At 48.2% G+C, this 143,251-nt stretch overlaps 4 protein-coding genes across 4 annotated transcripts; 3 read left to right on the top strand and 1 right to left on the bottom strand.

Moving 5' to 3' along the window:
* Window positions 1-5,649: 5,649 nt before the first annotated feature.
* Mob1a (MOB kinase activator 1A) lies at window positions 5,650-19,474 on the top strand. Its single transcript, XM_032906256.1, has 6 exons — window positions 5,650-5,886; window positions 9,612-9,778; window positions 12,292-12,385; window positions 13,597-13,730; window positions 16,988-17,151; window positions 18,989-19,474. The coding sequence occupies exons 1-6, from the start codon at window positions 5,873-5,875 to the stop codon at window positions 19,064-19,066; spliced, it is 651 nt and encodes a 216-aa protein (XP_032762147.1). The 5' UTR covers window positions 5,650-5,872; the 3' UTR covers window positions 19,067-19,474.
* Window positions 19,475-25,704: 6,230 nt separating this feature from the next.
* LOC116903610 (60S acidic ribosomal protein P0-like) lies at window positions 25,705-26,810 on the top strand. Its single transcript, XM_032906254.1, has one exon. It carries the CDS (start codon window positions 25,779-25,781, stop codon window positions 26,730-26,732), a length of 954 nt encoding a protein of 317 aa, XP_032762145.1. The 5' UTR covers window positions 25,705-25,778; the 3' UTR covers window positions 26,733-26,810.
* Window positions 26,811-28,755: 1,945 nt separating this feature from the next.
* On the top strand, window positions 28,756-37,954 carry Bola3 (bolA family member 3). Its single transcript, XM_032906255.1, has 4 exons — window positions 28,756-28,869; window positions 30,514-30,637; window positions 32,586-32,674; window positions 37,641-37,954. Exons 1-4 carry the CDS (start codon window positions 28,816-28,818, stop codon window positions 37,704-37,706), a joined length of 333 nt encoding a protein of 110 aa, XP_032762146.1. The 5' UTR covers window positions 28,756-28,815; the 3' UTR covers window positions 37,707-37,954.
* Window positions 37,955-46,886: 8,932 nt separating this feature from the next.
* Tet3 (tet methylcytosine dioxygenase 3) lies at window positions 46,887-139,954 on the bottom strand. Its single transcript, XM_032906253.1, has 12 exons — window positions 139,851-139,954; window positions 138,277-138,977; window positions 124,691-124,747; window positions 86,884-89,038; window positions 67,122-67,212; window positions 61,416-61,509; window positions 57,898-58,106; window positions 56,957-57,107; window positions 54,691-54,780; window positions 54,136-54,273; window positions 50,762-51,098; window positions 46,887-50,209 (listed from the first exon to the last, which is right to left on the bottom strand). Exons 2-12 carry the CDS (start codon window positions 138,577-138,579, stop codon window positions 48,426-48,428), a joined length of 5,409 nt encoding a protein of 1,802 aa, XP_032762144.1. The 5' UTR covers window positions 138,580-138,977; window positions 139,851-139,954; the 3' UTR covers window positions 46,887-48,425.
* Window positions 139,955-143,251: the final 3,297 nt, after the last annotated feature.

Here is a 143,251-nt window from a genome sequence, read left to right as displayed (position 1 = left end):
ATGGGGCACGTGCAGAGGTCAGAGGACAATATTCAGGAGTCTGTTCTCTCCATTCCACCATGCGAGTTCTGAAGTTTGAACTTAGTCACCATGACTTCCTGGATTTTTGAGTTTTTGTATGTTTCTTTAAAAAATGGGGTATATAGCAATCTTCCCACATCAGTCTTTCCCCAGGGAGGGTACAGCTGTGTGGTGTCCCCTCACCTGGCCTGCCTCCCTCTTTAAAGAGTAAGCAGGTGCTGAGGAAGTTGTTTGGATGGCAGGGTGCTGGGAAAGTTTGAATATTGGCATTAGAGCCCCAACATCCAGGTAAAAGTCATGTCTGTAAGCCAGGGCCGGGAAGTGGGCTCAGGGAGGATCTCGGAGCTCGTGGGCCAGCTAACCTAGTCTAGTCAGTGAGTTCTAGGTGTAGTGAGATCCTGTCTCATAACTCTAGGTGGCTGAAGGCAGGAGAGACAGCTTAGCAGTTAAGAGTGCATACGGCAAACTGGGCAGTGATGGGGCACACCTTTAATCCTAGCATCTGGGAGGCAGAGGCAGGGAGTCTTCTATGAGTTTCAAGGTCAGCCTGCTACAGAACTAGTTCTAGGACAGTCAGGGCCACGTCTCAACAAAAAAAACAGGAGTGCTTACTGCTCCTGCAGAGGACTGGAGTTCGGGTTCTAGCACCCACAATGGGCAGCTCAAAAGTGCCAGGAACTTCAGCTCAAGGGGGATCCAACCCCTGGAGCCTCTGCAGGCATGCCCACTCCTCACACACCAGCCAGATACACATATGCACATCATTTAAAATAATAAGATAAAATGAATTGTTTTTTTAAATTAGGTTGTTGAGTTGGGCGGGGCAGCACACATCTTAATTCCAGTACTCCAGAGTCTGAGGCAAGCAGATCTTTGTGAGTTCAAGGCCAGCCTGGTCTACATAGCAAGTTCCAGGACAGCCTGAGCTACATAGTGAAACATTGTTGAGAGAAAGAAAAGAAAAAAGGAAGGAAAGTAGAGAGGGAGGGAGGGATGGTGGATGACATAGAAAGGCACCTGCAAACACATGTGAATACACCCACAGAAACATGTTTCTCCCTCTCCCTCTCCCTCTCCCTCTCCCTCTCCCTCTCCCTCTCCCTCTCGGCATCGGGCTTTAAAAAAGCCCTTTAATGTTTGCCCACCTTCCTTCTTATAAAGAAACCAGGTTTTCGGTGGTGGCTGATTTCATTTTCCTTCACTTTCCCCTGGCTTGCTTGTTCCAGCATCACCAGGCTGGCCTTTCCCGTTCTTTCAGTTCTCCTTTCAGTAGCAAGTGTAGAAAACCCCTGCTTGCTTCAAAGGCCTTGCACATGGGTTCAGCTTGAGCAGTGCCCATCACCCGCACCCTGGGCTGGACTACCTCTTCTTCTGAGGACTTAGCGTCATTGACACTTACATTTTCCAGTTTTTGTTTTGTTTGTTTGTTTTTAAGATAGGGTCTCAATAATGTAGCTCTTGCTGTTCAGGAACTTACGTAGACTGGACTAGCTGGAATTAATAGAGCTCTGCCTGCTTTTGCTTCCCTATAAACGGGGTGTGTGTGTGTGACCATATGTATCCGGAAGTCAAAGGTTAGCTTGTAGGAGTCAGATCTCTCCTTCCACTTGGGTCCTGGAGATCAAACGCAGGCTGTTAAGCTTGGCAGTAGTGTCAAATTTTCATGTCATTCTTACACAAGGGCCAAGCTAAATCTCTGTAATGTTCCAGGTCCAGTGCATGTGCTGCCAAAGTGAGTGCTCAAGCTATTATCTCTCCTGTCAATCAACGATCCTTATCAGCGCTGTGCCTTTCCTCATTCCCGGACCACGGTTTGCACTTATGGTCTGTCTACCGGTGCAGTTGATCAGGGACAAGGGTTAGCTCAACCAGCGAGTACTTGCCTAGCATGTGTGAAGCCCTGGGCTCTGTTCCCAGCATTGCATAAAACATGCATGCATGCCTGTAGTCCTAGCACTTGAGAGGTGGAGGCCGGAGGATCAGAAATTCAAGGCCATTCTCAGGTACACAGTGGGCCTGGGTTATGTTTTTTTGTTTTTGAGACAGAATATCATTATATAACCTGCTGGCCTTAAACTTACAGAGATCTGCTGTCTCTGCTTCCCCAGTGCTGAGATTAAAAGCATGAGCCACTATGCCCATGATTTACATGGTAAGTTTGAGATTACATGAGATCTGCCTTAAAGACACACACACACACACATAAACACACACACCACACCACAACACACACACACAACAACAGACACACACACACACGCCATACCACACACATACATAAACACACACACCATACACACACACACCACACACACACACAACAGACACACAGACACACACACACCACACCACACACATACATAAACACACCATACACACACCATACACACACACCACACATACATCACACCACACACACACACACCACACACACACACCACACACACACAACAGACACACAGACACACACACACACCACACACATAAACACACACCATACACACACACATAAACACACACCAAACCACAACACACACACAAAACAACACACACCACACACACACATAAACACACACACCACACCACACACACACACACCAACACACACACCAACACACACACACACACACACCATACACACACACACACATACACACACACCATACACACACATAAACACACACCAAACCACAACACACACACGCAAAACAACACACACCACACCACACACATAAACACACACACCACACAACAACACACACACACACACCAACACACACACACCAACACACACACACACCACACACACAGCAATACACACACACACACACACACACACAGATACCTACCTACCTAGTGTAACCCATTACAAGCTCCAGAAGGACAGAGGTCATGCATTTGTCTACAAATGCAAACACAGAAATCCGACCAGGGACTTTAAGTCATTTTTCAGAATAAAACTTCCATATGCCAGGAGTGGGCTTTTGTTTCTGGTACATTGAGATTTCTCTTTCACAGTTCTCAACCAGAGACAAGGAGCAAGAACAGCTTAGAAAATTTAATGTCTTTCTTCACTCACCTGCGAGGGAGCTCAACTGTCTGGGAAGTCAGGACCTGGAAGTGTCTGAAGTCCGGGGTGGGGGATTGGGGGCTGGGGGAACTGGGGGTTTGGGGGCTCTGTGTGGGAGAAGGTAGGATCAAGTTGGAGTTCTGCAAATGAGGGTGTGGGGTGCTTACACAGAATGAAAAGTCAAGGTTGCCAATTTTGCCCAAGGAAGCTTAAAGGGGAACTGAATGAAGAACAAGGGAGAGGGAGGCGGAGGGAGAGGGGGAGGGGAGGGAAGCAGTCAGAAGAGGTGGGACAGGAAGGCCCTTTGAGCTGCCGCTCACCTTCTGTTTCCCACATCTGCTATAATCAGATCGGATGACACTATTTCTCCATCCTGCTGAGCCTGATGTAAAGCACCCCAGTCTTTGTTTAGCCCCTGTCTGTTCTGGTGGAGACCAAATAGCTCTGTAGCAACCCCCACTCACTGGGAAACTTTATCTTTGACCCCTTAGCAGATTATATTATAGCCTCTCTAAATATTGACCAAAGATTTCCACCTTAATCCCTAAGACTTTCTCCCTTAAGCTGAACATACTGAGAAGTTTCTCTAATAAATTTTTCCTCGTGGATTTAATAATTCTACAATTTAAAGAATCATTTCATTAAAAGATTAAAAACAACAAACAAACAAACAAAACAAACTTGGAGTTTCTTTTTCTTTTTTTAAAGGAATCTGTGATGAAGCCTAACATACCTTTTCTTTCTTTTTTTTTTTTTATTGATTTATTTAATGTATATGAACGCACTGTCCTTTACACACCAGCGGAGGGCATGGGATCCCATTACAGATGGTTGTAAGCCACCATGTGGTTGCTGGGAATTGAACTCAGGACCATTGGAAGAGCAGTCAGTGCTCTTAACCACTGAGCCATCTCTCCAGCCCAAACTTGGAGTTTCTTTATTCTGCCTTTTTTTTTTCTTTTAAAAGATTTATTTTTATTTTATAAGTGTTTTGCCAGCTTACATGCATATGGTACTGGTGCCTGTGGAGGTCAAAAGAGAGTGTTAGATCCTCTGGAAATGGAGCTACAGACAGTGTGGATGCTTGACCCTGAACTCAAGTACTATACAGGAACAGCAAGTGCTCTTAATCATTAAGCTGTCTCTCCAGCCCCTCACATCATATACACATGTACACACAAATAATATAGTTTTTTTTGACAGTATGTAGTCATGGCTGTCCTAGAACATGCTATGTAGACTAAGCTGGCCATGAACTCACAAAGACACACCTGCCTCTGCCTCCGGGGCTGGAATTAAAGCTGTGTACCACCGTGCGTGGCCTGCCCTGACATAGTGATAAACACAAGGACACAGACTCCAACCTTAATAATATGGTATTTAAAAATAGGCTTACAAAAAATAAACAAATACAAGGACAAGAGGCAGAGGCAGGCAGATCTCTGTGAGTCAAGGCCAGCATGATCTACATAATGGCCAGAAGGACTACATAGAGACCCTGTCTCAAAAAATCAGGAAAATGAAAAAAAAAAAAAAATAAAAAGAAAGAAAAAAAATAAAAAAAGTACATCAAGGCACATATACTCTAAATCACATACAAATCTACAGAAGGTAGTGACAAAAAAGAAGGAGTTAAAAAAGCTTACTAAAGAAGACCTCCTCCCACCAGTCATGGATAAAAAGAGAACCAGCTCCTACATGTTGCTCTTACACACACACACACACACACACACACACACACACACACACACACACACACACGCAAATTTATAAAAGGTGGTTTTAAAAGTTAAAAGGATCCAGTACAGTAGCTCAAGCTTGTAATCCCTGCACCTGGGAGGCTGAAGCAGAAGGATCAAGAACTTAAGGTCATCCTTGGCTACTTCGTGAACTTTAAAGTAACCTGGAACGCATGAGATCCTGTCTTAACAAAGGAACAACAACCACCAGAGAGAGAGAGAGAGAGAGAGAGAGAAAGAGAGAAGAGAGAAGAGAAGAGAGAGAAAAAGAAGAAAGAAAAGAAGAGAAAAAAAGAAATCCAAAAGCTGAGAAAATAAAATTGATGTCATTACTGTGAAAGGTCATGTTCAAATGATGTTCAAATGGTTTTAAACCATCACCAATTGAAGCGGAAAAATACTGGGTCTTTGCCACTGCGCATCCTGCACCATCATTTATTCCCACAGTTTTTTTTTTCCTCTTTTCTACATTCTAACATAGTGTCACCTGGTGTCAACATATCCTCCCACAGTACATGCACATGAGCATTCTTAGAAGCTTTATAGTGTGTGTGTATAATGTGTGTATAGTGTGTGTGCCAAGTGTCCATCAACAGGCGATGTGGCTGGAATAGCATTCCTTTAGGAAAAGACCCAATGTCCTTCTAAATAGCAAAACAGTCACTAAGTAGCGTTGGCAGAGGTCCCTCGGCCACGGAATAGTTGACAGCAGTGCCTAGCTGGCTCCATTTCGCTCCCGGGCCCACAGACTACTGATTGGCTGAGCTCAGTAAGGGGCGGGGCGAAGCTCAGCGGGACGGGGAAAAAAAGCCCGGTCTCGCGAGATCCTGTTGGTTCCGCATTTCTGCTCATCGAGCTGTTGGGAGGTAGCACGGAGGACTCCGCAGTCTGTGCTGGTTCGGGGCGGCTGGAACCCAGTACGAAACCCAAGCGGTGAAGCTTCGGCAGCCCTGTTGAGCCGCGGACCGTCCTCTGCTTCCCGGTGCCCGCGGCGGCGCCGAGTCTGACGGGGCGGGGGCCACGGCCCCTCGGGCTAGCAAGGATGAGCTTCCTCTTGTAAGTGGGTCGGGCCGGGGCGTGGCGGGTGTCGGTCGGCGGGGCGGGGCAGAGGGGCCAAGCGGAGGGCGGAGCCGGACATTGGGCTATACGGGGCCTGCCGCCTGGGAAACGGCTGGGGCAAGAAAATGTGCAGTGCCTCTGACCAGACGAGGCTGAGAAGGAAAAGTGCAGATTCTCAATGGTTTTCCACAGATTTACATTTGAGAAGAGAGCTTTGCACCTTATAATGTGACTTTTCTCTTATCCCAGGTAGGGCTTGAACCTGGTCTCCTGCCTCAGCTTTCTAAGGAGCCAGGATTACAGCCTAGGCCACCAGGACAGGCCTGCTTTAAATGTGTGTGGTTTTGTTTGTTTGTTTTGTTTTGAGGAAAGGTCTTGCTATGTAGCCCAGGCTGGCCTCGACCCCCACTTGCCTCTGCCTCCTGGATGTTTTTGATTAAAGGTAGGCGCTTTTATCTCAGCCCACATGTGAATTTTTTTTTTTTTTTAGGTTCTTATTTTTTGAGAACTTAATAGATGAGTATTTTCATTTTTAATTCCTCCACTGCTCTCATCTCCCATTCAAATTCCTGTCCTCTTATCTATACTATATATTATGCCCATATTATACCCCTACCTACTGAATCCAGTCAGTGGTGTCTGAACGCACTTGGGTGTAGAGCTGACCATTTGATTATGAGTAGTCTATTTGAGCTTGTCCCTGAAAAACCTGACTCTTCCTGTGGACTCTCCGTAGCTCTTCAACCAGGTGAGGTAAATGTAAGTTTTTATAACTTAGACTGATTGATGCTGTTTTTCCCACCCTTTGGTTCTTCTGAATAACGCTGCAGTGAGCATCTGGTTACAGGTTTTTGGGTATGTGTGTGTGATGGTATCTCCTAGGAATTAGTGACACATGTTAGCCTTTGAGGAACTGCCAAGCATTTTACATCCCAATCTCACTGTATGAGTTTTCAAAATTCTCCAGTTCACATCCATCTGGCAATTGCCTTTGTTATACCTGAGTGTGAAGTGGAATTTATTGATTTACATTCTCCCAATGATCAATAATGTGTGTGTGTGTGTGTGTGTGTGTGTGTGTGTGTGTGTGTGTATTTTCAGGCCATTTGTGGATAAAGTCTTCCTATTTTAAAATCAGATGTTTTTTATTTTGTTAGCACCCGTTAATTGTACAAATTTAATGGGTTTGACTGACATTTCCATGTGTATATATGGTGCAGTGGTTGTGTCCATCTGCCTTTTTGGTTTGAGTTGTAAGAATTCTTTATGTGTTTTGGATATGAGTCGCATTACATCTGTGACTTAAAAATAGTTTCTTCCATCCTCAGGATTATTTTAACTGTCTTGATGGCATCATTTGAAGAATAAATGTCTTTTTCAAAGATTTATTTAGTTACTTAGTTGGTTTTATTTTGTTTTTTGTGGCATAGTTTCACTATGTAGCTCTAGCTCTGGTTGTCCTGGAATTGTGTAAACCAGGCCGATCCCAGAGATCTGCCTGCCTCTCCCTCCAGCGTGCTGGAGTTAAAGATGTGTGCCCAGTTTAGGATTTATTTTCACTTTATGAGTATGGGTGTTTTACCTGTATGTATGTATGTATTTATGTATACCATGTGCATCTAGTACCCATGAATGCCTGGAGAGAGCATCAAATCCCCTGGGACTGAAGTAGTGGATGGTTGTGAGCCATCATGTGGATGCTGGGAACTGTATACCCTAGTCATCTGCAAGAACAGCAAGTGTTCTTAACACTGAGCCTCTCCAGCCCCTGCAACACAAACCTTAATTTGAACCTTAATATGAAGACCATATTGAATCTTTTTTTGGTAAGATTTATTTATTTATTACATATAAGTACACTGTAGTTGTCTTCAGACACTAGAAGAGGGCATCAGATCTCATTAGAGATGGTTGTGAGCCACCATGTGGTTGCTGGGATTTGAACTCAGGACCTTTGGAAGAGCAGTCAGTGCTCTTAACCACTGAGCCGTTTCTCCAGCCCATATTGGATCTTAAGAAATCACTTAATGTTAATTTTCCGTATTTAGTTTCCTCTTAATCAGTTCTATCTCCATGTGTTCCTGGGGTGATCCTTCTAATTTAGTACTTCCTTAATGTATGTAATAGTTCTTTATAAATAATGGAATTTAGTCTTGTGCTTTTATAATTCTTTACTTCCTACACTACTTAAATTTTTACTTTCACAGGTAAGGTTTAAGTCAAAAGTCTGTTCCCTTCCCCTGTTTAGATGTTGTTACAATTCTGTTGTGTATTAATGCTTTTTCTGTTTTATTGTTGTTTGTGCTTTCTATGGGCTAACGAAATAGGCTTTGCTCTAATTTGATTCTGTAATGTGTTCAGCTGTGCCTTGACTCTTTCTTGAACATATGTACCCTGTTACCTTTATTATCACTGTACAGCATCCCATGATGTGGATCTGCCCTCCATATCTATAAATGCATAGAAGGAGTAGATTTGAATTGTTAAAAGATACTGCCTAGAATCTACAGTGTGTCCACCTCCGACCCCTTGGTTAAATGCTCTGGTAGGTGGAGTGTAATAGATTGCCCGATGTAACAAGTTGTGGTGCTGCTCCTGCACTAAGATTTTTAAATTTTTACTTGATTGTTTCATATCTGTAGATCTGTTGAGTCTGGAGTAGGCACACAAGTGTTGTGTCCCTGATGCACAGACATAGAAGAGGGCATTGAGGGTCTCCTATCACGTTTTGCCTCTTCTGTAAGGCAAGGCATCCTTTTGAACTTGAAACTCCTTTTTTATACCCACTAGGCTGGAAGCCAGCAAGTCCCAGAAATCCTCCTTGTCTTAGTGTTCTATTGCTGTGAAGAGACACCAAGACCAGGGCAGCTCTTACAGAGGAAAGCATTTAATTTGGGTTTGTTTACACGTTCAGAGGTTTAGTTCATCGTAATCATGGTGGGGAGCGTGGTGGCACAGTCCCTGACATGGTGCTGGAGAAGTACTGGGAGTTCTGTATTGGAACTGCAGGAAGAGAGAACGAGGGAGACAGGCTGGGACTGGTTTGGGTTTTTGAAGCCTCAAACGCAGCTCCAGTGACACAGTTCCTCCAACAAGGTCATACTTCCTAATCCTTAAAATTAGTGCTACTTCCTAAGTATTTAAATACATGATCCCATGGGACCATTCTTACTCACACTGTCATGCTCCTGCCTCCTCCCCATTACCACATAAGAAGTACTTCACATTGTCTAAACAACATATGTCTCCCATTTTTACATGTATCAGTCGTTCTTTAGTTGACCGTACTCATTTCTTGACAATATCCTCCCTAAGAAGTACCCTAAAGCACTAGCACTTCTAGAGTTGGATGCAGGTGGTCTTTATGTTGTGCAGCAGGGTCTCTTACCTGGGGAGTCATCCACTCGTCTGTACTCTTGCTTTGATAGATAGGGGTGTGTGCGTGTGGCGGTAGCCCAGGGCCTCCTTGATGCTGGCAAACATTGGACACTACGGCATTCTTTTTTGTCATCATCTCCTCTTCCTTCTTGGCCTTTTTTAAGGAGCACTTTTTTTTTAATCAGTATATTTATTTCCAGTATTTATCTGTGTGTGTCTATGTAAAAGCAATGCATGTTCTTAACTGCTTAGCCATCTTTCCAGCCCCCTGACAGAGCCATTTATATGCTTAAAATGCCATTTCATTCCTAAAAATTCATACATTTTTATCTTTAACCCAACAGCAGCAGCCGCTCTTCGAAAACATTCAAACCAAAGAAGAATATTCCTGAAGGGTCCCATCAGTATGAACTCTTAAAACATGCAGAGGCAACTCTCGGGAGTGGCAATCTGAGGCAAGCTGTTATGTTGCCGGAGGGAGAAGACCTCAATGAGTGGATCGCTGTTAATAGTAAGTTTTTAAAAACATTGACTTGTTGATTTGTAGAGTTTGGTAAATCTTATTTAATGAATTTTTATAGGTATAATTGTGATATAACAGGTATCTATAAAATACATTTAGACTTCACTTCTCAAAGGACTTGGTTGTATGGTTGAGTGGAGACACTTGAGAAGTGCTGAGTGCTTCTGGGTTCTTCTTGGTAAGAATATCCTGAAGGAATGAGTAAGGTCAACTAAAAAAGTACTTGACTGTAGGACTTATGTTTGAACAATGTGAAGTACTACTTTTTTAGGGAAACACTGTGTTTTATTTTACTCAAAATATCAAGTTTGGGATGGAAAATTGGGTCGGTCAGTGGTTAAGAATGCATGCTGATCTTGCAGAGGACACAATTTATCTCCCAGCACCCACATGGGGCAGCTCACACTGGCCTGTAACTCTAGCTTTAGGGAATCTAACAGTCTTTTCTGGACTCACATGTACATACCCACACAGATACTGGAGTTGAACCAATTTAAACCTATTACCAACTAACTTACAAATAGAGGAGACTCAGACTGTGGTCATTTGGTTTTGGCAATTACTGGTAGAGGGGGTCACCCCTAATCTACTCTTCTAACTGCTGGCCTGGCTCCCTCCCCTGCCTGAGGTGGACCCCAGATACTTGCTGTTTCTCCTGGCCTCTGGCTCCATCTCCTCTCACGGCAGCTTCTTCCTCTTCTCTCCCTCCTCCTCCTCTTGATTCTCCACCCTCTACCAGGTAACTCAAAACCCACCTACCTCTAATCCTTCCAGTAATTGGGCTATTGCCAATTTTTATTTATTTAACCAATTTTAAATTAAGGAACAGGTTTGCACAACAAAAGCTTGTACATGTGAGAATTTACTCATAGGCCTAGACCTTTTGGTACATAATTTAGCATGACAATCCACAGCAACAGACCAAACCTCAACAGAAACAAATCATATAATTTAAAATTTTTTTAAATTAAATCTCAAATTACGTTATTCTGAAGATATGTGTTGGCCTCCTGCTGTTTTAGATTTTTCTTTGAGGTTTCATTGATCTAAACTGTCTATTTGAACCTTTTGGTCTCTGACCAGCAAGATGGTTCAGTTGGTAAAGATGCGAAGCCTGGGTTCATTCCCTGGAATCCACGTGGTGGAAGAGGATTGACTCCTGGAAATTGTCTTCTGACACACACACACACACACACACACACACACACACGCATGTTTGTGTGTGTCCACACACAATAAGTAAATAAAATGTGAAGTACAAAACAGATACAACACACACACACAATACTTTGATCCCAGAATTCCCGTATTATCTTAAAAATTGCTGAGAGGGCTGGAGAAGACGGCTCAGTGTTTAAGATCTTATACTGCACTTATGGAGAGTGAGAGTTTAGTTCCCACCCATTGGAAGTGTATAGTTCCAACTCCTGGAGGATGCAGCATCTCTAGCCTGAATTCATATGCACACCCCCAGTAAAAATAGGTCTTAAAAAACATTACTGAGCATGTCAAAGAACTGTTTGTTTCTGGGTTTGTTTGTTTTGAGACAGGGTTACTCCTGTAGCCCTGGCTGTCCTGGAACTCACTCTGTAGACCAGACTAGCCTTGAATTCACAAAGATCACCTCCCTCTGCCTCCTGAGTGCTGGGATTAAAGGTGTGTGCCAGCATTGCCTAGCTCAGGATTTTTTTCTTAATCTACTTTTGAAGAAACTTGGAAAGCCCTAGTTTTTTTCAGGTACTTCTTTAGACAAGATCATAGCATTTTGAAAAAATGTTACAAGTCTTAATGATTTTCATTATATCCATCCTTCCTCCTTATCCTCTGAATCTAGCAGAAGCTCATTTGGCATGTCCTCCCTGTCGTCCTCAATCTTTCCAGATGTTACTTTTTCTCTGAACTTCTAGAACTTACTGTTGGCATGTGGGTCCCATCTTCTGTCTTGTATTATTCACCTTCTTTTTTTTTTAATGATGTGGATCTCAGAATTATTCATCTTTTAAACTCTTGTGTTACCCTAGACCCCATACTAGGTTCCTGACTCAGTCCGTTTTGAGTAGTCTTCAACATGCTGGAGGCCTATGCTGATCCTGAGGCAGATGTTTGAAATGTACAAGACAACTTGCAACTTCACTAAATTTGTTCTGTAACATCTTTTTCTCTTTCCTAAGAAATGATAGTATGTTGTAGTTTAGATTGATAAACTATGACTCTTTCAACTCCTTGAATCTAATCAAATAGTATATTCCAGTTACTTACTAGGTGCTGGTAGATTAGCTCCAGAGTTTTAAGCCAGTTGGACATGGTAGTGTGCTCCAGTGGCTCGAGAGGCTGAGGGAGGAGGATTGCATGAGCCCAGTTGTTCAAGACTAGCCTGGGCAACATAGACCCCTTTTAAAAAAAGAAAATGTTACTCATTTTTCCTCTGTCTGAGAGGTCTGTTTGGTTTGTTATGGTATATGTAGTCCACACTTAACACAGTTGTAACTTTGTCTCTGCAGCTGTGGATTTCTTCAATCAGATCAACATGCTGTATGGAACCATTACAGAGTTCTGCACTGAGGCAAGCTGCCCAGTCATGTCAGCAGGTCCCAGGTATGGGTCTAGTCTGTTAAATAGCTTCGGATAGCTTTCTTTTCTTTTATAGCTGATAAATATTGAATAATAAAGACTATTTTTACCTCTTCATGTAGAGATAAGTCTGTTTTTGAGTTTTTTTTTTTTTTTTTTTTTTTTTTTTGTTTTTTTTTTTTCGAGCTGGGGGCCGAACCCAGGGCCTTGCGCTTCCTAGGCAAGCGCTCTACCACTGAGCTAAATCCCCAACCCCTGTTTTTGAGTTCTTGATTACTCAGCAGTCACTCCTGCTGTTAGCTGTTTGGTGCATGAGTATTCAGTGTTTAACATCTGCACTGTCATTGCGCTGTTCTAGGAGTAAGAGTCTAAGATTGGAGTTGGGGCAGTGAGGTGGCTCACTTGCCGCCAAGTCTGGTGACCTACATTCCTTTCTTAGGTGGAAGGAAAGAACGGACTCCTACAAATTGTTGTCATATGTATTGCGTGTGTGTGCGCATGTCCACACAGATGTAGTTCATTACAAGTTTTTTTTTTTTTTAAGTTTAATTTCTTAAAAGAATTTTTAGGTGGTCTTTAATATTTGCTCTTTTCCCCCCTGGTCCCTATATAGTGTTAATGAAAGTAGCTGCATATCCAGAAGCAAGTACCTGTCTTAAAGATGAGAGTTAAAACAGGCTGAGTGTTTCCTATAACTTTCTTTTTAAAGGTTTATTTTATATATGTGAGTACACTGTCTCTGCCTTCAGACACACCAGAAGAGGACATGAGATCCCATTACAGATGGTTGTGAGCCACCATCTGTAAACTGATTTAAAGTTTAACTGTGGTTGTTGGGAATTGAACTCAGGACCTCTGGAAGAGCAGTCAGTGCTCTTAACTGCTGAGCCATCTCTCCAGCCCCCTTCCTATAACTTCTTTTTTTTTTTTAAAGAATTATTTTATTTTACTTAATGTGTATGAGTACACTGTAGCTTTCTTCAGACACACCAGAACAGGCATTCAATCCCATTACAGATGGTTGTGAGCCACCATGTGGTTGCTGGGAATTGAACTCAGGACCTCTGGAAGAGTAGTCGGGTGCTCTTAACCGCTGAGCCATCTCTCCAGCCCCTTCCTATAACTTCTTAAAGTCACTTAAAATTTCTGTGGACAGAATGTGAACCTGCTTTGATTACAGGTTGTCCATGTTAAGGTTTTAACAACTGTCTTTAACACTGTGTTGTTCTCTGCAGGTATGAATACCACTGGGCAGATGGCACTAATATTAAAAAGCCAATTAAGTGTTCAGCACCAAAATATATTGACTATTTGATGACTTGGGTTCAGGATCAGCTTGATGATGAAACTCTTTTTCCTTCTAAGATTGGTAAGTTAGCACTGTTGAGCAGCCTTTCTTAGTGATGACTAAAATCTTGAAATGTTCTATTACTTTAAATCAGTTTAACAGAGAAGGCAACATTCTGTAAAGAACTTGTATCCATGTATATTCCCCTAGCATACCTACTTGTTTCTTCATACCATTTAATACTTATTTTTTAATCTCTTCCAGTTTGATTACATTGTATCTATTTTAAAATAAAAAGTATTTTATGTGTGTGGTGTGTGTAGGATTTGTGTGCCACAGCATATGTGTGCAGGTCAGACAACTTGGATTCTACCTTTACTGGTTTTTTATTTGTCTTTCAAGACAGTGTTTCACGGTGTAGCCTTGGCTGTCCTGGCATTCACTCTGCAGACCCAGCTGGCCTGGAACTCAGAGATCTGCTGCCTCTGCCTCCCACTGCTGGGAATAAAGGTGTGAGCCACTGTGCTCAGCCTTTGCACGAGCTTTGAAGATCTAGTTTGGGTCATTGGACTTTCATGGCAAGCACCAAACCCACTGAGCCATGCCATTGGCCCTAAACTTTTGTTTTAATATCTACTTAAAAACACTGAGGAAGGGCCAGCGTGATGGCTCAGCAAGTAGAGGTACTTACTGCCAAGCCTGGTGGCCTGAGTTGGTTCTACATGGTAGATGGAGGCTGTCCTCTGACCTCCACACGTGTCTTCCCACACAGGCATAGGTACACGTCTGCTCGGGCACACACATTAATGAGATGAATTACTTTCCGTTTCATTTACGTTTTCTCTTCTGTTTATGTTCTATGTCTGTTATAGGTATTTTGTTTTTGTCATAAAAGCTGTCTGTTTTCTTCCCCTAGGGCACCTTTGATCTTTTTATGGAATGTTTTGCTATAGACTTCTCCATTTTGCTCATCTCCTTTAAAATGTGGATTGTTTCTTTGTTGCTTTTTGTGGTGCTAGGGATTGAAGCCTGGCCTCATGTGTGTGCTAGGTGTGTGTTCTGCCCTGAGCTCTCCTCAGAGCCCCAAATTACATTTCAACAGTGAGAAAGTTACTACTTCTTTTGTGCTGGGGCTCAGTCCCAGGGCCCCTCACATGGTTGACCACATGCTCTACCTACTACTAAGTTATATATACCCTAACTTCTCCATTTTTTTTTTTTTTTTTTTTTTTTAATGTTTTTGCTTGGAGAAGGTTTGTGGTTTGCTACTATTTTTGTTTTTGGTTTGGTACTGAAGAGTGAAGTCAGGCTGCCTGCAGTTCCTGGGGCTCTGAGCAGCTTCTCACCAGGTTCTTCCTGTGCTCTGTAGTCTAAGCAGAGGCACTTCTGGGAGAAACAGATCAAGTGTTTATACTTAGGCTAGAGTTAAGGAACATGGTGGAGCATACCTGCAATCCCAACACTCCAGAGGCTGAGACAGGAGGATTGTTGGGAGTTCAAGGCTAGCCTGTGCTATAGAGTGAGACTTCATTTCAAAGAAACAAACCAAAAAATCCTGTTAGATTTGGCTTGTTAATAACATTCTTCTATTAAATCTTATATTTCCTTTCTTACAGATACTTTATTATATGTTGGTTCCACTTGAATATGTTCTGTTAAATTCAGTTTAGCAAGTACTTAAACAGTTTACATATTTACTAAGTTATTTTTATGAGGGAAGATCTCATTTAGCTCAGTTTGTCTTTGAATTCTCTGTGTAGCTGAGCATGCTCTTCAACACTCCTTCTTTCCATCTCTTTCTCCCTCTTGCCGAGGTTATAAAATCTCACCACCATGCCGAGCCCTTCTTTTTCCTCAGCCTCTCACTCTACTGTAATCATTCTGGACTCCTTTACTTTCTTCCTCCTCCTCTTCTTCCTCCTCCTCATTAGGCTGTTATCAGTGTTGTGATTTTTTTGAGATGTTGTAGAGAACTCTTCCTCCTCTTCTTCCTCCTCCTCCTCTTCCTCCTCTTTTAGAATATCTTAAGTTCTTAGCAAGATTGCAATTTTTAAGAGAAAAGATGTTTTATTTTAAAACCTGTTTTTGGTATTTTGTATTAGAATTCTGTTCTGAGAAACCACTCGGGGTTGGGGATTTAGCTCAGTGGTAGGCGTGTTTGCCCTAGCAAGCGCAAGGCCGGGGGTTCAGTCCCAGCTCCGGAAAAAAAAAAGGAAAAGAAAAAAAAAAAAAAAAACGGGGTTGGGGATTTAGCTCAGTGGTAGGCGCTTGCCTAGCAAGTGCAAGGCCCTGGGTTGGTCCCCAGCCCGGGAAAAGGAAAAAGAAAGAAAGAAAGAAAAAAGAAAGAAAAGAAAAAACCACACTCAAATGCTAGTGTAATGTTTGAAAAGTCAATTTAGCCAAGACTAGAAGTTGGGAATACCATAAAAATATACAAGATGAATTATATCAAGCTTCTAAGGGCTAACTAAAGAGAAAAGTAAGATGCACGGTAGGAAAGCTGTTAAAAACCTCCATTTTCTGAAAGGTTCCAAGGTGTTTAATTGAGATTGTTTCTCAGGAACTGGTTTTTGAAGCTGATTGTTTACATGCCTGGGACTCACTATAGAGTACATGGACTCTGAGAGATCCACTTGTCTGCCTTAAAGACAAGCATCACTTGCTTGGCAGGCAGATGCCTTCTTAATTTTTCTTAGTTTAGTTTATGTAGCTATCACTGGCTTGCTGGCTTTCTCCTGTCCATAAAGGATTTGGTTCCGTTAGCCAAACTTGTCCAGAGTGTGGTCAGTCACCCTGTGGCTACTGCTTGGAAAGGTCCCCACCTCCCAATTTTTCTCAAGACATGTTTCTTCTCTCTGAGAAGAGAGGCTCCCTTCTTCTGTTTCAGGAAGGATCACCCCTTTTTAGAATACAGGAAAATAAGGCTTACTTTCTAGAATAATGTAGAAGATGAGATATTTTCTATCTATATGGATGATGGTAAAGACTTGAGTGGTATCTGTTTAGGATACTCCTTTGTTTAGGAAAATCTCTATTCCTAATTTTGTTTCCTATTACAAATGACAAAAGTGATGTTTATAATCAAAGTATATTCTTGTTGCATTTGCTCTTAAAGAGAATCTCTGATTCTGAACAACCAACATGTTCATTTGAACTGTGATCTAGCAGCCTCTATTCCTGTGTTACTGTTGTAGCAATCAGTGTGGTATGTGAATACTTAGTTTGGGATTTCCCTTGCTCTGTGAATGTGTAAGCTTGTTGCTACAGTCGATCTGGGTGACATCAAGACTTGCTGCTCTGATTTGATAAAAGACTGATAGGTGTGTATTCCATTACAGGTGTCCCATTTCCCAAAAACTTTATGTCTGTGGCAAAGACTATTCTGAAGCGTCTCTTCAGGGTTTATGCCCATATTTACCACCAGCACTTTGACTCCGTGATGCAGCTGCAAGAGGAGGCCCACCTCAACACCTCCTTTAAGCACTTTATTTTCTTTGTTCAGGTAGGTGAGCCATGTTGGTCTCTGGGCCTTGGACTTGGACTTTGGTAATGTATCAAAAGCACCACCTCATTTATAGATGTAGAACGTGTAAGTTTTAAGCTTTGTTCTGTCCCCAGTTTTGCTCTCTTCTTCATACTGTTTCATTGATTCATGAAGCAGTTTAGGAGGGCAGTGTCTCTGAGGTGGAGAGGCGGTTTGGCAGTGAAGCACACATACAGTTACTGCTGAAGACCTGGGTTCAGCTCCCAGAACCCATATCAGGAGGCTCACAATAACCTGTAAGGGATCCAGCATCTTAATCTAGTTTAAAAAAGAAAGGAAGAAAGACAGCATCCCACTAGGGACTGGCTGCCGAGGGCTTTCCTTGGTCATCCAGGTTTGTGGCCTGTTTCCTGTGAGCACTAACTTAGAACTTTAAAAGGTCACATAAAGGTATTTGAAAAAGATGCTAAGAATTATCAGAGCATGATGCTGTATCTCTCTAATCCTAGCCAGACCTTGTTTCAAAAAACCAGAAAAGAAAGCTGGAGAGAGATGGCTTAGCAGTAAAGATCACTTTCTGTTCTCGCAGAGGGCTTAGTTCCCTTTCTAGCACCTGCTTTGGGGAGCTCACAACCACCTTAACTACAGCGCCACAAAATCTGGTACCTGCTTCTGCTCTCACACACACACACACACACACACACACACACACACACACACACACACACACACGCACACGCACGCACACACACACACACACACACACACACACACACACACACACACACACACACACACACACACACACACACACACACACACATACACACACTCACTCACGGGTGGGGGTATTAAACTTTTAAAAAGCAGAAAATGATAAAAAGGACTTCTTCCTTTTTAGAGCTAGGCAATTCTGTATGTAAATTATAGTAGAGAAACCTGGTGACTTTTTAGTGATTATTGTGTATTATGGTTCTGAGTTTTTCTTTTTCCTTCTGAGATTGTTTCTGTTTGTTGTGTGTGCACACTGTGTGCATGCTTGTGTATGTTCACATGTGAATGTATAAAAGTAAAAGTTGACTTTTCATGAGGTAGCTATTATCGAAGGTTTAGTTTGTAATTTTCAGGTCATTTCTGTATAAACTCATGCATTTCATGTTGGTGTTTAGCACCATGTTGGTGATAAGGATCTTCTCATAGCTACAGTTCCTCTCACCCCCACAGTTGGTTAGGAAGGGGCCTGATGTCCCAACACTGTAAAAGTACACATCATGTGTTGGTCTTTCTGGGGCCCAGTCACACCGGTTATCTTATGGGTCACCAGATACTGTTGACACTGTAGAGATTCCAGGATTTTAAGAGCTGCGTGTCAGGAAATGGGGAAGACCAGCATATGTCACAACATCACCAATGTTTTAGTTTTGAAGTTAAATATATATGTGTGTGTATGTATGGTATGTATGTCTGGGTATGTGGGTACACATGGAGATGGAAGCCAGAAGTCAACACTGGGCATTACTTATTCAGCTAGATTCCTGGCCAGCAAGCTCCAAGGATCCTCCTGTGTCTACCTCCCCAGCACCATGGTCACAGTACTATGTCTGGCTTTCTTATGTGAGTGCTTGGGATTTGAACTTAGGTCTTCATGCTTGTATGATAGGCATTTTACTAAGCAAGCCTTCTCCTCAGCCTGCACTTGTTTTAAAAAACAAAAACAAAAACCTAAAACAGTAATTTTATATATATCATAAAGGTCATTGCTTCTGAAAGAAAACTAGGTTTAGGAAGCTCATTTCTGAAAAATATGTAAGAGTTTCAATTTTGGTTTATTAGTATATTTTTCTTTTCTTTCTAGGAGTTTAATCTGATTGATAGGCGTGAGTTGGCACCACTTCAGGAACTAATTGAGAAGCTTGGATCTAAAGACAGATAAATGCTGCTTCTTCTAGAACACAGTTACCCTCTCCCTCTATCTACTGCTAGCACTCTCTCATTGCTGTCTGGTATGGACTAAGTGATACTGACTACAAGAAACCAGGATCAAAAGATCCATTGCGTCTGAAGAAAAAATTGTTCCAAAGGTAGGTTGGCCAGATAGCTTCAGAACAATCCCATGACACAGCTAAATCAGAGGTGCTGTGTGGCCACCCTGTTACTGTTAATGTCCTTCTTTGTTTTCACCTCATGACTAACCTGTAGTTTGTTGCTGAGTTTTGTTCAAGAAAATGAGTTTTTCCGTGGGACAACATAATGGACATTAAGAATTTTCAGCAGCAACTTATTAGTGAGCTTCTAGAACAAATGTCTTAACACAGATGAGTTTGCTTTGTTTTACAAATCAGTGGTGTTCTGTTTCTAAATCCCAACATTTAGAGCTTCTGTTTCACTTTGGATAGCATTTTGGTTCACATTTGTATACTGATGTTTAAAGGCAAGAGTGTTTGTTTTCTAGCCAGGCATGATGGTCCATGCCTGTTAGGGGCAAAGGTGGGAGGATCTCACATTTGAGGCTGGCTTGGGCTACATTGTGAAACTATTGCTAAAAAAAGTTTGTTTTGCAAAATCCACAAGGCTTAAATCACAGGCATATGTGGACTGAGATTAACCAAAGTTATTTTAAGTGACTTTACTGTGTAAACTTGTTTGGGATTGTCTTCATGTCTGACTAGATAAGGAGAGTGCACGACAGATGTAATCTTTGTGGCTTCTGACAGCGTCGTGCAGGTTCTCATTTGAGGCTCTTGACTCAGATTAACTTCATATGTAGGCTGGGGCAGAGATCAAGAAGTGACATACTTGGGCCTCAAAACCACTGTTTTCATTGATATTTCTTTGCAGTTCTTGAGGCACAGTAGAAAAAGTATTCAGAGTACTTAATTATTTCCTAAATGATTCCATGTTTTTATTGCAACTTGAAACTTTTCTGTGCACATAAAATGCACAGACTTCATGGCGATAGGACACAGGTCATAACCACAGAATAGCTTGCAGGGGGTGTGTGACAGCAGGTCTCCCTGGGCCTGTTAAAGCTGGAGACCCAGCAAGGGGAGTGAATTGGGCAGCTTGGCTTCCTTCTGTTACTGAGCACAGGCTGCAGTGAGCTCTAAAGCTTCCATCCTACTTGCCTTTGTAGCAAAACTTGAATTTTTCCTCATCCTGTCAGGATAAAAGACTCCTCTTTTGGGGAAGTGCCTGCTTTTCCTGTGATCCTCAGATCTAGTCTTTTCTGGCTGCCTTTTCAAATGTACATGACATCCCAGGGATTCTGGACCCTTGCCCAACAGGCAGTGCTGGAGTTTATCATTGTTGTGTGTCAGAGCTGGGACTTACATAGTGCTCACTGGCCTCCTACATGGCTTAATAAAAGTTAGAGTTGATGAGGTTTTTGTTATTTATTTTGATTCCACTAGACTATACTGGAAAGTATTGCTTAGAAACTCCAGTTTTAATAACTCATTTTCAGTATGTTCTTAAGTATGCTCAGAATTTTAAAGGAACTGTTTTGTCTTTATTTTGGCTGAAATCACCTGTCACCGTTAGAGGAATTCAAGTTGGAATAACGGTTTAGGTAAAAAGGGCAGCTTGGAAACACCTCACAGCCCAGGTGTATGCAAATGTCCAGACATCAGCTGTTCTGTAAGTGTATGACAGTCACCTGCAGACCGGAAACAGGCTTCTAGATGACCAAGAATGTTTCACCTCTCAACCCCAGACTCCATTTACTTTGATTTGCTTTAGTCTCTTTTTTTTTCCAGAGCTGAGGACCGAATCCAGGGCCTTGCGCTTGCTAGGCAAGCGCTCTACCACTGAGTTAAATCCCCAACCCCTGCTTTAGTCTCTTAAGGAATGAAATTCTCTTTCTCAACCAGGGTCCAATCATTTTTATGAATTCCGATACCCTCAAAACCAAGGTTTCTCTGCATGTATTTTGGGGATAGAAATGCCCTCTCCATGCCTGAGCTCCCAATGGTAGATATAAAGATATGGAGGAGGCAGCCTCTAGTGGGATATAAAGCAAAGCCTTGCTGGTGAAAAAGAGTGTCTCTGTTTTTGGTTGTGTCCCCCTCCCCTTTTTTCCTTTTATCATTGAAAACAGTGCTAGACTCCCACACCAACCTGCCTTAATCAGCAGTGTGCACACTGCGCTGTTGCTCAGTGAGGCAAAGACATGGGAGGAGGAGTTTGTCTTTCTGCTTTGGCTAGAGGGCTCATTTATAACATCTGAAGAAATCAGTCTGTCCTGGGTTTATCTGCATACTACATGGCTCTCCTGCTCCCCTCAGCAGGAGTCAGCTGTTCTGTCTGATTCTGCTCTCTGGACTTTGTTGCAGTGACTTCCGATTGACTGGTGAATTCTGCCTTAGCCCTGTGGTGCTTTAACTTCCAGGACTTGAAAAACTTGGATATTGGGGGCTGGAGAGATGGCACATTGTTTAAAGCATTGGCTGCTCTTCCAAAGGACCCTGGTTCAATTTCCAGCACCCATATGGTGGCTCACAAGTGTTTGTAACTCAAGTTTCAGTGGATCCAACTCCCTCACACAAACATGCATGCAGGACAAACACCAATACATTAAATTAAAAAAAAAAACCTTGGACAATGATAGACAGATTTATAAAAAATACTTATACTTCTCTTGTACAATTTTTGTGTCAACTGCTACTATACTGTTACTCTGCTGATTGAATAAAGTGACTTACCAGCAGCCATTTAGCCAGGGGTCCTTTTATCTGCAGGTCCTTGGCCTGCAGAGCTAGTTTAGTTCACACAACTGCTCACTGGAGAATTGCAGGTCTCTGTTCTCCATGACCTGTAGCAAAGGCACAGAAAGGCACAGGCACAGTCCTGGTGGTGAGGTTTCCTGTTTGTACTCTTTTTTTTTTTTTTTTTTTTTTTTTTTTTTTGTTTTTGTTTGTGGGTTCTTTTTTTCGGAGCTGGGGACCGAACCCAGGGCCTTGCGCTTCCTAGGCAAGCGCTCTACCACTGAGCTAAATCCCCAACCCCTCCTGTTTGTACTCTTGGCTTCTCTCTGAGCCCCAAGATCATACTAGATATAGCGTCTCATAGCTTCTCAGACATGTCATTACCTCAGGTACATAAACAAATCTAGACTGAAGAGTGAGGCCCCTACAAGTGTGTGTCCACTCCCCAGTCAAAATGGAGTCCTGAAACACTGCCAGCCTGGGCATGCGCTGCTGAGCACCTTTAGCAGTCGTGTTCTTTCCTCCTGAGGTCAGTGAGAGTTCTGACAAAGAAGGAAGCCACAGTAGTCTTTGGTCTTCCTGACTTTACATTCAATTTTGATGCAGGGCTTTGATGGGCTTTGGAGCACATGTGGCAGCAGTAATGTTACTGAAGCAACTGCATTGAAATTCACTCGGGTTTTCTCATCAGAACGTATCACATAGTTTTCTGTAAAGCCATTCTGGATGGCCAGTGTGCTGTGGGCTAGTTATAAAAAAGCATTCTGTGTTGGTCTGCCTCAAAAAATAGTTTGCATAAAGTAGTTTTCGTTACCATCTAAAATAACTTAAAATATTCCTCACGTAAAAAATTTATGTTGTATTTTTAAAACCTTTAGGGCTTTATCTATTTTTCTAAGTCGTTAACTGTACTTTTTAAAAAAGTATTTTGTATCTACTTTTGTAACTTCATCAGAATAAACTATATTAAAAGCAAAAATGGCTTTGAAGTGTGTTAACGCGCTTTTGTCTAAATGTGGAAGTGAGATCTTGGTGGTTCTGTGATTTTGATGATAGTTTAAATTTGGAGGGTTGATTGTGCATTCCATTTACTATCTGCTTTCTTTAAGCTCAGGAAGAAGTTCCTAAATGAAACCAAATATAATGCCAGAGACACTTCCAAAGAACAAACCCCTCTCTCTCAGTGCAGACCCGCCCCAGACAGTCTCAGTCCTGGCCTGCATATGGGACTCCAGATCTTACTATTCTTGGGAATGGGATGGAAACTGAAACCACTAATTTTCTTATCTGGAAGTCAATTACTCTTACCCTTAAAACCTTCTCCAGTCAAAACAGTCACTCAGTAGTATTTAGGACAGTTACTAAGTACAGTGTATTAACCACAGTTCTTTAGAACTGTGGGTCTCAACCTCTTTGGGGGTGTTGAATGACCCTTTCACAGGGGTCACCTAAAACTGTCAGAAGACATTTACATTACAATTTATAACAGTAGCAAAATTACAGTTATGAAGTAGAATAAAAAATAATTTTATGGTTGGGGGTCACCACAACATGAGGTCACAACAGGAAGGTTGAAAACCACTACTCTAGAGGAACAGAACTGCTAAAATGAATACATTGGATTACTAGAATGGCTTACAGGCTGTGGTCCAGCTCGTCCAACAATGGTGGTCTACCAAGAGAAGGTCCAAGGATACAGTCGTTCAGTCCCCAAGGCAGGATGTCTCAGCTGGTCTTCAGTGCACATCCTAGAGAAGTGGGCTCTCCTGACAGTGAAGGGATGGACTTGCCAGTGAGAGCAAGCAGGCCAAGAGAGAGCAAGCGTCCTTCTCCCGTGGTTGCTAGCAGAAGGTGTGGCCTAGATTAAAAGTGGGTCTTTTCACCTCAAAAATACAGATTAAAGGTGTGTCTTCTCACCTCAAAAGATCCAGATTAAACATGGGTCTTTCCACCTCAAATGACTTAAGAAAAATCCCTCACAGGTGTACCTAGTTGATTGAGTTTTAATTGATTACAGATGTAGTCAAGTAGCCATCAAGGAAAAAGTACAGGTACATTTTAGATCCTTTTTTTTTTTTTTAAAGATTTATTCATTTTATGTATACGAGTACACTGTAGCTGTCTTCAGACACACCAGACGAGGGCACCAGATCTCCTTACAGATGGTTGTGAGCCATCATGTGGTTGCTGGGATTTGAACTCAGGACCTCTGGAAGAGCAGTCAGTGCTCTTAACCGCTGAGCCATCTCTCCAGCCCCATTTTAGATCTTTTTTGAAGATCACTGCTACTTTAGTTTTGGGCTTTTTGAGTAGAGTTCCAACTTGCTGAGTGATCAAATGTGCTTAAAAATCACTTTGTGTAAGATAAGGCAAACCATCAATTAGTGTCATACAATTATTGGCATGGTCTTGCTTTGCAGCCCAGATTAGCCCCAGACTTGAAATCCTGCACTATGGCTTCCCAAGTGCCCATCTTGTTTGACTTTTTGTTTTGTTCCAATAGGCCTGAAAGTGATCAGGCCAGTAACATGGCTCAGTAGGTCAAGGTGTTTGCTGCCAAGCCTGACAACTTGAGTATTCTTCTCTGGAACTTTCATGGTGGATGGAGAGAACCAGCTCCTGAAAGCTGTTCTCTTACCTCCACATGAGAGCTATGGCATGTGCATGCCACCCACATAATTAGATACATTTAATAATTTAAAAATTATGTATATTCTTATAAAAATTTAAGTAATCACCAAAATGAGTGTCAGTATCTAATGGCCTAGTCTTTGGAAGCTGTTTGAAACTTTGGAAAAGTACAAGTAACCTGGACGAGAGTTGGGAAGGCCAGAGTTAGGCTTTGGAGCACCATAACCAGAAACTGCAAGCCGTGCCCCTTTAGCCTGTCCAGAGTGTTAGGCTTCCCAGTCCCCTCTTCCTCTTCTGTGTCTTAGTCCAAAGGAACCCGAATGCCCCTTGATTGGCAGATCCTAGGTCAAACCAATATTTTGGCTTTCAAGGGGCTAGGAAGACTGCAGGGCCTTATTCTGGAGGTATGTTTAGTGTTTGTGGCAGTCTGGGGAGCCAGGAGATGCAAGCCAGGAATGTTCAGTCTGTTTGAGAAATGAACAAGGTCAGGAAGCTGGTGCACAGCTGTATGGAACTGAATTTTTAAGAACTGTTGACTCTTGGGGTGTTAGGAGGCTCTATAAAATGACTGCAATTAAAAATCACCTCAGTGGGGTTGGAGTTTTAGCTCAAGGGTGGAGCGGTTGAGGCCCTGGGTTCGGTCCCCAGCTCCGGGGGGGGGGGGGAGAAAAAAGAAAAAATCACCTCAGTGAGGTAAACACAGGAGATGCATCCCAAGAGACCCTAACTGAGGCCTCCCCATGGCGAGATGGCACAGGCTTGTAACCCAGACAAGAGGGTCAGAAATCCAAGTCATTTTCAGCTACATTAATGAATTTGAGGCCGGGTTGGGCTATAGGAGACACTGTCTCAACAATAAGCAAAATGAGTGATTATGACCCAAAGTTAATGACGGTGAAAGAACCTCAGGGTCAGAGCAGAAAGGATTAGTCACTTCTGGGCCCAAAGGCCATTTGTAAAAAGGGACTGAGAGATGGCTCAGTGGTTAAGAGCACTGGCTTTTCTTGAGGACCAGGGCTTGATTCTCAGGACCCATCTGTATCTCTAGTTCTAGGGGATCTGACACTCTTCTGGCCCTGGACACTGTGTGCACATATTGTACAGACATATATGCAGGCAAAATACCCAGACACATAAAATTTAAGAATTTTAAGCCTCAAGTTGTAGGTAGTACTAATGTGGCTTGGTTGGAGGTAAGTATCAAAAAAGACAAAACCATAGTTTAAAAGACGATTGTGCTCTCGCCAGGCGTCCTCATTAGAGTGACATCGTCTTTAAACCCCGCGTGGCAATCCCTGACGCACCGCCGTGATGCCCAGGGAAGACAGGGCGACCTGGAAGTCCAACTACTTCCTTAAGATCATCCAACTTTTGGATGACTACCCAAAATGCTTCATTGTGGGAGCAGACAATGTGGGCTCCAAGCAGATGCAGCAGATCCGCATGTCCCTCCGAGGGAAGGCTGTGGTGCTGATGGGCAAGAACACCATGATGCGCAAGGCCATCCGGGGCCACCTGGAGAACAACCCCGCTCTGGAGAAGCTGCTGCCTCACATCCGGGGGAACGTGGGCTTTGTGTTCACCAAGGAGGACCTCACCGAGATTAGGGACATGCTGCTGGCCAATAAGGTGCCAGCTGCTGCCCGAGCCGGTGCCATCGCCCCATGTGAGGTCACAGTGCCTGCTCAGAACACCGGTCTGGGGCCCGAGAAGACCTCTTTCTTCCAAGCTTTGGGCATCACCACTAAAATCTCCAGAGGTACCATTGAAATCCTGAGTGATGTGCAGCTGATAAAGACTGGAGACAAGGTGGGAGCCAGCGAAGCCACACTGCTGAACATGTTGAGCATCTCCCCCTTCTCCTTCGGGCTGATCATCCAGCAGGTGTTTGACAATGGCAGCATCTACAGCCCGGAAGTGCTGGACATCACAGAGCAGGCCCTGCACACTCGCTTCCTAGAGGGTGTCCGCAATATGGCCAGCGTCTGTCTGCAGATTGGCTACCCAACTGTTGCCTCAGTGCCTCACTCCATCATCAATGGATACAAGAGGGTCCTGGCTTTGTCTGTGGAGACTGACTACACCTTCCCACTGGCTGAAAAGGTCAAGGCCTTCCTGGCTGATCCATCTGCATTTGCAGCTGCAGCCCCTGTGGCTGCTGCCACCACTGCTGCTCCTGCAGCTGCTGCTGCCCCAGCCAAGGCCGAAGCAAAGGAAGAGTCGGAGGAATCAGATGAGGATATGGGATTCGGTCTCTTCGACTAAGCCCCTCACACCAAGTCAGCCTGCTTAATTTGAGAAAGATGGAAATAAAGGCTTACTTCTCTTAAAAAAAAAAAAAAAGACGATTGTGTGACCAAATGTCTGGCAGAACCCATGAGGGCAATTCTGGTACTATATCCTGCAATTCAGAGTCCAGCTAGATGGGTAGGTAAGGGTGAAGTCATGAAAGTTTATTTCTCTGAAGTCCAAAGGATTTGAGAGTGAACATTTTTCTCTCAAATGGTTTGGCAGCCTTCTGGAAACAAAGGTAAGAGCGCACAGTGGAGAGTCAACAGTTCTCAGTGACATTTGTGGAGGCGATCGTTCTGTGGAAAAGGATTGATAACCAAAGCACCAGTGTCTACACATGCCTGTAACCTTTAACCCAGGGCACTTAGCTTCAAGTGACAAAGCTTCATTCTGCACTGAATTCAGTATTCATATCCAGTGGGGCTTCCACAGCTCAGAGAGAGTCACCTAATCTGTTTCCCCTTCATTGCCAAAACATTTGTTTGGTTGCAAAGCTGGCTGCTATCAGTGCCAGGCTTTCTACGAGCTTAGCAACATACTGGTAAACCATAATTTCTTTAGTTCCTGCCAAGTCCAGGAATTATGTCTCAATGGTCTAGTTCAGATCGTGTGACCAATCTTAAACCAGTACCATCTAGTTATAGTTCCTGCTCATTAGCAAAGAGGGGCCACTCTACAGTGTTGATTGTATTCTTGGCATAAATGAAGAAGCTTAAAAGTTAATAAATTATCCCTAGTTACACTAACCGTAAAGTTTAAGGAATCAAGCAGAAAAATATGCCTATCAAGTAATCTGGAGGTGAGGGCTGGTACTCAGGAGTCACTCAACATTGGAATGAATGAACATAGTTTAGTTTTGAGACAGGGTTTCTCTATGTAGTCCTTACTGTCGTGGAACTCGCTGCATTGGCCAAGCAAGCCTTGAACTAACAGATCACCTGCCTCTGCCTCCTGTGTGCTTGGATTAAAGGTGTGGGCCACCATGCTGGACCTATATAAATAAGCCTACTTTTAGTTGGTCACTTTAAAGAACAAATCTAGGTCCAATCCACAAAAGAGGTACAGATTGCATAGGCACAAGTGCATACTCTGTCCTCATAGTGTGTGTTCCAAATCCTACCCTTTTCTGGAGGTTTCTTTTTTTGTTTGCTTGTTTTTTTATTGTTTTGAGACAGAGTGTGTGGCCCTGGCTGACCTTAAACTAAGTCGATTGGCTGGGCTTGAACTCAGATCTACCTGCCGTTGTCTCTCCAGTGGTGGGATTAAAAGTATGATTAAAAATAGTTTTAGTCGGGGGTTGGGGATTTAGCTCAGTGGTAGAGCGCTTGCCTAGCAAGCGCAAGGCCCTGGGTTCAGTCCCCAGCTCCGAAAAAAAGAAAAAAGAAAAAAAAAAAAGTTTTAGTCTTGAGAGGGGTCTCAGCCCAAGCTGTCTTGGGAACTCATCTTAGCCCTGGCTGGTTTTGAACACAAAAACAGTCCTGAGATTACAGGTGCTATTCTATGCCTGTTCTACGCCTGTTCTGTTCTGACCTATGTCCCTGAAACTCAGGGAAATCCAAAACAAATTGTCATCTAACACTCTATCCACTTGGCCACACCCAACTCTATCCACAACGCCACACCCTATCCCACTTGGCCATTGCAGCAGTCTGCCCTCTCCAGTTTCAGCCCCCTCATCAAGTCTCCACTCTTTCTAGAACACAAACCGTAGAAGACCCGGGTTGCTCGAGACTTTCACAGAAACTTCTTCAGGAAAGAAGCCAATTTCCAAGAGCACTGACTAGGATGCCGGGGTGAGGGAGGCCTATTCTGTGCACGCCAGGGTTCTGGCTACCGAGGAGTGTGATCTGGGGGCAGATAGGGGACCCTGAAGTGAAAACTGGCGGTGGCAGGAAGGAGGGCGCCCGTGCTTGCAGGTACGGCCGGTTCCGGGTGGCAACAGTGGAGCGGACGCGGCCTCCGGGCGGCAGGGGGCGGGCTCGTCCAGGGCGGCGAATCTGGACACAGTGCCTGCGTCCTTCCGGCTGCACCGTGACCTAGGGCTGCGTCGCCGGGCATGGCGGCATGGGGCCCGGTGGCCGCTATGCCTTTGCTCCGCGGGAGCCGCGGGGTGAGCCGGCGGGGCTCGGGCGGAGCTGCGGGGGAGCTCGGGCGGCTGTTGTCAGGCTGGGGACGCCGGGCAGGGCCGAGGCCCTTCCTTGTTCTCATTCATTCTCTCCTGCCCTCTGCATCGTACCGGGCGTGCTGGGGGGTACCGGACTCAGGATCGGGAGACAGTTCCATAAACAGTAACAGTATAGAGGCCCTGGGAGAGGCTGCCTTACGTACAGGAAAACATTGGTCTTATAACCCCGAGTCAAGGCGTTGGTGCTGGGCAGAGCCTGTACCCTGCAGTTGCATGCTGACCAGGCCTCTGACCTTCACTCTCCATAGCCTGCAGGCTGGAGTAGGAGCCCAGCACTGGGCGAGCTCTCCTAATTCTTCCAATCCCTGCTGTTTTCTGAGACAGGTTCTTGAATTATAGGCCTGGCTGGCCTAGAACTTGTGACATTCCTCCTAACTCCTAGAATAAAGTCGTAAGCCACTCTTTCTCCTCTTTAGCTCTACCTCATCCATCTTCCCTTACTTGCCTGCTGGTCTTGAATGTGCCTCTCCAGCTGAGGAGTTTTGTTGCAGGACATCCAGGGCAGGTCATGTGTGGTACCAGGATAGGTGTGCTAAAATGACATCCTCCTTTGAGCAATCTGCAACCCTGAGTGATTTCACCTCGCCATCCTGTTCTTCCGCCTATGCTTCTGTCTCAGGCTCAATTCTACCCTCAAGCCTTCCAGTTGTGCTCAGCCTCACAGCCTCATGGTTCCGTTCCTCCGTGTAGCACACAGACCACCTAACTCCAGACCTCTGGTCTGCATTTCAGCCACCTCTTAGGTATCTTGGCCTACCTATGTCTGCTCACTCGCTGCTTCAGAGGACCTGCCTTAGGGTCAGCTCTGGGATGCTGCTGTAGAGGGACAGACTCCATTTTGTCCTTTAAGATTGGCTAATGAGAGAGCTGGGGAGATGGCACGGTTGGTAAAGTGCTTACGGGGATGATCTGAGTCCACCCCCAGGACCCATGTGAGATGTGGACAAGGGTTCCCTGTCTTGGTGGAGGATCTCAATTTGGTTTCCAGCATCTGTGTCAATCAACTCACAAACTGCCTGTAACCCCAGCCCCTGGGATCTGATCCCCTCCCTCATCCAACCTCTGAAGACCTTGCATCCACGTGTGCACACTCTTACACACACACACACACACACACACACACACACACACACACACACACACACAACTAAAAATAAAAAGAACAGAAGCCAGGTGTGAGGGCATGTACTTGAAATCCCAGTGCTGGGAGGACGAGACAGGCGGATCTCTGGGGCTTGCCTGCCACCTTGCCAACTTGATGAACCAGTGAGAGCCCCTGTTTCAAAAAAGCCAGGGTGATATCTCTGAGAAGGACAGCTTGTTCTCTGACCCCAATGAATGTGTACACACAGGCAGCTTCACACACACAAACGTACCACAGAGACCCAGGGTACGTCCCTGAAAGTCTAGAGTAGTGGCCTGCTCTGGACCTTCAGGTGAGTCTGAGGAGTGATGGACGGCCCCTTCACCAGCGCTCACTAGCACCCCCAATCCTGCCTGTCCCTGCTCAGGCAGAGACCATTGCCGTGCCTTCTCATAGGTGCACAGACCACCTCTTTGTTCTCATAGCTTCCTCTATGGCACTGTGCACATCGGATGTTCGCCTCCCAGACGGAGGGGGAGCTCAAAGTGACCCAGGTTCTCAAAGAAAAGTTTCCTCGAGCCACGGCTATCCAAGTCACAGACATCTCAGGTAAGGCTTTCACCCATTCTCTCTGGGACTTTGCTGAGGTTTTCTAGAGTTTTCGTCTGGGGAGAGGCTGAAGTCACGAGACTAGGAGGAGGGGACTTGACACAATTTCTCTGAGTGCGTTACTTTGGGCCAGATGGAGATGAGGACTTAGAAACCTCAGGGAACCACAAAGACAATCCTCAGCTGAGAGAACTCTGGGTTACGGGGTTTAGCCCTGCTCACATGAGGTCCCTCAGTAAGCCTGACCCTGTAGGGACACCAAGAGCTCAGGTCAAAGTTCTCATTTTCAAGATCTTGTAATCTGCCCACCCCAGTTCTGACAGCCTACAACAGTAACGCTAGAATGGGCCCAAGGTAGGTTTTGTCAGCTACCCTACTTTATCCAAGAGGCAAGCCCAAAGCAGCCAAAGGAGGCAGGAGAACCAGAAGCAGAATTGGGACCCAGGGCAGACTCTCCAAGCCCAGTCTGGCCGGGTTTTCCTCAGGTTGCTGCTGCACCTCTGAATTTTTGGCTGGCGGTTTGTCAGGTCTGTGCTGTGCAGTAGAAGCAGAGAGGACATGGGTGCCTTATCCAGACACACCCAGAGAGGAACACAGGTGCAAGGAGCTAGATAAGAACTAAATTGCCACTACTAGGAGGGGCCGTTGAGTTCCCTGGAAGCACATTTGCATGGGTTTGGAGGACATTGCAGCTCTGTACTGGGCTGGGGATGTAGCTCAGTTGGTAGAGTACTGGGCTAGCATGTACAAAGGCCTGGGTTCGATTCCCAGATGTTGTGTTTTATAAAAAAGAAGAGCTAGGATATGTTTTGTAGAGCGTGGTATGGTGAGGTGGGAGGAGAGTCTCTGCAGGCCATGCTGAGGCATCCCTTCCCCTGAGGTACCAGCCATATAATGGGTATAGTATGGGATAGAGTTTATTCAGGGCGTGGGAAGGGGAGTTGGGAAGGGAGTAGAGGCAGAGAGAGGGGCAGGAACATGTGGAGAGTGGGGGAGGGGGATGGGGGAAGAGGGAGATAGGGGTGCGGGAGAGAAGAGAGAGAATAAAAGAGTGAAGAGGGGGCAAACAGCTCCATTTATAGTAAGCCAGGCCTACTTGGCTGTTGCCAGGTAACTGTGGGGCAGAGCCTAGAAGGAATGCTAACCACAGAAACTTGTAAAATTGATGGGAGATGCTGTTGCCGGCCTGTAATCCCCGAATTCAGAAAGTGTAGTTCTGGGGCTGGGGATTTAGCTCAGTGTAGAGCGCTTACCTAGGAAGGCGCAAGGCCCTGGGTTCGGTCCCCAGCTCAAAAAAAAAGAACCAAAAAAAAAAAAAAAAAAAAGAAAGTGTAGTTCAGGGTCATCCTTGACTCTGGAGAATGTGAGCTCTGTTGAGGTGAAACTCTATGTCAAGTGGGGGCTCTGAGGGCATGCATCATGGTTGGAAAGTATGGCCGCAAGAGCTCGGATGACTGGTTACACGGCATCCACACTCAGGAAGCAGAGGCTTGGATGCTGGCGCTCAGCTCACGATCTTTCCCTTTAGTCCAGGACTGCAGCTTAAGGTGAGTTACCCAAATCTAGGAACTCCCTCATGGGCATGCCCAGAGGCTTGTCTCCTAAGCGATGCTGGATCTGTCAGGTTGATAGTCTCTGTGGGGCAACACAAGATGCTTAGCTGAAACCTTAGGATATGTTTGTGCTCCTGAAACCAGCCTTCCCACTACTTACTAGGAGAGAACGCTCTACCTATCGTGCTCTCCAAGCTTTGTGCCCCATCTTTCCTGCCCACACTCGGGGGTGGGTAGTAGACAGGTCTTGCAAAAGGAACGATCAAGGCTGCCTGCCAGGAGGAAATGGTCAGAGCAGAAACTGTGATCTTTATCTGCACCTGTTTGCAGAATGCTGTGAGTGTTCCCTTTTTGGATTGTCTGTCATCACTGAGATGCCTTTGACTCTCTTTCAGGAGGCTGCGGGGCGATGTATGAAATTAAAATCGAGTCAGAAGAATTTAAAGAGAAGAGGACTGTCCAGCAGCACCAAATGGTCAATCAGGTCAGTGGTTCCTGATGGCCCCTGGCCTTCAGCATGTGAGGGCGCAGCAGTGGGCAGGGAGACTGTCACTGTTCATACCAGGAGAGAGCAAGGCAGCGGTTAGTATGTGGTCAGGAGGACGGGTGCACATGAGGTAACTCTTACATAAATGTAGTGTGAATTACATTACACTATATTGTATTTCTTTATGCTAATCCCCAATAATCACAGAGAAACTATTTATTTAAAACTGTTCCTCAATAACTGAGCAGTTAAACGATCTATCTTTTTATGCTAATCTGGCTACCTCCAGCCCCTTTCCATGATGCTTGTGTATTATTGATCTGGCTCTTTGGGCTTCAGGCGTGTTTTCATGATCTCTCTGAGCTCTTCCTCATGGCTCCAAATCCTCCATCCTCCTCACTGATCTCAATCTCCCTCTCTCTGGCTCTCTCTTCCTCTGGTTGGTGCTTGTCCCACCCTATTCTCTATTCTGCCCAGCCATTGAGTGGTCAGCATTTATTGACAAGGCAGAAAACAAATGGTAAGAACAAAATCGAGACAGGGGATTCTTGGTATAAACATTACAATGCTTATGTTTTCTGATTGAAACGAGCTGTGAGAGCACAGGAGGGTAAGCGCCATGTACAAATCATTATGTCTGGTTCTTTTTTTTTTTCGGAGCTGGGGACCGAACCCAGGGCCTTGCGCTTCCTAGGTAAGCGCTCTACCGCTGAGCTAAATCCCCAGCCCCTCAAATCATTATGTCTACAGACAGAATCAGAGACCTTAGAAATACAGACTCAGAGACTCACCAGAGTGAAATTTTGAGCAAATGTCAATTCATTCCAAATTGAAAGTAAGCCACCTGGTAGTTCTCTTTCAACTCTTTTTAGAATACTAAGTGTTACTGTTTCTTTTTATAATACTAACAATGTTTACTGTTGCTTTTTATAATACTAACAGCGTTACTGTTTCTTTGTTTTTGTTTTTTGTTGTTGTTGTTATGATCTTAAAGAGAGGGTCTCATGAAGCCCAGGCCAGCCCCAAACTCACGATGTAGGTGAGGATGAGTTCTTGCTTCTGATTCTCCTGTCTCCGCCTCCCAAGTACTGGGCGAGCAGTGTGACACCTCGACTGGCTTATGAAGTGCTGGGGACCAAACCTAGGGCTGGTGCATACTCCACGAGAGCTCTACTTTCTGAACTGCATCCCCAGCCTAGTTTGCATATTTTTAAGACTAATTCTCAAACTTATTCTATAGCTGAGGATGACTTTGAACTTCTGATCCTTCTGCCTCCACCCATGAAATGCTGGGTTTCTAACTATGCGCCATCGTGCCCAGTGTATGAGGCTCTGAGGACAGAGCATACAAGACCAGTGCTCTCTACCATTTGGAGGTGCGGCCTCAACCCGCTAGGGATTTTTTTTTTTTTTTTTTTTGGTTCTTTTTTTTCGGAGCTGGGGACCCGAACCCAGGGCCTTGCGCTTCCTAGGCAAGCGCTCTACCACTGAGCTAAATCCCCAACCCCCCGCTAGGGATTTTTTAACAGGATGTCCATTTGGTGCTGACTTGTTTGGACTCATAATCTCTAGCCACTGCCTCTGCAGGGTTATAGACGTGTTCCGCTGTGCCTGGCCCACTCTGTTTTCTGCTGTCACACACTGAATTCAGTGTTTGCAAGCTCGGACAGTGTGAAATGACAGGTGATTTTTGTAGATTTCTGTATGTGTGTGTTCCTCAATGGGAACCCATCTATCTGACTATGATGCAGGGCCTTTGTCACTGAAGTCACTCCTTTGGATAGCTGTGTTTGGTTTCACCCACGGAGGCCTTGTGTGCAATCAGCTGGTTTAGTTTTTGAAAAGCCCAGATCTGACCTTGATGTCACACATCATTTACTGTCGAAGGGTTCTCTCTCCTGCAGTCACCCTCCCGCTGGCTGTTTCCTGCCACTCTCTTTCTCTTCGTCTGGACCTGGACCCTGATTGAGCCCCTGGCCTAGGTTCCCTTCTGCACCCAACTCAAAAGCTGCTTGCTGTCCTCCTGGCTGTCCTCCAGAGCCCTTCCAGTAGGGCTGGGGCACACATGCCACAGCACATATGTGGCTAAAGTACAATTCGCCTTCCACCATGTGGGTGGGCCCTGGGGATTGAACTCAGGTCACCGGGCTTACCAGGTGCGTCACGTCACCTACCCTCCAACTCCCTCTTCCAGCTGCTGCTGATTCTGACTTTCGTCCTAGATACATGCACTCCTGACACTTGTCAGCTCTTTGGCACCCTCACAGCCCTGTGCCTTGGCTGTGGCACCTCCAGCCCTCAGGCAGGCTGGGATGGGGCAGTGGTCAGTTGGGCATGGTCTCGAGACTTAGAGCGCAGGTAGACTGGACTGGGGAGACCTGGCTGGTGGCTTTTCCCACAGCCTGTGGGACTTGAGTTCTCTAGCACACAGGCTGCCTGGTATGACTGGACTCTGGGTGCTACCATGAGAGCCTTGGCCTGCAGCTAGAGTCGCTACCTTCTAGGTTGTGAACCTGAGAAGGTTACTCAACCTCCCTGTGACTTAGTTTCCTAATCTGTAACACAATAACCGGAACAGTGCACGCCCCAAGGGCTCTCGGGAGTGGTGAGCACCCACAGCTTGAGAAAAGCCCGACACACAAGGCCTCCATAACTGTACTGTGCATCCAGGCTAGCTTCTGGGCAATGCTCCTGTCTTCCCTTCTTATATTGCCGTAGGGATGCCAGGATTACAGATGTGGGCCACATCTGGCCTCTTTACCTAGGTTCTGGGGATCAAGATTTGTCAGGCTTGCTTAGCAAGCGCTCCTGTTGCTCTTTTTGGTCTATTATTTCTTCGTCATTGCCTCTGGCCTTTTTCTCTGTGACCCCAATACTGAGTGTGACCCCAATACACTGTGCTCATAGCCATGCTCAGACATGTCTATCCAAGCTGCATCTTTTTTAAAGACAGGGTCTACTGTACAGCCCCGGCTGTCCTGCACTGTGTAGTAGACTAGCGGCCTTGAACTCACAGAGATCCGCCGGCCTCTGCCTCCCAAGTGCTGGCATCAAAGGCCTGCATCAATATGATTGGCTTTCAAGCTGCATCTCCTTGTCCATGGTCCTTTTTTTCTTCTTTTTGTCAATGTTTCATAGCCCAGGCTGGCCTTGAACTCAGTATGTAACTGAAGATAGCCTTGAACTTTTTTATTTTTATTTGTTAAGCACTGGGGATGGAACACAGGGCTTTATCCAAGGCCCCATGAGTGACCGATCCTCCTGCACTTAGGGTACTTTAGCCAAGCCCATCCTCCAACCAGAGCCAACGTGTCCTCAGCCATAGGGATGCCATGATTGCTCTGTGACTGGAGCAGGTAACGTGTGACATTGACGTGGGGTGAGGGGCCTTAGGGGGCTTCACAGAGACCAGAGGGAGGTGTTGGTAGGAGGGGATGTGCACAGTGAACTGCAAAGCCTCAAAGCTTCCAGGATCCAGGACCTGCTTGTTGCCTGAAGATACAATTAGGCTGGGGTTGGGGGTTTAGCTCAGTGGTAGAGCACTTGCCTAGCAAGCGCAAGGCCCTGGGTTTGGTCCCCAGCTCCGAAAAAAAGAAAAAAAAAAAAAAAAATACGATTAGGCTCACCTCGCCCCAATGTGAGCTGCCCATGGTAGCCCAGATGCAGAGACAAAAATAGCCACTAGGGGGCATTATGGACTTGCAGCAAGCCTAGGGAAGGCACCCCGTTGTGATAGGCTGTTTTATCCAGGCTCATTTTTGTCTGCAGAGTTGAGGCTTCCATGTGAATATAGAGTTGGCCTCAGATGGCTCGTGGGCTCCCAACACAACAGCAGGGTCAGTTAGGAATGCAACTGAGACCCACTGTGGCCAAGACCACAGAATGTTTGGGTCCATCCCCTGACCTGATTACTCACTTGCTGACTTTGGACCAGAGGTACTCAGTGTTGTTTTAACTCTACAACACAGATGTTGGGGGTGTGTGTACATGTGTGCACTGTGGCCAGAAGTCATAGGCAAGAGGTCAGCTGCATAGGCAGGAGGTCAGCATCAGGTGGCCTTCCCAATCACGTCTGTACACTTTAAGATTCATTTTTACTTTATGTGTATGAGTGTTTGGCCTGCATGTATGTTTGTGTGCCTGGTGTACTCAGAGGCCAGAAGAGGGAGATTCAATGTTAAGTTTTGCTTCGGGGTCCTCCTATGTTGCTGGGCTGTTTGAACTCCTGAGCTCAAGCTACTTCCCTGCCTTAACCTAGGTGGCTGGGCTGTCGGTGTGCGGCACAACAAACGGGTATTGTGGAATGAAAATAAGTTGTAAAGTGACCCGGGTGCGCACCTCTAATCCCGACACTTGGGAGGTGGAGGAGGGCAGATCTCTGTGAATGGGAGGACCATGCTCTACATAGCGAGTTCAAGGCCAGCGAGGGCTATGTAGTGAGACACTGCCTCAAACAAAGTGTAAAAGGGGCTGGGAAGAAGTTTAGAGGGCAAAAGTGTGTGTGCAGGTGTTAGAGCTTTAGTCCGGATGCTGGCTTTACACGTGTGTGTGTGTGTGTGTGTGTGTGTGTGTGTGTGTGTGTGTGATGCACCCAGCGTTTAAGTCATTTTGGGTTGGGTATGGTAATCTGTAATCTGAGCGCCTGGAAGGCAGAAGCAGGCCATCCCTGGGGTGAGTTGACTGGCCTGAACGGTAAGCTCCAGGGTTAGACACTCTACCTTGATATATAAAGTGGAGAGCTGTCAAACTCAGGCCTCCAAACACACATGCACATACACACATGCACGCACGCACCTGCACATATGCAAACACACACACTACACAGACATAGGCAAAAAGTATTTTTGAAGGAAAAGTTGCTTAAACAAAACATGTTCAAGTGTCCTCCAGACAGAGCCCCATAGAATACTCTACAGCGAATGTAAAGACCCAAGAACTGACTATGCTGTCTCTTCCTCCTCAGGCACTGAAAGAAGAGATCAAGGGCATGCACGGCCTCCGGATATTTACCTCAGTCCCCAAGTGCTGACCAAGCTCCCCGGCTGCGCGACTGCTCATGCTGAAAACCTTGAGCATACTTTGCTCACAGCAATATTCTAGAAAAATCCCCGCCCCCCTCCCTGAGTATCTATTTTTTGTTCATAGACATTTCTATATTATAATTATAGAGATACGTTATCTATTTAGAGTTAATTAAAGATCACAGGTACCGACTGCTCAGAACAGGTGTGTGTCACACTCAGGCCCTCCTGTCAGAAGCAGCGTCCTTCGTTCACACTGAGTCTCTGCATAGTTCATCCTACCACAGGACACAGAGTGCAGGTCAGAATTTTGTTTTTCTTTGCTTTTTGAGACAGGATCTCATTGCGTAGCCCTGGCTGGCCTGGAACTGTTTAGACCAGGCTAGCTTGAACTTAGAGATCTGCTTGGATGAAAGGCATGTATCACCATGCCTGACCCCGGGTTTTTGGTCCTATGAAGTTTTAGGGACTTTTTCCTCCCATACTTCTCTAAGAATGACAAGGGAACCCCACCCTCCCCACGCCCTAGTTTCATCCCAGGCGAGGAGCAGAGGAATCTGGCATACTGAGACCCGGGTTTGAAGCCCCACCCCCGCCCCCCGTCCTCTGCACCGGGTGGGGGGTGAGTCTGCCAGCAGAACCACGCACACATTTCACCCTGGGCTCTGGGAGTGACACGGAGGAGCTGCGACATCCATCTGGATACCAGGGTTCCCAAATCTGGTGTTCTGGGTGGACGTTCTAGTGGTTGCTCAATTAGTGCCACCACTGTGTCTCAGTGTCCACGGTGGCAGGCAGAGGGTGCAGGGAGATTGACATCCAGCCCAGGGCTTGCCTTTTTCTTGTGCTTCTAGAAGCCGGCTCACCAGTGTTCCCCTAAATCCAGTGGTTAATCCATCCTTCCCGGCCATCCCCACATCCTCACCGAATACCTTTTTTTTTTTTCTTTTCTTTTTTGAGACAGGGTCTTTTTACAGAGTTCTAGCTGTTCTAGAACTCACTGTGGACACAACAGGCTGGCCTCGAACTCAGGCTGGTCTCTGCCTCTGGAGTGATGGGATCAAAGGCATGCACTACCACCTAGCGGTAGCTTTTTAGAAAAAAAAATCTGTGTGTGTGTATGAGCTCGTGCATGTATGTACACGATGCCACAGTGCACATTTGGAAGTCAGAGGAAATGCACGGAAGTTGGTTTTTTTCCTTTGATTATCTGAGTCCTGGGGATTGAACTCAGGCTTGGCAATGAGCACTTTTACCAGCCGAGTCTATAGGTGCTCTGGGCATCTAAGAGTTCTTAGGTCCGTGTGGCAAGTCACTTAATCTTTCCAAGTTTAGACCAAAGCCTAAAAACTGTCAGGATCCCAGCTTTGGAGGGCTCTGCTGTGGTCCTCTTCCAGCACAGTGCTCCCTGCCAATGGGGGTAAGGTGTCCGTCATTACGGACTCATGTTAGACTGAGTTAGTTAAAAGCCTGTGCCAAGATACACGTGGGCTAACGGTAACAAGGCTTGAGGACACCGAGGGGTAGAATCCAGATTCGGTATGAGGATGTGGCTGGGAAGAAGGGAAGCTTGACAGAGTGGCTTTGATTTTGTGGCACTTACAAATAGCGGTGGAACACCATGCAGCAACCCAGAGTTACCAATGAAGCCAGAGCAAGATAGCCTTGGCACTGGCAGTCACACAAGGGCGGGTGGCTGCAGCGGGATTCACTCAGTGCCATGGTCTATAAAGTTCATGTCTGAGAGTCCTGTGACTGAGCCATAAGAAAATTGCTGGACCCAGGAGGTGGCTCACCTGGAACAGGTGCTGGGCGTGAAGTCCGATGCACGGTCCAAGACCTGAGCTGGAGTCGTACGACCTACATGGTGGGAGGAGAGAACCAACTCCCGCGAGTGGGCTGCACATGCGCCGTGGCACGCAGCTCTCCCGGCCTCCATATACCCAATAACATAAAAGAAAAAGGAAAGATTTCAAAATACCCATCATGATTTAAGCTCGTGACTGTTGGGCCATGTCACAGGCAATCCTGAGTGCACAGGGCCTGCGGGTTGCTCATATTTGGAAGGCTATGCTGTGAATAGATCCTCTTGGGTGATCGGAGAGTCTGCAGGCTCCTGGGACATGTTCTAGCCACGGAGCCCAGGAGCAGAGAGTTTGGGGAGTGTAGTCCTTCAGAGAGATCCGTGAGGACCGGGTTCTCTGGCCTGCCTGAACACGGCTCTTTGGAGAAACGAGCACAAAGCCCATATTATCTGTAGGACATGAGATGGATGGTAGGGCTGGGCAGAGGTGGACCTGAGAGTTCTGAAGGAGAAGCTATGGGGGGTGGAGTTGGGTGGAATGAGGTGTGGTAGGGTGGGATGAGCACATCCCTGAGTTGCTACACATGGTGAGTGAGTGACACATGGAAGCAGAGATCGGTATATATCAGAGAATAAGGTGGCTTGAGGATGGTGGTGGGGTCTCCTGGGGCTAGGGCAGGGGCAGCGGTTAGGGCAGGTGGTTGGGGGGTGGCTAGGACAGAGGCTGAAGGGGCCAGAGAAGGGGCTAGGGCAGGGGCTGAAGGGGCCAGGGCAGGGGCTGGGGCAGGACTCTGCAGGGGTGGAAAGCAGGGACATCGATGTCTGTGCGACAAGGGGCTACACACATCTGGAGCTGGACATGATTTTCCCGGTCTTTTATCTAGTGTTCTGGGGGTGGAGGGTAGGGAGAGTGCCAACAGAACTAGCACTGGTTGTGAGGACTGGACGCCTCTTCTGGTCTCTTCAGGATGATGAGGGTCTCATCTTTGCAGAGTACTTCAGGTGAGGCGACTAGGCAGCCTGCAGGGCCAGCAGCAAAACTTCTAAAGTACGATCTTATCAATTGTTTGAGAACTTCATATCAACCCCCCTTCCCTGACCCCTCCTATATGCTCTCCCTCCACCCTCACTTCCTTACTCAACTGTTCTCTTCCCATCAAGTCCAGTTTGTGTTGCCCATTGACTACCCTTGGGAGTGAGGTCATATCATTAAAGGGAATGGCCTCTCCTCCCAGCTTTTTGCCAGGGCCTTTTCATGCCGGGGTTTTGGGGTTTTGAAGCTTGAGCCTGTGCAGGTCTCGTGCATGCTGTCACAGCTGCCATTGGGTTTATATGCTTAGGTGCTCTTCTGGGTCTGAAAAACACCCTTCCTTGAAATGACCTGCCACTCCTGGCCACAACCTTTCCATTCCCTCTTCCACAAAGATCCTCGGGTCGAGTACATAGATGTGCATTTGGGGGTGTGTGTGGTTTTATTCTCTGCAGGTTGACCGGCTGAGGTTTTTAACATGTTGGCCATGGAGTTTCACAGGTCCCCAAGCATAGGCTACAGTTAATGTTCCCGTTACCCTGCAGCACTTGACGGTAATACTCTAATGGTTAACACACCACATACTTGAATTGAACAACATGGGAAAAATCAAACTGGCACTCACCTGGAAGCGTCGTCCCAAGTGACTTGCTTTCACAGTGCCACTAGGGAGGCTGCTGGAGGAGCAAAGCAATCACCCAGCTGTGAACCCTACAACTAGCCCGGCAAAGAGAATACACTCACGGTACAGGGGTAGTAAGATTGTCATGGATGGGGTAACCAACTGCTTTCCGATTGGCTCATGAGACAGAACCCATGTCTGGTACTGCTAATGAGGCCAAGAATCTGGTTAGCTAGGTCACAGGTCTCAGGAGAGAACCTATTACCATTATCCTGTTAAATAAGTGGTTCTTACCTTTCCTAACGCTGTGACCCTTTAATGTAGTTCATGTTGTAGTGACCCCAGTGTACCTGTGTCTTAGGCGGCTCCTGTGGAAAGGCACAGGCTGAGAACTGCTGTGCTAATAGTATTAAAACTAATGACTTCCTGCAGTATCTACAGATCATAACATCCCTAAACCCTCAGAGAAGCAAAACCGAACACTCAATCCTTGGGAGCTTGAGTTAGACAACTGTATGCTGCCTAATGTGGGTGCTAAGAACTCAGGTTCTCTGAATGGACAGCAAGTGTTCTTAACTGCTGAGCCATCTCTCTGGTCCCACCACCAGCAGAACTTTTAATAAAGTTGTTGACCAAGTAGTATAGCTAGATAGGGGTGATTAAAAAAAAACAACAACAACAAAACCAACAACAAAAAACGAAGATCAGGGTAGGCCAGGAGGATGAGGTAAATGAGAAACTCAGGCAAACTTTAAATGCTATTGGAAGCAGAAAGACAGCAAAGGGGTAGAGGGAGGGGCACTGAAGAGATAGATCAGTGGTTAATAGTACTGGCTGCTCTTCCAGAGAACCTGGGTTCAATCCCCAGCACCCACATGGAAGTTTACAACTACCTGTAACCCTAGGGGACCCCACACTCCCTTCTGCCTCTGAGGATGCCAGGCATGTGGTGCATGATGTATATACGGAAACTTGGACAGCATGCCACTTCATTTCTAAAGGGTTCCTCTACAGAAATTCAAAACAAAACCGAGTTGGTTTTTAGTCTGCTGGGTAGCTCATTTCTGGTGCTAGATCTGCTTGGTAGGACATCAGGCAGAGGAGATGGGAGAAGAGGGCAGCTTCTTGTCCTTTTATCCTCCTCAGCTCAGAATTCCCCACAAACCCAGCCACCACCAGAACTGGACTGAAGACATCCCCAGTTTGCTCCAGGTACGGCAGCCTGGGGTCCAGCTTTGCACCTCATGACCCGACTGTGTCAGAGCCATCAGAAGCCAGCAAAATGCAGTGGTCTTTGTAGCTGTGAGGTGGAGTGTGGACAGCTGAATCCAGGTCGACAGGAGAGGGGACAAAGCAGAACCAGGCTGCTCCAGAGCATGGCCTGTGACCCCATCTACTCAGATGACAGGTCCCTCACTGCCCTGTCAGGCCCCATTTAGATCTCTATAATGTATTTCAGAAGGGCAAGACTACAGGGTACCTTATGTCACTGTTAGTTCTGGTTCAAGGTGAGGGTAAAGAAAAAAGCTCACACAGAATTTGAGTGCAAAAAATAAATATAAAATTTATTAAAACACCCACAATATTTTAAAGATGCCAGGAGTAATACAGTTCACAAACCCAGTTGTTTGTGTAAATTATAATAAAATACAAATCAAAAAAGGATACATACTTGCAATTTCTAGGCACCCTAAATTAAATTTACTGAAACACTGGGGGAGAAGGAAAGGGGAAGGAAGGCGGTAGCTCAGGAGACAAACCAATAAACTGGAAGGAAAATATTAACAAAAAGGTAAAAATTATACAAAATAAAATTATCAGCATAAATTTACTGTACTAAGATATCTACAGTTTAATAATACACATCCTATTGCCTTGAGACATTGCAAAAACCTACCATTCATCCATCAACCCCAGATAAACTTCATTTCAAGTAGCCACAGTTTACAAAGTCAAGACGGAATATTCAAGTATGGTTGTTAAGTTCACCTCCATTGGAAGCCAGGTAACCAAACAGGAATTCAAAGAGATAAGAAATAAAACACATCCAAAAGGTACAAGGGTTCTAGATCAAGTCTAAAGCATTAGTATGCTGTGAGACAGCCGGTCCTTGCTTCTTTAAACACAAGAACAATAAATGACATCACTCCTGTCTCTCTCCCCCTACCCCCAAAAGAAAAAAAAAAAACAAATCTATATTGGAATCAAGAAAATTTGGGATGTCCAAATGAGCCAATTATATCTGTCCCCATGTGAAGAGTGAGGGTTCCCCCTGAATGACGAGCCGTCAGAGCGAGGGGAGTGTGACTGACAGCCTACAGAAAGCATCCCTGATATCAGAACAGAAGCAAACGAGGAGCAGGCTGAACAGCTCGCTGATCCTCAGGCACGAAGCCAGAACCTGGCTTCTGTGCTGAGGTCTTCCCTCAGGTGAGAAGCCTATTGCTTTGCCCTCTCAGGAAGGCGGCGCTCCTGGAAGCGACTATGTGCAGATGGGTAGGAGTGGGCTATGAGCCTGGGCTGAGGTGTGCACCTCCAAAGTGTTAGTTTGGTCCAGGGTATGTGGTGAAGTTGGCCTGGTAGGACAGCAGATGAACCAGGTGTTGCGTAGGGTTTCAAAGGATAGCAACCATGACAGAAAGCTCAATGAGATGGACAGAGGAGATTCACATTTTATTCCAAAGCAAAACTTAAGATAACTGAAAAAAAAAAAATCTAACCACACTACTTCCCTTCGGCACTCTGCCATTTTACTGCTCAGGAATGGACAGAGAGAGCGACCCCAGATGTGTCTCGGTCAAGGAAGTCAGCCCACCGACAGCCTGTGAGTTATCATACCCTCATGGAATCTAAGTTGTCACAATGTCCTGTTTTTGAGGTATTTTAAAAAAAAAAATTGTGACAGTGGATGATGTAAAAATGGAGCTTCCTGTCGAGTTCTTAAACTTTACGTCAGCTTATGTGGACACGGGGAGAGGTTTAGCACCAACTAAAAGCGGCCTTGGTGGCAATGAGGGACAAAAAAAAGCACCTGCCTTTAGTCTGAGCACCAGGAGCTACCAATGAGCAGCAAGAACCCAGTCTTGCCCATCCCATCCCTGCGGGGGCCAGGTAAAGGTGCTGCCCCTGGACCACAGCCTGTCCCCCTCGAGGGTTAGCACCCTGGGACACAAGAGAATACCTGATGTACAAGAAGTGGCAGGGGTCCTGCCTCTCCTTCTCAAAGCCACCATCCCCTTTCTAATCTGGCCTAAGAAGATAGACAAACCCACAGTGCCCGCCCAGACAGGAGGGCCACTGCTGTCCTTGCACGGAACAAGCTGCCTCCTCCGTGAGCCTAGCTTTGAACACCAAGGGGAACAACAAAACACCAGACCCAGGACACTGCTCAGAGCAGACACAGCGCGGTAAACAGAGGTCTACAAAGACAGCACCAAAAGAGGAAAGAAAAGCCGAGAGACGGAGCCCACCTCGTTTTTTTGGTTGGTTGTGGTTTCAAACGTTGATAGCACCTCAGGGAGACGAGATCAGGGACAGTCACATTGAAACACCATAGCACCATTTATTAGACCATTTCAATTCATAAAAATGCTTCCAAGTCCAGAAAACACACTTGAGTAACAAAAGGAAAGAGACTGGTTGAGGCACATCAGGGATACATCAGTTTTCCACCAGCTTGGCCTTGCTTTGACATCTGAGGCAGCCACGTCTCCTCGCTCTGTGACACTGGGTTTTCAGCTACTGTCAACCACGCTCACACATCCACTGCCATTAGCTACGGAGCCACAAAGCTCTGCTATGTCTGTCCTTACCATTTAGCACTCGAACAACCCCTCGCTCTGCAAACTACTGCTTCCTTAAGCAGCAGGCGGGAGGGCCAGAGAAGGCAGAATCCCTTCCCATGTACCAGGGCCACCAGAGCAGAAAAAGCAAAGCAGCACCCGGGAGGGCTGGGCTGGGGTGCTCAGCCCCTACTGAAGACCAGACTTCAAACTAACCCCCTCCCCCAAATCCACGTGACACCCTCAGCGGGGCTACTGATGGGTGGTTTCTCCAGCTAGCACCAGTTATCCTGTGAGATCCTGTTGCAGAATGACATAGTCTAAAGGAAAATCTCTCGGGTTAGAACTTCGGAAGTCCTCTTGCACACAGCAGGCAGGGAGAAGAAAAACAAAGAACAAAGAAAGCTGGGGGTGGGGCATCAAACGCTTGCACTGCATGTGGACCGTGGAGACGGACGGACAGACGGACGGGCACACAGGGAGCAGACTCCGAAGCCATCATCTCCCTAGTTAAAACGCTACTCTTGGAACTCGCTCATGCCGTCAGGTTCTTGAGTTGCAATGGCTTTATTTTTAATTTTTTTTTTTTATTTTTCTTCTCATGATAAAAATGTCTTGTCAATCATCTTCAGGACTTAAAAAAATGATAGTGCCAGTAAAAATAAAAAATTTGATTTTTCTCTTTAAGAAGCCTTCAGCAGCAAGGGATGGGGGATATAGAACTGTGCATAGTTACGTCTTAAATACACGTCTAAAGCATGCTCATTTCAACGACAGATTTGAGGTAGGTTATATATGTAGTGTGTGAAAATCAGCACGGGCTCAAGCACAGCTACAGCCCTGAGCCCTGAAACAGAGCTCGCTAGGACCCGAAAGGCCAACGTGGAACACCTCCTGCCTCACCTCACGGCAGCCTGCTTCCTGGCCCAGAGCTTATGAACGAGGCTGTGCAGGCTTGGGGATAGACATCACATGCTTTTTTAGCTTGTACTGGTTTCTCCATTCTTCATCTAATGGCTTTGCTACCAAAGGGTGAGGAGGATTGGAGCATACTGAATACACGTCAGAGAGATCCACACACTGCCGACAACAGGATCGCCTGGGCCACGCTCAGGACCTTGCAAGCCAACAGCCAACCTGGGGCTTCCATGGGCCGCATATGCGGTCACATTCTCCAAATGCTTTGTAAAATTATCACTATTTAAGATTCTTTAAAATGAAGTTTTTCAAGGCACCCCCGCATCTACCTAAGCACGGAGTCAGATGAGACCTGCGGAAAAGCACTGATGCGATTTAGGCAAAATAGCATTTAAAGGACCCAGCTCTCCCTCAAAACTAGAAAATTAGCATGCGCTTTAAAGACTCCGCCTCTTTAGCTTGTCAAACAGAGGGTCAGAGGCTTTCCTATAAATCTGAATTCTGAATAATTCTAAGTCCTGATAAGCTCTTGGGTATTTATTTCAAAAGCAATAATAATTTCATTTTTTTTGTCCTGTAAAATAATTGCCACTTTACAGAATATGGTAAAGGTGGATTGACAAAGCATTAAATATTCAACTACTATTTACAGTTTCTCCCACAATTACATGTTAAAATGTACTTTTTTATTCTTTTCAAGTTGCTGTTTAAATCTAGGCAAAAGTGCTTAAAAAAATCTTTTCACTATTTACAGTTAAAACCAGACCACAAAAAAAAAATGCTCAGGACACCTTTTCGCCACTCTCTGCCAGCGCTTCCGAAGGGCTCTAGTCAACACCCGGCCGCTCGGCTCTTGGCTCTGGCACAAGGCACCACACGAAGCTTGGGGACTCGGACTTGCCTTCCGCATTGTCACGGGATTGCTACGCTCAGTTTATGAAGACCAAACCTGGCTATGACCACGAGATAACTGCTGTCTCAGGGCTCGGCTGCCACTCTGTGTGTGTCCTGATGAAGCCTCCCCCACTCACCACACACCACACACGTCCTCACGAGCGGCCTGACAACACGGCCAAAGACATCTGAGAACAAACTCTCCATGAGGACTGACCTGCTGCGGACAAGCACCGCCTCCACCTGCCAGGCCCGACCTCTCTCTCTCGTCGATGTCACAGAAATTAAAGCACCAACATTTCTCATTTTCAAAGAGCTGAATGGATGCACCAGGATTTTAGAACGGGCGTGTTACAGGGGAGGTGGAGAGGGGAGAGGGAGGAGAGGAAAGATCCATTGGAGAACTGGCCCCCTCGAAGGAGGAAAAGCATAGCAACCTGTTTGAAAACGCCTGACCCTGGCACTTTAAATGAAGTGTAGGCCATACCCTGCGAGGGCTGGGAGGACTGCACCATCGTCCCGTGTGAAGATCCAGGAATAAGGCCGATGCGTGACCTGCCATCACACTGGCTTGCTGAGCTCCGGCAGGATGCCACCTGCCCTGAGAGTCAGAAAAGTCCCAGCACAACACTACAGCACCAGGTTCCAGCACCGCACACACAGCACCGCAGAGAGCGCCCCGCAGAGCGCCACACAGCACACTGGCTCTTCACAGCTTGGGTTCAACTTCTCGTTTCTAAAGATACAGTAGCCCTTTTTCAGTATCGACAAACTTTGGGGCGATTTTAAAGAAAATTGCCACTAAGCTCCCTTCCGCCCAATACTCACCAGTTTTATCAACAGGACGAGAAGGGCTCCTAGGAGCCTCTCGACTCCTGCTCCAGCTTGAGGTGCTGCCTAGCGAACCAGGACATCATATGACTTGATAAATAACGGACAGAGAGGATTCAGTGTGGAGACTAGCAAGCTTGAAGCTGTCTACTTCCAACCTGGTTTCTGGGGACATCTAACACCAGCATCTTCAGGCCAGGCCCCCAGATGTCTGCAGCTTCCCCCATTCCACAGAGGAGAACGGGGTGGTCCCAAAGGCTCCCTAGCCTGTGGAAAGGAGGGATAGACCAGGGCTCCATGCTAACCTTGGTTTGTGGGGGCAGATGGCTGGGAGAAACTGCAGCTCCCAGGAGGCTGGGCTCGACAGGCAGGAAGTGCTGCCGGCCTGTTCTGCCCACCTGTAACCCATTACTATTGTCGTTTTAAAAAATCCAATAAATACATATTTTAAATGGAATTTAAAACTACGCTCCTTTGTGAAAGGACACTATAAACTTTCTTTCCATTATTGTGATATACAAGGATAAAATTTTAAAAACAAAAGGAAAATAAAAGCCCCCCAAAACAAGGGGAAAAAAATAAAACATGGAGATATAAATATTAAGATCAAAAAAAAAAAAAAATCACCCGACAGCCGTAGTTTCTTCAAAGTGCTGGGGAAATAGAGGAGGGAGGGCGGGTCAGTTCTGAGGTTTGGACCATAAATACATATATATGATAAGCATATCCATATATGTAGATATAGAGAGACTTCTGCACCCCCAACCCGCCCCCGGGCATGAGGGCAAAAGCACCACAGAGCAGCTCGGGCCGGGCCCGACGCTGAGGTACGCTGGCTCCTGGCACCTAGATCCAGCGGCTGTAGGGGCCAGTGACCTTTGTGTAGGCGTAAGAGGACACGGTGACTGCCGAGTCTGTGGGCATGGCCAGTGCCTGCCGGGTAGGAACAGCCCCCTTCTTTTCTTTGTGCTGGGGCTCAGCCACCATAGCACCCCCCCATTTTCGCTTCTTCCCATAGAGCTTGGCCTCCTGCTGGCCCAGGCCTAGGCGTGCGGCCTCCTCTTGCCGCTGCCGCGCTCGTTCCGCCAGCTGCTTCATCTTGGCCTCCCAAAGCGCCAGCCCATGGTTGGGCTGGTTGAGGTTCTTGTGCTGGTAGAAGACCAGCGAGATGCGGGTGGGGTGGCAGCGGTTGGGTTTTTTGAGTGGTGTGGTGGCATGTAGCTCTCGACGGGCACACTCGATGAGGATGGAGCAGTGGGCGGGGGCCACAGCCACACCACCTATGTTCTCGTCCAGGAAGTTGTGTTCACTGTCCGACCACAGCTCCTCCTCGTCCTCTTCCACTCCGGGCCCAGTCTTCTCTTCCTTCACCACCCCCTTGCTGGGGGGCTCCTCAGCTGTCCCCTCCTCCAGACTGAAGGGATCCCATAGCTTCTCCTCTGACTTCAGGGCCCCAAATAGCTTCTCGTTGGAGCTCAAGGGCATGCCAAAGGCCTGCCAGGCTTTCTCCAGCTGGTTGGCCCCTGGTGTGGGAATCCTGCCCTCTTCCACCTTCACAGGATTCCACAACTTGTCTTGGAACCCAGGGCCACCTTTCAGGGAGGAGTTGAAATCCCCTGCTCCCATCCCCCATGGCTTCTCAGGCAGGCTGGGACCAGACAAGGCCGAGGTGCCGTTCCCAAACTTGCAAGGGCTCCATGGCTTGCCTCGAAGCCGTCCTCCGGGATGCGGGGCTGACTGCTGACCTTCACCAGTGAACAGTCCCCACTGGCTATCTGGGAAGTGTGAAGGGGTGAGACAGCTGGCCCCAAAAGAATTGAGCTTGTCGGGAACAATGGTGGGGCTTTCCCCCGAAGGGAACACTCCCCAGTTGCCACCTACACTGTTAGTCCTCTTCGGGGACATGCTTGGGCCTCCTGAGTACTGTCCCCACAGATGACTGGGTCCTCCATTCTGAGATGCTTCAGGCAAGGGCGTTCTACTCATCTTACCAGAGTCTCTGGGTACGGCCTCAGCCTGGGTCAGAGGGTCGACTGGCTCTTGCTTGATGGATCTGTTATAGCAACTGGAGCTCTGAGCGAAGGGAGAGGGGTCCCTGGATGCTGGGTGGAGCTGGGGGACCTTGGGTAGCAGATATTCCTTGGGGCCTGGGTAAGCAGGCTGCTGGTGGTGAGGGGCGGGGTGGTGGTTGTCTGTGGAAACAGCCTGGCCAGGCAGCTCGGCAAACTCAGCACCACCGTAGGCCGGGTTCAGGCTGTTGTGTAGAGCATGGAGGTCTGGCTTCTTTTCAAAACTGCCTCCGCCGCCCCCGTGTCCCCAGGCACTGGGACCCAAGAACTGGGAGGGGAAGACAGGGTTGCTAGATGGGAAGCCATAGTAGCCGAAGGAGGGAAGTGTGTACTTGGAGTGGAAGCCGTTGACGGAGGCCAGGCCAGGCTGCGCGTAGCGTGAGTGATAGGAATACACGCTGCTCATACTGTAGGGGTCGGAGGGCCGGCAGCTGCCCAGCACCGAGTAGCTCTCCACCACTGCATTGCCGCTGTACTTGAAGGAGCTAAAGTGGTTCTGAGGCTCCACCTTGAGTGAGGGCTTCAGGCTTTGCTGGGGCAATCCACCCTTCAGAGACAGGCCTGGGGAAGGCAGAAGGGAAAGTAGGAGGTGAGGCATACGCCACAGCCTAGCTAGGTCTGGTGCACAGGGCAGAGGCGGGGCCTCCTTCCGTGCCTGAGAAGTGTTCTTTCTGGAGAGGCAGGATGGATGAAGTGTTGAGGCGAGCTCAAACCTGGCCTGGACTCGCTCCCTGGGCTCCCCCCTTAAGACTCCCAAGGTGCAGAGACACGGCTCGTGCAGAGTCTATGTCTTCTCCACCACCACTGACCCCAGACAATGCCTCCATTTCAGCTGAAGCCCATTTTCCCCAAGTGTGGGTGTGGAGTTGCAGCAGGAACTGCTGCCCGGAGGACTGGAGCTCAGGTACTCACAGCCCACTTCCCACCTGTGGGCTCTACAACAATGGCCTCTGTCCTAGACACGTAAGAGCAGCCGACTGCTCTGTCCAGGGTGCTTCACAGAATGTCCTTCTGAAGGACAGAGTGAACCACGTCAGCACCTTGCTCCTAAGTGGCCAGTGTGACGTGAGGCGAGGGTAAGGTCCCTTGAGGTGGTACCCACCCCTTGCTTACCTGGGTCAGTGGTGACTCCAGCCAACTCCAGGGCCTCCTGCTTGATCTTCTCTGGCGTGCTCAGCTTCTCCTTCTGCAGCTTCTTCTTCTCGGCCGCCGCCTTCCTGGCTTCCAGCTGCCGTTGGCGGCAGGACTTGGCAGGCTCGGGCAGCCGCCGGACCTCTCTAGGGAATGCTGTGAGCACCTGGATGGCCCCACTGCTGACCTTTGCATTCTGGTTCTCCTCACTGCCATACTCATCCGTGGTGGCCATCTTGTACAGGGGTAGCACATGCAGCTGCTCATCCTCGGGGATCTGGCCCACGCAGCGATTGTCTTCCTTGGTCAGGGTGCAGACCTGCCCACACAGGGAAGGAAGTTATGGGACTGGAGTCCATGCCCCCAAACCGTCACCTCCACACGGCCCTACTGTCAGCCATCTTCTGTGTGCCATCGCACTCCCCTGCTGCTAAGGTTCGAGACACTAACAGCCAGAGCCTGGAGGCAGCTTGCAGAATGCTCACTTGTGTTATCTCCTGTTCCCAATGTGGCTGAGCTGGGGGAGGGGGGGGGTAGGGAGGCAGCTCTGTCGGAAGCCCACCCTTGCCTCCACTGCGCCATATCAACAGACTGATACCTTCCCCCTGAATCCTGACCACTCAGCTCGGTTGCTTCTAAGGTAACCTTTCTTTTTATTAAAAATGACCTCAGGAAAAAATAGTTGTAAACATTAGTTACATATGCATGCATGGGTATTTTTTGGGTAACGAAATAGAGCATTAAAAAATATTTATTTAATGTATATGAGTACACTGTTGCTGTCTTCAGACACACCAGGAAAGGGCATCAGATTCCACTACAGATGGTTGTGAGCCACCATGTGGTTGCTGGGAACTGAACTCAGGTCCTCTGGAAGAGCAGTCAGGGCTCTTAACTGTTGAGTCATCTCTCCAGCCCCCATAATTTACCTTTTTTCTTTCTTATATTCCAAGTTCAACTGGCCCTTAGCCTTGTGCTTTCCCTTCCTTAGCACCCCATGTGATAAACAGCACAGAAGTCAACTATAGCGGAGGGTGAAGCATGTGGACAGACTGTATTACAGGGATAGACCGTCTCTAGCCCTAATCACCTGGGGGCTTTACAATGTCAAACATGGCGATTATGATAAGAAAGGAAACAGGACATAAATTTGGGGCACCCTCAAGGGTGAAATTAAGAGGCAAGAGAGGGGCTGGAGAGATGGATCTGCAGTTAAGAGCACTGGCTACTCTTTCAAGGGTTCTGAGTTTAATTCCCAGACACCACCACATGGTGGCTCACAACCATCTATAATGGGAGCTGATGCCCTCTTCTGGCCTACAGGCTCTGTATGCAGATAGAGCACTCATACACATAAAGTAAATGTAAGAGAGAGACAAGAGAAACGGGAAGATGTTCAACCTCTTTAGCTAGGAGAGGCCCACCTCACTGAGTCACGCAGGAGGACAGGACCCTGTGCTGCAGGAAACTGAAAAGCACTTAAAGCCCGTGACTGTCACTGTCTCGATGCGGGGAGCAGGGGGTGGTGCTCCAGAAGAAGCCATTTCTGCCCTGAGCTGCAGGGACTCCTCATAGCATATGGATGGGAAGTGTGACTCATCAACTGTCCATCTGTGGGGGAACTGGCTAAAGAGCCAATACCAGAGCTACACAGGAAGCTTCAACATCCACTGACACAGAAAGCTGGTTAAGAAAGGCACACCTCATGGAGAAGTTAGAGAAAGGATTGAAGGAACTGAAGGGGTTTGCAATCCCATAAGAACAACCATACCAACCAACCAGAGCTCCCAGGGACTAAACTACCATCCAAAGAGTACACATGGACTGACCCATGGCTCTAGCTGCATATGTAGCAGAGGATGGCCTTGTTGGGCACCAGTGGAAGGAGAAGCCCTTGGTCCTGCCAAGGTTGGACTCCCAATGCAGGGGAATGTCAGGGTGGGGAGGCAGGAAAGGTAGGTGGTTGGGTGGGGGAACACCCTCATAGAAGAAGGGGGGGATAGGATAGGGGGTTTATGAATGGAAAACTGGGAAAGGGGATAACACTTGAAATGTAAATTAAAAAAATCCAATAAAAATTAAAAAAAAAAAAAGCACACTGCAGGACAGCAGGTAGACTGACCCCCCATGTAGATGGAGTTTATATAGCAGTGTATGGCCATGGTCAGACTCACAGCTATAGAAGGGATGGCTATCACATGCTGACTGTAGTGCTCTAAAGATTTCAGAAAAGTCTTTAATTATATGTGTGTGTTTATGTCCATGTGCATGTATGTTGTATGTGTCACGAAGGCTAGAAGAGGGTACCAGATCCCCTAAAGTTGGTGGCATTGCCTGAAGTGGTTTGTTGAGAAATAAACTGAGGGTCTCTTGAAGGGTAGCAAGTGCTCTCAGTTGCTAAACCATCTCTCCAGTCCCCAACTCTCTAAGTCCCTGTAAGCAGATGGCTCAGTGCATAAAGCTACTGCTGTGCAAGCTGGAGGGCGGAGTTAGATCCCCAGGACCCACATAAGCCAAGCACAGGTGGATCTCATCTTACTGGCTACCCAGCCTAACCAATGAGAGAGTCTGTCTCAAAAATAACACTAAAACCTCGAGGGATAGACAGCTTCATAGGAACACCAGAGATTGACCTTTGGCCTCAAGGCACACTCACATGCACAAGCATGCACAGCTGTCCACATGTGCAGACATACTTATGTACACACACACACGTAGACATTAAGTCTTATGAAAAGTTTTAGAAAGTTTTGCTGCTGACAGTTAATCTTTAATAGTAAAGAGTACAGGAGTGTGGGGGTCACATGACCTCCTGGTGCTCTTGCTTTCTTGCTCCCCACTGTCCCCACCTCTTACTGTTTCTGTCCTTGAGGGCCTGCCTTTTCTAGCATTTCAGTCTGGGCCCCCAGCCTTCTCCTACGGTCTCCCCAGTCTCTGCAGTCCTGCTAGTGGCATCCCAGTTCCCCCGAGAGTGTCTCTGCCTCAGTCAGCCCTGACTTCCATCTTGTCCAGCACACGCATGCCTCTGCAGATCCACTCATTCTTCAAACCCCTCTGCCTGCTCCTTACACAACCCATGCAGCCTGGCAGGCATCTCAAGGAAGACTCTTCCATTTTTCATCCCCAAACCTATCTTAGTTGTTTTACTGCTCCTTAAATTCACACATATGAGGCTCTGGTTCCTCATATGCCTCCTGTCACTGGTCCACCTACTACTGTGAGGGTTTTCTCTGAGGAGAGGCAGGAGCAGACCATCTAGCCAACACCACCTAGGACTCTAAGAATCCACTCTACTTCCCTCCTTCTAAGGAGCAAACCCATCAGCGGGCTCCTTCCGCTGTCCCAGGTTTCCTTACCACAGTGCACCCATTGTAGAGGTTATGTTGGTCCTTGTGGGCGTGGGCACAGAAGTCCATGCAGGCTGTGACCCCAGAGAAGGGCCTCCCTTCCTTCAGTCCCAGACGGCAGTCGATCGCCACGTCCTCATTGGTCACCTGTGTGAACGGCCAAGGACAGCTGTTCAGAAAGCCTAGGAGACCGCCCCAGGGGCTGCACCTGGGATCCAGATCTTAGGAGCAGTTAAGGATCACAGCTGTCTTGTGAACCTGGCTATGAGAGGCCCTGGCTGTGAGGGAATGGCTCTCTCCTAGGTTAGCTCAGCTTGCTTGCCTAGACAGACAGGAACTCAGTCTTCTGCAAAGGAAGCTAGGCCAGAGGCACTAGAGACTACCAGGGAGGGCAAGATGAGAGGTAGGGTAGACTCTGTAAGTGAGGAGTCTTATCAAAGCACACAATGGCCCCAGGAGACCTCTGGCCTGAGCTCTCTTTAAAAACAAACGAAGCCACATTAGGAACATCAGGGAATGTGAGCAAAACGTGCACATGGCAGACAAAAGCCCTGGCTTCAGTACCTGGTTCTGATAGGCCTGGGGTGCCAGCCGCTTGTATAGGGGAGCAACTTCAGTGGCCAGGTCCTGAAAGCTATTCCGGAGCACCTCCTCCTGCAGAAAGAACAAGTAGATACATTTAGAGCTGCCCTAGCTGGCAAACTTCCTGCCAGAACTGAGCCCACCGGAACCATCGCGGGGGATCACTGGGAAGGCAGTGAGCCAATGTGTTCCAGGGTTTCACAGCATTCCTCTGTTGGGTCCATCTTAAAGATGGGGATACTGAGGCTCACCAGGAAAAGCTGCTGTTGGAAGGTGCAGTCGTCCTGACAGCTAAGCTATTCTATCAGCCCAGGACAAGAGAGCAGGGCCTTGCTTTCAGAGCTGAACGCAGTGGGTCACAGGTGTGGTATGGTGGGCAGGGATTTTCCGATTGGTGTGGATATGCATTCCCACGCTAGAGAAAGCAGAAACTGAAGGGCCCACACTGGACATTCACAGTTGGCCTGGCACAGAGCCCATCACCAGGAGTCAGACAAACCCAGAGACTTGGCTGCCCCAGCCTCCTGAAATAAAAGGTAGTGATGAACTAGGCCCCCGGTTGGTACATGCGGGTCCTGTACTAGCCAGCAAAGATGTCTGCAGCGACAGGAAGCTCCACACAATGACTGCTTACATCACGTAGCTGCAGCCCTCCTGCTGCCTCTCTGGCCTTACACTGGCCTGTCAGGATTTGAGGCCATGAACACAAACATGGCGCATTTATGAAGGAGTAGCAGCAAGCACACAGTATAGAGAGAAGCCAGGAGCATGGTTCCGTCATCGGTCAGTACAACCAACACAATGCTCTCTGTGCCCTGGCCACTGCTCTGCCCGCTGTCTGGATGCTGCCCCCAGCAGAGTTGGTCACAACACAGCTCCAAGGTGAGGCTCCAGCCGGGGACGTGCAGCAGGCCTGGGGAGGGACCACTCCTGTCTGTGAAGTGAGCTCACACTGCCGGAGTGGTCCTGGGATAAGGAGACCTGTGTGCGCCCAGCACACGGTAACTGCTCAGGCCATGGCAATCTACAGCACCAGGGACAGCTCTTGGAGACACGAAGCTTTTGTCTGTGTTTTTATTCCTGGCAAGTCTTGGGCTCTGGGACTCTTCAACCCACTGAGGCAGCCACATTTGCTGCTTCGAAAAAGAGGGTCTTAGCTTACAAAGAGCTATCAAATTAGAGTATTTTTAGCTTGAAAAATTGCCAAAGCCAGATGGCATTGTCAGCTCCCCTAAACTGGAGTTACAGATGGCTGTGAGCCTAGGACATGAGCTCAGGTCATTTGGAAGAGCAGTGCTCTTAACCACTGCTCTAGTCCCTGAAAACAATTCATTTAATTCACGAAGAGCAAAGCCAGCCCAATGGTTACATGGGCTATGGATCACAGAAGAGGTGCCCAGTGGAGGTCCCCGATCTTGGTAGAGAGGGAAACCCTTCTAGTACTAGGAGCCTCGAGCTCTGGAAGGCCAAGACTGTCATCAGGACGGCTAGATGCTTGCCCCCCAGCAGAGGGACTATAGCCCTGACCCCTACACCTGAAGTACAAGCAGGAGGGAGGGAGCAGAGGTGAAGAGACTACCTCTTGCTATGGCCACTGCAGCACGGAGCACAGAAGATACCTCAATGGAGCAATGGCCTCAGCTGACACAGATCCTACCACCATGTTGGAAGCTGCAAGAGACCCAGAGGCTCTTGTTCAGTTCTAACAGGGACAAGAGAAAGGTCCTGGAAGGGAGACCAGGGTGAGAAGCCATGGAGAGGCCTAATCTGAACCCAGTGACTGTACGTGTGGACCACACTCAGAGCACCAGGACATGGAGAATTAAGGGCCTAAATGTCTGTATGAATAACTCCAATGTCTGCCCAGCCCAGTGGGGGATGGGATACCTCACCGAGCCCTGTACAGATTCAGAGGGTCATCCACAGAGAGGAAGGTCTCCCTTCCTCCTATAATTCCTACACCCTAAAAGGTGTCCCACAAAGAAGTAACCAGATCAAACTCAGATGAAAGGTCGCACCTGTAGCTAAGGTATTCAGAGTAATTCCTTTAAAGCTGTCGTGTAAGAGGTTAAGCTCTGGGGACCTGTAGCTAGCAGTCCCCGGTTTTCACACTGCCTGCTAGTGTAACACACTTTCTGTCCATCTGTGCTGTGGCACGCCAATCCTACCTCTGCATGGCTGTTAAGGGTGCTGGTGGGGAGGTGTGACGGGGGCCAGCCGTGCACCCAGCCGGCCCTGCTTTCCTCACCTCTTTCGGATTGTCTCCTGTGAGGCGGAACTTCCGTGGCGTCTTGCTCCGGGCGTATTTGCAGCCGTTGAAGTACATGCTCCAGGAGCAGCCGAAGGAGAAGGAGGCACCACAGGTGTTGGGGTCTTTGCCTTGGCAAGCACAGGTACGGCTGCAATGTAGAACACAGGCCAAGAGACAGATGTGGTCTCTGTTGATACTGCCTCTGCAGAGGACCAGTTTCCACTGGCAACAAGGGCTCCTCCTTCCACCCCACAACTCCACGTTTCCCAGTACAGGTTATTCTCTGTAAGAAACGTTCTTCAGGGGAAAACTGAGGGGACAGTAAAGTCACATGGTTGTTGAGGGCTGGGGGAAGGGTGTAGATGGAGGTTACAGGAGTTATGCATGCTTGTACGTGTGTGCACATGTGTATGTGGGCACCAACTTCAGGACTTTTTCTCTTCTATCATATTGGTCCTGGGGATGAACTAAAGTTGTTAGGCACGGTGGCAATTGCCTTTACCCATTGAGCCATCTCATGGACCCCTGTTCTCAACTTGACTGGATGACATGACTATATCAAAATCCTCTAAATTGCTCTGTGTGTGTGTGTGTGTGTGTGTGTGTGTGTGTGTGTGTGTGTGTTTGTGTGTGTAGCATGACTTTAACCTCAGCACTCCAGAGGCAGGCTTTGAACTCCCTGAGTTCAAGGCTAGCCTGGTTTACATAGCTCGTTCCAGGACAGCAAGACCTTGTTTCAACAAAAATAAAACAAAATCCTCCAAACTATATACTGAAAGGATAACTTTACCGAAACTACATACATCTCAATGAAAGGGTAGGAAAAGCCAATAAAAAGAGGTTAATGTTGATCTATCTGGGGCTGAGGCCAGAAGCCAGCAGTGCCTGCTACCCTGGTCCTGCGGCCCCATCACCACCTCCGCCACTCCGATACATACTCATCGTTGAGGCCACATCTCCGGCTGGTAGGGTTCCCATACTTCCGGAGGGTATCAGTGAGCTCCTGGTAGAGGGTGTCTCCAAGGCTGCGAGGGATGCCCTCCCAGGCCAGGATCAAGATGACGATCACAGCATTCTGACAATGGTGGCCCGCCCGATGCCGTACCAGGCACAGCAGCTTCTCCTCCAGTGTGTGTCTTCGGATCACCTGCAGAGACACGGGACTGAGCGACTGTCCTGCAGGGCCACACGGCTCTGCATGCAGGGCACGTGCTCCTCACCACCACACAGACCTGCAGCTGGGAGTCTTTAGGACAGCATCATTCGGGAAGAAGAAACACATTTTAAAACAGTAAAATAAAAAATAATTACGGCAAAGTCTGAGACATTTGTGACCAATGCAAACCTAAAAGAATAAATGGAAATGTGAACCAGAAACGCAGTGAAGAATTTCATGACGTCCAGGAAGTCTACAGAGAAGGTGTCACGTAGCTATGCTCGTTTCACCCCTGGGCAGAGAAAGAGCTGTGTACCCGTGTATACACTCGGGGTATAACACTGTGGGACACATCGGAGGGAAGGACCTAGGCTGCAGACAGATGTCGTCACACCTGCCACTCACACTCTGCGCGTTACACAGAAAGGTGGGACTGGGTTGGCAATGCCAAGAAAGAAAGAAAGGGGGCCTGACAAGGTCAGGGCTCCGTGGGGACATCTGTGCGTCGAAAGCTGGCTCTCCTTAGCCACACGGGGCACCTCAGCCCGTGCAGCCAGCTTCTCCAGTTTGTGAGAAAAGCTGCAAATGAAGAGTGTCACACACTGCTGTGCTGGCCTTTGAGACAGGTCTTAGGACGACATAGTCCTAGCAGGTCCTGAATGCACTCTGTAGATCAGGCTGTCCTTGAACACAGAGATTGCCTGCCTCTGCCTCCTGAGGGCTGGGTTTAAAGGTGCACACCATTGTACTTGACCGAAAACGTTAAGATTTTTTTTTCTTCATTTAAATACTTATGTATATATATTTGCATGCTTCATGAGGTTATGTGAGCCATGTAGTGCACTGCCCCCAGAGGCCAGAAATGGCATTGAAGCCACTGTAGTAAATAAAGCTACTGTCTGCAGCCCCTGAACTCCATGTTTAAATAAGGCACAAGCACCACACTTCCTGTTACTATGGTAGAGCGTGCATAACAAACTCTGACGTGGTGAGTGTGCATTTCAGTGGATTTAGGCCCATTCAGCATGAAGCTACCACTTCCTCCGGAGCACCTTCCTAATGCTGCCACTCTTTAATTTAATACAGTTCCTCATGCTGTGGTGACCCCCAATCATAACGTATGTTTGCTGCTACTTTGTAACTGGATTTTTACTACTGTTGTGAATACGTAAATATCAGATATGCTGGATAACTGAGGTGCAATCCCCAGAGGAGTCGGGACCCACAGGTTGAGAACCACTGGTCTAGAACTGCTACCCCAATAAATAATAAGTTGAAATTTCACTCATGGACTATCAATGCTTCTACTTTCTCCTGATGCTCCCCAGCTCCTGAGATCATCCTTTTGCTTTTTCTAATTAAAATTTCCTTTTTAACATTTATGTAGTGGGCCTGTGCACGACACTTAGGAGCCAGTTCTGTCCTGTCAACCTGGTAAGATATAGGGATGGATTCCCACCACAAGGCCCATGTACAAGTGCCTTCATCTACTGAACCATCCTGCCAACTGCACATTTTGTGTTTGATTTAGTTGGTCTGAGAATTGTATCTAGGGTCTTGTACATCCTAGGTGAGCTATTACCGAGCTATATTCTCATCCCTCCGCACTGCACTTTCAGCCTCTGTCACCTGGCTCTGATGTGTGTCATGGGTGTGGACTCATATGCAGTCTATAATTGACAACTGGTCGTGCTATCCAGGTGTTCTGCTTGTTACATCTTGTTTCATGACTTACCACAATGTTACAGAATATTTTACATGCTAAACAACACACAGCCCTGATCATGAGGTCCTCTAAGGCAGGGTCACAATGACGTCATCCCCCACTTTCCTGCCAACAATCAACTATCATTTTTGAAGTGTGTCTTGGAAATTCAGAAGCACAATAAATAAATAAATAAATACATAAATAAATAAAGTAAGTAAGTAGTGGGTCAAACGCTGCTTCACGACTCTGACCGGTTGCCTGTCTCCCGGCATATTGTAGGAGACCCATTATGGGCATTGAGTCATATCTGCAGATGCTGATATGACAGTGGTCATATCTGCTCATATGGACCCTGGACCAGAGTTCTCCAAGCCTCATGGTCAAACTGCTGTTTTCCTACGACTAATGTCATTTTCCAAATGGGTTTTCTGAAGAGGCACCTCTCTACCACATTAGACCTTTTACTGCAAGGGCCACCTCCCATGGGGTGGACGCACATGCATCTTCACACCTTCTAAAAAAGCAGGCCAGGTTCCTTTGTTGGGAGAAGTCCTATAATAATGGCTAGGAAGTACTGAGAACAAGTATGTGACGTTTTAAGTTCAGACGTGTTATTTTCATTTAACGCAGAGAGGCAGAGGCAAGGAGTGATCCCACAGAAAGACGGCGAGTTACGCAGCTGACATCCAAGTCAGTTACACAAACAGCCTTCCTGCCTTCACCCATGTGGTGCCTTCCTGCCTTCACCCATGTGGTGCTCACCTGAAATGCTTCTTCTCCTGGGGTTACTTAATGCTTGTGGCCCTGCTCATGTCTGCGTTCCAGGGTAGCCAGACTCAACATTCATCCAGCCCCTGTCCCTTAACTCCTACAAGAGTAGCACCACAGCTGTGTCTTGGTTAAACCTTGTGTCTCTAGGTCTCTGAGCTTGCATCCGGGGTGCCCAGGGCACTAAACATGGACCAGCCAAGAGCCAAGCTCACTCTAGGCTAGTTTTGTAGCAGCAGGTACCCATGATTTCAAGAGCTGGGTGTGAGCCCAAAGGGCAAGGCTGAGGGAACTGGGGTCTGTCTGAGACATTCTCCTTGCCCAGATGCTCAAGATCCCTGCTTAGGGGCTGGCAAGAAGCAAGCCTCATAGTTCTACCCATCAGAAGGCATCATCTTGTCCTCAGCTCGGCTCATGTAGGTCAGCCTTCGGTGTCTTCCCTGGCTTTCAGGTAGGGACAGGAGTACTGGCCACTCAGACACATAGAAAAGAGGAGCCTAAGTCCCTGGGGAGAGGGCTGGGTAACGGGCAGGCCAGCCGCACGCATCTCCGGCTCCTCCCTTCCTGTGTCTACAGCTTTTACCCAGGAGTCACACACAGTGTAAAGATTAACACAGTTCCTGACCGCGCAGGATGCCTGCTGCTGGCATGTAAGTAGGGCAAAGAGGATCAGCTGCCACAGGGGTCATTGGCTTCAGGGCCCCATGATAGTGAGTGTCTGTTTCCTGCTCACCTGCCCTGCGACCTGTTCTGTGGCGATGTGAGCCCAGGGGGATGAGAACAAACACCCAGACATAGCTTAGCTGTGCAGACCCAGCACTCACCCACTTGGCAATGGGACAGCCTCGAGAACTCTTCCCCTCCTTGCCCGTGTAGATGACCTTCTCGATCCGAATAGCTTTCCCCTTTTCTCCATACCTAGAGAGGAGACAGAAGCCGCATTGGCACAGTGAATTCCCAATGTTAGTTAGGAAGCAGCCTGGGTGCATCGGCCTGGGTTTCTGGCCCAGAGAGGGGGAGAGGGGGAAACTGGCCTCCCTGTGCTCAGAGGCTTTGGAGGGCTTACATACAGATTCCCAGCCTTGGGTCACATGCCCCTCCTCTGTTCCTGTTCAACCTGCCTGCCTCTGTCCTCAGGCAGAGAACAGTTAGGCAGAATAGTCCCCGAATATTTCCAACTCTTGCACCCACGGGCATTTGCACTCAGCCCTGCTGGCCAAGGACCCCTGAGTTAACTATCTGTAAAGTCAATATACAAACCAACAAACAAATGAGTGTGTGTTTGTACATGTGTGTGTGTGAGTTTACCGATCTCTATGACCTCCCCAGCTGACCTCTGACTGAAGGATGCTGGGAGAGTGACTCCACCAAACACTGATGCTGGCACACAGTGGACAAAGCTGCTCCCAGGCCCCTGCACATGCCCACTTCCTGGGAGCTTAAGCCCAAGCATTGAAGAGTCAAAGGCCTCTGACATCAAGTACTCAACCACACCATAGACACAGCTATGACCATGGATGTGCATCACACAACTACATGGGGCAAGGCTGGTGCAAATACAGACTGATGGGCAGATAGCCACGCTCTAGCTACATCACTGTGGCCAAGTTACTGAGTCCATCTGGGCCTCAGTCTTCCCAGACGTACTGGACGTAGGGATAGCCTTGCTTCCCAGGCTTCATAGTGAACATGTATTACTCAAAGCGTGCCAAGCACGAGGGAGGAACTCAGTAAATCCCTTTAACGACGGAAAAGCCATCTTCTTTTAAAGAAGTTTTCAGTATCTTCTTCCGATGGGTCACTTGCCATCTGGCCTGTACTCTCACTCTTTCAGTCTCTCGCTGCCTTGGCTGAGTTCCTGACCGTATCTTTGCTCATTCTGGACTTTACGAAGAGTGTTTCCAGCCATCTCTCACTATGGGGCACAGCCTTCCTTAAAGAGGGTCCTGAGGATCTCCCTTTAGGATCTAGGACCTTTCTGATGGCTTTCTTCCATGGGGGTGTTGGAGAGCAGTCCCACTATGTAGCCTAGGCTGGTCTAGAAACTTAGTCTCCGTGGCCTTAGATTCCTAGAGGCTGGGATTACAGACGTGTACCACCACCTGCCAATACTCAGACGCCTTTTAAAAAAAAAAAAAAAAAGCTTCCTTGTTGCATTTCCCCGGTTGAAAAGGAAACAGTTTCTTTTTCAAACACTGAACGAAGTCGTTTATCTCACTCAGCTCTTAGGGGAGGGCAAGAAGCGTTTCTGACCACATTAACAGGCGAGGGCTGCCGGTCCCTTATAGGAAGTGCACACACCATTCAAAGCCTCCGTAGCAGGACCTGACGTGACAGCATGGCTTTTGTTTGGTGCCTGGACAAGTCTCAGCCCAACTGGCTTTATCAGGACACAGCCCCCAAGGGCAGGCCTGGGACCTAGGTCTATCTAGGGATCCCTGTTGGAGACTAGCATGAGGCTGCCACGGCACTCTCACAGAGAGGACTATCACATTCCCTACAGCAGGGTGAGCTGAGGACACTCGTGCTGGCTTTCTGACCAGCTCCTTCCCCACCGTCCTGTCCTTGTGAGAAAGCTCTTCAAAGGTCGCACTGGAGACCCAAAATAAAGGGCCAAGTTGCCTACCCAGATAGATTCTTTTTTGTTCCTTTAAAACAAAAAAATTTAAGACACTTGAGAGGGGTGTCGTGGCGTATGTGTGAAAGTCAGAGGATAAGCTGTCAGTCTCTCCTTTGACCATGAGGGTTTAAGATTACACTCAGGCTTGAGGGCAAGTGGCTTTACCCACTGGGCCATCTCCCTGGCCCCCTCTCCTCTCAGAAGGGAACTTGACAGTTGATGACTGCGTTGACTCCTTCTCCTTACATGTCTTGTTCCCTGGCTTATCATGAGGAGTGTAAACTACCAGACTGAGTCTGCAAAGTCCGGCTGAAGCTTGCTTCAGGGCAGACAGTGAACAACGTGACCTATGGTTCTTGAAGGCTGGTCCCAGGATTGTTAGCAGGGTTACCTAGATCCAGAATGGGGTCCAATGTCCTGTGTCCTTTTATAAGCCCTCAGCGGCCTTGGATTCCTGCTCAAATTTGAGAAGCATTAACCCTGACTTTACCAGGGTAAGCTCTAGCACACTAATGAGAGCAGTCCACCAAAGCTCACAGAACCCTTGAGCAGTGCAGGCTCTCGGCAGTGCCAGGCTGCAGAGGACCCTTTCCTTGATAAAGCTCAAGGCTCTGGGTAGGTAGTGGACCATCTACAGACTGGAGCTTGACAACTGACTCCAATTATCTATTAGTATGAGACCTGGGTATCTAGGATGGTATGATGCCCACAAAGGGATATTCTAGAATCTATTTCAACTCTACCATCTCCTCCAGATGTGTGCCCTGCAAACAGCTATAAGCCATCAAAATCTCCTTGATGTCAGCGTATGCCCCCACTCCCTGACTCTGGACCACCTGACAATATAGCAGAGCTGTGAAGAAAATGTGAAGAGCGGTGCAGACAAAGTCAGCTGGGACAAGGCACAAACAGCACCCTCATAAGAAAATCCACGTCAAATACAGAGTTGAATGCTAGCAGCAAACCACTGAACTGAGAATAGGATTCCTTTGGGGGAATTAGAGGAAGGATTGAAAGACCTGAAGGGGCTTGCAACCCCATAAGAACAACAACGCCAACCAACCAGAGCTTCCAGGGACTAAACCACTACCCAAAGACTATACATGGACTGACCCTGGGCTCCAACTGCATAGGTAGCAGAGAATAGTCTTGTTGGGGCACCAGTGGAAGGGGAAGCCCTTGGTCCTGCCAAGGTTGGACCCCCCAGTGCAGGGGAATTCGAGAATGTTTGGGGGGGGTGGATGGGGGAAACACCCTTATGCGGGGGGTGGGGGGAGGCTTATGGACTGGAAACCGGAAAGGGAATAACATTTGAAATGTAAATAAAAATATATCCAATGGGGGAGGGAAGAAAAAGAAAATGCACTGTTCACCTGCTTCCCTCCTCACTCCAGACTATAAGACGTCTAAGTTAAACTCAGAAGAGAGGGAAAAGATGAGCCTCTGCAAGTGTGATCACAGGCTCTGTGAGTTTAAGAGGTGAGCCTGGAAGAATTTATCATATGGGAAACCATTAGCAGCGAGACCATAGACTCAGGGGCAGCCTGAGAAGTCAGACTCCCGCCAGCAAAGGTAGGAGCTCACATCCTCCTGGGGTGGGGTAAGCAGGCCTGGCTCTCAACTCACTGGCAGCCGATACGAAGATGGAGTCAGAATCCGCTCCATGACTCAGGGGGTCTTTCCAGGGGAAAGGAGCCATGAGCCGAGGAAAAGGCACGCACCCCAGCCCTCGGAGAGCGTCCTCCCTTGGATCTGGGTCTGAAGACTCCATAGTTCGCTGTTAGTTTTAAAGCAGGGAGGGGAAAAAAAGTACAGTCTCAACACCCTCCCTCCCTCCAAATCCTTGTTTCAGAATGCACTCTGCTAAAGTTAAACGTCACTTAGAAAGCTGCCTGGAAATCTTATAATTAACATCCCTGTCTAAAGGAGCACAACCAAATCGAACTAAAACTACAGTACACTCTCCCAGCTCAAACTCGAGAAAATAAAGCACTACGATCCCTTACCAAAACCACTGGCCATGTACTTGGAGGCAGAAGCAGGAGGAACACGATGGTGCCAGATACGCAGTTAAGTCTAAGGTCTGCCTGGGACAGAACTATCTCAACAACCAAAAAACAAAACAAAACAAAAAACCCAATACCAACGAACTAAAAACAAAAAAAAAAAACAACAACAAAAAAAAATGCCCCCTAAAATAACCCCAAAACCCAACAGTAAAAAATAAAGTTATCCAAATGTGTCCTGGTGCAGTCTGCAAACTGTCAGGCCCGCAAGGAGGCCTATGGCAAGGACATAAAGACATACTATGTCTCTTGTCCTGTGCTCAGGCGGCCCTTTAAATCAGGACTGCACTTAGAGTGGGTCTTTGATCAAACAGACTTTTCTGGTGGTTATTTTGAATAGAAATGTTTCCAGATGGCATAGGAAATGGAGAATGATTACTGCGGGTCAGTGACCTTCATCTAGCTCAGCTTACAGCAAATCCAGGCTCCATCCTATTCCCTGTGCACTGACAGGCTTAGCCTGGCCCCCCCGGCACAGAAGACCAGGCGTCCACGTTTGTAGAACCTAAGCCACTAAGCCCTCACAAGATGGCGCGTGTACGCACAAGCAGATCTAGACCACCTTTGCTTTGGTTTTATTTAAAATTCTAAATGGTTAGTTTGGAAGATATCAGTGTACGCACGACAGGCAGCGCACCCTTTTCTGAGCACTTGTAACAAGGACTTCAGCTTTATGCCTGTTCAGCCTATGTGCACAGCACTCCCATCTACAGCCTTGTGCAGCTCGGTTCTGTAGATAAGAAAACAGTCACATAACTGCCCCAAGGGGACTCAGCAGTAAGTTCAGGATCCAGATGGGACCCAGGAAGTTACAGCATCCACACTCTTAGCCAGAGAGCTACACCACACTCCCCAGACAGCAACACCGGACTACTATCTGCTGTGGCCCATGCACAGATTTTAAAGGCTTTATGTGAGCCAGGCATGGTGGCACATGCCTTTAATACCAGCATCCAGAAAGCAGACACGGATAGATCTCTGCATTTGAAGACAGCCTGGTCTATATCGTGATTTCAGGACACCCAGGGAGATATGAGAAATCCTGTCTTAAAACAAGAGCCCCATAAAAAGTCTTTATGTGAACAGACTTAAAAAGAAAGAAAAAGGAGCTGTTATGTAAGCCCATGGGAAAGCAGAGGCAGGCAGATCTCAGAGTTCAAGATCAGCCTAGGCTACAGAGTGAGTTCCAGGGCAGCCAGGGATAGACAGAGAAACCCTGTCTTGAAAAACAAACACAAACAACCCCCCTTCCCATTCACTACTGAATTGGTAAACAATCCCTTCCCATTCACTACTGAAGCTCTTGATACCTTCCACACCCTGCCCCCCAAACCCCACCAAAAAGATCCATGACTCAAGTCTTTTCCTCTAAAGTGACCTAAAAATAATGAACCACTTTTGTAGCAGCGCGTACCCGGGCCCCCAAATACCCAGAGTCTTTCAGGACTTCCTGGATAAACGTGCAACATCATCTTATATAGGAAATCAGGACAGACCCCACTCACAAGGTCATTTGGGTGGGGGGTAAGAAAACAAGGGAGCATGTTAAGCAACACTGTAGAAAAGTTATCCAAGAAAATCAGGCTGCGGGCACTAACTCCAGACAGCATACCACACAGCAAGGGTTTCTTCAATAAAGTCTTTTCAGGAGCAAGAGATGGGATGGGGGCAGACAGAAGGCAGACCTACAGACGGAAGGAAACCCAGGACAGAAAGAAGATTCCCACACAGAACCTGCTACCATCCAGATGTGGGACTTCTCCCTGGTGCCGACTAGCGCACCCCTCTGGACAGGTGCTTAGCGTTCACACCCCCCATGCTTCCCGGACGTCAACGTCACTCACCGATCCTCCATGAGTTCCCGGATAGAGGCTACTGTGGGGCCAGATCCCAGGTGAGTGTAATATGGGCCTTCATCCTTCTCCACTATTTGTTCTGCAGAAATACCAAGAGCAAGCATTATTGGGGGCAATTAGACAACATTAACTCAGAAAGGCAAACCACTAATAGACGTTATAAGAATGTTACAAACAGCTTATAGACATGTAAAAACTGTGTTCCATCCCTACCGGAAACGCACAATAAAATTAAATTCACAATAAAATACATCCGACACATGGAGACATTCAGGAATTTGATAAAAATCACGTGTTGTCAGGACTGTGGTCTAACCATTTGGAATTCAGCTCACTGTCAGCCAATCAAGCTAAGGAGTCAGCAAGTTACCCCAGCAAGACCAAGAAGGGGATCGAACGCCACGGTTCACAGCAGCAGCCCCTCCAACCACAACTGTCCATCAGCAGACAAAGTTAAACATGAGGCATCCCAATCCACAGATAGACCACCACTTGCCCACAAGGAGTAAATCCTCTGTTGCAGTGTTGTGGGCTGGACGCAAGACCTTAAGCATCCTGTACAAAAACTCTACCACAGGCACGGGGGGGGGGGGTTGTTTAAGACGACGAAGTTTTGGAAACAGACAGTGGTGATGGCAGAATAATACAGCACACGGAGTCAGCAACCCTAGCCGCACGCACATTTATATGTGAGTAAATGGCAGCTCTGTGTTAAATACATTTTACCATGGCTAAAGATAAGAAATCAGAAGCGGAGTCGGTGACTTGGTTCCGTAGGTAGAGGTGCTTGTGCAAGCCTAGAGGCTGGAGTTCATCCCTGAGACTCATATACTAGAGAGAATCGACTCCGGCAAGTACTGGCCCCTGCAACCATACACTCATAAAATGTAACAAACATCTAAAAATAAACAGAAGCGAAGCGCTGATCCATGCTAGCACTCTGAGACCTGAAGACACTGTTAAGTAAAAGGAACCAAAGGCCCCAGTGTATGATTACATTCATGCAAATCTCCCCAGTGATAAATCTGTCACAAAGGAAGAGTGGCCACTAGCTGGCGTGGTGTTTGCTTTCATTTGGGGGCAGTGGAAGCATTGCAGGAGACAAGAGCTGGCCGTGCGACGCAGGAGTCCTCACCGCTCCCTTTGAGATGGCTAATATCATGCCATGTGAGCTTTATCTGCTCAAAGAAGGTGACCATTGACTCATGGACCCTTTTAAATGAGCTCAAATGGACTTTTCAAAGTGAAAGAATCCGATTCCAAGAGCAGTAATCACTTTGGCCACGTGGTCCAAATGGATCCTGCGAGGCTAACAGGCTGTAACTGTGCTTGGTTAAGTTAGGCTGCCGTCAAGGGAGACAACTGTAAGGGACAGAAGGAAGCTGATGGAAGCCCTGAGGAGGGTTTAGGACTCCACTGAGCAGAGTGCCAACGTTGATCCTTCAGGTTTAAATGTATGTAATTACATAGGCCAATTAACACGAGAGCACGTCAAAATGCACGGGATTAATAACTACTAATGATTAATTACAAAAAATAAAGTTTGCTGTTGTCTTGGAACAAGGAAAACCTGGAGCAGGTGAGAAGGTTCAGTGGGTAAAGGCACTTGCCACCAAGCCTGATGACCTGAGGTTGGTCTTTGGGATCCATTCAGTACAAAAGAGGAAGGAGTGAGCTGCTACAAATTGCCCTCTGACCTCCGAATACACACACACACACACACACACACACACACACACACACACACACACACAAATTTACAGCAAAACGTTGTGGCAAGCCATCATGTGTTCTCTGATTCCATAAGAAAATCTGGTCACACACATCAAAACACGTATGAAAAGGGTTTTCATAAAATTATTAGCAATAGTTCAAACTGGGGCAATATGCAAGGGTAGAAAGATTGTGCCCTAGATGAAGTCTAAACCCCAGTGTGATGGCACCAAGAGGTAAGGTTTCTAAGAAGTAATTAGGTCCCTGAAGTGAGCCTTGGGCCTGGAGAGATGGCTCAGCAGCTAAGATCTCTTATATAGATGGTCAGCATTCAGTTGCTAACATCCATCTGTACTGAGCAGAACTGCTGCCTATAACCCATGGGGTATTTCTATGTGTGTATTTTGTGTTCTCATTCTCTTGTTCTCCTCCCTCTTCTCCTCTCCATCTGCACAATACTTACCAGGATCTGGGAAGACAGTTCAGTGGGTGAAGTGCTTGGTGTGCAAACATGAGTCCTGAGCTCAGATCCCTAGCACCCATGAAAAAGATGGGCATGGCAACTTGTGTCTATAAACACAACTTAGTGCTGGAGAGATGGCTCAGTGGTTAAGAGCACTGACTGACTGCTCTTCCAGAGGTCCTGAGTTCAAATCCCAGCAACCATATGGTGGCTCACAACCATCTGTAATGGGATCTGATGCTCTCGCCCTCTTCTGGTGTTGTCTGAAGACAGCTACAGTGTACTTATATACATTAAATAAATCTCTTAAAAAAAATACAACTTAGGGAGGTGGGACAGTGACTGTGTGTGTGTGTCTGTGTGTGTGTACGCAGACATAGGTGGATACTTTGAGCTCATTAACCAGCCAAGCCTAGCTAAACTGATGAAATCCAGGTTCACTGAAAGACCTTGTCTTAAATAAGGTGGGGATAATAAGTTATCAGATGTTGATGTCAGGTCCCTACACACAAGCAAGCACATACACACCTACACACCAAAGAGACACAGGAATCTTAACTCTTCTCCTTGTCCATGCTCTGGACTAAGTGAGGGCACATCAGGGAAGAGCCTACATCCCAGCTAGAAAGGGAGCCCTCACCAGTTACAGGATCTTTGAACAGATCATCCTTAGAGTTTTCAGCCGCTGAACTGTGAGAATGCTTGTCTAAGCTGTCTAGTGTGTGGTTATTTATGTTATAGCAGCACACACTGACCAACACATACTCATAATCCAGCAACAGTGAATGGAATGGATAAACAGAATGAGGTAGGCACAGCTGGGATGCATCCAGAAATGAGCACCTACATTACTACAGCCTACCACCACGAGACCACAGTGAAGGACGGAGGCCCAAAACTGAACCCGCAATGCTAGACTCCACTTAAACATTCCAAGAGTAGCCTTGACTTGCTTACAAGTCCACGCAGAGGTGGCAAAATGACACAGGACACTCTGGCAATGAAAATGCCACTCTCAAAAGAAAAGCAAGGATGCATTATTACTAATGTCAAGACAATGGCTTCTGGGGGTTCAGGAACAACAAAAGGATAGGAGGGGACAGAGAAGTCCAAGGACCAGGCATGGTCTGTCTTAAAATATATGGTGGTGATGCAGGCATTCATTTTCATGGAACTGTAAGTGAAGGCTTTGCAAGCTGTCCTTTGAGTCAAAACCTCACAATTTCATAATGTAGAGAGGGGGGTATAATGTTAAAAGAAGTGTTTTAAAATTCTAGAGGGCTTTGGGCTGGAAAGATGGCTCAGTGGTTAAGAACACTGCTCTTCCAGAGGTCCTGAGTTCAATTCCCAGCAACCGCATGGTGGCTCACAACCATCTGTAACGGGATTGATTTCCTCTTCTGGTGTGTCTGAAGACAGCGACAGTGTACTCATATATAAAATAATTCTTTAAAAAAAGATTGTAGGGGGCTAGAGAGGTGTCTCAGCAGTTAAAAGCACTTGCTGCTTTACTGAGGACCTGGGTTCAGTTCCCAGCATCCACATGGTAGCTCATAACCTTCTGTAACTCCAGTTCCAGGAAATCTCATGTTCTCTTCTCATGTTCTCATGTTCCCATAGGCACCAAACATACATGTGGTGCAGACATACAAGTAGGCAAACACTCATGCATGTAAAATATAAAAAAAATTTAAAAAGTGAAGTCCATACTCATTTTGTATAGAAGATCATACTCTGTTTTATGGTAGATAGATACAAGACACCATACATGGCTGCTCCCTTTTAAAAAGCAGATGCCCCTGCTGGTCAGAAAATTACCCATGAATCTCTCCTGATGGCATTTCACACCAGGAAGGGAAGACATTTTCAACGCTTGATTTTAGAACAACCAGGTAGAATTATTTGATTCACAGTTAGAAATTTAAAGCCACCCCTCAACTCCCCCTATAAAATTAGAGTTGAAGACAGCTCAGCATTTAAGAGTACTTGCTGTTCTTCCAGAGGACCAGCATTCACTGTCCCCCCTGTACCCCATCCCCTGGCACCCTTGTTAGGCAGTTTACAACTGCCTGTAACTCCAGCTCCAGGTTATCTGATGCCCTCTGGCCTCTGAGGACACTTCCACACTCACATGAACACACACACAGACATACACACACAGAGGCACACACACATACAGGCAACACACGGGCACACTCGTGCACACACACACCCTACAAATAAATTTAATAAATTATACAAGTGCATGAAAAAAGATTATTCAAAGTAATCACAGAGTAGGGAATATCTCAAAACATGACATAAAATCCAGTAGACCATGATAAATTTTAGCAAAGGGAACCTTACAGAAACCAATCAGAAGTCCGGGTGAAGACAAACAGGGAGAAAGATCTAGAACATAACTGTCAGGCCCTACTGCAGCTCAGCCAGGGCTGTGAGCAAAGAGAAAAAGAAGCGGAGAGAATGATTCTCTGAGAATCACAAGTGGCTTGGACATGTAAAGCTGTTTCTTCCTCTTCCGTGGGTCACACCATCAGAGCCTCTGCTAAGACAGTCGACTGGAGGAAGCACAGGAAACCAGCAGGGCCAAGAGCAATGCAGCACGTGGTCAAATTCCATGTGCACATTGGTCCGACCCAGCAATTACAGAATTTAAAGAATTTATGTTTGGGAGTTTGGGTGTATTTGCATTTGAGCACAAGCCACGTGTGACTGCATGCATTTGTAATTTTGTCACTCAAGAGGGTGAGAAAAATGTCTTGTGAGTTTGAAGCCAGGTTGGGCTACACAGCAAGTTCTAGGGTATCCTGGGCCACACAGAGTTGTCTCAAGGAAAGGTTATGCATTAGGGTGGAAAGTAGACAGGAATGGGACACAAATGTTCATGATATTGCTCATAGTGGGAAATGGTCAGAGGGAGTCTACAGTCCCACCACGAAGGACTGAACAGTACTGAACACTACAGTGGAACTTTAAGCATCTGGAATTAGATGTACAGAAATCCAGGCATTTGGGGGGCATATTTCCAATTCTACATATAACATACACACGTGTACAAACATACACATAAAGTACTCATACATGAGTTATTACCGATGCTAGTAACATTGTTATATCAAGCTTAATCGAGTCCAGCCTCATCCCCATTTTTGTTTGAAAGAGCTGTTAGCTATGTTTATGTACAGCTTAGCAGATGCTGCAGTCCAACTGCTTGCTCTCTGGCCTAGATCAGGAGAATAGCTGTCTGCGGTGGTTTGCCCTGGAGTTATCTGTATTTTGATGCTAATTCCACTGCCCCAAGGACAGCTGCCTAGTCAAGTACTCAGGACTTAGGCGACTTCACCAGAACCTTCTCCCCATTTAATTTGTAAAATACAGGCGAGGGCAGGTACAGGATAGAAGGAAGCCTGTCATTGGACAAAAAGAAAGGGTGGGAGAAAAGTTTAAAGGAAGAGGAGGAGACTGGAATAGAAAGGAGGAAGAGAGGAGGGACAGCAGACTAGCCGTGGGACAACGTGGAGGCTGTACCTTTACAGGTTGTTATGAATGTTCTTAAGGGATGGATGTGTACGGGGCTTTGTATGTTTAGGTGGGCAATTATATCAATTGGATCAAAGGTTATTGTGTTGTGTGTTCTTTCATGTAGCGATTTAAGTGTAAGAAAGTGTGCAGCTACAGACACTGGGCCACTGCGGAATTGGGATGTGTGTTTCTGGCATGGTGGAAACCTGCCTTGGGAACTAGATAGGTAGAGAGATTGCTGCCAGGCTCGGAGAGAGGCCTTTGGCAGTGTGATATGGAATGGAGCGAAGCGGATGAGAGGCTTTGCTGACTGAGACTTAAGCCATCTAGCAGATATCTTGGGGCACTGTGGTGCCAGTCCTAGTACGGGATAAAAGCAGCATTTTATTTTTGTAATTTTACAACAGTTGTCTGTCTCCCACATCCTAAGGCTTCCTTTCTATAGCATCAGTCACATTCCCCAAGCAGAAGTCTGCTCACGGTCCTTTCCTGCTGAGGACTCTACACAGAAGACGTCACGTAATTTCAACACGCTGTCCATGGCACCTCCACGCCGCACCATCTCAGCACAACCCCTACCCAACCTTACACCACCACAGTCTGCACCAAACAACTGCACAGGCCCTCGAGCCCTTACGTGTCTTCTCATGAACAGTGGTACCTTCTTTTCTTCTCTTTAATATGTATTACATGCATACGTGGGAGTGCACTCACTCATCTGCATGTTCATGTGTGGAAGCTAAGTATTACACTGGGTGTCTCATGTGCATGCTCACACATGTGCAGATACATGTATGTGTGTGCAAGGACCTGAGGTGAGTAGTATCTTTCTTGATCTACCTATACCTTAGTCACTGAGGCAAAAATCTTGAATTTGAAACCAGACTTGGCCAGTCTAGCCTTGCTCCATGATCCCTGGCCACCCTTCAGAGCATTAGAATTACAGGTAGACTGCCATGCCCACCTGGCATTGGCGTGGGTTCTAGGGAGCCAAATTCCAGTCCTTGTGCACAAGAGCACTTTACTTACTGAGCCACACCTAGCCATCCCCCTACCCTTTTCTTCTTGGTTTTTCCAGACAGGGTTTTTCTGTGTAGCCTTAGCCCCCCTGAAACTGTAGACCAGGCTGGCCTTGAACTCAGAGCTGCCTGCTTCTGCCTCCTAAGTGCTGGGGTTAAAGGCATGCACCCCCACCCACACCTCCATCTTTTGAGAGAATCTCACTGGGCATGGAGCTTGCCATTTTGACTAGACTGGCTGGCCCAGGAGCTCCTGCCTCCTTCACCCCGGCACTAGGGCTATGGATTTTCACGTGGGTCCTACAGACCTCAGTGTGGGCCCTTTGTGCTTACCCAGCAAGCACTTTACTCACCAAGCCATCATCTCAGCTGGCTATGTGTCTTGTAAGGCCTTACTGGGATTTCCCAAAGCATCCTGTACACATCAGGTTCTCAAGAAGAGGATCCATTTTATTATGTAACTGTTACTAGTACACGGAGCAATGGTTATGTCCCCAACCTCTGTAATCCTTATGACTCTGTGTGTAAAATAAAGGCTCAGCCCAGTGTTTGGTGCATAACAGGAGCTCAATAGGCTGCTATTGTTCAGGGTCTGACAACAACTGGGAGGCTTTGAGGGAGTTGCGCAACCATCATAAGCCTTAGAGCAATTAAATGATAGTTACACATTACGGAACAGTCGGGATTAGATGAGCTATCAGATGCCAAGGTCTCAGCATTTATGAATGGCTTCAACCACAGTTAAAAAATGACTTACTCCAAATAGACCCTATTTTGAACCATACGAAAACAGAAGATGACAGACAGAGGGTGCATGGGGGAGTCTGGGAGAGCAGCCTTGAAAACGTGGGGGTTGGAGTCAGTGGTCTGAACGTTCTTTATAGGTGCTAGTAGACAGCTACATCATGGCACACAGCAAACAGAATGTGAGAATATGCCAGAACTTCTGGGCTTCGCTCCAGCTTCTGCGATGCAGAGAAAATTCAAAGTAACGAATTGCCAAGCCACTGGATACCAGGGCAGCTTCGGTGGCTACCTTTTGCCCCAAATTAGAAAACTTCAACTCACAGTTGGCGGAAGAAAGACATTCAAGGTGCAGTTAAAAAGTTAGGCCCAACAATTCTGTCCCAAACCAAGTCGATTTGGAAACCGGCTGGGCAGGTTTCTCTGCTGCCTAAACACAGGGAAGACACCCTAGACGCCAAGAGAAACCGAAGCCACTTGAAGCGGGGTGACAACACAGCCCAGGTGTGTCTGAAAACCACCACTTCTTTTAAGTGTGCCCCTCTTCCTGAGTTACGTTTTCATATGTTGGTGAACATTCTTTGAAAAGGTTCTATGAAAAGAAATCTGACCCGACACATGTTTAATTATGAAGCTTGTGTGTACACATATAAAACCCCCTTGTTCTATAAATATCTCATCTTACAGTTTTTGCTTTGAAATTTTATTTTGTGTGCATGCGTATGTGTCAACACGAGTGTTGGGTGGGAGGGCAACGTTATGGAGTCTGTTCTCTCTCTGCCTTTACATGGTTTCTGGGCGTCAGGCTTGGGTTGACAGACATAATAAGCTGAGCCACTTCGCGGGCTCAATTTTTGCCTGACATAGTCATCGGTATACAGGACGCTTTATAGGTTCCTGAGTTAGGCGTTAACATTCTTGGTATTAAGAGATACAACTATTAATATCAAAAGTTTTGTAAAAATTCTATACTTAATTTGAATTGCAAATGGTTAATGTGTTGCTCGGCTTTTCAACACCATGGAGACCTACACACCCGAGATAATGAATTTACAATGAGAAATGTTTTGCTCTAGCGCTTGGTGTCAAAAGATTTTAGCCCGTGGTCACTTGGCCCTGATGTTTGGGCCTTTGCTAGCACAGACTATCACAGCAGGAATGCAGGGCATGGAAGGGCTGTTCTCTTTATGACAGCTGGGAAGCAGAGAGGGGGAAGGAGATGCATCCTGCATGGATGCTAAGTAGGAAGGTAAGCAACTCAAAATAGCTTCAGGAAGTCCCTGAAACTGACCAGATTCACTAGGCCCCTCCAAGCCAGAGTAAGCAATAAGAGCCAGAATTGTGCCACGAAGAAGACTCAGACCAGACTGGCTGCCTGGAAGAAGCATAACCAGGCAAGCTGCCTGGAAGAGGTTTAGACAAGAGTCACTCAGAAAGGACACTCTCCAACTTGTTGAGCTGCCTGCAGGCTGTGTGTGGTTTCCCAGCTTTGGTGAGCTCTCACATTGGGGTGGGGGCCTTGGATGCAGATGTCAGAATAATTTCTGTTCCTCTAAGTAACCCTTCACCTATACTCCTGTAAGTAACTCCAACAAACTCATTGCTTCACTAAGTTAGACTTTGCTGTTATCTGTACTTTGATTTTCTTGAGATCCCTGTCTGGGTGAAGTAGACAAGTGTGTTACATCTCCCCAGGAAAAGTTTTGTCACACAACAAGTGTGACACCAATCACCTAACCTCCTTCCATTAGGGCCCACCTCCTAGTAGTTCCACTTTCTCCCATGAGTGCCACAGGTTAGGAACCCAGCCTTCAACACATGGGCCCTTGAAGGGCATTCAAGAGCTAAACTATGGAAATCACTATGAACTTAGTATCTATTCACTGAAACAGCACAAAAGCCTCAATCCTCTAGCAGCTGTGAAAACCCTCAGCTCTTTACTCTGACTTTAAAGAGTAAGTGCTCTTAACTGCAAAGGGCCAGGCAGGCTCAGAGAAAGGTCCAACTCAAGATCTAAGGCCAAAAAAGTACAACAACATGTACTCCCAACATCTTATTATAAAAAGCAAGCATGTACGAATAGCACGCCTGAGGTGGGCACGGGTGGGACATGTCCAAGGGGCATCGGAGCTGGCAGGAAGGAGTTTCCAACCAGTGAAACTTGGGAGAAGCTGAAGGAAAAGAAGGCAACTGTAGCAAGTGCACATTAAATGTAAACATTGGAGGAGAACCTCTCCTGGTGAAACAATGACCCAGGAATGCAGAGAGACCTCTCCTGACAACCACAGAAAAGCCGTTTCCCTGTGCAAGGTCTGCCCGCACTACAAAAAGGGAAACTGCTTTGTAAACCCCGGGGACACTTTTGTATCCTTGAAATCGAGTTTGTTGAAAGGCTTTTCGACTTGTTTAAATAGACGCGTCAGCCAGCATATACATAGACAACAATGTGAGCTAAATAGACCACCACTTCTCACAACCATGTCCACTGTGTCCACTTGTGTGGTGCTAAATATCAAGGTCTCTGAAAAATGGGTGTGTGTGTGTGGGGGGGTATGAGTGCAAGTACTCAAGGAGGCTAGAGGTACTCAACTGTCCTGGAGCTAGAGTTACAGGCAATTGTGACATCCAACATGGGTGCTGGGATGCAAATGTAGGTCCTCTGGAAGAGCAGTAAGCGCTCTTAACTATACACATAGTGATTTCCTGTTTCACTACTGAGCCATAGCACAATCTTTTTAAAGATACTTTAATTGAACAGAGTTGAGGGCTGTCAGAGGGGTGTAGAAAGTGGGAAGCGGCAAGTTTGACTATGTTAGACATCTTACCTAAGTGGAATCACGCAGTACACATCATTCTGTGAGTGGACTCTTTCACCTAGAGAGAATGCTTTCCAAATCTGCTAAAATCCAGAAAAATCCCAGGAATTGAACACAAGAAAAGACTGAGGAGTGACAAAACCATTGGTCTGCCATCACAATGAAAAGTTAACCCATTCAAGGATGGATCTGGCAATCCCAAGGACGATTGCTGGATGCAAAAGGGACAAAGTAATTCTATAATGGCAATACCCAATCTCACCGCCTTAACCTGGTTGTTACCATGATATCACTAACAGGGAACAATTAGAGGCCCTAGGGTGGGAGGGTGGGGTGTCGGGGAGTTTCACCATAGGCTAAACACGTATTCAGACCTAACTTCCAGTCCACAGGAAACAAGTATCCAGAAGCACACAACCCTGAGTGCAGAGGTGACAATGAAGGGGACGAGCTAGCTCTCATCTTTTTGACGGGACACTCAGATTTCCCTGCCCTGCCAAGTGCCACCTGCAGAATTACACAACTCTGTAGCCAGGATTACAGCACCTTGCAAGAGCTGCATCTGGCTTTCTCTCTGCAGGTAATGCTGTGCCTCTGGGCCAGGGAGGGGGCACCGCTCTGCAAGGCTGAATGTACTCTGAATCAGCAGTCAACACACGTGCTTCCCGCAGCAGGCTGGGGTTTAACAGTCTTCTTGGAGCTAAAACTATGAACCTGAAAGTCATTAGGGGAGTTGAGCCTATTATAACATGTTTGGTTTCCTGACATTTGGTGTGTCATGTCCATTCTAACTTTTATATTTCCTACTTTTGCCATAGAGTTTTGTATCCCACCCCCCGCCCCCACCACCATACCACCTCTAACTTGGGACAATCTCTGTTATGTTTTTGCTAACAGTACGGGGACAGTTAGGGAGGGAGGAATTAGAAGCCTCTGGAATTTCTCCCATCTCCTTTTTTTTTTTTTTTTTTTTTGTAACAGCAAGAGGTAGCTTTTATTAACGAGATCCCTATTAGCGGGATCCCGGGTCGATATGTATCCCACACAGGAGACAGAGGAATCGACTTCTCCCATCTCCTTTACCATTTGCTTTTTGACGGTGTTCTTGTGGATATACTTCCCTCTCCGCACTAGGAGACGTCAGTGTAAGCAGGCGGGCGTAGTACACGCCTTTGACAGGAAGCAGAGGCAGGCAGATCTCTGAATTCCAGGCCAGCCTGGTTTATATAGTGATTTCCAGGCTGGCCAGGGATATGTTAGACCCTTCCAGAAAGTGAGGAAGAAAGGAAAGGGGAAGAAAGGGAGAAAAGGGAGAAAAAAAAAAAAAAAAACCTAAAATAACAAATTTCAAACAGAGTACCTTTTGTATTGTATTTATTTTGACATTCTGTTCTCTGAGGAGGAACTTTGTGTAGCCTAAATTGTCCTCAGTCTGGGCTGGAGAGATGGCTCAGTGGTTAAGAGCACTGACTGCTCTTCCAGAGGTCTTGAGTTCAATTCCCAGCAACCACATGGTGGCTCAAGACCATAATGGGGATCTGATACCCTGTCCTGGTGTGTCTAAAGACAGCTATAGTGTACTCATATACATAAAATAAAAATGTCCTCAGTCTTCATCTGTAGTCAAGGATGACCTTGAATCTTTCTTTGTGTCTACTTCCCAGGTGCTGGGATTGCAAGCATACCCACCATGCTTAAAGCTTTTGTTTAGAAGAACCATCAGTTAGTCTCTACATCTGAGTGCATTTGGCATTAACTGCTAGTCCCTTCCCAGCACAACCTCCCCATGTTATCGTTATTTGGTGCAGCCCCTGAAAGTCTGCCTTCCTGCATGGTGGACATGTCTTAATGAGTCCTTTACATGTGTAAATGATGACTTAACCATTGATCTCTGTCACTCAAGAATATTTCCACACTCTACTCAGAGAGCTGCAATATATATATCCAACATAAAAACCTTTACTAATCAGTGAGAGAACCAGGGCAATAGCCTCACACGGGCCCTTTACCAAAGACGGCATGTGGAAAAGCAAGCGTTCAACTTCACTGGCCACTAAGGAGGTGCGCATAAAGGCACAATGAGATTCTATCACATATCACAGTGGCAAAGACGGGCACTACTTTCTGGGAGGGATGCAGAGTTGAGCCTGCATCAGTTTAAGTCGTTACACCACTCTGGCTACCTTGAACCCCAGGAATAAACTCAGATCTACCTGTCTCTGCCTCCTGAGTGCTGGGATTAAAGGCCTGTGGCCACAATGGTTTGCCCTGCATTCTTACTGTCCTGTAGGACTCGCATTTTTTGAAAATGCCTCTGTGAGGTACACACTCCACAGGTACCCTTTCGTAGCACTCCCACAGTTTGGGTTTGTGCCCCCTGCACACCTGTTTTTGCCTTTTGTTCTGAGATGGAGTCTTGCAACACTATGTGGGCTGGCCTTGATATCACTCTAATCAGATCTTGAACTTTTGCTCTTCCTACCTCAGGCACCAGAGCAGTTAGGATTATAGGCGGATGTCACCGGCCTCAGTGTTAAGTAATCTTTGATGGGGGAAACGTATGCCCAAGGCGTCCACTTGCAGCTTCTATACCGTTTTGCAATGGACACTGTGGAGTGAATACTTCTTTGTCGTAAGCTGTACTATGTGGCTGGGGTTTAGCAGTATCTATGGTTGTCAGCGGTATTATACATACTCTGACAACCCAAAATATCTTCAAATCAAGAGAGGGACAAAGTAGCCCTCCTTTTTATTAAAACCATGGTTCTAGGCTCATTTGCCCGAAACAGAACATTACCCTTGTTTACTTAGCCACTGCTCAAATATCTTCCCTTAGATAACTAAGCAAGAGAAGTCAGCTCGGTGGGCTGGAGGGGGACGGGAGCTGTGCAGGAGTTTCACCTCCAGGTGTATATTTGACGGAGTATTGCCTCTAATTCTCTACCTCTGTGTGTTGAGGGTGGGTTAGAAGCTCTGTCTGGTGGGGACCGACTCTGGGTACTTTGTTATTTCATCCAGTTGTAAAAAGCCTCACATTGGGTAGAACTTTCGTCTGGAGTTTCAGTGAATATTATTCTCTACACAATGACCTCAGTCTGACACTGCCGGGTCTCACCTACAGAGCTGGCTCCTGGTGTCTGGTTTCCCTTGTTGCCAGCCAACCAGAGCCAAGAACTTACTCTACCAAATGCTGGGGCATCAAGTCTTTCAAGTGAGCTCCCCACTTTGCCCTTCTCCACAGCTGGTCTCTAGTTTCTAAGTTGTGGGGTTCCTGAGGCCCCAGGAGTGTTTCCCCAACACCCCATGCTGTGCACTGCATTACTGTTCTTTGAGCATGCTGCTATGCTGGCAGACAAGCCCTGGCACTTGCGGCTTAAGATCAATGCTAGCCCTGTGTTCAGGCGAGGAAACTTTCTCCTCCTATTGTATTCCCTTGGGCTCCCTGAGCGGGTTTCGGAAAAGGAATATTTTGCTAAATGGATATTAGGTCACAATTTTTTTCCCTTTCAGTCCCATGTGATATTCCTTTCTTCTCCATTGAAGAGAGAAATAACCCTTCTTAAAGAAAAATCTGTTTTCTCATCTCACATTAGACAATGAAACAATAAGGTGAGGTTTCTTCTCTCTTTTCTGAAGTTCCTCAGGGGGACAGCTGAGGAGAGCAACATACTGCTTTTCAGAGATCGCCTCCTACATGGCTCTGGTATTTTCCTTAACCCTGTGCCCTTCATCTAACACTAACGACAGAAAGAAGGCTCTGTTCCACTCCTACTGTGCTGGAGGGAGAAACAAAATGCATTTTTCTATCATTAGCAATAGGCAAATGAAACTATTCATAATGAAGGAGGACCCTCAGCTTCTGATTGACTTCCCCTCTTCCCCTCTCTCTCTATACACACGCTATGGAAAGCGAGCAAAGCCCTTGCTGAAGCCTGACAACCGGAGTTAGGTCCCCAAGACCCACCTGGCAGAAAGAAAAGCAAGTACTGGTTGTCCTTTGACCACCACATGCATTCTGTGGCATAAGAGCGTGCGAGTGCGTACACATGCACACATGCACACACACACACACACACACACACACACACACACACACACACACACACACACACACTGTAATAGACACGAGGGCCTCCACTCTCCCAGTGGGGAAAGCTAAGAGCAGAATACACATGGGGACAGTGAGCACTGCTTTCGTGACGTGACAGTGGTACACAGAGACCAGAGCACATAAGATCATCTGCACTTTTGCCTCTTTCCTAGAAATCTCTGCAAGGTCTTTGCTTTTTAATGCAATGTTATGCAGCCAATAAGATCCTCTAGCATGACACTTCCTGAGAGCGTAAGTCCACAGTAGGGGGCAGGACCTGCCCACGATCAGGATTACAGGATTCTTAAGCCTGATCAGGTGACCTGCTGCTGGTCTAAGTACGTTTATATAATAGGCCCATTAGCTGACCACAAAGATAGAACGTGAAGAGGTTATACTTATGCTGATCGCACATCTCTGATGAAATACGGAGGTGGAATAAGGTTGACCAGTTAACCCAAAATACATAGGGTACCTGCCAGTCTAGGAGGCTTCAGAACTACAAGAGACGATCCTGCTATCAAGAAACACAGGCTTTAACTGTGAAGATGAGCACACATCAGCCAGGGAAGCTCCAGCATTGAACGTTGACTGACTGGGTATGATGTGCATAGCTTCCCTGGGGCTTTAAGTTGCCTTTTCCTCCATGCCTTCCCACATGACCTCTGCCTCCAGTTTGAGCCCTCTCCCCTAAACACTGGTCTTCTCTATTCTCAGGCTTCTCACTGATCCACACACTTAGCCTGGAAATGACCACAACCACAAACACCATCACTTATAGCTATGTCTCTAGTTCGTGGATTCAGTCTTGGGTCTCTCCCGCACATCTGCAAGGCTGGTAGTTCTCTACCCCACACCCGGGTCCCAACCTGAAATCCCAGGAGTCATGTCAATTGCTCTTCCTCCTCCATTCCTCCCTACCGGACCATTGTTGAAGTTCTGTCCATCTTTCTCCCTCCTTCCTACCCATCAACTACCTTTTTTTTTTTCTTCTAAAAATTCTGGCCATCCATCCATCCATCCATCCATCCATCCATCCATCCATCCACCCACCCACCCACCCATCTACCCATCTACCCATCTACCCATCTACCCATCTACCCATCTATACCCATCTAGAGACAGGGTTTCTTCAGAGTCCTAGCTGTCCTGGGACTTGCTACGGAGACCAGGCTGGCCTTAACCTCCGAGATCCACCTGCCTCTGCCTTCCGAGTGCTGGCTAAAGGTGTGCACCACCATGCCTGGCCTTTGGCATTCACTCCTAACCCAGGCACCCACAATTACTTGCTTGAGCTTGTAAACTGGTTTCTCTGCTTTTAGAATCACCCCTCCTTTCCCTGAAACTGCTCTCCTGCCACTCCCAGTTAACATACCAGCCACACCAGAGCGTTTCTCTCTCCTCTCTCTTTACATTTCCAGTGGTTTTGCATGCCCTTTCACTTCCCTGATACTCACAGCCCTTCCTTGGCATTTCCTTAGCAACGGTATCCCTGTTTACCTTCCATGATCCTCTAAAACTCAGACTTCACCCCTACCAGGAAGTTCTGATACCCTCCTAACTTAGGACCAGAGTCTCCACTTTATCCAAATACGCTATTGTTTAAAAGAAAATTTAAGAAAATCATATCAAAATGAATGCGAGGGAAGGGGACAAAATTTCACAAAATGAAAGCTACAGGAAACGGACTCTACATGACTACAAACCAAGGTAAATTAGTTTTCTCCATTCGGGACTGTCCCTGCTTAGGTTACACTGTAACCAGCCACATCTGCTAAACAATGTCATTCCTTCCCCCTCGCTTCCACCCTGGCCAGGCAAAGATGTTCTTCCTGTAGCCACTTTAGGCAGGATGACGGGCTTAAAATGCTTAAAATGCACTATGAAATCTGCACTGTCTTTCCCTGACCCCCACACCTAACCCTCCTGCCTGGGCTCTGTGCTAGTCCCCATGGCTTCCTGTTGGCTGCCCCTCAGATACATTAAGACAACCATTAAAAGCTAACACAGATTGTTTCCTCATCTATGAAATGATGACGAGGTCTTAAAGGATGCTTTTCCCACTAAAATGTCCTTTTGTTCATTCTGTCCTAATCTTTCTCCTCTGGGCATTTCTCCATTACTGAGCACAAACACCACAGGGACACAGCAGTCCCTGCAGCCCAGTGCCCTGCCCATCTCTGCCAAGGGTCACAGGCAAACAGGGTTAAGAGCAAACAGGCTATCTCCAATGAAAACTTCAAAATATTAGAAATATTTCAACACCCATACACCCAACAGTAATGATCACACCACTTCTCAGAGCCAATGCCTTCCATACTGTCTAGATCAATTTTTGAAATTTCATGCCTGCCTTTAATTTTAGTGTTCAAGATTTAGAGAACAAACTTAGTATACCCCATTCAATACCTAAGACAACTATAGTAGTTTTTTTTTTTTTTTAAGACAGTGATTCTATATATAGCACCAACTAGCCCATAACTTCTTATTGTAACCCAGGTTGGACTCAAACTCATGATTCTACTTCAGTCTCCCAGGTGCTGGAATTACAGGTGTGTGCCCATATCTTGCTCCGTAATTCTCATGTATGGGTAATGCTCATGGTATTTAAGTTTCTTGTACTATGTTCTAGGACATATTTTCTTTTTAAATGCTGTGTGTAAGTGTTTGCATTTATGTATGTGCCAGGTGTGCACCTGGTAACCAGGGAGGCAAAAAGAGGGGGTCAGACCCTCTAGAACTGAGTAACTAACAGAGATGGGTTTGAACCTCTGTCATGTAGGCGCTGATAACCAAACCCAACTCCTCTAAGAGGAGCAAGTGCTCTTACACATTTATTATGAATCTTTAATGGTTTGCCAAGTCTCACCTTACATCCCTGCAAACTACTTATATGAACCTGCAAAAATCTGCCTACTGAGAGTATGGGATAAATTTCTGGAACGTGGGAGACGTTCTCATCTGTCACGGCTCTTGTTAGAAAACCGGAGACAGACTCAGAAAGTCTACCCAGTGAAGCTGAAAAGAACCATTCTAGACCCGGGGCACTAGATGCTTTTAACACAATACTGGATGTCCTCTCACAAAGGGAGCCTGGGGCCCTCCCCACGGAGAGAGCCAACCCCTCCATCCTGCTGCTGTTTGTCCTAGGTGGGGCTTGCACTTCAGCTAACTAGTTTCAGTCACAACATGGCTCAGTGGTAACGTCCGTAGTGCAAGCAAGCCTGAAGACCCAAATCTGATCCCTGAAACCCACTTAACAAAGGAAAAAAAAAAAAAACTAGACTGTCTTCTGACTTCCCCTGCTTCACACACACACACACACACACACACACACACACACACACACAAAATTAAGGGAAAAATAACAGAACGACATGGTGGTTGAAGAGCTCAAGACCCTCAAGTTCAATTCTCAGTTCCATCATTCTGTGACCTTGGAAAAGTATTTAACCTGACTTTTGCTCCCTCGCATTAAAGTGCAGCCAGCTATAGCCCTCACATCACGTAACTATTCTATGGTTTAAATGAGGCAGTGACTGAAGCGCTTGCTCTGGTGTCTGGAGCTGAGCCGAGGTCCATGAATACTATTGTTGCTCTCGGCAGCGTCCTATACTGGGCCATCTCCCTCTAAAAGTGAACTTAAAGTGTGGAGAAGGGCCCAAGTATTCTCAGGCAGTGAGCGATGGAGCTGGAATTCAGATTCTAAAAATAGCCTTGACCAATCCCGATATCCTGAGATTTAACACATAACACGTTTATTTAGGACCGATTAGTCCTAAGCACTAGTTAAGGAGATCAGAGCACTACATTCAAGCAGGTGAGGCAGACATGCACACACATAGGACAAGAGGAGGAATCTGTGTGAGCTGAACATGGGATCAGGAGGTTTTCACAGCCAGACCTTAGAGTCATCTTTAGCAAGGAACAGAGCTAATGATTGGCACTTATTCACCCCTGAAAAACCCAGGGCACAAGTGAATCCTATCATGCCCCCCTAGTCTTTTACCCTGGAGTCTGGGGTAACTGGAAAGAATGAAAGTCCAGACTCTAACTGGGACAAGCACCTACAAAAAGGAAAGCAGCCTTTGTGCATCACACAGTCAAAGAATCAGTGACATACCATGAGCACATCTGTGTGTTCTGTCAACACCCAAACTGCATGTGCCATTTGCAGGCCTCTCTAAAGCAGCAGGACACAGAAGCTAGGGCAGATCCAGGGCTGCCACCACACCAAGGACCGTCCCTGAGATTGTCAATCTATGGTGCTGGTTCTAAGGCACCCGAGGGCAAGGCCTAGAAACTGATGGGCTCTTTAGATGCTGACCTGTGGCACAGGGACACACACAGCCTAGATCTAACCATGTCAGAACCCATGCACACGTTACCGCCAGCTGCACAGCCACTGCAAATGCGGGCCTAGACAACCAGAGTGCACATTCCTCTCCAAACCTGCCCTGAAGAACACTGCCATGGCCAAGACCCAACCAATACCGCCTCTAGAACCATCATCCCTCTGCTCCCTCCACCTCCCTCCCTCTCAGGCACGTACATTTTCTTGCATAGCTTGGGGCACTTTCCTTATTCTTCCTGGATAGTCTCTCTCTTTCCACAAGTTTTGAAAATGCATAAGATAACAAAGACATCAGTTGCTTTCAAACCCTCGGGAACCCACTACTCTTCTTAGGATCAAGTCCTGACATTGGTCACTGGGTCCTGACTGACCTGACTCCTGTCCACCACTTCAAGCCACCTCTGTGCTCTTGCTAGGCCAAAAGGATTCCAAACAAATCCTACTTTCAGCCCCAGGCACTCCTAACTCCCAGAACAGTTCCTTTTTAGTTGATGGCCCATGCAAAGACACCACCTCCTGCAGCAAGGTCTCTGTGAGGTCAGTTTCACCGAATCTAGAATGACCCAGGACACAGACCTCATGGGCGTGGGAAGGGAGTGTAAACTGAGGAAGAAGGCCAACAGATTGTGGGTGGCACCATTTTCTGGCTGACATTCTCATTATGTTAACAGAGAGAAGGGAGCAGGGCATCAGTGTACATTCATCTCGCACTGTGGTTGCCACAGCTGCTTCAAACGCCCATCTCTCTTTTGACTTCCCTGACATGACAGATTGCACCCTTAAACTGTGAGCCAAGGTAAACTTGTTTCCCTTTAAATTGCTTTTAGCTGAGTATTTTATGGCACCAACAGGAAAGAAAGGAAGACAGCCTCCCCAGGGAGGGCTTCAGTTACATTGGTACCAGTTTCCGTCAGGTTTTTCCCACTTGCCTGTCAGCTTGTTTCCCAGGACATAGCACAGTGGTAGGCATTCAGTAAAGGGTCTGCCCACCAGGCTGCTCCATGTCCTCTAACACTCGAATGGACTTACCGACACAATCGCAGGTGGGGAACTCAGCCTGGGCCTTCTTGGCAGGTGTGTCCAGCAGACTCTTCGTAGGTGTGTCTAGGTACTTAAGAGGTGACTCCAAGAAGCCACTGAGGGTGGGTGTGAGTGGGTTCTCGGCCTTGGTGGGAGTGGCCTCCTGTCCTCCCTCTTCTGAATGGAAGCAGGTGGTTGAGAGCACAGTCACAGCCCCTGAAGACTCAATCTTGATCTTCTTGGGGGAGCGGGTGGCGAAAGGGCTCTCCGGAGTTGGGAGACATGTTGATTGGTTTTCAGGGTCTTGAATGGGCACCGAAGGAGGGCCAGGAAGCCCAAAGCTATCCCCAAATTCAGCCTCAAATTGCCGGATGAGCTCTTCCAGCTTGTCATCGGCAGGGGGAAGGGGGCCACCAGTGGAGCCTGACTGCAGGGCTACCATGGGGCTGGGGGATCTCATTTCCTGAGTAGGGGGCAGCAGGCTGTCCCCAGAGGGACTAGGTGCAAACAGCGCAAGAGAAGGTTCTGGGGGTAGAGGGGTAGCACAGCTCTGGGAGGCAGCACCCTGGGAGGCGGGGGGCGGGACGGGGAGCTGGGCAGGTGTAGGTGCCTGTCCTTCGGAGGCTTGGGGTTTTAGCCCTTCCAGAATAATCTGCCTAACAGGCAGGAAGAGGGGCTGCATGTCCCTGGACCTGGACTTCTTGATCTGAATGGGCTTTCGGACACTGGCCTTGATCCCAGGGGTGGTTTTCTCTGCTCCCACAGGACCTCCAGCTGGAGTAGGGGGCTTCTTTTTCTTTTCCTTGGGTGGTTTGTCAGGAGGCCGCGGGGCAGGTGAGCCTGGTGGGGCCCACCAACCAGGAGCCTGAGGCTCTGTGGAAGTAGGGAAGGAGGCATCATGGGCCTGTTCCAAGAACAGGTTGCGCTTGTGATGAAGGTGTTGCTGAAGCGCTGTCTGGGCCTTCTGGTGGGTGTCAGGCTCTGAAGATGGCAGGGGAGCCTCCCTCTGGGAAATAGGAGATGGTGCTGGAGCGGGGGAGGAAGGGGGGGCCTCAATCTTGACCTTGGGCTTGGTGGGAAGGGCCTCGGGCCGCTTGAATACTGACTGGATGTAATCACTGGCGCTGCCCAATAGCTGCTCCAGTTCAGCCATAGGGTCGGGGCTCGGGCGAGGTACAGGCCAGGAGTTCCGGGGTGTCGCTGGAGGGGTGTCAGTGCCCCATGCTTCAGAAAACTCAGTTCTTGGAGTTGCTGGAGGGAAGGCTGGGCTGTCAGGAGCAAAGGATGGATGTTCCTCTGGGGGAACCACGGGCCACGAGGGGGCCCGGAGGTAGGACTGGGGAGACCTGAAAGGGGCAGAAGGGGACAAGGCCTCAGGGAGTGGACAAGAAGCCTGGGAGGTGGAATGAGAAGGCTGAGGGAGGGCTGAGGAGAGCTGTGTGAGGGCCTCGATGGCGATGGCTGTCTGCAGGCTGATGTTTTTTTCCTTGGCAATGCTCAGGGCGCTCTGGGACAGAGGCAGGCCCTCCAGGGGAGGTACCTGGGGGACCTCAGAGCTAAGGAGTGGTCTGGTGCTTGGGGCTGGAAGGCCAGCCTCACTCGGAGGCAGAGTGCCTGGGAGCCTGGGCCGCCCCTGCCCTCCCTCCATGGCCGCAGACTTGATCTTCCCCTCCAGCCACTCGAGGTAGTCGGGGCACTCTGGGCCATCGCAGTTGCAGTTGGGTGGTTTCATGCCATGCCTCGCCAGGGCCAGGGCCGTCTGTAACGTGTCCAGGTCTTCACTGCCCTCAGAGCAGCTCTCAGGCCGGGGTGCCCTGCCGTTGTTCCCAGCCTCACGACTCATCTCACGGTTGAAGGTTTCATAGAGCCGGGTGCTAAGGGCCCCGTAAGAGGACACAGCTTCGGCCACAGCCGAAAAGGCCACCAGATCGTGGGCATCTTCCAGGCGAGCGGTGTGAGCAGGGCCTGAGGCAGCGTCCCAGTCGGGCTTCTGGTCTACCCGCCAAGGACCCGCAGCTCCCAGAAGACTGGGTCCGGCAGGCTCTCTAGCACCATTGACGGGCGCCCCTGAGGTGCTTAGCTGCCTTGAATCTCCATGGTACACTGGCCCTGAGTCCATCTGACCTGGAACAGGTCCATCAACTGGGCTGAGCTCTGAGCCTGTCTGGAGAGAGAACAGAGAGGGGGGAAAGGAAAAACATAAACCACACTATTTGTAAAGTATCACCCTGATTCACACTATCCAGGTATACTTCCAAACCCCTCTTTCCTTGCAAATTCTCTCCTGGATGTTGTGGGAGCCTCAGTCTATACCTTCATAAACCTTCACCCTTTAGCTGGTTTTACCAATTTATAATCTCAGCTGAAGAAGGGTAGTCCGATCCTCTGGAGTTTGCCGACTATCCAGCTTAGCAGGCTCTAGGTATATGGGATAGAAGGGCTGTCCTCTGACCTCCTTATACACACACACACACACACACACACACACACACACACACACACACACATACACGTATGCATACACACAAGCACACAAAGAAGTTCTATGTCGAGTTCTCAGTGCCACCAGCCCTGTGAGAGCTCAGATCAAACCCCAACATCCTTTAAGCTTCTGATAGACAAAACCATCCATTCCAAGGCCCTTTCTATTCTATTTTTATGTTAGGAGGGAAAGAAAACTAACCAACCCCTATACGGAATGGTGTGAAAAGGAAAGCCTTCACACTAGACCTGGATGGGGATCAGTCACAGCTCCTGCTGGGGAGGAAACACAGTTCACTTCTCTTCCTGTTAAATCCTCTCTCAAGTTAGGAGAAAGAGCTCACATACCGCACACACAGCCCCAGGCCTGAGGGAAATCCTGATGGCTGATTCTACTGAGCCCCAAATTGAGATTAGCCCTGCCCCCATATTGAGATTGACCCCACTCCATGAGAACCAGTTGGGCTCTTGGTGTTTGAGTTCCTGATTGAAAAGATTCAGGCGTCTCACCCAGGATCAACCATTAATCATATGCTTGATGCCCATGAAAGCACAGGAAAGGGAAAGAAAGGGCGGTTGAAGTGGCCTAAAGGACATCATGGACAAGCAAGAAAGGTGAAAAACGATAAGACATTACATTTGCAAGACTCATCCCTTGAAAAGAAGAGTCCTTCCTCTCCACCAAAGACCAGGAAAACCCTAGAAGGAAGGACAGATTCCGGGGCACGGGCAGCAGTAGCTGGGAGCCTGGTGAAACACAGGTTTGACAGCTACTGACATCCTCGAAGATCATGGCAGCTGGCGTACAGTCCAGTGATCTAGCTCTGTAGTCAGCACTGCTGGGAAGCCATGGGCTTGAGGAGCTAGGGCTTAACTGGGAGCAGGTCAGAGGGGACCCAAGTCCTTTTCTTTGCTTCCCAGCTCCATGAGGTGAGCCCCCTTTGCTCTGCCACTGTTGCTCACCGTGATGGTGCCTCAGACACTGTGACCAAGCCAAGTGGCTATTGTCTGAATCCTCTGAAACTGTTAAACTTTCAAGATCTTTCTTTCTACTTGTTTGTTTTTTCACAGTGGAAAAAGTTGCCAGCTACATGGGGGAATTTTAGTGAAGACAACACCTTAACCAACCTATTAACAATTAACCAATGTTACAACTCAACATTAATGACATCATTGTGACCGAATTAACTGACAAGAAGCTACCTAAGAAGAGGGAGTGGGGTTGCTTTTGGCTCAGCCTGTGGGAACAACCCACCACAGGTACTTACTGTTTGATGGCAGGATCTCACACAGCTGTGGCACTAAAGGTGTGATCCTCACTGGCTTACATGTTAGAAGACCAGACACGCAGAGAGGGGAATGCTGACTCTTAGCTGACTCTTCCTTTTTATTCGGTATAGACCCAGAGTCCAAGGAACCTCTTTAGAAAAGTCCTCAAGACCTAAGGCGTGCCTTACGGTCCAAGGTATTTCCTAATCTAATCACTACAGTTACCTTTACAATACGGCCACAATGACACAAAGGCCCGGATGGGACAGAGGACTCACAACTCAGACAACGCCTACCAAAATGTAGAAGCTGAGTCTATTCATGGGGAAATGATCAGGTAAGAAAACTGCTGGGTTCTACAAACCACCTGAAGTGTTCTCACAAAGCCTACAATCAAGAAAGAGCCTCTTCCATTTTATGTAAATGGAATCCATGTTTACAGGTTAGATCTCTAACTAGGGGAAAACAGCAGGTGCCCTACAGATACAATCTGAATAGCAACAGGGACAGGATAATGCTTGGTCCATCCTAATCTTGACCTGGATCACTGTAATTAGATTAAGAAACGGCTTCTGGGGCTGAAGCACAGTGGGGAGTCACATGACTAGCACGTGCAAGGCCCTAGGTTTAGTCCTTGGCATGGCCCCTCCAAAAGGCAACGGTCAGAACTACAGAATCCGATTTAGGGGCTGAAGAAACAGTTCAGCAGTTAAAGAGTCTTTGTTGCTTAAGACCAGAGTTCAAATCCCAGCACCCACATCTGGTGGTTCATAAATACCTGTCCAGCTCCACGGGATCCAACACCCCTTCTAGCCTCCATGGGCACACTTACGTTTACAGATACAAATTGGTTATTTTGGTTTTTCGAGACGATGTTTCTCTACGTAACTCCGGCTGTCCTAGACTCACTCTGTAAGGCCAGGCTGGCCTCAAACTCAAGAGATCCACCTGCTTATGCCCACCTCCATCCCCCCAAGTACTGGAATTAAAGGTGTGAGCCACCTTTTACCCAGTTATACAAAAACTGTTAAAACAAACAATAATAAATAAATAAATAAATACCCTTGTTATTAGAGCAAACACATCCATGTGTTTAGCAGTATAGGGACACTAAACCTCAGGTAATCATAAAATGTTTATATGCATATGTAAGAATGTATAGAAAAAGAAAATAATAAAGCAAAAAATATAAATATTCCGGGTACATGGGAGTTCCAGGTATGATTCTTACAACTTTGTGTATGTTTTAAGATTCTGTCAAAATAAAGCTAAAAATTCTTGGGTGGCACACAGAATGCTTTAAGAAGATGGCTAAGATAACACCAGGCCCACGACTGTCTCACACAGCCATCACAGGCTCCAGGGTCCCCATCATCAGGCACAGCCATCACAGGCTCCAGGGTCCCCATCATCAGGCACAGCCATCACAGGCTCCAGGGTCCCCATCATCAGGCACAGCCATCACAGGCTCCAGGGTCCCCATGCTCAGGCACAGCCATCACAGGCTCCAGAATGGTGGCAGGCCACTGGGAAACCGGGCTGTTGCAAAGAAGCCTAAGCCTGTAGATCCCACCTCCTCATTACTGGTTCCACTCTGGCCACAAAGGACCCACGTGCTTTGCTAAGGTCTCAGAACTTTGAGCATGTGGTCACCAGGGTTCCTGGCCTCTCCGTTGGTCACTGCGGTTTTACTCTTAACGCACTACTTCTACTCCTACCCGAGTTAGCCGTACCTCTATCTCCGGGACTCCTTAAGGCACTGTGGCTTCTTCCCCATTTTTCACTGATTACTATCTATGCAGCTGCCTCCCACAAGGGTGTGTGTGAGGCCACGTCTAAATTCTAGGGATTCCTATGCCTTCCCTAGCCAGAGCCGGTATAGCTGAACTCTTCCAGTTCAAGGACAAACTATCGCCACTGGCCATTTAATACCTGCTGGAAAAACAAGCACTAAGAGTGTATCCTATGGCCTACTGCTCACATTGGAAACTTACAGCTTACAGACATGAAGCAGTCCAACTTTACACGCTTAAGTGTAAAGGGACAAAAAGAGGAGCCAAGAAACCATAGAAAAACCATAACCAAGAAAAAACCAGAGTATCAAGATTCACAAAAACAATGTCAGGAAGACTAATGCTACATGAGCGGAGGCTTCCCCAAAATGGTCAAGACAACGAAAAGGGATTTTTAAAAGTTATTTTTGGTGTGTGAATAAGAAGGAAGCCCTAAGGCTGGCTACGTGCCACGCAGTTCCCAGAGAAGGAAAAATACTTTTCAGACCAAAAAGAGAATAAAGGGAAAAGTAAGACAGGCATAGAGGGAAAGCAAGAAAGCCAGCATGCGTGGGAGAGATAAGAAAGCCGAAATTCCAGTGTCCTGGTTCAGAAACCCCACAGATACATTTCTCAACACCTGCCAGTGAGCCTGGAACAAGCCGGCCTGCCGGAAGAGGCCAATGAGCACTGAAGGCAATTTTGGAAACTCTCAGTCCTGAGTTTGAAAGTGGATTCAAAGTATTCAAAATGTATTCTTGAATGGTTACATAGACCATGAGGAGTTAGGTTCACTGTCTCACCATTGTGTATCACATGGCTAAAGAAGCAGGAGATATTGAGATACCATGATGCATAGGTCAGACCATAACTGCCACAGACCCAACCTAGCTGACTTGACCAGAGTTAGTGCTTTTGTGTTTTGTTTTGTTTTTGTGGGCTTGTGTGTGTATATGGGGGGGGGTTGTTTTTTGTGACAATTTTAAAGATCAAATGATACATGAAGCCTTGGTCTACATTTCTACCTGGCAAATTTGTCTACCGCAGAAAGGAGTTATTGCTTATACAGAATATAACGGTCTCGGGGTTGGGGATTTAGCTCAGTGGTAGAGCGCTTGCTTAGGAAGCGCAAGGCCCTGGGTTCGGTCCCCAGCTCAAAAAAAAAAAGAACCAAAAAAAAAAAAAAAAAAAAAAGAATATAACAGTCTCAGCACCAGCACAGCCTTCTGAAGCCAAGGTCAGTGGTCAGGGATTATTTCCTGAATAATCAGAAAACCTGAAACCAATTATCACTCCATTTACCTGTGCTACTACCTGCCAAGCCCCCTGCTTTTAGTTACATCTCCATGTGAAGATGCTCAGGTTTCACAATGTCTGCCACAACTCTGTTGAGGACAGCTGTGGAGAGTGCCCGCCCACTTCTAAGTGCCTGTCACTACGGCCCAGTCATATTCAGAGTACAAGCTGGTGAGTCAACTGACGGGGTGGGGTCTAGAGGTCTGTCACAGTGAGATAGGAAAGCATAGAGAATAGCTTAGCAACCTGGAACTCCGCTTGGTTTGGACTACCCACACCCCCCTCTAATAATTCACCTGGCAGCCTGATAACCATTTTTACCTACATGTACCATGCACACACACATAGCCCTCTCTAAACCTAGGAATGCATAACCAACAAAGGACCCCTGCATGCACTGAGCTGCACAGAGATCCCTCTGAGTACAGTAAGTTTCTTCTTACTTCAATGGCCATCAATCTTAGAGATCCTATTTAAACATACTTGGGTTGGGTTGGGTCTGGGTACAGATCCACATTCTGGCCTGAGCTGGTTTGGACTACATTACATGTGCAATCAGGCAAATGGTCTTCAAAGTGAACTTTATTTACCATGTCATGCCTAACTGGATATGTATCTAATTAAAATCAGATGGGTAGAGAAATGGTTATATAACTTGAAAGCTGTCAAGTAAAACAGAACTGCCCAGAACTGTGCTCCTAGTGCCCAACCCCTCCTCCTCTCCAAGGGAAGTTGCAACAGTAGTCAGCCCCTTCAGAATCGTCACTCATGCAGTCCGCCTTGCCAGTGAATCGGGCCTGTTCTGTCATTCTCCATTGTATAAAGCTCCCTTGTTCCTTCTGCAATCTGAGTGTGTCTTTGTTTCAATCCCCTTCGTAAGAGACTACGAACCCGAACACACTTAGCCCAGACCCTGACCACCAGCAACAGCATGGCTGTTCTCAGAGCAGACACAGAATACAGGAGGGATAAACCATTCACACAGAGTGACTGTGCCACCTGCCAGCAGGACAAATAGGCCGGGCCAGGTGTCAAAAGGTCAAGAGGCTAGAGACAGAAAAAAAAAAAAAATCAAACAGTAAATACAGCCTTGTACTTACACCATTGTCTATGCAAATTATACACAGGAGACACAGCAGCGAGCACTTGACTGAAAGACTGACAGCTAATGATCCATTCCCCATAATGTGGTGTAGCAGCTCCTGCGGGCTCTACAACCCATGCCTTTCTCAGACATTCTGACCTTACCAGAGCGACCGCTATGATATGTCCTGTCCCTTTCTTTCCTGCCTTTCTTTTAAGTCTAGGCTAATACGTTTTAACTGATGGATCCCAACAGTTTGACAAACAGCTACGACACAGCCTAAGCAGGGTGCAGTCTCTTCCTGAACATGGGTTTCCTTCCCTCTGAAGTCAGAAACGTTTCTTCTGAAGCAGATGCAAGGGGAAGCACAGGGTCGGGGACATCCTAAAGGCACACGGCACTGTGTACTCGGGTGCACTTGGGCCAGGAGGGAAAGGAAGATGCCAGCTCTCTCCAGACAGCTATGCATGGGGGAATCTAGAAAGGCTCCTCTCACGGTGACAGTTAGGATGAGACAGGAGACATAGACAAGTATTTGGGAAGAGGGAGGAGGGAGAGGGATTCACAGAGGGAAGGAAAGAACAAGCAGGAATGGAGGAGGAGACCTGGCAGGCTTTGGGCATGGTTAAGCTGTTGAAGTCAAGAGAGCATTTGCCTTTCATGTATAAGTCCCTGGGTTTAATCTCCAACCACACACCAGACCCAAAATGGAAGGAAGCAGATGCGGGGACAGCAGTATGGACACAGCGAAAAGCTTGAGACTTACAGGGGTAGGGGTGGGTGACTTCAGGTATCACTAAATCCCAAAAGTTGTGACCCAAAGGCTCCAAAGACACCACCATCACTATCCAGATCTGTGGCATGAGGCCTGAACTAAGGCACGAGAAGAAGACTGGGTATGAAGCAAGTCACGAGGTAAAATACCAACATCACATAAAGAACGAAACACTTCACTGGGTGAAGCCTTCCTTACCAGGCCTGATTACCCCAGGTTACTGCAGAGCCCAGGCCAGAGTTTTATACCATGTGCAGCCTGCTCCATTGGGATGCACAGTCAACTGTGCCCTGAGCTGCTAAGGGAAAAGGCTACTGTCACCTCTGGAACCTGTGCCTCTGCCTCCCGCAGAGCTGGCTGGCTGATTGGCATCTTCCCCCAAGCTTTGAAGACCCTCTGAGGCTCTGGGCATAGTTTACGGTTTCTCTGCTACAACAGGATGCCAAAGGTCCTGGTGCTGCCCTTTCTGGGTACAAACCCCACCGCAGCCAGCTCTCCTGGGGCCCTCCCACACCTGCTGGGTCTCTTCTTTGACTTGTAATGTCAACAACCCTCTGGATCCCCGTTAGGTCTTTTCCCGTCAGGGTGTGCTCCCCTTGTCTGGAGCAGCAGAGACTTGTCTCTGGGAGAGTGGAGGTAGTAAACATCAGTGGGGTATAGAGAGGTCCTCAGCTTGGTCTCCTGAGGAGCTGTGAGAGCCAGAAGCTGAGCGCTCCCCCTCTGTACCACTCCTGTGTCCCTCCAGAGCCTCTGTGTCTGCTAGAATGTCACTCTGCCTCCTGCCCCAACAGGACGATCATGTCCCTCCTCTGACTGCCTCACCCCCTACAGAGAACTCATTCTGGGGCTCCCAAATCTCCACTACCGTCTCCCAGACAGCTGCAGGGGTTCAACAGCAGTAGCAGCACCCCCCAAGGGAGGGAGTCCAGAGGCCCTGGTGTTGGGCAAGGCTGGGGACAGGTGGATTCTCTATTCTCCAGATAATTGAGTCACTACCAGAGACAGCTTCAGCTGCAACCCTGCTTTCCTAAGTTCTTCCTGGTTTCCAGCGACGTGCACACCAGCTCTGCGATACTGTACCCGTGGGAAGCAAAGGGACTTGCTTTGGAAGAGCGGTACCAAGGGAGCGAAGCGCTATGCTCATCCTTTCTCAGCCATGGCTGGAGGCTGAGTCACAAGAGGAACAAGCTACAGGGCTGGCCTGCTGCTTGTCAGCCTCTCATCATGTTAGCAGAAACCCGTCCAAGGTGTTGGCAGCCGGAATGAGCAAGCTTCCATCAACCTCTACAAACACCCATCTCTCCATGGTGGACTCTCTGGGGTGAATTCTCCCAGAATTCGAGGTGATAGAGGGTGCCTCCCCACCCAGATCTTCCCACCCCAAACCCAGCTCAGCTCCTCCACTCAGCTAAGTGAGCAGCTGCTGGAAGACTTGAACTTTGCAGCCCCACCCTCTCCCTCGGCTGAGTTCAGGCTTCTCTACAGGAGGCAAACATCCTCTCCTCCTTTCCAAATGAACGCGGTGCAGGGATCCTGTTCGTGGCATTCTATAGAGCTGATCAATTATTCATCTCTTCAGAGGGCCCTTCTTACCCTCCAGAGATTTGCTGACAAAGCTGGTAGGTAATGGAGAGACTTTTAGGGGGCCCTGGCAGAGGACACATACAGCTGCCCACTTTGGCAGGAGTATGCGTGCACATGTGTGCACATACGCTAGTGAGCCCCAGGGGTGTAACCCCCCTTTGCAGACTGCAAGCCCAAGAGGGTCATGTCTAACTTTTTGACCCACTGCACGACGGCAGAGTCATTTCTTGGTGGGGAGGGGTTAGAAGTGATTTTCACGGTTGCTATTCACGTAATCAACACAGCATTTAAAAACCTCCTGCTTTTCCTATAATAAAATGGAGGGAAGCAAAGGTCTTTTGGTGACAGAGATGCTTAGGAAAACACCGAGACTCTGCCTTCTGTGGCAAACCTCTGCTGCATTTGGCAGACGCACGGACTGGACAATGAGGGTTCATGCCCTCTGACCCAGTAGCAATTCATGGGCCTGCAAAGAGGAACAGAAGCTGAGAGGAGACCTGTAGAGCTGTGCTGGAGCACCCTACCCTGGGCATCACGCTCAGCACCCACACTCCTGTCTCATGGAATCTTCTCAAACGCTACAGGCACCTTACAGTACGCAAGGACGGTGAGCACCTCCTCATCATACAGTGCCGTCATTCTTAAGCACTCTGAAACTCACTTCAATAGACGTAAAAACAATAAGGCAATAGAAGTTAAAATGTTACAAATGCCAGGATGGTTTCTACTGAAGCATTAACAGAAAAGAGCTACAAACAACCTGAGTGTTCCAGAAACACAGGTGTGGTTTTAAAGTGCTCTATTTGTCCTTATGAAAAAAAAGGGGGAGGTTAACATATGAAAAATATTCTACTAGAGAAACACAAACACACAACACAGAGACAGAGACAGTGACAGAGAGACACAGGGAGGGGCGGGGTGAGGGTGGGGGAAGCCCAGCAGCTGCAGAGATGGGTCAGAGGCGAAGAGCAGTGGCTGCTTTTGAAGAGGATCCAGGTTCTATTCCTAGCACCCACATGGCAGCTCACAACTCTAACTCCAGTTCCAGGGGATCCATTATGGTCTCCTGGCCTGTCAGGCACCAGGCATGCACACGGCACATATCGTGCAGGGACACATACACACAGATAAAATTAGAAGTTTAAAAAAATAGTAAAATCAGAATAATGTCAGGTCTGACGTGCATGCCTGCAATCCCAGCACTCAAGAGCTGAAGCAGGAAGGTTTGACGTTTGAGGCTAGCCAGGGGCTACATATCACGACTGTCCCAAACAACAAAACAAAACAAAACAAAACAAGGTGAGACTCTTGCTGTGGCCACTTCCTAGATGTGCCCCTTTACACATCTGTTCTCTGGTTCCTCAATCTGTAAAAGGCGGAGGGTAGTAAGGACTAAGCCAACGTGACATGTGCTCCCAGCATCATCACAGGAATGCACGGAGCAGGTGTGGAGCTCTTTATTTGAGACAGGGTTTCTCTGTGTAGCCCTAGGTGTCCTGGAACTCAACATGGCCTCAAACTCACGAGTATCCACCTGCCTCTGCCTCGCCAGGATCAAAGGTGCATGCCACCAGCACCAGGCTGGGGTGTGCTGGCTCAACAATGAGTGTCCAAGGGATTCAGCAGCAGCTTTTCCTGACACAGGCCAGCAAAAAAGCCAGAGGATGATCATTCTGGAAACATTTGTGGACTATGCTTAATGTCAAATAAACATGTCCTGTGGCCCTGTAGTTCCAGAGAAACCATGTACACACACACACACACGTACACACACACACGTACGTACACACACACGTACACACACACACACACACACACACACACACACACACACACACACACACACACACACGAGGTCCATAATTCACAGCAGCTTTGGCCATCACAAGCAGCATGTGAGGACATCCCAAGAGCTCACTAATCTCACAATGGATGAGTCATAAACAATGGGACGAGCCAACCACAGGACTGGGAGAGCATCTCACAAACCAGGATGATTAGAAAAGCGGGGAGAGGAGAGTTTTGTGGATAATGACACTTGCCTCCAGGCCTGACAACCCAAGTTCCATCCCTGGAATCCACAGGGTAAGAGATTTGACTCTTACAACTTATTCCCCAACATCCTCACACACCGTGCATGCATGTGTATGTATTTAAAAGCACTAGCCGTATTCTGGCATGGTGGTGCACACTTTTAATCCCAGTACCAGGGAAGCAGAGGCAGATGGATCTCTGGAAGTCTAAGGCCAGCCTGGGCTATGTGGTAAGACCCTGTTCCAAACTAACAAAAGTACAAAGACTAACCTTCAAAAGGGCTCGGGTGTGCACATGCCTACGCACGCCCACACGCCCACACGCTCTGAAGATTCTAAAGACTTCTACTAAGCGAGTGAAATTAAATCTAAGGGAACACAAATGTAAAACAGACACTTCAAAAGAAGGAAAGATAAACACGCAATTCATGGCAAACGTTGAGTCTCTGAGACAAAGGCAGGGATGGACTAGAAGGAAAGCACATGTAAGCGGTACCTATCCTGTTAGGTTTATCTGTGACATTATCATGGCGTGTGTATATATTAATGTACGCCAGAAAAATTAAAATTACTTAAAGTGATAACAGGAAACTGTAAAGTATAGAAAAAAAAACACAGGAAACGTGTTCAGTGAAAAACACGACAGTTCAGAATGCCCCTGTGTTCTCTACATACTAATTCAAAAGTCAGGGTCTTGCGTAGACCAAACTGGCCTCACAGTTTCTGTGGAGGGAGGATGACCTTGAACTTCTAATCCCCCTGCCTCCACTTTGTGAATGCTTCAATTATGAGCATATGCCACCACACCCAGTTTTATGCTGGAGATTGAGTCCAGGGCTTCCTGGATGTGGCCAAGCACTCTACCAACTGAGCTATACACCCCATCCTCAGGAAAATGTTCTCCTGATGGGGAAGCCAATGCTTTCTGGAGGTGGGGGAGGGCGGGGGGGGTTCAATTCAAAACACTGCCTTACTTAAGATTCCACACCTTTAACAACGCACAGCAAAAGCAGACCTGACAGTGCAGGGACACACGTATGTACAGTGCTTGGCTCAGGGTGGCAGAGTATGTGTGCACGTTCAACTTTCTCTTTAGAATGATTCATTATCATACATGTATGATGTCTGCACATGTGCATAAGAGGAAGCACCCAGAATAGGTTCTTATTCACAGCTTATTACACTTGATTTTTCTTTTAGTGGGGGGAAGGGAGTGAAGGATAGATTTCCAACAGCAAAAACATGCACGAACCTATGAACACAAAGTCCGACTACAAGACTCCAGAGGATCTGTGTTGTTTATGGATACAAACTGGTCTCTCATGCAGGAGTCCAGTAGGGAAAACCTGAAGTGTGTCTGGAGATGGGGGTGGGTGAGCCATGGGTGCTAGGACTGACAACTTCAAAGCCCGACCTGCAGCCAGCCCCTGGCACAGCAGCAGCCCAGTGTAGAGCCCTGGCCTGTGGGGGCCCCCAGGCCCCCGGCCACAGCCTCTAGCTAGTAGTGGAGGAAATTGAGCTGACCACATCAAAAGGCGAGCAGTAGGCTAAGTCTCCAGCACACCAGAACCAGGTCAGTCCACCAGGGTGACTCCCAGGCACAGCAGGCTCAAGGCAGCTGTGCAAAAATACAGCCCCAGAAGTGTGTAGCCTACACCCCTGGCCACAGGGCCATCTGGCCAGCCCCACAGTGCACATCCTTGGACCAGAATGCCCGTGGCTTAGTGAGGCCCCACCTACAGCTGCTCACAGCCAGCCTCTCCACCACCTCCTGCCTCAAAAAGCCTTCTTAAAAGGCTCAGGAAACCAGCGAGCAAACATTGCTACCACCACAGTCCTCAGACGGAGCCAGCCTTAGTGAATGGCCCCACGACTGTTTCCTGAAGGAATCTCAAACCCGTCAAAGCCCAGGGAATTCAGGTGTGTCAGGGGGACTAGACTGAGGAGAAGCAGGCAGGCTAACAGCTTTGGGAGGAAGTACGAACTGCATGTGGCAAGCAATTCTGGCTTAAACGTAACCTTCCAACGCTCCCGACTCTGCATCGGTTTTGGTGACAAGCCAAATCCAACATCAACAGCAGCAATGTGGGTGCCCGCCACAGCCGCCTTGCTGCCCGATTATAATTCTTTGGGAGAATAAACTCCCACAGTTGAAGAAGGGTCTCAAAGTTATTGACAGATTTCACCGCTCTCAAACTCTCCAAGAGCTTGTTCTGTTCCCCTGTGCATTCCTTTCTCAAAGACTTGGGTGGAGTCATAAGTTTTCCGAGCGGGAAGTAGAGGACTAGAGACAGAGCAGTTGGTCCACCACAGATCCCCAGGACCCACGTGAAAAAGGCCCCTTTCATCTAGGCATACAGAGTCATAAACCATCTCTCCAAATACACAGTCAGCATCACTGTTAGGCACCGGGACTCTGTGGCAATCGAGCAGGGTCCTTGTCTTGGCCTGGCAGTTGTTAGATGTTTGATTTTGTCTTACATTCACACTAAAATGTGCGGGAGCGCAGAGGCCTCCGTCCTCATACTCTGAATATATAATGAAAGAGCCGCTGACGGTGGACCTGTCTTTGAAGCTGCCTTTTGTGTGCCGACTGGTAGAAATATCAAAGGCATACGCTAAACTCATTACAGAGCCTGGGAAACCCTGGTGCACAGCTCCAGGGAATAAAGTGAGGTCATGAGGGAAAGATAAGGAAGCGCTGGAACAGTGTGGTGAAGTTGTTGGGAAGTTGTGGGGAGGAAGGCTTTCTTCGCTGTCCGGTGCAATGGGATGTGCACACAAGGCCAAGCCAAGAAGGCCTTGTCTGTATTTGGCACCTTTTAAAATTTAGTTTGGAGTTCACTAGCTTAATGCAGCACACAGTTCTAAAAACTGGGGCCACTGAGTATAATCAGTGGGGTTTTTACATTAAGTCTCCCCTTAGCAGGCCATAAACCTTTGCATAATGGTTCCCCACACTTCTCATGCACACACTGACTGTCCAGGTGGGCTGTGGGCTGTCTGTTTGAAACCTCTTCCTACATCTGTTTGGCTTTATAATTTCACCACCACTGGCTACAGACACTGTAGGAAGCAACCCTGATCACAGGCAGAGTGTCAATCAGTGCATGGCCAACCTTATTTGGATGAGTTTGGAAGCTGTACCATTAGCAAACCTTGGAGAAGACTGTCCTTCAAGACTGGAGGGAGGGAGGGGACAACTGCACCCCGACCTGCAGTTCTTGCCTCAGTTGACACTGAGGCCCGCAAGGCGTTGCTTCAAGAAACACAGGTCTAAGAATGCCCAGCAAAGGGAAAGCATATGGTCAAGTCCTGTGAGCATCCCTGGGCCAGCATTGCTCTGAATCTCGTCATCTCGTCATCTATCCATGTCGAGATGAGAGTACAAGCCAGGAGTGCTCACTTTAAGAACTTGCTTTAAAATTTGACACTGTCGTGTATGAGCACACACTTGTTTTCCTAGTAATTTGCTTTTATTTTACAAAATGACCTATGATGGATCAGGAAAAAAACCCTCGGACAACAGGCGAGAATGACCAACAGGTTCAGGAGTGCAGGCAGAGGAGAAGCAACTCCTGACATTTTACAGTACAGTAGGGTAACTACAGTTAACAGTTAACTCCACACTTCTCACTAGGTAGTAGCGTGGCTGGAAAGATGGCCCAGCGGGTGAGAGCACTGGCTGCTCTCCCAGAGGAAACAAGGTCAATTTCCAGCACCTACATAGTGGTTCACAACTGTCTGTAACTCCAGTTCCTCAGGATCTAGTATCCTCTCCTGGCTCTGTAGGCACTGCATGTATATGCACAAAGGCAAAACATTCAGAAAATTTTTGAAAAACTAGAATAGTAAATGCTTGCAACACAAAGAAATGATGTTCGATAAAGATATGCTAACTACCAAGGTCTGATCACTAAGCATCACACACACACACACACACACACACACACACACACACACACACACACGGACTGAAATGTTATATTGTATCTTATAAATGTGATTTTTAAAAAAATTACTGATTTATATCATGTAAAAACTGATCCCAAACAATTTACATAAAGAACTACAATGACCCATCTAGCCAACTCATTTGGCATAAGCATGTCACATGACTGCAAGGGGCTCGTCAGGTAACAGTGCTCGCCACCAAGCCTGACAAACTGAGTTCAATCCTTGGGACCCACATGGTGGAAAGAGGAAACAGACTCTAACAAGTGTGTCTCTGGCACCCACGCACCCACACACAAATACATGAAATGTTTTAAAAGATAATTTATTTAAAAAAAAAAAAAAGCTAAGACAGGTCAGTAGGAAGAGAGTCTTCCTTTCAAGATGCACAGCGGAACAACCAGATACCATCGGAAACAGGACTTGAGCCTATTTCTCAAACCAGGTTCAGAAATCCACTCACGAGGAACCAAGCATCTAAGAACTAAAACTACAGAACTCTCAAAAGGCAGGCAGACACCACTTCCCCAGATGAGACAATGGATTCTAAGACATAACACTCAAACAATGAGGAGCACAGAACAAAGAGACACCAGACTTCACCAATTCAAAGGCTTCTCCGAGAGGCAGAGACAGCTCAGCACTTGCTGGCATCAGCCCGATATTTGGTCCCTGGGATCCCGCATGGTGGAAGGACAGAACTAATTCCCATGAGCCATCCTCTTAATAATAAATGTCTCTTTCAAAGAAATCCATTAGCTGTATATGTATGTGGGTAGTCACACACCGTGGGGGTGGGGGGAAGAGATGGGGCATACCAGAAGGGACTTGCAAATCAGACATCTGATAAGTGACTATTTGCATAAAACCTCATACAACTTAGTAATAAAAAGACGACCCAGTTTACAAACGAGCATGCTAGCCAGGCATGGTGACCCACATCTGTATTCAGGCACTTTCAAGGCTGAGGCAAGAGCGAGTTCAAGACCAGCCTGGCTTATACAATGCCACCCTGTCAGAAGAACGAAATAGAAAAATAACACTTTCACACACAACTTGTGTATGATTATCTATTCCAGTGCTATTCCTAACTGTCAAAATGTAGAAACAACCCCGGTGTGCATCCACTTGCAAACAAAATGCAGGCTAGTCGACCAAAGGAATACTCTGAATTATGAACTTTTAACACTCAGGCAGACCCTGAGAACATGAAGAATAAAGGAGGGGGGACACAAAGGAGGGGGTCACAATGAGTCCATTTATATGAAAATATCTAGATTGGGCGAATCCACAGGCAGAGCACCCACTCGTAGCAGCCAGGGGCTGAGGAGCTGAGTGCTATTTCCACGGGGCTTCTTTGACGGTGATAAGGCATTATGAGACAAAGCGGTATGTGGTGTGCAATCTAAACATAGCTGGACCGTGTCGTTTAAATGGGTCAGTTTAATGCTATGTGAATTATATGTCAACAAAGGCATAATTTGAAGAAGAGGAAGAGGAGGAGGAGGGAAGGAGGAGGGGAGGAGAAAGAGGAGGAGGAGGGAAGGAGGAAGAGGAGAAGGAGGAGGAGAAGGAGGAGGAAGAGGAGGAGGAGGAGGAGGAGGAGGAGGAGGAGGAGGAGGAGGAGGAGGAGGAGGAGGAGGAGGAGGAGGAGGAGGAGGAGGAGGAGAAGGAGGAGGAGGGAGAAGGGGAGGAGGAGGAGGAGGAGGGGAGGAGGAGGAAGGGGAGGAGGAGGGGAGGAGGAAGAGGAGGAGGAGGGAGGAGGAGGGGAGAAGGAGGAAGAGGAGGAGGAAGAAGAATAGGAGGAGGGGGGAGGGGGAGGAGGAAGAGGAGGAGGAAGAGGAGGAAGGCTAGGAGGGGAGGAGGAGGAGGAGAGGACAGTAGCAGCAGTAGTGAGGCACTGCGATGGCTCAGTGGGCGAAAAGCACCTGCTGCTAAGTCTGACAATTTGAGCTTAATCCCTATGGACCCACAGAAGGAAGGAGAGAAATAACTCCAGAAAGTTATCCTTCAACTCCCACAGGTTCTCGTGTGTGCAAGCGTGCGTGCTTTAGATAAAACCTTCCTCTCCAGTTCCGTAAGAGGCTGTAAGGCAAAGCTGAAGCGGGAGGGGAGGACGTGGCTTAAGTGTGAGCACACAATCAAAAGTGCAAGAGCAGCAGTGGCGGGGGTGGCAGCGGCGTGGCAGCAGCAAAGACTGATCAGAAAACCAAGAAAGCCATTTCAACTTCGTGCCCTTTCCTTAAGGTTAAAGGAAAGTAGGGACCCACCCCAGGGGAGAGGGAGGTTCCTTCCCCACAAAAGATAAACCTCCTCACACCTAGCCAAAGGGCTTTGAAGGGAGGAAGCCTCTCAGCGGGGGTGTGGGCAAGAAAGTGAATGCTAATCAATTACTGAAAAGAACTACAAATTACTTTTAACACCCACCACCCAGGGGAGGGCTACAGCGAGATAACCTGAGGGTCAACTGGCCCGGGAAGCATCCCTTTTGTAATGTAAATGACCTGCTCCAGATGTCCCGCACCTGGAGGAAGATAAGGGCAGGTGAGCCTGCCACCTGTTCACCCAGGCAGTGGGTGACAGTGTCATGACAGTGTTCAGACTCCTGACAGCGTTTAGACCCGTTTCTCAGGTTAGGGAAGAACAAGTCCCCAAACGGAGGCCCCAAATTGTGGAGGTGGGGAGGAGCTGGCTCAAAGTCCAGCCCCTAACCTGAGGGAGTTCCTCTTGGGAAAAGCAGCAACTGCTGGCTCCGGGTAGAGAGCTTGTTCCTCAGTGCTGTTCTCAGGGGCGGGCAGTAGCTAGAGTTTTAAAGTCCTCCCCTCCCAAGCTTCAGCCTTGATCCCAAGCCAACTCCAAACCAGCCAGGGAAGGGGTGGGGCACAGGCTACGGCCCGCACTGCAAACACACAGGAGCAGAAGGCAAGAACGAGGCAGGCAGTTCCCAGGGCTGGCCCTGCCCTAGCCCTCTGCCTGTGGACTTTAGCTAGTGGCCCAGACTCCAGGCCTGAGGACAGGGAGCCAGGCGGTAGATACCAGATTCCCCCACCCAGTTCCTCTAAGACGTCCCAGCTGCACACCGCAGAGCAAATCACTCTACTGAGTTAGGCCCCACCTTATCAGCATTAAAAAAGAACTCCCATCCCCGTACCAACTACGATCAACTCTACTTAGCTTTAGAGTTGAGACAAAAATCAGGTAGTTTGGACTTAAGCTAAAAGGAATTTTAAGAAGGAAAAACTCAGAATCTAGATTTAGGGCACTTTAAAAACAAACAAACAAAAACAACAACAACACAAATGAAGAATCCTGAGAAAAACAAAACCCAGGCCTGGCGGTAAGGTGCTATTACCTGTGCCCAGCTACTTGAAAAGCTAGCGGTAAGGGAAAAAAGGTCACAAATTCAAGTCACACCTGGGCTACAGAGGGAGTCTGAGGGCAGCTAGGCAACTCAGAAAGACCTAGTCTCAACAACAAAAAAAAAAAAAAAAAAAAAAAAAAAAAAAAAAAAAAAAAAAAAAAAAAAAAAAAAATGGGGGAGGGGAAGAAGGGCTGAGAAGGTGGTCTGTGGTCTGTAATAGGTCAAAATGTCTTCCACAGGAATGGCACAGACACCAGCAGCGCGTGTGTGGTCTCTGCAGATTCACAAAGGACTACAGTTGCACACTTTAGCCTATGTGTATGAGTGCTTTGCATGCCTGTATGGCTGTGTACCACATGCATGCACACCAGAAGAAAGTCAGATCTCTTGGAACTGGAGTCCCAGGTGTTCCTTCGTGAGCTGCTCCGTGGTGCTGCGAAACCAAGTCAGAGCCCAGGAGCAGCTTGTAACCACTGAGCCATCTTTCCAGCCCCCTTCGACTCTGGTTATTGGGACACTTACATTTCAAATGACTCGAACACTACAGAGAAAGGGGCTAGGATGACTCGTACTACATACAGTACATGCTTAGCACCGCTAAGACCCCAGGTTCACTCCCAGTACCACAGAAAGATGAGAGGAGAGAAGGAGGAAGTGTGACAAAGCACTAACACCTGAGGAGGTAGATGGAAACAGCCTTGATAGTCTTCCTTCTTGGAAACTATGCAATTATGTCAAAACTACACAGTCTTAAAAAGAGGAAAGTTGACAGTTGACCCGTAAAGGTCTTCCAGTATCCGAGTTCGAGTTACATTTTTTTGCAAACACAAAAGCCAGGACTAAACCAGTGGTCAAAGTCCAAGGCTGTCAGTGACAAAAGGGCTCTAAATCTCATGGCTCTTTAGCAGTCCCCACCCACCAGGCCGCAGGTCTTCCTCACAGAAGGACTGACATGTGAGCTACCTAGGCAGGGTTTGAGAAATGAGTAAGGATCACCTGTAGGCGTTGAGCAGTCCCCTCTGGCTGTAAGACCCCTCGCCTCCACATAGGGGTAGCAACCACACCTCTTCTGGCACTCCAAGGGTGCACCGGAGGCTACACCCACAGGCAAACCAGCTCTAACCACAACGCCCAGGCCCATATGGAGCAGGCTCACAGCTTAGACTGCTAAGCAGTAGCCCAGGAGCACAGTGCTCAAAGCCCTCATTAACCCAAGAAACATCTGGGAAGCTTTAATAGCAAGCTGCCTCAATAGCTCTAAGGTCAAAAGGGGGAGAAAAAAAAAAATCAAAACCACAACTGCGGACTCAAAGATAAATTAATATCAGTGAGAACAATATCTAACAACAGAGAAACCCCGGATCTCATAAGTACTTTTGCAAAATAAGGAGGGAAGTTAGTTTCAATCCAAGAAGGTCTGGAGTAAACCAAAGTAGGAAAAAATGAATCACCAGGAATAAAGGCAGAAGGAGCCGGTTAGAAAACAAACGACAGAGGCTTTTATACATGATCTGTGATGGTTCTCCAAAAGACCAGCAGAGCACACCTTGGACAAGACCGATTATTTTAACAAGGAGATATGAAGGTGCCACATGCCTAGAATTCTAGAACCTGAGTGGCTAGACCAAGAGACTCACCAGGAGTTCCAGGCCTGTCTATACCACACAGTGAATCTAAGGCTGCTCTAGGCAGGCCATACTCTGTCTTAAAAGGAGCTAAAAGGAATAATCACCAACAGTGAATTTTTGAAATTTTTAAAAATATAAATTAATTTTCTAGGAATTTTTTGATAGAAATATTGCAAGTATCAGAGAAAACACCTACCAAAGAATTACACCATTTAGTTAACTCATTTTTCTCTTATTAAATTTTCCCAGGTATTTCAAGATAAGCACTTACCTTCTCCACATGTACAGACAGGAACTGTAGGGACTCAGACTGGCCCAGCTATTAGCCGGGTCACCCAGGCAGACAGGAGACTTGGTCCCACAGCCTGCTGTCCCCAGGAGCTTGAAGCAAGTTGGAACACACCCCTGAGGAGGCTCTGACCATTAGCTAGATGAGGATATTTCTGGTCTCTCTGCTACCTATGCAAAACACAGTCCAAAAGCCAGCAGCAATATCTCCCTCAGAGCTTGTGCAGAACACCAAGCCCAAACCCAGTTCTGAACCAGAAAGTGCACTAAGAGCCCAAGATTACCTGGATGAACATTAAAATATCAGAAGCCTGTCAAACCCCTACTCGCCCAACTGCCCTTTAATCCCTATTAGTTTCTTAAAGCAGTACCCACACTCTGTTCTGCTGGTCACAACCAAGAGCTAGGGGCGGGGTGGGAGGAACAACTGATAAGGGCTAGGATCACATGACCATAATTTCAAAGCTTATCAGAGCAGGGGCTGGCAAGAGGGCTCAGCGTGTAAAACCTGCCTGCTGGTAAACCAGAGGAACTGAATTTGATCCTTGGGACTGACATCGTAGAAGACTTTCAGAAGTTGTCCTCTGGCACAGATGCCCATACAGAGGTATTCAAATTTTTGTTTTAAAAAAAATTTGGTAGGATAAACAAAGCCAAACTCTTAAAAGATGTTTCTATTATTTCCTGAGTTAAACCAACAATATATAAAAGTTTCTTATTAGTAAAATCCTCAAAAAATAAAAAGAAATAACACATTCACAGAGAAAAGGGTGCATATCCCAACTAAATGTAGTAAAAAAACAAATCAGACATTTTATATCATTTTATCCTAATTAGAAAACAGTGTATACAGTCAGGTGACGGTGGTGCATGACTTTAATCCCAGCACTCGGGAGGCAGAGGTAGGTGGATCTCTGTGAATTTGAGACCAGTCAACAGAGCGAGTTCCTGGACAGAGAAACCCTGCTTTGGAAGATGAGAGAGAGACAGAGACAGAGACAGAGACAGAGACAGAGAGACAGAGACAGAGAGAGAGAGAGACAGAGAGAGAGAGAGAGAGAGAGAGAGAGAGAGAGAGAGCGGCGAGGCGCAAGCGGCCTTGAGCCCTTTGACTATTTCCCCAGTTTGGCTGGATCTGAGTCTAGCAGCTTTCCTCTCCCTGTATGTGCATGAATGTTTTATAAGCAGCCACACTTACAGATTTCCAGTTCAAGCAAGTAGAATCCCTTTGTTAACTCAGTCGCCAGACAACCTGTTTCTCAAACTCCCAAAGGGCATAAGAGTCGCCAACAACGTGATTCCTATGTATGACATGGAGGGGAGGATTCAACCTGAACTACTTCTGAGAGCCCCTTCTATAGCCTGATAGTGAGCACAGATGAGGGGAAGGCCCAGCTGGCTGAGGAGCTGATAAACATAGCTCTCACGGGCTGGCTCATAGGACAGCGGATTTACCAGTCAGAGATCCAGGCCTCTGCGTATGCACACATGCATGTGTGCGTGAATTTCACATCATGTACCCAAATCCCACTCATCTTCCCGTCATTCCACATCAACTCTTTAAACAGGGCAATGTGTACACAGGGAGGCAAGGGCAAAAGCAAGCGTCACCCTAAGGTAAGCCTCACATTGTGGGCAGCCCAGCACCATGGTGCCTGTCGCCTGTCAGAATGCTTTCTGCTCTGAGAGGATGCATTTGGATAAACTCCACAGGTTCACAGAGGTCCATCTGTTAGTCTCAGCTCTGACCTCCAGGAGGCAGTTCCCCCAGGGCTGGCAGGGATACAACAGTGACTGGTGAAGCCCCTCTGTCTGCCCTGATGCCTGGCACTCAGTATCTTGCCCACTCGGATGGGTGAATGAAGATGGATCAAGGGACTAAGAACAGTGCCCCACCTCCTTCCCCAAACCCCAGCATTCCTGGGCACACTCCTGCTTCCGCTGTTCCCAAGGATTTAAGACAGGAGAGCAAAGGAACCAGCAAAGTCTTTGTAATGCTGCTGCCCTTCTGGAGAGGTGAGGGAACAAGATGACATGGTTAAAGTGCTCCAGACACAAGAAACAGCCCTGGTGGAGGGACAGAGGACCTGTTCACATCTCCACTTTCATGCACATCAAGAGGCAGACATCCTGACCCCTGCTTCACAACAATGGGAGCTTCCCACATATCGAAGCCTGTGGGCTGTATGTGGCCCTGTAAGATGAGGGGGTCTCTTGCTCATATGCCACAGGAATGCTAGGTGAGGAAGATCTCTCCATCATCACCTTAGCCCTTGGGGCAGCAGAGACCAGGACCTGACGATTCAATCTAGAGGACTAGGCAAGGGCGTGGGACAGGGTGGCACACCGGTCCACCATTATCAAGAAATTGTGCCCTTCCAGACTGGCAAGATGACTCAGTTGGGTAAGAGCACTTGCTGCCAAGCCTGACGTTCTGACTTCAATCCCCAGGACCCAAGTCATAGAGGGAAAGAACCAACCTGTCAGGTTGTCCGCTGACCTCCTCCACAAACTAGCCCACATGCTCACATGACACATTAAAAAGGAAAAACAGATGCCTTTCATTCCACAATTCCCCATGGAAGCTTGAAGTACATGGCCATGGGAAAGACTATCACGCTGACAGGCAGAAAACTTGGCCTCAGAGCCATCTGGGGGACAGACTCTGGACCAGAACAGTAGAAAGCAAGATGCTACCCTGGGCACACAGCTGTGAAGCACACCTCACCAGTAGCCTCCCAAGCTCAGCTTTCTGCCCTGATGAATCCTGAGGAGAGGGGAGGATTCATTTGTTCTGCGATACCTTCACGGAATCTGGGAACGGAGAACACAGGTCTCGCCAGTCAGTACTTACCAGGGTGAGTGACAAGAAGGATACTGGTCATTATGGGTAATTATGAGATATAGACTCCTCCCTAAAGCCTCCTGTGGGAAAATGGCCCAGGACTCCCTCTTTTTCCTGCAGAGACAGGGAGGGTGCTCCATCTGTTACCCAGATCCCAGCCTCCAGGCTTGGGGCCAGAGCTGCCTCAGGCCCCACTCCTGGCCTTGGCCCAGGCAACATACTTTGAAGATGTGAAGCTCACTGTCTCTCTCACCAATTTGATCCCACAAGCATTTATTAAAAGCATTTACTGCATGCTAGGCTTCGTGCCAGGTGCTGGGGAACTGAAACGGATGGCTACCCCACCACAAGGAAGCGAGATCCAAGCACTCACTAGTGCGGCCACAGAGGGACAGACGGCCGCACCACGGACAGCTGATAAAAAACAGGCATCTCCAGTGTGCCTTCAGCAATGGGCTAAAAAGCACAACAGCTGGGCCTGGAGGGGAAGATGGCTCAGCAGGGAAGAGTGTTTGCTGTGAGTGTGAGGCCTGTGTTTAACTCCCCAGCACCCACACAGGAAGGCTAGGCGTGGCATGTGCCTCTAACCCCTGCTGTGGGGGTGTAGAGACAGGAGATTCTGGCTGGGGCTTGTTGCCTGCCACCCTGCCTGTGTCAAGAGAGTGAGAGCATTAGAGCAGGGTGGCTGCTGGCCTCCTCTGGCTTCTCCATGCACTGGAGTGCAAAACATACACACACACACACTCACAGAGCAACAAAAGGCCAATAAGGGTGTGGGTCAGTTGTATAGAGTCTGCCTGTAATGGATAAGGTCCCAAGTCCAACCACTAGCAATAGAGTATTATGGAAAGCAATGGGGTGTGTGAACCACATTTACAACAGTAAGGGTGGCGAAGAACACATGTTAACAGACACGGGGAAACTTTAAAGCTTTGGTGGAACCCAGAAGGGCCAAGGTAGAAAGAGGCCTAGTGGCATATGCATTTAATCCCAGTACTTGGGAGGCAAGGCCGGGCCAGCCTGTTCTACAGAGTGAGACTGGTCTCTTTTTTAAAAAAAAAAAAAAAATATATATATTTTTAAAAAGATTTATTTTATGTATACAAGTACACTGTAGCAAATCAGACACACCAGATCCCATTACAGATGGTTGTGAGCCACCATGTGGTTGCTGGGAATTGAACTCAGGACCTCTGAAGAACAGTCGGTGCTCTTAACCTCTGAGCCGTCTCTCCAGGGTCTCAGAAGGAGGCAGGCTACATTTCCTTTTCTAGAGAGGAATCAATAGAAAGCCATCCATCTGCCCCAAACCTCTAAGTCCTCTATGATTCTAACTGAAAGCACCCAGTATTTTTGACAGAGATTGACAAGTCTTTCACAAGCTTCTTTGTACTAAGAAATGAAAACAGTAACAAAAAAGGACAAATGTAAATAAATTGTTAATTTGTGTGTGTGTATGTGTGTGTGCGCGTGTATGTGTGTTTGTGCGTGTGTGCACAGATGCCCATGGACGGGGTGTGAAGACCCCTGGAACTGGACTTAAATGGTTGTGAACTGCCATGTGGGTGCTGGGAACTAAACTCAGGATCTCTGGAAGAGAAGTGGACATTCCTAACTATTCAGCCATCTTTAAAGACCAAACTCCCGAATAAAAACAGGTAATTAAAATAATGGAACAAACAGAATCAGAAAAAGCACAAAGCTGCAGAGCCCCTAGGATGGCGAAGAGATGTGAAACACTGCAGAACCAGACGGCAGAGACTCAAACTAGAGATAATGGGGTCTCTGAGTCCAGTCCTTGCTTCATATACCATATATAAAAATAAATTTCACCTTGGATATATGGAAATCTAAAATGAAGCTGTAGCAGCTTAAGAGAAAATCATAATAAACTGATTCCACAAATTACATCTTCACACGAGACATAAGCGTAACTCGTACATACACACCCTTTTTAAATAAGCCAGAAACCGGCTGGAGGGGGCTGAGGAATGCTAAAGCACATGGATGTACAGGGCCCGGGTTCAATCCCCACCACTGACACACAAAAGCCCGAGTGTCTACAAATATGTGTGCCAGAAATTAACATCAGTAACATTACTTTTTCGGGAACAATAGAAATTAAAAATACATACTTATGCGATACTGAGGATAAATGCAAAATGACTAGTCTTTAAGGCATCCAAGTTCCCTTTTAATAAAAAAGATCATTTGGGTTCAGTCCCCAGCTCCGAGAAAAAAAAAAAAAAAAAAGAGATCATTTGGGTCTGCCAGTGGGTGGGCACTGCAGAGGCGTACGGGAGGCAGACCAAGGCAGACCTCAGAGTTTGGGGCCAGCCTGATCAACAGAGGCTACAGAGAGAAACCCTGTCTTGAGAAACACATCATTTGATTCTCCTTTACATGTTCCTGCTATAACTCTGTGTACAATGTGTTTGCCTGGGGTGCACATGGGGTGCACATGGGCCACAGTGCATACACAGAAAGTAGAGAGCAGCATTCAGGAGTTGGCGGTTTCCACCCTGAGTCCCAAGGATCAAAGCTCAGGCCACCAGGCTTGAGCAGCAAGAGCTTTTGCCTCCTGAGCCATTCTGCTGGCCCTCAGAAGACCTTTTGTGAGAATAACTTGGTAGTATCCCCTTAAAATGTCTTTATTAGGGGGGTTGGGGATTTGGCTCAGTGGTAGAGCGCTTCCCTAGCAAGCACAAGGCCCTGGGTTCGGTCCCCAGCTCCAAAAAAAAAGAAATGAAAAAAAAAAATGTTTTTTAGGTTGGGTGTGATGGTGCACACCTTAACCCTAGCATTTGAGAGGCAGAGGTAGGTGGGTCTCTGAGCTCAAGGCCAGCCTGGTCTACAGAGTGAGTTTCCTGGCCAACCAGCACTGTACAACAATATCCTCTATTAAAAAAAAAAAAAAAGCCATTTTATGATTTTTAATCTACACAGATGGACAAATATACAAATATATTTGTTAATATACAAATAAATTAAAAATCATGTCATCAATAAATTGCCACTCAAAAATTGTGAACATTCACCAATGGGAAACAAATTAAATTATGTAAATCTGTGCTATTCGAAACTCCATGGCCATTTTTGCTGTTGCTCTGCAGAGCCCCTTACTGTGCAGCCGAGCCTGGCCTTAATTCTTCTTCCTTTCCTCAGCCTCCTAAGAGCTAGGATTACAGGTGTGGGTTGCCATGGCTACTTTCTGCAGAAAAGGCTAAGATAGACACACCGACATAGGAAAGTGTCCTTAGCCCATTTAGTAAGTAAATAGGTAACAAACTGTGGAGAAAGTAGTGTTTAGCTGTTACACAGAATGGAAAGACCTGAGTTCCAGTTATATAGTTTTATATTATTTGATGTCTTTAAATAGAGATGTACTATTTTAAAGGTTTAGAAATAGCCAGGCACAGCAGCATACACCTTTAATCCCAACACTAGGGAAGCACAGGTAGGCAGATCTCTGAGGTCAAGGCCAGCCTGCTCTGCATACTGAGTTCCAAGACACTCAGGGTGACATAAAGAAACCATGGCTTCCCTCTCACCCCTGTCAATGATAAATTTTTTTAAAAGTTCAAAAATGGGGCTGGAGAGATTGCTCAGTGGTTGAGTATTGGCTGCTCTTGAACTGAATTCCCAGTATCCACACAGTGTCTCACAACTGTCTAGAACTCTGGTTCCTGAGGATTCAATGCCCTCCTCTGACATGGATGTGGTACACGTCCATACGTTTAGGCAAAACGCTCGAGTACATAAAACAAATTTAAATAAACAAAACAGGAACGCAAGTGAAAAAAGTCACAGTGCAGAGGAAATGAATGCAGTGACAGCTGCGTGTACATTATGGGAATAATTTCAAAATGGATCACTGACCAAAAAATACATGGTAAATGTTTTACACCAAGGGGCATAGGACAAAGAAAAGTCAAAAAGTCAACACCTGTTTCTCAAGGAAAGATACCAAGCCATATGGTTTCCCAATATCAAATCCTAAAAGAAGAGAATTATTTCAGATGTGTTATTTGAAATTGTACCAATTCATAGAAAACTTCCCAATCCACTGTATGAAGTTACTGTTATTCTACCAACGTCTAACAGTGCAAACACAAAAGCTACCAGCTGACCTTACGATGTAAACAAGTCAGACACTGTTAACATAAGTCACCTGACTGTTAAAAAAAACCACTTATAACGGAAAAAAATTAACAAAGATCATTTCTTTCATATGACATAAAGAATCGCATGACCCTAAGAATTCACTAATCTTACAACGCCTCGCCTGAAGTCACAATGCTAGTCATTCCCATTAAAGTGCAAAGGGAACAATATCACTAAAGAGAAAGACGTTCTCAAGCCGATAAGGACCTAGCAAATGCACAGGACACACATTCCCAGTTCCAGCTCCATCTATCCATCAGCAGCCCCTGGGTCAGGCTCCTGACTTAACCGGGCTACCGGGCCTGTTCCAGACTCGCCACTAGAATGAACGGACAGAACTACTATCTGTTTGCCCATGGCCTCACGCTGTGCGTGTGGTACACTCACACCGGTGACTAATTGTCATCCGGGGTGAAGAGTTAACAACACAACACAACTCCATTTTCAGCCACACCACACCGGGACATGGGTCAGAGGAAGAGATCTGAATACATAATGCTAGCTAACAGCTATGCTGTGAGGTTACCACCAAATTCCCTCCCCTGCGGTCTTCCAGCTTTTCAAAAGAATAGTTTATTATTAGTGTAATTTTGAGAAATAGAATAAAAAGGCCAGAAAAGACAAAGGCTTTTATTTTTAACTCAAAATTGGAGATTGGCACCACCTTAAACCCCCAGATAGAAAAGGAGCTAGAGGAGCTTAGATGGTCACACAGGGTAGGAATCTGCAAAGTCCCCTGCCCCTGTGCCCTTTCACAGTGACACCTACCTATGGCAGAGAAGTGTTTAAAGGTATTCCTGGCAGAGGCCACTCTAAAAGCTTCCAGGCCCACAGCCAGCACATATTGCCACACTAGGGCACGCCCCGACTTTGCCCAAGTGCCGTACAAACTCTTGAGCACTTCCAACAGGGCAAGAGTCACTTCCAGAGATAGATGTTGATGACATAGGCGTGTTTGTGAGAAATTATCACACGGTATATAGCATGCTTTCCTTCTTGCATACATGTTAGACTTCAGTTAAAAGCTTAAAAATTAAAAGACCATGCCTGCCTGTAGCCCTGGCACCCTGGAGGCGGAGACAGAATCCATAGGACAAAGTGGCTGCCGAGGGACCAAACCAGCAAGCTCTAGGGTCCAGTGAGGGGCCCAGTATGTAGCGGCAGACTGAAGACAAGCGCAGTAAGCCTTCATCCCCTGTATTCCTGTGTACATGTATGCACATGCACCAGCACGTGGGAACATACACACACTAAGAAATAAAAGATTTTTCAAATTAAAGGCCGAGAGGCGGAAACTCCATTTCTATGACCTCAGAACACCACCACTTTAATCGTCAAGCTCACAGATCAGCCTCGCGGGAACGACCTGATCTTAACTGTCCCAGATGCTTATCATTTGGGTGCAGCCCACAGGTTTGGGCGACAAAGCAGAACTGAGGATGTGACTGCTCAAGCCGGACAGCACATTCTAACCGACTAGAGCCCTTCAAGCCACACTGGGACCTGCTCCACTCCACACAGAGGGCATCATGATCCCTGGAGCCTAAACACTGACATTCCCTTTTTGAAAAGCTGCTCAGATAATTCTAACATGAGCAGGGGCTGGGAGCTGCTGAACTAGTTAAACCAGAGGGACTGGATGCTAGAGACTCTCAAGGCGAGCTAAGGCAAGGCCCTCCCTGACTGTTGGGGTGGAAGATGGGGTGGGAGTGAATAGGGATGGTGTGTTCTGGCGCTCACCCATCTCCTCTTCATATCCCACTTCCTCAGGACTCATTCAGAGACCTACTGGAGAGCAAAATCATCTTAATATATGTGTAAAATGTGTGCTCGTGCATGCACTCCTGGGCATGCGAATACCCACAAGGTTTTCTAAATAACTTTTGGGTCCATGAGGATGAGCACAGAACTCTGGGTTCTGGCTCCTAGCCAATGAGTTCAGACTGGACTCCTTGCCAGGAAGCCCCAAGACACACGCCACTGTAACCACACAGCCCCACAGCTAAGCCCTAACTACTACCCAGGGGCCCAGTGATGTATCTGGGAGCCCACAGCTGGAAAACAGGAAACCAGTGAAAAACAACAGAAGGAAGGCCACAGGGCAGAGGAAGCAGAGAGTTCAACCATGGGAGAAGGTGAGGAGTGAGGCCAGTGAGGAGGGGACCCCATTATGGCTTGCCTACAGAGACCTTCCAGCAGGATTACCTGGGACCCTCATCTTCAGTCCACCCTCGGTCTAAAATAGGAACCCATACCCATACGTTTGGCCCAACACGTGTTTATTTTGGCCAGACAGCCCCCACGGTGCTCTCCCTAGATGATTCTGACCTAAGAAATCCTGGCACGCATGTCACAAAGCACGGTCAGACTCGGAAGAAAGCTATGTTTAAAGCATGTAGTGGGAAAAAGGGCAGACTGAGGCCCTAAAGAACGTCCTGGTATTGAGAGGGGGAAAAAAATAGGGCAGAAAAATGCAGAGAAAAACAGGTGGACAGCTCTCGGGCGTGTTGACTGAAGAAACCACACCTACGCTGAGCAAGCAGACTGATTAGAGCACTTCAAAGATCACGGAGTTGGAAATGTTACAGGGCCAGAGCTAATTTACCCCGAGCTCTCTTGGCCCCTAAATAGCCGTTTACTTGAACACCTATGCAGCTGGACGTCCTGTGACTACTAGGCAAATCGTTTTGGAATATATGAATGCCACAGCTTCCATCAACCCCCAAACCCAAGAATGTAACCAGATAGCATCCGAGACCCACAGCAGAGATTTCTTCAATTTACTACGGTCTGCCTGCTGTTCTCGCCAGTGCATCTATTAGCAAGGTGTTTTGATGTATGGTTTTGCTTGGTTTCTTAAAAAATAAAAACAAAAAATGAACCACCAACAACAAAAAAATAGAAAGTAGTTGCAACACCGGACTTGGAGTCACCTAGTCCTGCGTTCCTAGGCCGAGGTCACTATGGCTTGGACCCTTTAATGCTGCATTTTATTTTATGTTGACAGGGACATCTCCAGCTGTACCAACAATCCATTCTCCTAGAGCTTGGGGGACAGGACGACAACTCGAATTTTGAAGATCTAGTCTCTGCTTCTCTGCAGGACCAGGGGAGTCAGAAGGAACCCTCTGTACCCCAGCTCAGCCTCAGCATGCCAGCAGAGACAGTGGTCTGAGGGCTGCTCCCAAGGGAAGGCATAGCTGAGGAGTCAGTTTGCAGATTCTGACCAGGTCGTCCACTCACAACCCTTGTTGGGTCCTCTGCCTGCCTCTGACAGGTGTCTCTGGCCTCCCGGTTTATCCCCATCAACAGAACAGGGACAGGCAGGCAGATGACAGGCAACAGTCCCTTTAATAAACTGTCTGCTTAGCAAGACTGGGAACAAAGCTTACAGGCCAGAAAATGACCTGGGACTTGCTAGGCAAGTATTCTGCCTTTTCTTTTTGAGAGAAGGCAGTGGGTGCTGCACAGGCTCGTGAGAGAAGCAGAAGCCAGTCAGCGGGGCAGAGCTGGGGAATTCTCTGTTAGGGATGAGCTGCAAACCTTTCAATGCCTTTGTCTCCATGCAGAGCCCATGAGGTCAGGATTACTCATGAGGATGCAGGGGGGCGGAGCTCAGAAATCCAATTACTTAAGCACTAAGGGCACAAGAGTTCCTGGCCAGACACACAACCAGGATTTGCTTAGACCCTGATCCTCCTCCACTTGGCATGCTGGCCCCTTAAGAAATATTTCTGTAGCAGGACAGTTCGGGGTCCTTTCTCTAGGCTGCTGAGAAAAAAAAAAAAAAAAAAAAAAAAAAATCACATTTTTACACTCATGTTTAAACCTCGGCTGGATAAAGTGGAGCCAAGACGCTTCAATTAAAGCCACCCAGATAACGGCGTGTCCATCCTTACAGAGATCACAATATGAGGTCAGCCCCTCAGAGGAAAGGGCTATACCTCTAGGTTAGTAAGGACCACTGTATGAAGGCCTGAAGATAAAGGTTAGTGGCAGAACACTTGCCTAGCAAGTCCCAGGTTCAATCCTCAGCTCCACAAAAAAAAAAAAAAAAATTTAAACTTTTTTTTTTTTAAATCCTAAATGAAAGAACAGCCTGGTGGAACAGGGCTATAACCCTAGCTACTCAGGAAACTAAGAAAGATCCCAAATTCAAGGCCTGTTGGGCTACACAATACATTCAAAAGCCTGGGCAGCAAGAGGGCCGAGGACATTACAGTAGTAGACTGTTCACGGGCATGTGTGAGGTCCTGAAGTCAGTCTCTGAGCACACACACACCCTTCAGGGGCTGGTTGGTTCAGACTACACACCATCAGATCCCTGAGCAGGCAGGAAGGGTCCTTATCTACAGAAGCTTGGCTGCTCCAAGAGATTCTCTGTAACAAACAGCAGGGTGAGGAAGAGTGGGGAGGTGTCCAGAAAGGGAATGGAGGCACACAAACCAAGAGCCCTGTGCACTGCCAGAAGCACATTCAGAAGCAGCGCTGGTCACGACCTGACCCAGTCCAGCATCACATACACAGAGAAACTGTCAGTTTTGGGGACATCCAAGAGCAAGTGTGGAAACTGCCCTGTCGGACGCTCAGGAGGCTTTGAATGGTACCCAACACCAGAGGCAAATTGTACAGGCTGTTAGCCGACTTTACAAAGTGGGACTGCATCTTGAAACTTAAAAAACAAAAACAAAAACAAATGGAGAAAACGATCTGGTCTGTTTCTACATTTAGTTTGAAAAAACAAAACAAACAAACAAAAAAACACCTAACTTTGAACGGGGTTGGGATTTAGCTCAGTGGTAGAGCGCTTGCCTAGGGAAGCGCCAAGGCCCTGGGTTCGGTCCCCAGCCCAAAAAAAAAAAGAACCAAAAAAAAAAAAAAAAAAAAAAACACCTAACTTTGGAAGGCAAGCCCTCCGCTGTAAAGGAAACCATGGCGATGGGCTCTAAAGTGACTCTTCACGGTTAATGGCAGAGCCCATGAGTAAACTCCACTACCTGTTGCTCCCTCTCAGCCAGTGAAGCAGTAAAAGTCTGTAAGACCCAAACTTTAGATAGCCCAGACTTGCTTCAAACTAGCTATATAGTCAAGGATAACCTTGAACTCCTGGTCTACTTCCAAGTGTTGGGAGATTATAGGCACACACAACTATATCTAGGTTAAATGTCTACAAGGTGACCTTTTTTCCTTTTGGCAGTGTTCGAGATTGAGTCCGTGGCAAATGCTCTTCAACTAAGCCATATTCCCAGCCCCAGAGCCCAAACTTTTCCAGAAAGCAAAGTCTTCACTTGCAGTCCTGGCTTCCTGGACTAGGCTGGCCTCTACTCCAGAGATCTACCTGTGTGTGCCTCCTGTGTGCTCGGATTAAAGGTGGGTACCACCACAGCCAGGAGACCCTCACTCCTGATAAACCGATGTTCAAGTTCACATGAACAGCACAGTATTTTATCCAAAATCTGAAACCAACACTTTCTTTCCAATACCAAGCTTCCTTCTCTACCTTATCTGTTTCAGAACACAAGACCCTAACCAATGACCAGATCCTAGAAGGGCTGAGCTTGAAAACAAGGCTGGAGCATTGATTCTTAAAAGTCCTGAGGTCAAAAGCCAAAAAGTGAGTCTGGCGCAGAGGCGTGCACGTGGATGAAAGGCTCGGTCTGTGCTGCTTTCACGTTCACACGCCCCAAACACAGCAGAGATCAAAGCGGTCGTCTGCACAACACACACTGGCAATGCTGGTGTTCCCACTTGTAACTGAAGTATCTAGTCCGTATCTTAGTGTCTAATGGCTTTGTAAGGTTCATAGTAACTTGTTTTCCTATGCTGTACTTAGTCCCTGTTCTGTCTGCCCAGACCCCTAAACGGCCCAAGAGTAAACCACCTCCCCCTCAAAAGCTGGAAACGGGGGTCCTGCTGACAGCCAGATGTCTGGATGCAGGAGGAAATGAGGCTAAAAGCCCAAGAGGCCAGGGATGGAAAAAAAGACTTTAAGAGTATTGGGAGACCCAAAAGCAGAGCCAAAACAAAGCCTCTGCCATATCCCAGCCCAGACCCCCCAGCCAGTCAAACCACTTGCTATAACCTCCAGTGTATGGGAGGGAACTTGGCAAAACCACAAAGCCCATTTCTAGCAGAAACGGGCATCTGCAGCTAGAAGCAGATGAGCACCCAAGGTCCCCCCCAAACCCCCACTTCTCATTGGGCCACTTCTCTGTGGCCCAGCAAGAGGGGCCAAAGAGCCATCAATGGTGGTAGTCCCAGAATGCAGCCCCAGGCCCCCCGCACTGTGACGGACAGATGTCTCCTAATCCGGCTTACGCTCTTCTGCCACAGTCCCTCCTCTTCTCCAACGTTCATTCAAAAATGACTGGGGGTCACCAAAGCAGTAGAGCTGAGCTCTGTGATACACACGGGGAAGGAAGCCCTGACCATTCTCCAGCTCAAATCTGCTATCCTTTGGACTCTTTTCTTTTCTGCTCCCGCCTGATAGGCCCACCGGTCTTCAACTTTACTGCTGCTTATAAATTACTACAGAGAGAAGGAGCTCCTCGACTCTTGCAAAGAGCTGAAGACAGGCAGAAAGGAACAGTCAGGAATGACCAAGAGTATGCAGAGTCAAAAGGAACAGATTCTCAACAGGGCATTTTTGGGATGGTCAAAAGGAGAGATAGAAGGCTAAGATCCTGGGCCCAGTACCAAGATAGTTTCCAGACATCCTTAGCCAGTGAGCTCCCATGAGGCAGAGTGTGGGGGCCCCAATGCAGGGCAGCCTGGTGCTCTTGCACTGGGCACTGTCTTCTGTCTAGGCAGCTGAGGGGAAGGAGGCGGCAGCAGGGTATCATGCTATGGCATATTCCCTGGGATATATCATGGGCAAACGACATGAAGCACAATATACAGTAAACCGACAACTTGCATTCATCAAGCTAAGCTTTGTGGCTGTGCCAGGACTATGTACGCCCACGCATCCGAATATTCCTGGCACCACTTAGCACACAGGGAGACATGCATTATTTCTTCTGGCTTGCTGGACACCATTCCCCCTTGAGGCTTACCCCTCCCATACCCATCCTGTGGGAACCTGTTCACACACACACATGTACACATACTCCCTTTTATCCTGACCACAGGAGGGGCTCTTTTACTATGATAATAGAGTAAGCAAAACTCTGTCACCCCAATGTGCAGGGAAGACAGTGCCAGAAACAGGGGCTCAGACATGAGTGCTGTGGCATCAAGGATAGGAGGAAGCTATGGTTCTCAGGCAGGCAACTCAATATAAGCAGATCCATGCTGGGGACAGAAGGGATGAAGCTCCCAGAACAGGGCAGGGGAGGACCTACAGAGAACTTTCTCTAGATTTCCCCAACACTGGGGTCAGGGTTTGGCTACATCCCAGGGTAGCACAACAGGTAGCAGAAACAGAGTGCATGCTAGCGGAGTGGAAAGAAGCAGGTCTTTCCTGAGAGGCATCACCGCGCAGCAGGCAGGCAGGGTGCTTGAGAGAGTAAGCAGACAAGGATGGAGGTGCAGAAGGAGGGAGCTTCCCCCTTCCCTGAGCCTGCTGTGTCCCCATCCTTTCGTCTGGCTTCAGAGTTGGGGGACAGAAGAAGATTCTCCCTCATAATCTTAACATCTCCACTGCCCACAGTCCTGGAACAGCATACAGCATGGGTGGCTACAACTCCCCCAGCCAGCAGTGGGTGGCCAAAGGAAGCGGAGGTGGGAAGCTGGATTCTGGCTCCCACGAGCAAGCATAAGTGAGCCAATGTGAGCTCAGAGTTCTCTCAGCGCGCACGCACAAACAGGATCACCGGTGCTTCTAACTTGCCTGGGCTCTCCCACGGTTCCTTCCCAGATGACTACCAACAACTCCCAGCCTCACCAAGGCTGCCAGCTCCCCAGAGAGCCGTCCTGGGCTCTTCCTACCTAAGCTGTTTCAGAAGCAAAATCCACATTCTTCAAGTATTTGCTTGGGGAGAGGCCAGGTGAATAACCCTGACCTTCATATCCACACCTTATAAGTTAGCCCGGGAACCCCCAACACACACACACAGGAGGAAGCAGAGCCCCACCCTGTCAGTGTCACCACAGACAGCGAGGTGGCAGAATGCCATTTCCAGCACCTCCTCAGAGCTTCCCACAGCTTTCCCAGGAAGCGGGAAAGACTAAGAGCATGCAGGGACACTCACGGCTCGCCCACCTGCTACCTAAGCAACCAGGCTCAGGGCCGCCTCTATGCAAGGCAGAGCCCCACGGGGCCTGACCTGCCCACCTGTCCCCACACTCACTCCCAACCTCTGCTCTTTAGAGGCAATCACGGTTTTTTTTTCTGTCCCAGTCCCCCCTCCTTCTGGGCCAGAGGATACTGCTGAGTAATTCCAAACTTAGAGTGAGCCCCCGGCCCTGTAAACTGGGGCAAACTAGAAGGAAATCTACTGATCTGCCCCCCCCCAGGGTTAGTCATAGCTTCTTAGTGATCAGATTCTCCCCTCCCAAATGACCTACACCGTCCTCTGAAAACCCACCTGGAATGGGTCTCAGCCCCTTTCTCTGCTTCCCTCACACCAGGGAACACTGCCTTCCCAGTCTCCCAGACACCAAGTGGCACAGAATAACAGCAGACACCCGCTGGCTTCCCAGCCATGATGTTGCATCAGCCCCCACCCTACCCAAAATATCCTCACCCCCACCACCTCCTCTCCTCTCTCCAGCCATCTCCATGGTGACAGCAGCATGACTAATGACACCCTATCAGCTTCAGACTCAGGAGTGCAATTCTCCCTCCCCCTTACTGTCTTTCACCCCCCACTTCCCCGCGACAACGCACCCCGGGGATTTCTGCAGATTGGATGCAAACCAACAGTGCCAGGGCCATTCTCCAGAGATTTCCAGAGGCAGGGGTGGGAAGTGGGTTGCAGGTCTTTATAAAACACACACACACACACACACACACACACACACTAACGCAGAGCGCACACACACATATATATACAGTTCAAACCAAACCCCAACTGCACCCAAACCATCCAGCTGAGAAAGCAAAACGAATCCAAACAAAACCCACACAGGCCTGAGAATTCATTGGCCGCCCACACTCCCGCCGCCCCTCCCCCTCAGCTGCTGCTACACACACAGTGGGAGATTAAGGGATCACCAGAGGAGACCCTTTATTTTTATCCAATCCAGTCAAACACTTCACCCCCACCGCGCGCGCCCACGTACACACACACACACACACACACACACACACACACACACACACACAAGCACGCAGGGTACCTTGACAGTCGCCCCTTGTGCCCAGGGCCCCGTTCCTTCACGAGCATTTATTTCCACCTGCAAAAAAGCCAAAGACACTGGTGAGGCAGTCTGGTAGCAGGCAAGGAGCAAAGCAGTCCTGCACAGGCCCCAGCGCACTGGAGGGGAAGAGGCCGGGAGAAGAAAGGCTGGACGGGGACCATCTTCCTGCTCCAGCTGCCTCCCCAGCGCCGATGGGCCCCTGCGCCTTCCAGTGTTTTGTTTTCCTGCTTCGGTTCCTGAGCCTCTGGAGATCCCAGGGACCCGCTCCCGGCCGGCACACGGCCTCCCCTCCCCTCCAGGCCCAGCGCTCTACCTCGGCCGGCCTCCACTACTGCATCGGCCGCCGCCGGGCCTCCCATTATCCCCGCGGAGGGAGCGCACCGAGGGAGGCACTGCAGAGGCGGCGGCCAGCTGCCGGCTGCTCCCGCCCCGCCAGGCTGGTGTGCAAGGGGGCGGCGCGCGCGCCAGCCAATCCCGCGCCCGGCCCTCCCCGCCAAGGACCTGCCCAGCAGCCAGGCAGGGGCCTTGGTGGAGGGAGCCATCGCTACAAGGGCTGCTTCCCAGGCAGGCCGGGGATCCCGGGGCACCCCCAACCCTCCGGCAACATACACGAGGCGTCCCCTGCACTTCCAGCGGGTGCAACTGTAGTACGGCGGAGTGGGGGGCGGGGGCGGGGAGGGCGATATGTGGGTATCCCATACCGGCCACTCTCAGCCGGAGGAGAGCTGGAGCTCTGGACCTCCAAGGAGAATCCAGGGCAGCAGAAGTCTCACATCCCCCTAACCCCGCCCCCGCTTTGCAGACTGCAGATGAGTGGAGTAACTTACCGAAGGTGACACCGCTAGAACACAGCATAGCTCAAACTCCAAGCCAGCCAGGTCAGTCCTCTCTGAAGACCATATCCTTTGCCATTCTATAGCTCTACTCCCTCTTATACATACCCCTCTCGGAAAACTGGCTGTAGTCCAAACAGCCTGTGCTTCCCCAAGTTGGCTATGCCCTCCCCGGCAAAGCCTTACTACCGAACAGAGCTGAAATGCAATTTTCTCTCCTGGAGAAGATCCACCAGGTACCCCTTCCAAAAACACCCTCGGCTCTCTGCCCTTAAGAGTTTCCTTCTAGTTCCCTAACTATGCGCATACCGAGGGTGCGATGGCCAGGAGACCAAAGCGGGAAGGGGGATAGCAAGGTCCTAGCAATCGCATTCTGGGATTCAATACCCAGGCATCCTCAGGCATCTGTCATCGCGTTCCCTCTCTGAAGGGGAACATCCAGGATTCTACCTCACATACACGTTAGTATCCACATATCCCCCCTACCTTCCTAGCCTGTGGTAACTTACCTCACTTAGCCTCCCTCTGCTCATCTGAAGAATGGAACCAGCAGCCATTTCATACACGTGTGAGGGCCTGAGAAGGCACAGAGCCACTTCCTGACAAGGTAGGTGCTGCTGGCTTCCAGCACTCTACATCTCTGCCAGAGCTCAGGGTGCTTTCTCACTCTCACAGATGAATAAGCTGAGGTCTGAGAGAAGTGACTCACGGATGAGCACCCCTGCTCCCTCCAATGACTCGCTCTATTACCCATTCCACCCCAAATGCATAATCCTGCCCCACCCCAGGGCCCCCAGGGGGTGTTCAGAATCAGATAAGTTCTTTAGGATCAGGCAAGCCTACTTTTGATATATGGAGGCCTCAGGGCCCACACCTGTCTCCCCTTTGGGACAAGAGGCTATCCTACTGGGTCCCTCCCAGAGCAGGGAGGGAGGCAGATGACAAGATAAAGGGACAATGTCCTAAATCATGACTTGATGTGACAAACTGAGTGTTTGTGTCTTAACTCACTACTGACCAGCCTAAATGAATCCTCTTCCTTCTCTGGGTTCCCCAAAGCCCGGTGCTATTATATCCATGGACCCCCACATAGAAAGGCAAATACAGCTTGGACAATGTCAATACTGCTGCTACTAGGGCTGCCATAGTGTTTCAGTCCCCACCCCCACCCCCACCCCCACATACCAAGCCCTGTGCCAACCATGTTGTAGGTTCATCTCATTGTACTCTACACATAGCCTTGTTTTCAGGAGAAGGAAGAGTATTGGGGGACACTGAACAATTTGCCCTTGAAAATTGGTGGGCAGGAATTCAAACATAAACCCTTCTCATCCTTTGAACCCCCCCACCCCCACACACACCTCTCTCTAAGCCCAGGAAGATAGAAAGACAACTGGGTCACTTCAAGTGACCACTTCCTGACAAACAGATCTGAGAATACTAATATTTTCACTCTTCCCAATGCTGCTTCCTGACCCTTCCCCCGCATGCTAATGTACTGCATGGCTGATTCCAAACAGTGCCTCCCCTCTGCCAGGTCCTCAGTCACCAAGCCTTGAAGAGCATTAGCCAGGCTCCTCCCTGACCCTGGGAACAACATTTGGCCTCTCCTGGAGCACCAGTCACATTCAAGCAGTTCTTTATTTACAGTCATTCCCCCTCGTGGGTGGGGCCCCGTCTTCCCCTCTTTCCTAGGTCTACACATAACTGGAATGTGCTGAGCTGAGTTCTGCCTCAGGAGTGTGGAGTAGCAGGGGGCTGGGCACTGAGATAAGGAGGCTCCTCTCCTGGTCAGGCTTTTCTACATGAGGTCCCTAAAGCCTGGAGGTTTGGGGGCGAGCACCAACTCTCCTAGAAAGGTTAGACCTGCCCCTGCAGACTGCGCTGCTTCCTCACAGCTTACAGGAGCGCCCCCATCTCCCTGTGCTAACTTTGTGCTCCCTTAATTTCAGGGACCCACTCTACCCTCCAGCAGCCCTTGGCTAAACCAAGGGAGCCTCCTTGTTCCCATCCTCTTCTCATTCCAGCCACCTTTCCTTCTGAGAGTACCTGATGCCAGTCAGAGACACATGCCAGGGCCACTGAGCTAGAAAGTTCACTTCCTACTGACCTTCCTCTTTCTATATGTGGGCCTCCCAAGGGACCAGCTCTCAGAGGCACTTGGGATCCCTCTGTGAAGACAAAGACCTGCCCCAGTCTTCCATCCTGGCCAACCAGACTCCCTTGTACTGGCCACAGGAGTGGGGCCACAGAGAAGGTCAATGGGGTCCCTTGCTGGAAACACACTGAGAATCTGGAGAACACGGCTATCCATAGACCAGACTCCACATAGACAAAACAGGAACTCAGACACACACTCAAGAGAGGAAGACTTCTAGTGAACCAAGCCTCGCTGGACCTCACAAATGGGGATACAAAGTTTTTACTTAAACCTCAAAATAAACCAAGATGCCAGGAATTTCCATACCCACCCTACAGATGGAGAAACAATACAAAGTTCTAAACACCTTGTTCAAGATCACAGAGCAGGAAAATGAGCCGGCAGGACTCTTACCATCTTCTTGCAGTGGCCCGATGGACACCCCTACAATGCTCGTCCACCTACCGCTCCCAAAGACAAGTCTCTTTGCTTCCTCCGCCTCATCCTAAACAAGGTACCTCTTTACGGCGCTTTTCCTTCCTTACCCAACTGAAGCCCACCTCCTCCAGGAAGCCTTCTCTAGTTACCTCAGCTTGTTGCCAGCTTATAGTACTTCCTACTCTTTTAATACCTTTTAATATCTGATCATGTGACCTGCCTCCCCACCCAGAACCCTTCCTCTCTCCACAGCTCCCAACACGGAAGCACTGGGAACTGACTGAGGGGAAACCTATGACCTCCTTGCCTCTCCATCATACAAAGGATCCTGCAAAGAACGCTGAACACCGCCCCCCCACCCCACCTTTGGAGCCTATGCTTCCTGGTGGCCACACATCAGTTTCCACCTGAGTAATTACAGCCCATCACACATACATCATCCCCTATATTTGAAACTCTTTGAGGTTGTCATGGGAACTGCCTTCGCCTTCATTCACTGATCAGACCTCACAATTAGCTTTGGCAGCGGAAGGCTTTGTCAATGGCAATCACCAGGAGGAGGAAGCAGAGGAGAAGGAACAACAGAAGAAAGATGGTTTTCCTTGGAGGTCCAGCAGAAGCAGACACAGTGATGGCACTGATGATGCCTGCTGGACAAAGGGGCCGTACCAAACCACCCTCTTGCTTGCCCGTGACAAGTCAGGTCTCATACCTGAGTCCCTGACAGGTCCTGCTGCTCTACCTGTGTTCCATGCGTCCTGTCAATGGTTCTCAACTGTCATAATGCTGCGACCTTTTAATATAGGGTCATGTGGTGCTGACCCCCACCACAACATTTTCGTTGCTACTTCATAACGGTAATTGTACTACTATTATGAATCATAATGTAGCTAACTGATATGCAGGGTTTCTGATATGTCACCGCCCCAAAAGGGTTGAGAATCACTAGTCTAGATGCTCAGGAGAAGACAGTGTATTGACTCAAATGAAACAGTCTTTCGGACCACCAACTCTTCCAGGAGTCATCAAATAGCAGGAAACTATATGATGACCCTATAGAAAAAGGTTATGTGTGTATTACACCTCAGGAACCCAGGGTGGCCTGGAGGAAGGACTTCCAAAAGGAATGAACAGAGATTTACCCTGCTTTAAGGATCCGTGAACACCCTCAAGTGTGCCCAGCTGCCTGCATCTAGACATCTCTGCCTTTAGCCTCTTTTGAGCTGCACTCCAGGAGCAGAGGGTCAGGGGAGTCATCGCCCTCCCCAATCCTTCACAAGACAATACACTCAAACTCTCATCCCAGCCCACTTCCCTTCCCAGCTGGTCTGAAAGAGGCCCATTAAGGCTAGACTGTCCTCAAGGCACTCCGCCCTTCCAGCTTTATAACAGCATTCTGGTAGGAAAAGGTTTCCTTGGTCTCATGAAGGATAAAGGTCACACTGTCCCCTCTACTCCTGGCTCAGGCTCAGTGCCTGGCCTGGCCTACACTAGTCGGAGGAGAAGCCTGCTGGATGGAGCTAGCCACAGGTTAAGATCACCAGACTCTGGAAACTGAGGCAGCACCAAAGAGGAGCTCTACTTCTCCAGGGATAGGGACATTGTAGGTCCAGGGGACTCTAGAAGGTATGTGTTCTCCTTGCTCTAGTGCTTGCTCTTTTCCTCCTGTCCCAACCCCTCCCTGCACCTCTCCTCACCTTCCCACCCCACCCTACCCCACCCCCACCCCCAGGCCTCAAGCAAGAACCTATCCCTCTCCTAGAGAGCCAGCATCAATCCTGGAATCTTTGGGGGAACGGAGTTACCCCTATAGGTACAAGTCAATAAAAAAGACAGGTGAGAACAGCCCAAGGTCTCCCAGACATGAATGCCTCAGAAATGGAACGCTATAGTCCAGTACCTGGCCCCTTGCTTTTGAATCAGCTTCTCCTTGTCCTTTCTGAGGCTTCCTCCAACAATCAAGAGGGGCAGTGAGGTACAAGGACAGCCACAGTTCTGTCCTGTTGTGAGGACCTGGATTCATTGTGCCATCAGCAGTGGGAGACATGTAATTTGTCAACTAATTGCCAGGGTTTAGCATTCTGGAACCCCCACAAGTCAGTCAGGTCTGCAAGCAAACAACAGAGCCAACTGAGAGCCCTGCCCACCACATTGCTTGAAGCAATTAAGCAACCCCCAGACTTGAGTTCACCTGAAAGGCAACTGATGATCTCACACAGAACTGCTTTTCCAGGCCCCCATCTCCCACCCCCGTCTCAGTCATTAGCAGAAACTCAGGCTGTCAACTTCTCATGCAAATGGTAGACAAGGCCACCAAAGTGTACATAGTCCAGGAGTGGCAGCAGCTTTGGACCCACACAGATCACCAGGCAGAGGCCTAACAGACTCTTCCAGAACAACCAACTGGACCACAGTGGGTGCATGAGGAAGATAAGGGTCACCCCCAACATCCTCTTCCTGAGCTTTCCACTCTTCTTCTATAGGCAAAGAAGAGATGGGGACTAGACATTGAGTCCCAGAATGGTTTGTCAGCCCACCTAGCCACCACACCGCCTTCTGCATGAGACAGCCTAAGGCAGAGGGATGACTCTGGGCTGGGCTGTGAACAAGTACGTGCAGGAGGAGAAGTTAACTTGAACAATGTTCCCTGAGGCTTTGATCAGGACTGGTGGGAGGGTCCTAGTAGGGCGCCTCACCTCACTGGATCCCACTGCTGCGCTAAAGAAAAACATAGTCATGCCTTCCAGAATGGTTTCTGGAGTAGGCTAGAATCAGAAGATTGTTCTCTTCTATACCACAGCCATGATTCCCAGCCCAGAAGGCCATTTCCTCAACCTGAAAGAGGCTATGATGAGGATGGATCTGGGGACCACACAAGGACACCCTATGTCCAGCTCATAGCTCTGCCCAATGGCTCTTCAATACTGCTTTCTTCTTGAGACAGGGTCTTAGTATATAGCTGAGGCTGGCCTGGAACTCACCATGAAAGAGGCTGGACTACATAAAGAGTTAAGCCAACCTCCAGCTCAGGAGTCCTTTCTGCTTCTACCTCCCAAGTGCTGGGATTTCAGGTATGAGCCACCGCTCTTCCATTCTTTCTCTGCACTGTCCAACCTGAGCCATTAGCCGTATGCAGCTGAGCAGTTAGAAGGCAGCTATTGCGACCACTGCTGTAATTTTAATTTTAACTTAAATAGCCATCCATGGTTTATGAATCTCACATTGGATGGCTCAGATAGAGCACGCTTTTAAAGCCTGGAATGGCCATGAGTATTCTAGGGAATGTACTACAAACCATATACTGTCTCCCCAGGAAGAGATCCTGTTGCACATTCAAGAGAAATTCAGCTGAACCTTTCAGAAAGCTCACAAGCCTGACCTCAACCCAGATCTGAAACTAAGTCTTGTTATAGGATAAAGCCTAGGGCTGGGGTATAGCTTAGGCATAAAGTACTCACTTGTCTAATGTGTTTGAGTTCTAATTCCCCGCATGACAAGAGAAATTAGGGAGCTAGAGAGGTGGCTCCATTCAGCAAAGTGCTTGCTGTCCAAACATGAGGACCCGAGTTCTGATCTCCAGAACCTACAGCACCCACATGACAGCCCAGCTTTGATGCTACTCTAGCACTGGAGACAGGATCCTTCTTGGGGGTGGCTGGACAACCAGTCTATCTGAATCTTCAGATACAGAATCTGAAGACTGTCACAAAAGAAATAAAAGGGTTGGCCTAGAGAGATGGCTCGGTGGTTAAGAACATGGAGGTTCACTTCCCAGCACCCACAGGTCAGCTAACAACTATCTTTAACTCTGGTCCAGGGGATATGATACCACCCTTTTCTGGCCTCCACAGACACTGGGCACACACATGATGCACAGACATACACGCAAGTGGAACACCCATATACATAAAAAAAATATACATTTAAAACGAGGTGGACAGATCACGGTAGCAAGAGACAAAAGGGTTCTCTGAGTTCAAGGCCAGCTTAAACCACCTTCATGAATTCCAGACCAGCCAGGTCTATTTAGTGAGATGCTATCTCTAAATAGGAGGTGGACATCAACTGAGGAAGACATTCGATGTTGATCATTGGCCTCTGTGAGTGCATGTGCATGGGCACTCACACACAATCACACACACACACACACACTACAAAAACGTGACCAAAAATGCTATGGCCCAGGATAGATATTTCTTTTGCAAGGAAGCGGTCTTAGGAATATGAAACGACACCTGATGTTCCCTTCCCACAGACCCTGAAGATCTCTCCTTCCCTTCTGATAGCATCACCAGCCTCTATCCAGACACATGCAAGCACAGGAAACAGCACCCCTCAGACAGCTAACAGTGTAGGAAAAACTGTAAACACACATTCCTTTTTTCTACCATGGCTTCAGTCGCCCGCTTAGAAGCTACAAACAGAAGGCCTGTGGACGCCTCCACAGGAAGGAACTGGCTCCTCTTCCACACGACGTTTGTTCTTCCACTCGTTTCTGAGTGACTAGCCCCACTTCCTCTGATTGTCCTATATGTGACCACTGTGACAGGTCTCAAGATAGGCTGACGGAATCCTCTACTGAGTCCCAGCTCTTTCCACCTGGTCAGGAAGCCAAGCCCTGACACGTGCAGCTCTTTTTAAAACAAGCCCAAGAGGGCTGGACAAATGGCTCAGGCATTAGGCGCATTTGTTCTTACAGAGGCCCCAGGTTCGATTCCTAGTACGCATGCAATGGTTTGAAACCATCCATGGTTCCAGTTCCAGGAGGATCCAACACCCTCTTCTGACCTCTGAGGGCACCAGGCATGCACATGAGAAAGGAGGCAGAACACTTGTACACAAAAATTATTTTAAGAAGTGAAACAAGTCTAGGCCTTTCCACTTAAGTCCCTCTGACTTTGGCCGAGCCTTGCTGCTTAGGCTGCTGCAGTCTCTTCAGCCCTTTGTCCTATCTTACAGTCACTTCCTCATCAGCCAACACCCACTCGTGATCTGCTGTACAATCTCAGACCCTTCAACCAGACCCAAGATTCCACAGACATACCCCTCCCTCTACTAACCACCATTTATGACCTGTGGGCCTCCCTCATTTATTACCTCCCTCATCAGGTTTTCCAGCAGCAAACATCTGAGAGCCTTCCTGGCTATTTTCAGATCGCACCCAAGTCCTTAAACAGTACCACCCCAAACTCACTAGGCCCAAGGAACTCCAGAGGAATGAGAACACAGAGGCAGTCCTGGGTCGGGTTCCCCTTTCCTGGTTGGCAACTAGAATCCTGTGCCTGACTGTGAGTTATTTTGCCCCCTTCCCCCTGCCCCATACCTTCTTCTCCTCGTCTCACAGTGTTAAGAGATTTACTCTTCTAATTCTAATGGTTATATAAACCACCTGGGTATCTGGCAGAACCACAGATTTGGGTGTAAAAGGTCTGGGATAAGACCAGAGATTCTGCATTCTGTAACAAGCTCTGGAAAACACTGCAGGTCAGCTGTATAGCAAGGTAGAAGGGAAGCTAAACCACTTGGTGCACTGCGACTCTGGTGAGAGCCTTGCCTCTGTATGCAGCAGAGGGTCCCCACCCTGCACGGCAGATTTGCTTCAAGAGCCTCAGGCCAGTCAACTCGGCTCTAGGTCGGTTAGGCAGGTGGGAACCCACGCCCTACAAGTGTAACGTTTCCCCAGGTGACCCCAGTGTGGAGTCCCCATCCACACTGGACGATGGAACAGGGCAGTAAAGCCTGTCAGTTCTGTCCGGGAGGTTTCAAGAGAGAATCACTTCTCTGCAGAAACCCAGATCTTAGCTTCTCTAGGCTGCTTGCTAAGGAACCATGGGCATTCCCATAGCCCATTGCTAGCCTAAGTTTCACTTCTCTCAAATAACACCACCACCCTGTCGATAAGCTGTTCTAGAACTATCAAAAATTAACTATTATATTTACAATTTCCAAACCACTGGAAAAAAACTGGACTTCCTGCCAGCCCTAACCTGCCCTTCAGTCACTTAACACCATAATTCTGTAAAGACTGAGGACTTGGAGCACTCAGTAAAATGTGCAGTAGGGAGCAAATGGTCAGTGGTGACCGGCTCTCCTTCCCCCAGTATAAACCCCCCAGCACCCAGGGACCCAATGGCTGCTTTTCCTGCCCCTCATTATGCTCCCCAAGTTGGAGGCCTCCTTCACTTCCTTCTCCTTGCTATACAGAGAAACTGCTGTCATAAGCATTTCCTACTAGGCATAGTACATTCTGGCTACTGGCCTCCCAGTATGCCTGGGAAGCCTCAGACTGCTCCTGAACCTTCCATGTCACAAACCCCCAGTGGGCACAACCTTGACCATCTGTACACTTGACCATAATGTGTCATCACACAAATGGCTCAGTTAGGCTTGGGCCCCCTTCACTATCCTTATCACATTTCCTTTTGTAAAAAACACTCCCTTCCCTCCACTGACTTCCTTATTGAGTCTGTGGCTATGGGGTTAAAAACAGCATCTCGGGGTTGGGGATTTAGCTCGGTGGTAGGGCGCTTGCCTAGGGAGCGCAAGGCCCTGGGTTCGGTCCCAAGCTCCGAAAAAAACAAAAAACAAAAAAAAAAAAACAAAAAAAAAAAAAAAAACAAACAGCATCTCGATTTTCTGGTCTTCTGGCCCAGCCTTTTCTCAGGCCTCAAACATCTGGGTGGGCTTTTTTTTTTTTTTTTTTTTAAAGAATCTCATCACCTAGCTTACTTACTCCAGCCATCTCTCCCTTTGCTGAACACTGTCCTCTGGAAACTGAACTCCCAAATGGCTTAGCAAGAACCCACCATGTTTCTGACATTGCTGAAAGACTGCCTAAGCCTGGAAAGCGGACACAGATGCACACAGCTGATGGCTAACAAGGACCCTCTAACCACAGACCATTTATCCGCTGTGGTCCGCAGTTCTTCAGCTTCCAACCTCATGCATGTATTTTTCTGTACAGATTCACTTCTACTTACTCAGGTCTTTGCTTCCTTAGCCTATGCCCAAGGCCATGATACCTTGTTCCTGGGGTAGAGACATCCCCTTCCTATGCCTGGCTGCAAAGTCCTGTTCTACAGTTGTTCTTCCACCAAGCCAGGGGATGTCTCAAGATAAACATTTAATGTGTGTTTACAGGCTTACCATTCAGCCAGACTAGTGCACAGTTGTTAATATGTAAAGCCTAATCCTGCCGCTGTGTGTCAGAGAAGTTGCATTTTCTTACATTTTATCCTTCTGAGATTCTCCCATCTCATAACCAAGAAAACCAATGCTAGAGGGTTTTACTCTGTCACCCCACGGTGCCACATACTCAGTCGACTAAAGAGGCAATGCCTTTATTAAAGTGAAAAGGATGTAAATCAAACAAACTCAGACACCAGCCTAAGCTCTGGGTTTTTCTGGAATTAGGAATGGAGACTACGGTCCTGTCACACCTACTGCCAACCAACCACCTGCTCCTGGGAATCCATCTTTAATCTTCAAATTCTGAACTATTGAGTCCGAGGATTCTGGCACACCCTTCCCAAAGCCCACTGGGAAAAGAAGAAAGCCGAGTAGAGAAGAGAAAACCACAGGATAAGCTTCCCCTCCCATGGCCCTTGTAGGATAGTACCAAGCCGCTGTGCTGTCAGCAGACAACGTAAGAGAAACCCCAAAGGCAGCTGGGAGAGTTGAGTCAGGATGGCGTTAAGGATGTCCAGAGGACAGAAAAAAGCAGATGGTAGGACCTCTTGAGGCTCTGGGGAGGCAGTGTCCCACCATACCTGAGGAGTCAGGCCAAAAGGAAAAAAAAAAAAGACCTCACCAGTCCTGTGACACATTTGGTCTGCTAAGCACTGCAAAGATCAGATGATTAAGGTCCCCGAGGTCCCCTGGGGCTGCTAAACACTTTGCTCCCGCAGAGTCTGTCAGGCGCGGCTCAGCCCTTGAATGTGCCAGAGACGAGCCCTTTAGGTGGAGTTGCTGGCTCCATAGATAGCTGTTCTCAGACTTTCAGGCCTTTATTTGTTCTGTTTTGTTTTTCCAAAGGAGAGTTACTAGTTACCTTTTTTTAAACCAAGCAAAGACAAAGGAAAAAAAAAAGAGAGAAAGAAAACCTTTCTTCAAAGTTTAAATATCAATGTGAAGGAATCCACCCTGAGACCACTGCTCTTTTAAAAAAGAAAAGTCAGGGTCACCACCAAGAGGATGGGGAAAGGCGCTGGCTGCAAAGCCTCAGGACCCAAGTTTGATCCTCAGAACTCACAAGGTAGAAGGAAGAGAACAGACGCTCATGCTGTTTTGACCTCCACTAGGCACTGTGGTGTGGAAATACACACAAATAAACATAACAAAATAGTTAGCCTTAAGAAAAAACTCTTTCCATCATCCCCACTACACGGTTTCTTCAGAAACTGGAGGCAAGCCCTGGTCCACAAACCTACGTAGGTGTAGATGTCCTGGGTACGGCAGGGTGTCCAGCTACATTTTTACCTGGCCTAGAGTAGCCACCAACCATGGTGAGGTCTGCCTAGTGTGCAGACCTCTCAGGGCTGTCTCTAAGCCTCGGTCAACCCAGGTCCACAGTATTTTTACCGTGACCACTGGGCAACCCGGCAGCAGCTTTCTCAAGAGGATAGAGGCCCTGGCTTCACCCCCGGCTCCTCTGATTCAGGTACATTCCACTGTTGCCAAAACAGGCACTTAATGACATCCACAAATGTCACAAGAATATCTAGTCCACAGGGTTTGGCATCTTTACCCTTGAGTCTGTCAGGAGTGGAGAGAGAACGGGGAAATAGGAAGCTCGCACTAGGAAGCGGTGCGACACACCGGGCTGTGCTAACAACCAAACACCAGCTCTTGTACCTGGCTCACCCTCTAAGAAATGGCCTGCAGGGCATAAGGTGAGCAGCGTAACTCGGCCGGTAAATAGGGAACTTGTGGTGTGCAGCAAATGGACAAGGGGAGTTAAGACGGGACAGAATCCTCTGGCAGAAAGAGCTTCCCTGCCCCTAGACTTCCACCTTTCTTCCTAGCCAAACGCCTACCAGCCGGAGGCGCAGCTCCACGCTCGGCATCAGGGGAATCCCAAGTGCAGATGGCGTAGCCTGCACAACCACAGGTCACCTCATGCTCAGAGCACAGCAGCTCCTGGCCCAGCTGAGGGGGCTTTGAAGGCCACCAAGGACAACTCAATTTCCCCCAAGAGAAGACAGGCCCAGAGGGGCAGAATAGTCTAGGCTCTTGGACAAATTAGTGTCTGGGAGCCCTGCAGATGCGCAGGCCTCTGTCTCTGTCCAGCGCCAGTTCCGCTGCCTGGAGCAACTTCAGCCGCTACACGCACGGCTCAGCCTAAAATCTGCTCTATTGGCTGGTCCCAACTTTCTCGCCAACTCTCTGCTGTCAACAACTGCCACCAACCTTGTGTGGACTGTTCACCATTATATAGGAAGGAAAAAGCCCAATACAGAGTCACTGCCCCTCCACTCTTCCCCCCCACCCCCACAGCCCGTCATTCTTCCCTCTTCTTCCCTGAATGCAGAGTTCTCCTTGACATGACGGTACGTCATTCAGTCATAAATCGGTATCTAGTGCCTATTACCCACCAAAATACTACTATGCCAAAGCCCCTGTGGCCTCAGGAAGTCTCCCACGCCATTGAGAACCCCAATCACGTCTATCATTAAATTCCTTGTTTAAGCAAAAACAGGAACCCAAGGAAAGGCTTAGGGAGAAATAACTCCCACCGCCACCAACAGGACAGCAAAAAGCGAAGCCGTTAGTTTTCACTCTAAGCGCAGCCACCTCAGTCTCCCATGCTTCACTGCTACCACGGCCACCCACACATCAGTCACCTTACAATCCACCTCAGGCTTCGAGTGGGAAGACAAACTTTTAAAGCCCAAGCTAGACATCTCTGTCCTGTATCCATCGTAAACATCCAAGATGAGAACGCTGGCTCTGCACACTGCATGGAACAAATCAAGCTCATACAAACCATCTTGAAAAGGAACCCTCTGGGCTTCCAACAGCAGGCTGGGCTCCAAAGGAGACCGAGTGACCAAGAATGGGAGGTCGGGCTTAAGTGGATGAGTCGTTTTAACCAGCCCCTGGTGATGACAACGGCCTCATGCAAGGGATGAGGACCCTGGAAGAGGCCCACTTACCTCCTTAAGGAGCCCCGCTTTTTTCTTCAGCACCTCACACTTGCGGAGTTTGCAGATCTGGTGTGTCCGACGATTGGTGCAGCTGGTACAAGACCCACAGTTTTCCAGACGTCGGCAGGGATCGCAGGTCCCACACCGTTTCCTTTTCTTTCGCCCATCTCCACCCCCTCGAAGTTGGGTCTCACTCCCAGCCATCGGAAGCCCAGGCCCCTGGAAGCCCCCTACCATCACCTGGCCCTGCGGGAAATCATAAAGTCCTGACAGGTCCGGTTGGACTGCCAAGGGCACCTGAAACTGGCTCATGACGCTGCCGTTGCCAGGGAAGGGGGCATAGATGCCAGGTTAAACTGTCCAGTCTCCTGCCTGCAAACAGGTCCTTCTCTCCTAAACAAGTCTACAAGGGTGAAGGCAAAGAGCTTCCGCCTCTGGGATGGGCGCCTCTTCTTAACCCTCTTCACCTCCTCTGCAGCCGGCTCGCGGGACTCCTTCCAGGACCAGTCTCCCACCTGCAGGGCCCCAGGATCTGGGGCAAGACAGTAGCAGCAGCAGCCCCCAAGGAAGATTTCATCTTGGCTGGGTGGGTTCTTCACCCTCACCCACCCCGGGCTCCAGCATGAGGTGAGCCAGTGGGTGTGTGGTGGGGCAGATTAGGGTGAGGAGTTCCCCTCCCTGGGTCAGGATGATGGAGAAGGCTACGCTGCCTGAGAGGGGGAAAAAAGACACAGAAAGAGGAAGCGCATCACTCGGTGCTCAGGGACAACTTCACGTGTTATCTCTTCCTGCTTCTGGGAAGAGAGAAAATGGGGGAAGCCAGGGTCTGAGTCAAACGAAGCCCTCCTTAGAACCTCAGAGGGAGGTACAAGGGACCTCCATGGGGGGTGAGGGTGCACAGGGCATTCAAGGGGATGAGGGGGTGCTCAAGGTGGGATTTCTGAGAAAGTTGCTCTGTAAGCGCGTGTGTGTGCGCGCGCGCGCGTACACACACACACACACACACACACACTCTCTTTCTCTCTCTCTTTCACACACATACATACATCTACAGGCTAGTGAGTTTCATTAAAATCCACACGCAGCCCCTCACTGGGGGCCGCCGGACCTTCCCCGAGGGAACAGAGCTTGCAAAATAAAGTTTGCACAGGCTCGCTCATTGGAGCAGACGGCGCCCCAGGCGGCCTGGAGGTGGGGGGCGCGCCTATGGGGAGTCCCGCGCCGGCCACCTCGATGCGCCCCAGGAGCCAGAGCCCCGCGAGCCACAGAAAGGGCGACCCGCGCCACCAAGGGGTGCGGGGAGGGGGCGCGCTGGGGCACAGGCCAGGCTGCGCGCGCCGCCACTGCCGCCGCCGCTCCGGCTCCTTTGTTCTGGGGCCTCCGCTGCTCCGCTCCCGCTGCACCGCAGCCCCCGCCCCGCCACCCCCACCCGGCAGCACCGCACGGCCACCCGGAGCTCCTTGCTGGGTCGCTGGTTACCCTACTGCGCCCACCAGGGCCTTGCCACGGTCCCCGTGCCGCCCCTCCCCCCACGCGCTGCCCCTCCCCCACCGCGGAGCCGGAAAGCCACCGGCTGCACCGACCTGCCCGCCGCCTCCGGGGCGGAGCGCACAAAGGGGCAAAGTTTCCCAGCCTGCCGCTGCCACCGCCGCCACCGCCACCGCCACGGCCCAAGGTGTGCGCCTCCGGGAGCGGGAGCGCCCAGCCCAGCCAAGCTCGCTGCGCGCGCGGAGTCCCCCCCACCCCGCCCCAGCCCTGGCCGAGCAGGGGACGGCGCAGGAGGAAGGAAGCAGCGGCGGCGGCCGCGGCGGCGGCAGCAGCAGCAGGAGCAATGAAGGCGGCCGCGGGACTCCCCGCCCCCCGCGCGCCGCGGCACGTGCTCGCCCGGGGACTCCCCCGCCCGGGAGGGCGCGCACGTGCGGTCCCGCCGAGGCTGGCCGCTAGGCCCGGGACCGCGCAAGAGCGGAGTTCCCGGGGAGGGAGCGATGCGCGCGCGGGCCGCCCGGGTTTTGCACCTGCAGCGCCTCCCCAGGCCTCACGTAGGGGCCCTCCAGAGATGCGGCTGTCCCCGCAGGCTGGCCCTTCCCTGCCCTCCGGCGGGGCCCGCAGCCCAAGCTGTCGAGGAGGGGCGGGGCGGGGCGCGGACCTCCCCAGCTAGGCCCTTGGCCCAGCCGCCTGGGTGTCCCCACTTCCTGCCACTCCCTGCGTGCTCGGGACGCCCCACGCTCGCCTGGCTGCCCCGAGCCCAACCGACCCCCTTTCTCCTCCTCGGCTGCCTCTCAGACCGAGGCAGGACAATAGGGGACATCATCGCGCGTTTGCGTACCGAGTCAGCCTGACCGGCAAGAAGTGGGTGCCCGAGGGCAGAGACCGAGCGCCCGCTGCATGGCATCCGCATGAGGGTCACAGCCGAGCGCCCTGCCCCGGCCGACCTCAGGGCTCTGCCATTGCCAGTCTCCCCGGCGCTGCTCTCTGGCTCTTTAGCTTCTAAAACAAAGACTAATCCGAGACCCCCGCCCTGCTTCCCAGAGGAGAGAGAAGGGGAGCGTTGCGGAGAGGAACCTAGGCAGATTTGGGATGAACTCATTCTTCGAGTGCCCATGTCCTCACCGAGGCCTAAATATCGCAGACACTTTGAAAAAGTCTAGGCAGTGGGTAAGGGCAAGACACATGAGTATTTCCAACTTGCCAAACTGTCCATTTCTCTGTGCTGATTCTCTTCCACCCCTCACCTGTTGTTACTGGCCAAGTTGAAATTCCAGGTTAGATTAATTCAGCTCCACCCATCTGGTCTGACTGCCAGACTAATGCCCACAGCGCCTTCCACCTACCAGTGTTGCTGTGGAGAAGGGTAGGTCCATACCCTCCCTACACAAGGGCAAGTCCTGGCAGAAACAGACACGGGGTGAACTAGCCCGACCAGTTTGGGCGGTGCTCAACCAGCCAGGTACCTGGTAGGCACCCTCATCTACTGAACCTAACATCTCAGCCAGAACTGGAAAAAGAGCATTTGGTGGAGTGTGTGTGTGTGTGTGTGTTGCGTGCTGTGGGGGTAAGGGAGTTAACTGATCTCAAACAGCGCTCTACTGCTGTCCAGAAAGCCATAGGCAGTTAGTTGAAGTAGCCGGGGACTTCCCTCCGCACGCCTGATATTTGACAACCTGTTCCACGGTCCGGCTTGTCAGCTGAGTGGGTGGTGATCATAGCTACAACACCTACTTCCTACCATGGCCTTTGGAAGTACCCAAGGGTTTCTGGTCAGGGAAGTTAAAAGTAGAAACAGAAATATGGAGAAATTGTGGACTTGGCTCACATAGGCACTGACGTACACACTAAAATAAGGTGAATGATTAAAAATGTTTAATGTCTCTTAAGTGGTTACACTCCTGCAATTTACCGTCCTCCTTTTGCTTGCCTGTTATTTGATGGACAGGCCGAATGCGAGGTGAAGAAAATAGCTTAGGCATTAGAGAAGTCTGGCCTCCAGACCTGGCTCTAACACTGGCAACCTTGAACTGGGTACACACCATCTCTCAAGAGAATCCAAATAAAGTACTTAATATCGGTTTCACGGAGTGACAGTTGATTCTCACTGTGAATGACAGAGCAGCTTTGTGAGCTGAGTGTTGTCATTAGGTCAGTTGGTTACTACGTTGTGGAGTCAGAAGCAGAACAGAGAGACTGCTGGTTTGCCTGGGTAATTGACAGCAGCCATTAACCATTCATACTGCACCTTTCATGGACCTCTATGGCTTAGGTAACCTTTCGGGATGCTGCAGTGTGCCGTTCCCCAGCAAGAATCCAGCGACGCCTACAGCCAACCATGAGGAACCAGCAGAGGTTACCCAGGTCATGAGCAGAGATCAGGGGTCAGGGTGTGAGAGGAAAGAGGTGTCAGAACGAGCCTTGGGGCACATCAGCTCAAGAGCAACCAAGCCGGGTGACAGAAATTGAGCCACCCAAAAGGAAGGAGCCAGGTGTGGCAAAAGAACTACCTAGCAAGCCTTCCGGGCCACTTCTCTCTCTAGAATGTCACATCTCAGTTCTGTTGCTTGGTCCCTGATAACCCCATTCAAGAATCTCTTCCCAGAGAAGTAAAAGTTTACTCCTTCCTCCTAAGGTCCCAACAACAAACCAAAGCGCAGGTACGACAAGGTTAACCCTGGGAACCCATGAGAGTGCTGGACTCACAGAATATTGTTGAGGGGTTGCTGACAAGAACCTCAGCGACCCCAAAGCAGCAGCTGCACGTCATTCGTCAACAGAAACAATGACTTCAGTCAGTGGCGGGAGCTCCCTTGTGTCAACTTTACCAGCCTATATACTCTAGCACCTCCTGTTTGCAATTAGGGCAGACTTAACTACAAAAGGCTGAAGGAGGGGCTTGAGGCTCAGGTGAGGAACCAACAAGCCCCACCCCCAACTTCTATGAGGAAATGTCAGCAGTCAACAGCTGCATCTTGATGGTCTCTTGCAAGCAAGTACAGTCCATCCGATGCAAATGGTCATTTTTTTACTCTCTGGACTGAGTTCAACAACATACCCCTTCTATCTTCCAGATTCTTGAAAACCCTTCAAGTCTGGGTCTAAATGCCAATTCTCCCAAGAAGGTTCCAGTAACTCAGATGCCAGGGTTCCTCCCACTTCACCCACACTCTGTCCAGAGAACAGTTATTAACAGTTTGAATATTTCCTTCCTAGTCACCAGACCGTCTCTGAAGGGACAGGATCACACTGTTTTGTTTTGTTTTGTTTTGTTTTTTCTCCTCTGTCACCTCAGACCCAGCACCAAATCAGCATGAGTTGAAGAAAGAAAAAACAGGTCAATAGTGCCAACCAATGAAGGACCCCAGAAACACTGAGGATCCACAGGCTTCCATGTTTCTACCCTGACTAGTGTCCAGCTGCCCGAATCCTTCAGGGGTACCTCAAATGAAGTCCAAGGTGCTCAGGTCTCTGCCTTGGGGTTTCCAGCCCTCTGTGC

Source organism: Rattus rattus, chromosome 6 (assembly GCF_011064425.1).
Source record: "Rattus rattus isolate New Zealand chromosome 6, Rrattus_CSIRO_v1, whole genome shotgun sequence".
Lineage (NCBI taxonomy): Eukaryota > Metazoa > Chordata > Mammalia > Rodentia > Muridae > Rattus > Rattus rattus.
Note: the sequence above shows the minus strand (reverse complement) of the source record. Positions and strands in the feature narration are given on the sequence as shown.

What these genes read in the sequence shown, in the direction of transcription:
- Bola3 (XM_032906255.1), top strand. Translation starts at nt 28,816, where the DNA reads ATGGCGGCATGGGGCCCGGTGGCCGCTATGCCTTTGCTCCGCGGGAGC. An exon ending in TGCTCCGCGGGAGCCGCGGG is followed by an intron (nt 28,870 to 30,513) that starts GTGAGCCGGCGG and finishes TTGTTCTCATAG; the next exon opens with CTTCCTCTATGGCACTGTGC. An exon ending in AGCACCAAATGGTCAATCAG is followed by an intron (nt 32,675 to 37,640) that starts GTCAGTGGTTCC and finishes CTTCCTCCTCAG; the next exon opens with GCACTGAAAGAAGAGATCAA.
- LOC116903610 (XM_032906254.1), top strand. Translation starts at nt 25,779, where the DNA reads ATGCCCAGGGAAGACAGGGCGACCTGGAAGTCCAACTACTTCCTTAAG.
- Tet3 (XM_032906253.1), bottom strand. Translation starts at nt 138,579, where the DNA reads ATGAGCCAGTTTCAGGTGCCCTTGGCAGTCCAACCGGACCTGTCAGGA. An exon ending in AAGCGGGGCTCCTTAAGGAG is followed by an intron (nt 124,748 to 138,276) that starts GTAAGTGGGCCT and finishes GCTTTTTTGCAG; the next exon opens with GTGGAAATAAATGCTCGTGA. An exon ending in CCCCACCTGCGATTGTGTCG is followed by an intron (nt 67,213 to 86,883) that starts GTAAGTCCATTC and finishes GTATTTCTGCAG; the next exon opens with AACAAATAGTGGAGAAGGAT.
- Mob1a (XM_032906256.1), top strand. An exon ending in TCTTTTTCCTTCTAAGATTG is followed by an intron (nt 13,731 to 16,987) that starts GTAAGTTAGCAC and finishes ATTCCATTACAG; the next exon opens with GTGTCCCATTTCCCAAAAAC. An exon ending in ACTTTATTTTCTTTGTTCAG is followed by an intron (nt 17,152 to 18,988) that starts GTAGGTGAGCCA and finishes TTTTCTTTCTAG; the next exon opens with GAGTTTAATCTGATTGATAG.